This window comes from Scyliorhinus torazame, chromosome 15, assembly GCF_047496885.1.
Source record: "Scyliorhinus torazame isolate Kashiwa2021f chromosome 15, sScyTor2.1, whole genome shotgun sequence".
Classification (NCBI taxonomy): Eukaryota; Metazoa; Chordata; class Chondrichthyes; order Carcharhiniformes; family Scyliorhinidae; genus Scyliorhinus; species Scyliorhinus torazame.
This window is the reverse complement of record NC_092721.1, coordinates 155,687,789-155,809,684: the sequence shown is the minus strand read 5'-3', so window position 1 is coordinate 155,809,684 and position 121,896 is coordinate 155,687,789. Positions and strand designations below refer to the sequence as shown.

Genomic DNA, 121,896 nt, shown 5'->3' with positions numbered 1-121,896 from the left:
TTCGTATCATCTGCAAATTTACTGACCCACCCTTCAACTCCCTCATCCAAGTCATTAATGAAAATTCGGTTCAAACCTAAACAACGAAAAAAAAAGCGAGCAAAAATGATCGGACAAACAGCCAACCACTGCACCCACTTTACTTTCAAAACATTTATCCATCGGGAACAAATGTGGCTAAGATAACACGGAAGGGAGGAAGCCTTATTTTTCTATACTGTAAAACCAGCGCCTCAGATGAATGGCCCGCATGGCGAGCCTGCATCTCTCGATGGTCTTTTACTTTCTGACTCGGTGCTCCCCGTCCTCGGTGCCATGGCGTGAAGATCGCCGGGGAGGGGAGCCACGTCTCAGCGAAGACAAACAGCCGCCCGACGCCGCGGAAGCTTCTAGTCGCCTCTCGGAACTTGTCAGGGCGTCCGCGGTCGCCATGGCGACGGAGGCGGGGCGGCGGCCCGGGCGGCCGCTGCTGCGAATGTCTGGAAGGCTGGAGAATGCGGATGAGAGCGCGCGTGCGCACGGGGGCGGCGCGAGGCGAGGGCATGGTGACAGTTTCTGGAACTTTCCTCCACGCCGAGCTGGGTGTTTAAAGTGGAGGGGAGAAGCGGCGGGGTCAGCGCAGCGGGGAGCGGCTGGACAGGGGCGGAAAAAGGCTCGGACAAAGAAAGGAAGATAGATAGTGAAGTCGTGTCTGCCGGCTTGAGATTGAAATAAAGATGTCGGTGGTCGGCTTTGATATTGGATCGCAGACCTGCTACATCGCCATCGCCAGAGCGGGAGGCATCGAGACCATCGCCAATGAGTTCAGTGACAGATGTACCCCGTAAGTCACTTCACTGAAGGCTTTAAACAACCGCAGTTCTCATCATTTCTGTTACCCTGAAAGTGTTGCTGGAATATCTCCCCCTCTTTGGACGGATTCACGTGTTGAGTGCAATATTTGCCCCATAATCATTTCTTTTTGTTCCTGTCACACTTTGTTTAAATTTAGCCAGCAGAGTTGTTCAGGTTTTCTCTCTCAGTCATACAAGACTTCGTGGATTTCCTGGATTTTTTTTCTCCATTTTATCAACATTTCCGAGTTCAGCGAAAACAAGAAGCTGAAGCGCAAAATGATGCTGTCGTGCAGGGAGGGGAAAGGCTTCCTCGCTCACATTTGTTCTTATCTTTTTCGAATTAAAAGAACAATTATAAGATTGGGAATCTCACCGTGATTTTTCTTAATTAAATTGGAAGTTCTGCTTGAAATGTGGATTGGATGAAGAATGTGGGAAATTTCTAGAAGGGAGGAAATGGGACCTCTGCAGGAAGAAATGTCATTGTCACTTTTTTTTGTGAGTTGGGTTCTGATCAACTTTGAAGTCTGAAAATAATTCAGGATAACACTTTAACTGTTGTAGTGTTGTTACTGGTGGGTTGACACAACAGCCAGCTAATAGCTTATTTTGTTTTTTATCAAATTATAATGTACAGTTGATGATTAACACTATTGGTGGTCATAAATTATGAGCGTTTTATTCATTTGGATAGTGGGGTCACTTCAGACCTCAAGTGCTGGTTGTCCGTACTCTTAAGAGTCTCCCCAGACCTAGGTAAGTGTCCCATGGCTAACCACTCCGAGCTATACAGAGATAAACTAGTGACTTTTCAGTGGTATTGGCGAAGAGAAAGAACATAAGAACTAGGTGCAGGGTGAAGGCAAATCAGCCCCTCGAGCCTGCTCCACCATTCAATACGATTATGGTTGAGAGACCACAAGGGCTGAATTTTCCGTTCTGAAGACAAAGGCCCGGATTCCCTGGCCACATCCACCTGGTGACTGGAGAATCCTGCCCGAGGTTGATGGGTGTCTCAATTGTCCGGGACTCATCCGTGGCGTGCTTGCGGCAGGGCAGAAGAATCCAGCCCGAAGGGTGCAACTCTCTGGAAAGATTTCTTAATGTAGTAGCAAGTGGGAACAGCCGCAAGATTCCCGACGCTTGGCTCAATGAGGCTGGCAATGATATTCAATGTTAATTGATCCACTCAATGAGACCCCACGGGCTTCATGCCGCAAATGAATGCTCGCCAGCCGATTCACTGGGACCGAGCCCGCTAACGAGGTCAAGCAGCACTTGACACTGCTTACTGCACTCCCTTCGCAACCATGGCGCCGAGAAGACTGGCCCCAAGGTTTGAAGACGTGGATCTGGGGAGGCTCCTAGATGTGGCCGAGGCCAGGAGGGATGTCCCCCCCCGCCTCCCCCCAAAGAGCCCCAGAGGGTGAGCCACAGGGCAGCCACTGCTGCCTGGGATGAACTGACAGCGGCTGGCAGCTTGGGAAGTATAGTCAGAAGATTGGCCTCCAGTGCCGTAAGAAAGGCAACAACCAGGCGATTTGCCACCAAATCCCCACCCCCCAAACCTTAATAGCCACTTAACCATACAAGGCAAGCTTTCTATAATATCTGTTTCTCAATGACTTGAGTTTGCCCAAACATAGTGGTCATATGGTTACAGGTGGATGGCACCTCCTGTGGTTACAGTAGGGGCAGAAAGAAAATGTTGTTTGGCACATCAGTGAGGCTGCCACAATGATGGTAATGTCAGCAACAATCTCTTGGCAGTCCCTTGGGACCGAGGATGACTTGGTTCCACTCCAGTTCGATTTGGATCTCTCGACCATTTATGCGAGATCCACATACAGGACACCTCTCCTTGAGAGCTGTGTAAGTGAGTTGTTTGTGCCGTTGCTCCAACAATTCAAACTTTGCCTTTGTGTTTCTGACGAAGTCTCTCGTTAGTTGGTGCCCTCTCAAATGAACCTTCTTCATTTTGGTCGGTAACAGGGAAGGGATTCCCATGAGCCTGAGAGGATGTTTGATTCTTTGGGAATAAAGGTTTCAGCTGTCCTCCTGGGAGTCTCCTACTATGACCGAGTTTGGAATAGTTGCTTGGTGGCAGGTACAAATGGCATAGCCTGCCCATTGGAGCTGGTAGTACCTTGGTAGTGCATTTGGCATCGGAGAGGATGTTGCTTTTGGATTGCCTTGTCTTGCCACTGGATGTGGAGGATTTTGGGAATTGTGAAGGCACTACTCAAATCTGTTTGAAGTGCCTACTTACTGTAGGTTGTCTATCACTACTGATAGATAAATATGATCTTAGTCTTGGATTTGAGTTCCTTTTTTGTTTCCTCAGTCAGTGGAAGACAGCAGCAGCAAAGACCTGTGAAAAGTCAAATAAGTTAGTTAAGGAGATAAAGACCAGGTGGTGTCACTGCCTGTGGATCCTCTAGAAATGGATGTTGTGAAGAAGCTGCACTTCAGAAGCGAAGCATTGCTGACTTATATCAACTTTGTAACAGGAATTGGGACTATGACAGGTTGCATTAACAACATCCCAATAGTTTACTGTCAATATGGCATCAAGCAGCACATTTTCCCTGTAGGAGCAGAAGTAGGCCATTTGGCGCATAAGTCTACGCCTCCATCCAAAGAGATTATGACAGATCTTTTCATTCTCCACATTTTCATTAAATAAACAACAAAAGAGAACCAATAAGAACAAATTATCCACTTTTTAAAGAAAACCTTTGTCAAAAAGACCGGCAGGCACTGAAATAAAAACAAAAATCGCTGCATCACATTCACTTGATTGCCTGCACCCCAAAGACGAAGGCTATCCCACCTTGCCAAATCCACTTTCACCCTCCCCACCAAGCTAGTAAAATTGTACCTACGGAGCCCCCCCCCCCCAGTCCCGTGCCACCCGCACCCCCCAAAGATCTAAAGTGGATTGCTGTCCTGTGGAAAGGCAGCCCTCCCACCCCCAGCCGGGACAGCACAAAGTATTCATTCTCTTCCAGGTTTCCCTATGTCTTCCCCTCCCCCCACAAACCCTGAGCTCCTCAGCGTGAAGGCCAAAGGCTAAATCACTAACAGAGGGGTCTTAGGACACCCCTGCCTGGTCCCCAGTGCAGAGCAATGTACCCCAAACTCGTATTGTTTTTGCAGACACTCGCCCTTGATTCCTTATATAATAGCTCCATGATACTCGGCCTGATCCCAAACCCATTAAGAACTGCAATCCATTATCCTCTAGTAAACATTGTGAATCGAAGAGAACATTTGAGTGCTCCCGCTCCCTCAGGTGCAAGAACCTCCATGGGTCCACCCCTCCCATCTCCTTCATAAGCCCAGTCAGTGCCTTACCCTGGGCAAGCGAGCGCAGCTGTGACCGATCCAACCTTGGCTCTTGCACCAAGTTCCAGCCCCCTCCCACTATTAGCTTGTGCGAATCCAAGTCCAGAATGGCCACAAACACTTTCCTCACAAACCCTGCATCATCACAGATGGGGCCATACACACACTGCAACACCACCAGCCTCCCCCCCCCCCCCCGCCCAACACTTTCCTCTCAAACCCTGCCTGCATCATCACCGATGAGGCCATACACACTTGGCAATGCCACCGTCCTCCCCTCCAACACCCCTGTTACTATCACATATCTACCCCCTGGTCCGCCACCATCTTCTCTATCTGGAACCTCACTCTCTTACTGACCGATACCGCTATCCCCCCATGCCCTGCTGTTGTGTGCTGTACAGAAGAAACGCTGCACATACTGAACCCCTGACCTCAAAGGAGTTTTGCAACCAAGTATCTACCTGTTGCACATCCTCCAATTAGTCCTGAAAAATTTCATGTATTTGCAGTTATTACCAAGGAAATGAAACGGGAAGTTTCCATTCTGACGATTCAGAGATGAGTTGAAATCTCACCACAGCAGCTAGGGAATTTCAATTCTGTTCATTAGGACTGGTGTATCTTATATATGTATCAGAATGCACACTTCAAACCTGGCAGCCTAATTGTATTACTTCTGATTCAAGTGGCTCCAAGGCATATAAGTGGGGATGCAATTTTAATGTCAACATTTTAAAGGGCGCGGTGGCAACCGTTCCTAGACCATCTCGCGGAGCGTTAGATGAAGGTCGGACAGCAGCAGCAGCAACCCAGGAGGGGAGGGGGGGGGACATCGTTCGTGGCGGGGGGTTTCTCTGGGGGGCATTTGAGCAAGAAAACACATGAACAATCCGGAAACTGACATGTACGGGAAGAATCCAATGTACAAAGTTTTGTATCTTATTGACTTACCATGTTCATGTCTTGCCACGCAAGTTCTTTTTCTTTTCTTTTGTTACGGGGGGGGGGGGGGGGGGGGGGTTGTTTGTAAGGTGGAAAATATTGTTATTGAAAAATTCTTAATAAAAACATATTAAAAAAAAAAAAAAAACATTTTAAAGGGCAATTCACAAATGGAATTGGGCAGATAGGAGAGGAAATTTCATGATGGGCCCAATGATGGAAATAAGTCGAGATAATTGAGACTTGGCAGGACTGGGTGGTAGATGTTATGTTCACGGATATAAGATGAGGAAGGGTGGCACAATAGATTTTTTAAAATATAAATTTAATATAATTTTTCTTTTCCAATTAAGGGGCAATTTAGAGTGACGGATCCACCTACCCTGCACATCTTTTTGGGTTGTGGGGGTGAATGTGCAGACTCCACATGGACAGTGACCCGGGGTTGAGATCAAACTCAGTGCCATAAGGCAACAGTGCTAACCACTGCGCCACCATGCCGCCCTGACACAGTGCTGGAGAGAAAGAGGATGTCCTTTGAGCCGAGGATAGAAATCTATTTTTATTAAAGAGATGGCTATTAACTATAGGGTCCGGTGAAACAAAGCACTTTGTCCGTAGCTGTCACTATTCTTGGACTGTTATCAACACACCGAGACATTTCAATGGAGACTGCATTTTTTTTTTTTTTTTTTGCTGCCTATGCTGCACAAGTTGTTGACATACAGTCCATATCAGAGACAAGATGGCTCTTTGTTGACGATGACCACAAAATGAAACTTTCAATGATACTCTCTGTATTTGCCATATATCATTTTCATGGCAAATATGTATCAAGCTGTTGTCATTTCCTCCCCCGTCACCCTTGACCTTTCATTTTTACCCTCCACTGACCCAAATGTGGGAAATGTGGCTGGTTTCTTGCTATTCCCTCAATCAGTGGTGTCATCCCCAATGGGTTGCCTAGTGAATGTTTAGAATTGAAATGATGTATAGGGGTGTCTCAGCTCCTGTTTTAAATTATTTCTTCTCGGTACACTTATTTTTGCTTTTGATATACAGAAATATGAAATCGTAATGAACTTTTCCACTTTACTAGGGCAGTTGTATCCTTTGGGTTGAAGAACAGGACTGTTGGAGTTGCAGCTAAAAATCAGGTAACCTTTTTTTCTATTCTCCGTATCAGTAAGATTTACATGAAGTTTCTGTGTATGGAATTTCCATGTTGGTCTTGAGTTAATAAGCATAGACGGTGTATAATTGGGTACCATTTAGTCCCCAAGTAATTTGTTTCCCAGAGTATCATGCATTACTGCTGTTAATACCTAAACATTCCTTTCCATGTACTGCTAGAAGGGAAGAGGTTCAGCTTGTAATCCAGGCTGGAGAAGAAAGGGAGAATGAGGAGACTGATGGCATCTGCAAATATACCAACGACAGCTCATGTCTTACCAGAATAAATGGTATAGAGTTTTGACCAGATACCTCAAATTAATTACTCTGCAATTGAGTCCTTGCAGCTTTTGGGAGCTGAGACTACTGTCTGGTGTAACAGTTTTATTTTGTGTGCTGAAATACATTTCAAAAATGTATTTAACATTTCTATTTCCTCACATGGTGCAACCTTAAAGTCATCCAGTTTTTTTTCTTTCAAAAGATGAGACATCTGGGCTGGAATTCTCCAGTTGGGAAATGATTGTTCTCCCACCAGAGATGAATAGCCTCTGATTTATTCTTGTGCTGCGATGCTAATCAGAGACAATTCACCATCCCTTGCTATGCAAACTTATGCACGGATCATGAATCATGCCGTCGGGCCGCTATTTTGAGCGGATGGTCTGATAGCAAGACCCGAGGCTCCCTCCCTTTATACAATTCTGGTCAGCATGCCCCATAAGAGAGACTCCTGCCTGTAAGCTACAGAACAGTCCAGACAGCGACAATTTTAAAAGAAAAATCACCGTTTAAAAAATTTATCTGTGCAATACAACTGCTGCCTCAGGCAGACAAAGCACCACCTGTAAGTTCCTAGAAAGGGAAAACCACATTAGCTGGATTCAAACCCCCTCAGATCTTTGATCTGCAAGGCTTTAATTCCTATCCATGTGGAATTGGTTTTACTAGACTGTGATTGACAGCTGGCTGCATGGTTTATTTAATCTAATTTCCCTTCACGCTTGAGTGGATTTGAGGTAGCCAGATTTGAAATGAACCACAATGTTTGCAAACATCCAGCTATGATTCACAATTCTTGGACCACGTCAAAGGCAGTTACGTGCTTTCTGCAGAGAAAAAGAAATGAGCACTTAAAATGCAGGATTTGGTGAGGGGGGTGGGGTGGGGGGGGGGGGGGGGGGAAGCTCTGAGAAGAGTAAAAGATGGCTCAGAGAACGGTTGCCCAACTAAAAAGGATCTTCGGGGAGCACCACTCCTATTTAGCAATGAGCCAGGAGCAGTACCTGCAAAAACAGGTAGGCAGAATGTGGGTTGAGACCACAATCCGATCAGCCATGATCCTACTGATGGCGGAGCAGACTCGAGGTGGCCTACTCTTAATTTGTATGTCTGTAAGTTTGTAAATTGTCGTAATAATGGGCAAATGAACACACAATGCCCAGGGAGCACAAATAGCTGTTTCCACTGTGACTGTTTCATTATGTATGAACTCCCCAAAATGGAGAGTCTCAAACTGGTACATTACAAAGAGGATCCAGATGATGAATCCGAACAAATTGTGTTGGTCACTACGGAGCTTTTTTTTTGTCCTGTGATAAATGATCGTTCCAGACTGTGCAGTACTTAATGGTGCTTATACTTCAACAGTATGTGGAACTGAAGTGAAAATTGATGCAGTGTTCAAGAATTCATTTAGAACATACAGTGCAGAAGGAGGCCATTCGGCCCATCAAGTCTGCACCGACCCACTTAAGCCCTCACTTCCACCCTATCCCCGTAACCCAATAACCCCATCTAATCTTTTGGTCATTAAGGGCAATTTATCATGGCCAATCCACCTAACCTGCACGTCTTTGAACTGTGAGAGGAAACCGGAGCATCCGGAGGAAACCCACGCAGACACTGGGAGAACATGCAGACTCTGCACAGACAGTGACCCAATGGGGAATCAAACCTGGGCCCTGGCGCTGTGAAGCCACAGTGCTATCCACTTGTGCTACCGTGCTGCCCATTTGCTATCGGTTTACTGATGACAACATGAGTGGTGCTTGTAAGCCACTCTACAATCATGGGGGTGGGAGCATCAATTTTACACCTGTCTACTTATTTCAAACCGACACAGGCAGATTGTGAATTGTGATCCCTTTGTCCAACAAACAGGGCTATCAAAGTCCTAGCCTTAGTGTTTCTTGAAAATATGGCAAGTTGTAATGAATTGAGATTGCAGGAGCTTTATATATAAATACCAAACACATAAGGAGAAATTAGGTCAGATGATCAAGTGCTTCATCAGAGAAATAAGGAGTAGTTTAAGAAGGAAAGCGGTGGAGAGACAGAATGGGAGGTGTGGAGTAGGTATTTCATTTACAGGCACAGCTACCAGTTGTAGAGGGATTAAAACACCATGCTTGAAACCAGAATTAGAGTCAAGATATCCAAGGATTGAGGAGCTGAAGGAGATCAGAAATACAGAGAGCTGAAGCCATGAAGGGATCTGACAACCAGGCTGAGAATTTAAAATCCAGGTGCTGCTTGAATGGGAGCCTGTGTCGGTCAGTGAGTGCAAGATGAATGGGAGTTAGACAGAGGCAGCAGAGTTTTGGATGACTTTTGGTTTACGGAGGGTGGAGTATGGGAGACCAATTAGGAATGCATTGGAACAATGTTCTCCAGAGATAACCAAGGCATGAATGGGGGCTTCAGAAGCAGGCTGGCTGAAATCGGGTGAAGTTAGGTTATGTTACAAAAGTGGAAGTAGACATACCTCGTGATGGTGAAAATAATAATAGAAGCTCCTCTTGGTGAATAAAATGGGATACCAAAGTCAGAGGCAGACTTCGACTTTTGGGGGCCCCGCGCTCTCCCTCTTTTCGGGGTCCCCATGTCATGTGCCGCCCCTTGTGATGTGGTGGCGCACCCCTAATGCTTATGAGTTGGTAGGAAGTAGTCTTTGGAAATTGTGAAAAGAATTGGTGTGAGGATGAGCTAAAGTTCACTGCCAAAATCCTACCAGAGTAACTGACTCTGGGCAATTTCTGGGAAAGCCGGGTTGCCGATGGATGGGAAGGCAAGCTGGCTATCATAAAAGAGACCGCAATCGACCAAAGAGTGAAATGACACTCCAAAAAAGGCAGTAAATTCAACATGCAAAGACAACAAGACGAAGGATATTTCTTCCCAGCCCTGTCGCTCTCTGGCTGTGCTCCTGCTGGCTGCTCCTCCCCGATTCCGTGAGACACGATGTCGGCACTTGCCTGGCTTTCTTCGCATCTTCCAAATGCTGCTCTGTTCGACTCTCGCTCGATGACCGTGTGTGCTCCTGGCTGGCAGCTGCTGCTGGCTGCCTGGCCTTTGCTCTCTCTCGCCACCCAGTCCAGTTGCTGCTTTGTCTTCTCAGTCTCGTTGCTGCCTAGCCTTTTTACTCTCCGCTCTGCCTGGCTGACTTCTGGCTCTGGTTGATTTGCCCTGCTCCTGTTGGCTGCTGCTCCCCAATTCCCCAAAACACACTATGCTAGTGATTGCCTGGCCGCCGTTGCATTTCCTAACTGCTGCTCTGCTCACCTCTTGCACGGATGGCCAGGACGCGACCTGCGTTTGTGCTGCTGTTGGCTATGTGAACTGGTGACCTCTGTTCTTTTGGTTGGTTGACCGATCACCTTCCTCAGCCCTGACCTGGAGTCACCCTGCTGCTCCCCTCAAAGGCCATTGACCAGTGCCGTTTCCTCACCTCACCTTTGACGAAGGGTCATCTGGATTTGAAACAGTAAGAAGTCTTACAACACCAGGTTAAAGTCCAACAGGTTTGTTTCGATGTCACTAGCTAGTGACATCGAAACAAACCTGTTGGACTTTAACCTGGTGTTGTAAGATTTCTTACTGTGCTCACCCCAGTCCAACGCCGGCATCTCCACATCATGGATTTGAAACATTAGCTCTTTTCTCTCCCTACAGATGCTGCTGAGATTTTCCAGCATTTTCTTTTTGGTCCTCACCTCACCGCAGGCTTTCACCACAATGTTCGGTCAACGATCTCACTTTTGCTTCAGGCAGTCCGCCAGCCCGAATAGCTGAATCCTGGCTGCTGCTTTGCACCTATTGTAACCCGCACGGAGGTCACAGATTGTGGACTATCTGGTTCCCCGTGACCTCCATGGAATATGAACTTCCCCAGTAATGGGGCGGGGCTTCCTCTTTAACGAGGGGGGCCCCTCGGAGTATAAAGACCCCGATCTGGATTCAAGTCATGGAGGGAGACCCTTTGGGGAATGGGATGTTATTGTGTATGGAGAATAAATAAGTATTGTTGCATCCAGCCGACTGTTCCATGTGTTTACATTCTGCGCGAATTCTACACTGGCGATGAGGGTTAAGTGGAGCTGTCTTTGGCGCCGAATGCTTCGTAACCGGATCACTTTGTTTAGACCTCAGGAGGCCTCCAACCCACTAGCAGAGATGCCTCATATTGGAAAATTGGAGCCTTAGGATGCAGGTACGATTGGCGGCAGTACATTGAACACATGCAGTATTTTGTTTTTCAGACAAATGCAATTGTTGGGGACGAATCGCAAGTGATAATACTATGAACGGCTTGTGGTGGACTGGCCTACAGTATCATAAAAAGTTGGACCCACCTGGATGCGTGAACGTAGTCTTTTTCTGCCTTAGTAGGCCTTGTAGGGGACCACTTTAACCCCAAGCCCCCCGAACCGGTTCCGGTTTCGTATAGCCACTCAGGCCAGGACAAATCGACTAATGAATTCTTGGCCCGTTTGCGCAAACTGGCTAAAACCTGCGAGTTTGGCGCCACGATGAATAAAAACCTTAGAGACTGCTTGGTCTGCAAAGCAACAAAAATTTAAAGGGGAAAGCCACCTGAATCTGCGGTGGGCAGTCAAGATAGCCATCTCCCACGAGACTGCTGAGCAAAGAGTGCAAGAACTCCCAAAGCATGGCAGTCCTGAATCTAGGCGGCCTCATCGATTGCCATTTGGCTTTGCCATAACCTAGGCCGCCTCATCGATCGCCATTCGGCTTTGCCATTACCCAAAGAAACGGGCACTCGATGATGGGACCATTACCGCAGGCCGCCGACGCAGAGGCCCGGAGAACGCTGCCTCCTCCGACCAAGAGGACCCGGATGTCGGGTATGGGCTGGCAGCATGGGGCTGCCAAGACCAAGGCGACAGACGGCCCCATGAGGACCCACCCATCCACCAGACGTGACCATCCCCACGTGACCAGGCTTGCTATGTAGACGATGAAGATGTATCCTAGCAGAAGCTACACTGTGTAGCGGAACCCCGGGTTGCTCCGATCCGGGTTGCTCCGATCCAAGTTGCCTTGCAGGTGAATTGGCAGTCCATCCAGATGGAGCTCGATATCAGAGCGTCGGTCTCCGTGATCAGCCACCGAATTCTATCCGACATGCGGTCAGGCCTCCAGTGGCTCTGTGGGTCACCAGCGCCCAGCTTGCCACATATACCGGGGAAACATTGACAATTGTGGGTGCATCGGTGATCCCTGTTACATATGGGCAGCAGTCGGCACGTCTACCGCTGGTAGTGGCGTTTGGAAGCGGGCTGAGTTTGCTGAGCCGCGAGTGGCTGTGGCATCTCCAGCTGGATTGGCAGCAGGTCTGCCACATGGACCGGAAGAGATATTAGTAAAATTCCCTGACGTTTTCCAGGAGGGCCTGGGCACCATACGGAGCAATAATGGCCCAGATTGGTGTGGACCTGTTGGCACAGCCACGCTATATCTGCACCCGACCGGTCCCATATGCCCTTGAGGTCTAAGGTGGATGATGAATTGGATCGATTGGAACGTTTGGGCATTATGTACGGCATTGAGTTTCCGACTGGGTAGCCCCGGTCATATACGTGATTTGATGGCTCCGTACGCCACAGTGTCTCTCATCTGGACCGTTGCCCAAACACTCACATCAAGGATTTATATGTTAAATTTCAGTGGTGGTCGCACTTTTATGAATCAGGACATGAATCACGCATACATCCAGCTAGTCTTTGACCCTGGCTCATGATGTTTCATGACAATGAATACTCACCGAAGGTTATACGAATGTTCCCGGTTGCCTTTCGGTCTCCTTGGGATGTGCAATCTTACAGAGAATAATGGAGAACATCCTATGGACCATGCCCCGAATGGCGGTGTACCTGGATGATGTCCTGATTGTAGGCTGCTCAGACTAGGAGCATTTACAGAACCTGGCCGAGGTCCTGTGGCGTTTCGAGGGAGCCGGTGTCCGCCTCCTGCGGGAGGAATGTGACATGGTCAAGGCCATGTATCTGAGTTACCACGTGGACCTCCGTGGCCTACGGTTAATGGGATATGAGCAAAAGGTGGGGAGATAGATTTGAGACCAGGCAGAGATCAGTCGTGATCTGATTGAATGACAGGGCAGGCTCGAAGGAGCAGAAGTCCTAATTCCCATGTTCCTACACCCCGTTGAGGACAGGGTGCGGGCCATCCAGCAGGCCCCCGTGCCAGGAGGGCAAACGGAACTCTGTTCCTGCCTAGGCCTCGTGAACTATTAGAGGAAGTTCATCCCAAACCTGCCTACTCTGTACCCCCTCCGTTGACTGCTGAAAAAGGCCAACCATGGGAATGGGCCCGGCCACAGCAGGCAGTTTTCTCTGAAGTGAAACAACAACTTTCGTCCTTCAAGATTTTGACCCTTCGTTTTGACATGTGATGCATCTTTTTACAGGGTTGGGGCTGTCCTCGCCCCATCACATTCGCATCCAGGACATCCGCTGACACGGAGAGGAACTACATACCGGTCAAGAAGGAGGATTTGGTCATAGTGTATTTACCTCTGAAAAGGCCAGACAACATAGATACCAGCGACCATCAGCATAACAAAGTAGCAGCCATCTGCATACTGATGAGCAATCCCCGGGAACAATAAGTAACATTTTGGACACACAAAGCAAAGCCAGACTCCTCGGCGCCAGCAGGAGCCAACACAAAGGAGGTGAACGAGCACCTCAAGACCGCCCATCGATCAGGGAACCGCTGCAGTATTGGAGAAAATTGAACCAAGCGATTGGGACAAAGTCCAATCACTTGGGACCAGGTACAGGGTCCGCCCCGAAAGGGAAGCCTCTGGTGACTATAAGAGTTGAGCCCCAAGTTCAAATCGCTCTCTCTTCACCTTTGCGTCCTGCCCGGGTCACCCAGCAACATGAACCAACATTGACCGTGACCCATGCAGTGACTCCCGAACAACGTAAGTCTTAATTCAACGCTCGCTACGAGATAGCTACCAATCCGTACCAACTTCGAATCCCTCAGACTCAGAACCCGAACGAAAGGCCATTTGTTCCCCTGACCTGGTGGGCCAGTCCGAAGTTAAGTATAGGCCTGTTAGTTATAGAAGTAGCTTAGACGTAGAATTTGTGCATGAGTAGCGATTACTGTGTATAATGTGTTTTGATTTAAATCTTACTAATCGGTGTATTGGGTTATTGATCATTACTCGGACTTGAACCTCGTGCCGGTATCATAAAGATACCTGGCGACTCGAGAGCAAAGGTAATAACACAGAGAAATTGAACCAAGGAGAAAATCAGCAACAAAACGCCTGTCTAGTATATACCTGTGGACCCCACACAGGTACACCCAAGTGCCATCCCCAGGCGAAGAGAATCAGGGGTCCCTCACACCAGGATGGCACTCCGTACTATGGGGGGGGGGTTGTTATAATGTTATAACCCCCCACAGAGGTCTCCGGGGACACGCACTGTATGTTTCGCTGAAAGTCCACCTATGAACAAAAGTTATAAACAAACTGACTTAAATCTGAGAGGAATGGAGTTTGGAGCAGGGACAAAAAACAATGTTCAATCATTTCAATATTTATTTCCAGAAGCTTGTGCTTACCCAATATTGGGGGTTTAATCAGCAGTCCTGATTAGTTTAGCAATGAAGGTATCTCGAGGGAGGGGGTGGTGAGGTAGAGCTGGATGTTGTCCTGTGAGTACTAATGTGCTTTCAGATGATGCCACTAAGGGGCAGCATGTAGATGAGAAATGGGAGAAGGCCAAGGATAGATCCTTGCGGGGGCACCAGAGGTAATGGTGCGATAGCAGGAAGAGAAGCTATTGCATGCTATTGCTTCATAAAGTTGAAAAGACATTTGTATTCTGTTTATTTGTCTTCGCTACAAGTAGAGACTAATTGTAGATTTAATTTCAGTCATGTTGGCAGCAAAAATTGAGTTCTTCTATAACTGTAAATGTCAGTTTAAAATCAAGGCTTGTTAAGTCAATAAATTGACAAAAATGTTATCTGGTATGCAGTCGCTGTATCTGGTTGTTTCTGTTACTTTTCAGCTGATTACAAATACCAAGAACACCATAATAAACTTCAAACGTTTCCATGGCCGAGCATTTAATGATCCTCTTATTCAAAATCAGGAGGCTAAACTCGCTTATGATCTTGTTCCTACAAAAACTGGAGTTGGTATGAAGGTAAGTCCATTTGGACTTTGTCAACAAACATGTTTTAAGTTCTATAGATATAGCGGGATAACCGTATTTCTGTAATGTATTTCGTTTTGGCTTTATAGTTAATAAGAACTGGCATTGCAAAGAAAATATGTATTTTCTTCAAGGAAAAATTACGGGCTGGATTCTCTGGGCCCCCAGCCGCGTGTTTCTCAGCTGTTTGCTGGCGGTAGGATTGTATCTTCCTACTACTTGTCAAATGGGACTTCTCATTGTAGCCACCATATGCTGCCGGGAAATCCGCTGGCAGGGGTGCACTGTCAGCAGGAAAAGAGAATCACAATGACTGGAAAATTCCGGCCTACATATCTTTGCACTGCATGAAAATCTTATTTTAATTATTATTTGAACTCCAAGGACAATATTTTATTGCTGCGCTGTCCCAACTTGGGTCCAAGGCAAGCGAATGTGCATAACATCCATTTTTGATGTGAACCTACCTGTATTTTTGGAGATGGCTCGAGCCAATATTCATCACATCCAAAGCCTCTAACATCCAGCAGGCATTCATATGTCTAGGCCAGTAAGACTATAGTTAATTAGGTAAGACAATAGCTTTGGTTGGGTGAGTGCAAAGTATTTCCAAGGAGCAGGAAAGGTGAAATCTCATCCTCTGGGGAGATGCTACTTGCTCATTGTTTTTTTAAAAACAAGACGTTAGATTAGATTAGAAGATCCTAGAATGATGACAGAAAATGCATTATTTCAGGAAATAATGATCTCCCAAGTTATAAAATGTAGATGATCTGTAACTAGAAAGTGGACCTTACAAGTACGGGTATTTCTATTCTTAAACCAGCTCCTCGTTTAAGAGGCATTTATATAATTTTTTTTCAGGTAATGTATATGGATAAAGAGCAGCATTTCAGTGTGGAACAGATCACGGCCATGCTCCTGACCAAACTAAAGGAAACCGCGGAGAGTAATCTGAGAAAGCCTGTATTTGACTGTGTGATTTCTGTAAGTATGTAGGTACTGAAGATTGCAACAAGCTCATGCATTAAAATTTCTGCTCAAATTGTGAGGGTGGTATCTGACCGATGTCTAGGTTTGAGACCCGGATAATAAGCATCACAGGACATCGGTTGCAATCTTCCTGAAAGAGACCAATGAAGAAGCCACGTCTGGGACTGCTACCAAAGATGGCAGATGGCTGGAGAATAGGACAGGGTCAACTAGAATGCCTTAAATGAAGGGAGGGCCGCAGACTCACTATGAATACTGTGAGCTTCTGATGTGAATGAAGGGGAGGGCAGCATAAGACAGAATCTCCATACTTCTGATGGAACCTCCATCCAATTTCTCATGCCCAGCACTTTACAGTAAATCTGTCTGATGGTGACAAGCAAGTAATTGATAACACTTGCCTGTGATGTCCTGAGGATTGCTACTTTTTTGTCCTTTCTAAAATACATTTAGGATACCCAATTTTTATTAGCAATTTGCATTCAAAAACAGAACATTGCAAAAAAAGTACAGGAATTATAGTAATAATCAACACAATAGTAACGACAAAACATGGGCCCAAGCTATCACCATGCCTGAGCCAGCAGTCCCAGTTCCATCCTACATTATTTACATCAGTGTTTTTGTGTATTGTACAGTTTTTTTTACTGGGATTCTTGCCGCTTAGTGGCAAGAGTTACGCTCTGTTTTGCCCACATATTTACATTAATTGGCAGGACCCTTCGCCTTGTTTGCAGATTGTCTTTGTTTCGTTGGTGGGGCTGTTATAACTTGCCCGGATACTATTGGCTGGGGACAATTGGTTACCCCATGTTACTTGGGGAATATGAGCTCCCCCAATTAGGGTGGGGGCCTTCATTAGCACTGTATAAATAGGGCTGGCCAGTGCGGTTAGAGAGGGAACTAGTAGTGAACTACTGGCCCTGTGTATATATTCTTATAAATAAAGTTACTTTCTGTTTGACTCTACAACTCGTGCTGGATTCTTCATGGCCCTCGCAAGAGGGGGAGGAGAAACTCCTGTCTCTTCACCCCCCCCCCCCCCCCCCCCCCCCCCCGAGTTCTTGACGGAGGTCAAGCCAGTCTGTATTTCCAGTTTTGCCTGTGTGGGAGGGGCCTGTGTTCCTGTTCTTTCTCTGCTTTTTGCGGTCTCCCTTTTTACCCTGCCCTCCCCTTTCTAGTCCTCCCTTCCTATCCTTTGCCCCTCTTCCCTAGCTGGTCCCTCGATCCAGAGTCCTCCCCCCTATCTCCATGCCAATCTCCTCTCCTCCCCCATTTCTATTTGGTCTCAGAGTTTTTCGAGGAGGTCACAAAGGTGATTGAGGCAGGTAGGGCAGTGGATGTTGTCTAATATGGACTTCAGTAACTCCTTTGGCAAGGTCCCTCATGGCAGACTGGTACAAAAGATGAAGTCACACAGTATTAGGGGTGAGGCTGGCAAGATGGATACAGAACTAGCTAGGTCATAGAAGGCAGAGAGTAACAATGGAAGGGTGCTTTTCTGATTGGAGGGCTGTGACTAGTGGTGTTCCGCAGGGATCAGTGCTGGGACCTTTGCTGTTCGTAGTATATATAAATGATTTGGAGGAAAATGCAACTGGTCCGATTAGTAAGTTTGCAGACGACACAAAGGTTGATGGAATTGGGGATAGCGATGAGGACTGTCAGAGGATACAGCAGGATTTAGATCGTTTGGCGACTTGGGCGGAGAGATGACAGATGGAGTTTAATCCAGACAAATGTGAGGTAATGCGTTTTGGAAGGTCCAATGCAGGTAGGGAATATACAGTGAATGGTAGAACCCTCAAGAGTATTGACAGTCAGAGAGATCTGGGTGTACAGGTCACTGAAAGGGGCAACACAGGTGGAGAAGATAGTCGAGTGGGCATACGGCATGCTTGCCTTCATTGGCCGGGGCATTGAGTATAAAAATTGGCAAGTCATGTTGCAGCTGTATAGAACCTTAGTTAGGCCACACTTGGAGTATAGTGTTCAATTCTGGTCGCCACACTACCAGAAGGATGTGGAGGCTTTAGAGAGAGTGCAGAAGAGATTTACCAGGATGTTGCCTGGTATGGAGGGCATTAGCTATGAGGAGAGGTTGAATAAACTCAGTTTGTTCTCACTGGAACGACAGGTTGAGGGGCGACCTGATAGAGGTCTACAAAATTATGAGGGGCATAGACAGAGTGGATAGTCAGAGACTTTTTCCCAGGTAGAGGGGTCAAATACTTGGGGGCATAGGTTTAAGGTGCGAGGGGCAAGGTTTAGAGGAGATGTACGAGGCAAGTTTTTTTACACAGAGGGTAATGGGTGCCTGGAACTCGCTGCCGGAGGAGGTGGTGGAAGCAGGGACGATAGTGATGTTTAAGGGGCATCTTGACAAATACATGAATAGGATGGGAATAGAGGGATACGGACCCCGGAAGTGCAGAAGATTTTAGTTTCGACGGGCAGCATGGTCGGCACAGGATTAGAGGGCCGAAGGGCCTGTTCCTGTGCTGTACTTTTCTTTGTTCTTTGTTCTCATCCAGTGGGGTCCTGATTTTTTTTGAGGAGTCGGCTGTAGATATCGCAACATGTCCATCGCTAACCAGTCCCACCCTACCATTGTGTTCAGAAATGTGTGTCCGGGTCTCTGGGGGAATATTTTTGTCTCCTGACAGAGAAAGTGGTAGAGCTGCAGGTACCTGAGCTTGTTCCGTTTTGGGAGTTGGAGCCTGTGTTCCCCCAGGGTTGCCAGTCTATCATCCACATACATGTCCGTTACTGTGTCCCTCTGTCCACCCTCCATGTCTCAAAATGTGGCATCCATCCTAGCCGGTGTGAATCTGTGCTTGTTGCAGAAGGGGGCCTCTATGGACATCTCGCCAAGTTTGAAGTGGCACCTGACCGGGTTCCATGTTCTTAAGGTGGCTACTATCACTGGGCTTCTGGTGTGCCTGTGTATCTGCCTGTCTGGAGTGATGCTGTGGCCAGCGCCTGGAGAATCGTCCCCATGCAGGAGGCCTCCACTATTCGGACCCTGTCTGCCTCCGGTTCCCTTAGCTAGCCCATCACCCTCTTCCAGATTTGGGCCACTTGGATCGGCAAGTACCTGAACTTGGTTAGGTCACTTTAAACAGTGGTTTCTCCAGCTCCGCTCCTCCCTCTCGGGGGTTCAAGGAGTCCTGTTATCTTTCTCATGCTGGCTAGGGGGTTCGACACATACAAGAGCAGGTCATCCGCATAGAGCAAGACTCTATGCTCCCTGCCCCCTCTCTGTATGCCCATCCACCAGTCCGCTGATCTGACAGCAGTTCGATTGCCAGTGCGAACAGGAATGGGGATAGCGGGCACGCCTGCCTCGTTCGGCTGTACAGCCGAAAGTATTTCGAGCTGGTGGCGATCGTCCGCATGCTCACCGTAGGAGAGCTGGACAGGAGCTTCACCCATGTGGTGAACCCTGCCCCGAACCCAAACTGTTCAACTGCCTCCATTCTACTCAATTAAAAGCGTTCTCGGCATTCAGGGAGATGATCGCCTCTAATGCCTTCTCCCCGGGTGAGGTCATTACATTCAGCAGTCATTTGATGTTCACTGTTAGTTTTTAACCCTTGACAAACCCATTCTGATCTTCCACGACCACCTCTGACAGACAGTTCTCCAGGCGCCTCACCAGAGCCTTCGTTAGGACTTTTGCATCATTATTTGCATCCTCAATCGGAAACCCTGGCTCAACCAAAGGGTTCACTCACTGCTGAGGTTCTAGACAGAGGCGTTCAAATCTGACGACCCTGACCTATATAAGAAATCCAGCTATGACGTAGGGAAAGCCATCCGATACAACAAAAGACAATACCTCATCAAACTACCGAGGGCAACTACACAAACCCACAACGCCTATGCCAGGGCTTTCACAAGCTCACAAGCTACAAAGTAAGGCCAGGCAGAATATCTGGGGCTGGAGCATCCCTCCCTGATGAACTGAACAAGTTATCTATAGAGATGGCGACGTTCGGGGGCCGTGACCTGCTCGCTGCATCCGTCAGGCAGGAAGATTACATAGAATCTTTTAAAAAATCTTCTGCGACCCCCACTGACACACGCCCACGACCCACCCGCGGGTCGCGGCCCCGACTTTGAAGGTCACTGGCGTAGCATACACGCACCCTCGTCTATATCAATGTCTCCAAAGTGGAGATGGTCGATAGCTTTAAGTTCCTGGGGGTCACCATCACCAACAGTCTGTCCTGGTCTTCTCACGTTGGTGCAACAGTCAAGAAAGCCCAACAACATCTCTACTTCCTACGGAAGCTAAAAGAAATCGGCATGTCTGCATCGACTCTCTCAAACGTCTACAGTTGTGCCATAGAGAATATCCTATCTGGCTGCATCACAGCTTGGTATGGCAACTGCTCGGCCCAAGATCACAAAATCTGCAGGGGAACTCAGCCCAACGCATCACACAAGCTTGCCACCCTCACATTGATTCTGTCTACACCTCCCGCTGCCTCAGGAAGGCAGACAGCATTATCAGAGACCCCTCCCACCCAGGCTTTATCTTCTTCCAGACCCTTCCAGGAGGTAGAAAATACAGAAGTTTGAAGACCCGCACATCCAGACATAGGAACAGCTACTTCCCCACAGCCACTAGACTCCTCGACGACTCTCCCTCAGACTGATCTGTTCCCTATCCTGCTCTTGCTCATGTATTTGCTTTGTTTGGCCTCTTGTTCCGCACTGTAACCAATCACTTTGTCGATGTACCATTTGCCAGTGCACTCTTGTCATTTTTTTTTTGTCTACTTTGTACGTTCCCTTAGCCACAGAAAAATACTTTTTACTGTACTTCGGTACATGTGACAATAAATCAAAATCATTTAGGAGGAGTTGGGTCTGTATGCTCCACACTTGTCAGTCTGTGTCCTTTTTGGGGATCAATGAGATTGAGGCCTGGACCAGTGTGGTCCAGGATGTTCTTGGACTGGACTCGTCAGATTCCCACATTTAACACCTGTCTACCTCTTTTTCCTCCTGCTTTCTCCGCGCCTTTTCCTGTGTTTGCCTGCATTCTGGCTATTGCCCTCTGTCCTAGTTTGTCCTGTCCATTCTTCTGGCCGAACTTGTTAGCTTCCTCCATGCTCCGTGGCGTCAAAGTAGTGTTCCTTGCCCTGGTATGTAACCCAGAGCTTGGCAGGGTGGAGTATGCCAAACTGCACCCCACTTTTGTACAGGGTGGATTTTGCACTGTTGAATTCTGCCCAACGCTTGACCAGGTCAGCACCAATGACCTGGTACAAGCAGGTGGAATGTCCTTCCTACTTACACCCTGGCTCTTCACCCACCTCTGGATCTGTTTTTTGGTCTTGATATCTGTGGAGCCTCACAATTAATTATTGCCTGCAGTGGCTCTCCCACCTTGGGTCGCTGACAAAGTGACCTATGGGCGCTTTCTACCTCTGGGGACTTTGCAAAGCCCTCCTTGCCGTCCAGCTTCGCTGCTACATACTCAGTGGGGTTTCTCCTCTCCGTTCCTTCCGGCAGCCACACGATTCTCAAATTCTTCCGGCGCGACCTGTTCTCCTGGTCGTCGACCTTGTCTTTCTGACCAGGCTCGCCACCTCCTCCTCGAACGCCGCTTGGTCCGAGGGACTCTTCAGGGTCTCTTATCATTTTCTGGGCCTCTAGCCTCCGCTCCATATTGTCTATTGACACCCTCATGGGGGCCATCGCAGCTTCCACTGCTGTTTCGATGGCTGCCAGAAGGTCTCTTCTCATCTCCTCCTTGTGTCTCTGGAGCTCGTCAGCTTGTCCATCAGCTGCGGGGTCGGTCCCATCCACGTGGGCTGCTGGCTCTCAGACTGAGGTTTCCAGCTCCTCGTCTATGTTGGCTTTTTGGCTGGGCAGCTGACTTTTTTTCCCATCTTGCTTGGCAGTGTGGTCAATAGGGGGTTAGGCTGGGGGATCGTAGGTATCTTTGGTTGGGGTTAAAAGGCTGCAGGCGAAGATCTTGCACGAGAACCACCTTTCATGTGAACGCTCAGCTCATGGCGCCACCCGTTATGTAGGCTTCCAGACAGACAAGGCAGTAGGGCAGGGCAATGATATGGGTAATGATAACTAACGCATGCATGTACAGTGTATAAATCTAAGCGGCACCAACAAATTGGGTCAGAGTATGGATCAATTATAAAGATAGTATTTAAAGGTTGTCATGCAGTATTTGTCACAAGGTTGGATTGGATTTGTTTATTGCCACATGTACCAAGGTACAGTGAAAAATATTGTTCTGCATGCAACTCCGACTGATCATTCCATACATGAAAAGAAAGTACATAATAGGGCAAACATAAAATACACAATGTAAATAGATGAATTGATGGTGCAAATAGTAATAAACATACGTATGATGGCCATTACTGTAGCGTGGGATGTATTTTGGCTTGAGATGGCTCCCTCTTTGAATTATCCCAGCACACTTTCAACTACTGACCCAGGACTTCCATTTCTAAAGGTCCAGGATAGTCTTCCCTACAATGTGAAAATTTGGCCCTTGGTTGCAAATGTCGGAAACTACATATTCAAAGAATATTTGACATTTCTGAGTATGAATCAAGGAATAATGGGGGCTTGTAAAAAAGGAATTGCAATAATCGTGGCGATTTTAATGTTCTTATAGATTACATGAAACAAATCAGAAAAAGTAGTTTGAGGATGAGTTCATAGTGTATTTAAGAGTTGGCTAAAATGGACTACGATAATAGATTAAAAGGTGTCATGGAGAAGCAGATGCAAACGTTTAAGGAGATGCTTCAGAGCTATATTTGTGGAATATGTTTTTGTTTAAAGTCTCTGAGAAGAATGCACCATCCTTGGCTAACTAAGAAATTTGCGGATAGGATTGAATTGGAAGAAAAGTACAATACTGGGAGGCCAAAGCATTGGGACAGTTTTAGAATTCACAAAATAATAGAGAGAGAAATTAGAATGAGAGTAAACTAGCAAACAATATCAATACAGACTGTAGTATGTAAAAAGAGAGAATAGCTAAAGTAAATGTTGGTCCCTTTAAAGGATGATACTGAGGAATGTGGAAGTGCCAGAGACTTTATTCCAAGACTAGGAGGGGGGGAAAAAAAGAACTAAAGGGAGAAACTTAAAACATTCTCTGATCAGTAGAGAAAAAGGAAAAATAATGGAACTAAACAAGCATTAGTCCTTTGGGTCTTAAAAAAATGGATGCAAAGATAGTGGATGCATTGATTCCTATCTTCCAAAATTTCCTAAATCCTGGAAAGGTCCCAGCTGCTACTCAAAAGGAAAGAGGTGAAGTGAGAAACTATAAATGGAATTCTCCTGCCCTTCCTGCTGGTGGGATCTTCCGGTCCTGCCAAACTTGACCCCCACGAGATCTCTTACAGCCATGTGGGCAAGGAATGTAAATCAGCATCACCTTCGGCAGGACTAGGGCGGCATGATGCCGCGTGTTAGCATTGCTGCTTCACGTCGCAGAGGACCCCGGTACGATCCGGCCCCAGTTCACTGTCCGTGTGGAGTTTGCATATTCTTCCCGTGTCTGCGTGGGTGTCACCCCCACAACCCAAAAGGATGTGCAAGGTAGGTGATTTGGCCACGCTAAATTGTCCCTTAATTGGGGGAAAACAACAATTGGGTATTCAAATTTTTTTAAAAAACTTTGACAGGACAGGACTGGCGACAGGTAGGAGAAGGCTGCACATAAGGTAACTCCCGCCATGATCTTTATTATTTGGTTCCTGGGGATTTTGATTTTGGCCCATTGTATGGGGTAAGGAATTTCCCAGCCAAAATATATCCATCTATTGAGAAGGTTGGTGGGAAGAACGTTGCAGGAAATAATTCTTTGATGCTAGAAAGTCCGTAGAACTCAGCAGGAGGGAAGGCGGCAGACCCGGCCTTGGCTGTGGCTGCTCATACCACGGTAGAAATGCTGACTGAGATGATGGTGCAGGAGTTTGGGTGATGATGGAAACCCTTAAGTTGTCAATTGCAGAAGCACTTGGCTCGATCCGGGAGAAGCTGGTAAATACCTCGGAGCATGAAGAGCTGCTGAAGGGTGTGGTGCAGCCTTGTCGTGGCATGGGGATCAAATCACCTCGTTGGAAGCGCGGGGGTGGGGGGAATATACGGGTGAGTTGGATCGGGCCTACCATGTACTCCGGCAGAAGCCTCAGGCGAATGAGCCATCCTGGGCGGTGATAATTGGTTTCCACAGCTTCCAGGAGAAATAACAGGTTCTGCAATGGAAGATAATCAGGAGGTGGGATGAAAGCATCATCAAGATATACCAAGATGTCAGAGCAGAGTTGGCAAAGCAGCATGTGGCTTTTGATAAGGCAAAGTTAGCGCTATTCAGGAGTGGAGTCCAGTTTGGAGTGGTGTACCCGGCAAGGCGGAGAGTGACTTCAGTTGAAAGATCATTTTTTTCAATATGTGCTAGGAGGTGAAGGCTTTTGTCAAGGAGCGTAGACCTGGACTTGATTGAATGCATTTAATGGGGACAGTTGGGAGAGGTTGGTTTGAAAAGGGTTGTAGTTTGTATCTGTTGTATGTTTGGGATTGAGGTAGCTACGGTTGTCATGATGGGGGGTAGCGGTCAGTGCAACGGAATGGAGAATATATGGCCCCCAGATGTATTGTAAGGGTGTTGGGCTTTGCGTACTCTTCTCTAGCCGGTATGGGCTGGGGAGAGTTTTTCTTTGCTTTTTGAGAAGAGACTTGGGGTGGGGAGTTACCTTTGCTAGCTGTAAAGTTTCAGCTAGTGAGGTGGGAGTAGAGGCTGTAGTTTGTTGGACCTCTGTGAGCAAGGTTCAATGAGTCTAGCTTATTTGCTTGATGTGGGGAGGGAGCTGCGGGTTGGGGATCTGACTGGGATTAAGCCTTTTATATAGGGATGAGGCTGGTGACTGTCTTGGGTGGGTCCTGGGCCCGGGCCTGTTGGAGGTGGTGACCTTTGTCTTTTCTCTTTAGGTATTGGTCACACTCCAAACTCAACCTGGGCAAGAGCGAGGCATTCCCAGTGAACCTGAGCAGGGGAGGGATAGAGCTTGGGGATCTACCATTCAAACTAGTCCAAAGCAAATTCTGTTACCTAGGGAGCCAGATAGCCCATGACTGGACACTGATACACGTGTGTGTGTGTGTGTGTGCGTGTGTGACACCTAAAAATAGCTTACAATGACCCCTTAAACAATCCTACTCAACACGGAATAAAATACCCTAACTTGCTATCTTTATTCTTACTTAAACAACAAGAAAATAGACCATTACAGCTCTCAATCCACCTTAAATACCAATGGCACCGAATAATACTTGCTTTATGAAGTTATTCTTTGAGAAAGCGATCTCTTGACGCTGCTTTTACAGAACAAATCTGACTCCGGTCTGAACCCGTGCAGAAACCTTGGCTGGATGCCTTCAAAAGCGGTTTTCGACTTGCTTGTTTCAACTCCCCATTGTTCTCAGACAAGTCTGAACTGCTTTAAATACAGTTAATCTCTTTTACCTACCCTACAGCGAGAACAAACTGACTTGCTTGGTCTCAACTTCAGCCAGAATTAGAACCCAACTGAAAATGCTTTTTTAGAATGCCTGGTACCGTAGTTCTTCCCAGCAATTACACCATCTCACCAAGCTGAAAATTATTTTACTTATTTATTTTAGAGTACCCAATTCTTTTTTTTCCAATTAAGAGGCAATTTAGCGTTGCCAATCCACCTAGTCTGCACATCTTTGGGTTGTGGGGGTGAGACCCACGCAAACACCGAGAATGTTCAAACTACACACACACTGTGATGGAATCCGGGTCCTCAGCGCCGTGAGGCAGCAGTGCTAAACCCCGCTACCCTGCGGCCCAGCTGAACTAATTAACTCCCCTGGGAACCTCTTAATCAAGACAAAATTGCATTAGCTCAAGCATTTATAATAATTAATTGCACCTCAGGCTCCAGATATTTTGTTGGCTTTCAATCCAAGTTTCTTTTAAAAACATGACTGCAGCAGTCAAACACACTCTAACCCAGGCTTTTAAACCGTACTTCATCAAATACTTATAGTCCAATACATCTAAAATCCTGCATTCATCACAAAGTGGAGTGTTGCCCTTTTATTGCAAAAGGGAAGTGCTGTTATAGCTGTACATGGCATTAGTGAGAGGTGTGTACAGTTTTGGTCTCCATTATTTAGAGGGGGATATATTTGCATTGGAGGCAGTTCAGAGAAGGCTCACTGGGCGAGAACATACAACATAGAACTGTACAGCACACTACAGGCCCTTCAGCCCACGATGTTGTGCCGAACTAGTCTGAAACTAAGATCAAATAAACCTACTCCCAATCATTCTAGTTATGTCTTTACTCACCATGGAGTTTCACAAGTGTTTAGTTTGTTATTTTCTTTCAGCAGAATATATTTTCCCTCCACTCTGGATGCCATTTCAAACTTCACATTGTTCTACATCATTGTTTGCCAATATTGTTGTCCATTTTATTTTCCCAAGTTTTATTCTCAACTCCCAAGCATTAGCTTATATCCTGGTTCAATCTGGTACCCTCAAAATCAGTTATTTCTCCTGACTTAATTTGGTATTTGCCTTATTTCCTTCTCCATCATCAACTAATGCTTATGTGGTATGGTCACGGTTACTAAAGAAGTATATTATAACATATTATCTGTTCTGGTTCATTCCCCATTATTATTAAAGCTCGTCCCGTGTTGGTCTTTGCACATATTGGATTAGAAAGGTATCCTATACACATTGTCAGCAGGTCTGACAGCATCTGTGGAAAGAAAAGGGAGTTTGAGTCTGGATGACTCTTTGCCAAAGCTGGAGAGAACTGGAAACGGGGTCAGGTTTATACTGTTGTTTGGGGGGGGGGGGGGGGGGGGGGGGGGGGGTGGGAGCAGTGGGTCTGAATAGAGGGCCAACATAGGTGGAGTTTGACAAAGATGTAGACAGAAGGACAAAGGAAATGTGATGAAGGGTGCTGATAGTGACACATCAAGAGATTAGAATGTGTTAATGGCAGAACAAAGGTAAGCAGTGTGTCAAAGGACATCCAGGAACAGGGAACAGATGGTCCAAGTGAGGACGGGGGACAATGGTGAGGGAAAAACAAAGTTTAATTCCTTCCAAAGATTTGTTTTTCTCCACCCCACTTTAATTCAATGAAACAAAAATCTGAAGTTGAAAATCTAAAGATAACCATGAAACCAAACATCTGGCTCATTAATGTCCTTTAGGGAAGGAAATCTGCCATCCTTACCTGGTCTGACCTACATGTGACTCCAGATCCACAACAATGTGTTGATTCTTAAATGTCCCAGTGTAGCCATCTGGGATGGCCATGTCCCGATTACAAAATGGACACTTGCAAAGAATGCAGGGAAAATTGGACAATACCGAAAAAGCAAGCAGGTGCAAGGTCTGTCTGTTGATTAGAGCTGTAGCTCTCAGAAAGGACCGGTACTGCAGAACCATCTGCATACTAATGAGCCATCCCCGGGAACAAAAGGCAACATTTAGGTAAACAATGCTAAAACAGACATCCCGGCGCCAGAGGAGACTAAAACAAAGCAAACCAACGGCCACCTAGGACACGCCCAACAACCAGGGAATCCACCCCTCTATTGAAGGAAAATCGATAAGGACAATTGGGAAACGGCCCAATTAATTGGGGCCAAGTTCAAGGCCCACCCAAAGCGGGCAAAGCCCTTTTTGGGTATAAAAAGGATTCCCCAATAGAGAATCTCTCTCTTGGCCTTGGTTCTCAGTAAGTAGAGACCCGCCAAAGCTACACCAGACCAAGTGAGTTCCAAGTCAACGCACGCTACGAGACAGACGCTCCTAGTTGTTCTCCTGTAAACAGCTCGACCCAGCAGCCTCAGAACTGAGCAACGGCCATTGTTCCTCTGACTGAGTGGGCACCCGAAGCTAAGCATAGGCTTTTTAGTAATAGTGATAGTTTAGGTTGTAGAATTTTATGCATGAGTAGATTTGACTGTAAATAAATGAGCATTGCTTTTGAACTTACTAACTGGTGTATCGAGTCTTTGATCAGTATTCGGTTTTGAACCTTGTGGCGGTGTCGAAAGATACCTGGCGACTCTTGAGCAAACGTAATTAAACAGAGCCAAATTAAGAGACAAAAGCAAGTTAGCAACATTTACTGGCGACTCTGCCGGGACTCGATTTAGAAGTGGCCTGACCACCCCGAGAGAACACAAATTTGAATTGAGAATCCAATTGGAAACAGAAAAACCACAAGCGTAAGAACAGTACTGATCAAGCCTCCGAGATTCGGAAGTGTGTTAATGCATGCGTACTAATAGGGATATAAGGTAAATATGAGAGATTTTGTTGCGTAAAACTGTCGGGAGTTTTGTAGGCTGGAAATTAGCGTAAGCCGTACCCGTGTTTACATCACCACTTTATCACCCCTTGTTCCAAATTCAGTAGAGAACCCAGATAGAGAAAATGGCAATGAAGGCAGTGGAACGCCTTATGAACCCCCAGGAATTTGAGGTCGCAGCGACCAGTAGAGTAGGACAGTGTCCCGTTTGGGAAGATGAGATCAGGAAATATCTCAAAGGGAAAGGATGGAGTGAATTCTGCGCCAATGAAGAAACAGGTCCCGGGAGTATAGGACATACTTGGGTGGGAGAACCTGTCAGAGATCCACAAGAAGAGCTTAGGGAAAGTTCGCAAGCTGATGGCAATCGTGTCCTGTTTGGCACAATTGCGAGGCACCGAGGAGGTCGTTAGGATGCTTTGTAGAGAGATAGAGGAGAGAGACAGAAGTAGTGAGGTAGACGTGAGCGAAGTAGAGAAGGAGAATAGAGATTTAAAAGAGCAGTTAGCAGCAAGGGACAGAGAGGTGAATGATGCCAAGGGGGCACACCAGTCTTGTCTGGTGCATTTGAGTAGCTTCCAAACGCAATACGATAAGGCCTACCAGGACACGCAACATGCGGTCTTGGTAAGACAAGAGACCGAGCAACAAGTGGAGAAACTGCAGAAACAGTGCAATGATCTGAAAGCAGCCCGACGAGCACTCCATACTTCCATGAAGGAACAAAGGCAGAGCTCTGTAGACCACACAAAGTGCCGGAAGCATATTGCAGAATTGCAATCTTGCTTTACGTTCAAAATGGGTTTCAAAGCACATTTGGACCACAGTTAGATCACGAAAATGGCCCCGATTGGCAGGAATTGAACGAGACTGCCCATAAATATGTGCATGGGACATGTACGCAGGAAAAATCCAGAAAAGGAAAGTGCCCCAACCCCCGACTGAACACACCCCCATGAACCTGTAATCACACACCGCAGGGCCACAGCAGAAGGAAATGCAGATTTCCTGTACACAACCCCGTTAACCGTGACCCAATTACAGGACGCGTGTAGAAAAAGTACACCGTTCCTTCCCACATCAGACCCCCACCAATTTTTCGCGAAAGTCAAACAGCAGGCTACCATGTACGGCCTGGAAGAGAAGGAGCAAATGAAGCTCACAGTTTTAAGCCTTGACCCTTCAGTCGTGGCAGCCCTTCCCGACCCACAGAATGTAGGAGGAGACACACTCCAAGAAATGCGCACAGCGATCCTTGATGCGATCGGCTGCAACAGAGAAGACCCCGTAGAAGGCCTAAACAATTGTAGGCAAAAGAAGACCGAGCACCCCACAGCGTTTGCTAGACGTTTGTGGATACATTTCACAGCAGTTTTCGCAGAGTTGTCCCCAGATAATATAGCCAAATGGACTTGAATCCTAGTCTCTCACGCGATAGACGCAGGACAGAAAGCTTGCGCAAATTATGACCCCTCAGACGAGGCCCACAATGAAAAATGGGGTTTGAAAAGGTTGTCCCATACTTGGGAGCAATCGGTCCAAGGCAAAACCGCATTTATAAAACCCGATGAAGAGCAGGCAGACATGAATCCAGTTAAAGCGCACCAGAACCCCGCGTGGGAAATGAGGGCAGGAACAGCCCACCCCAGCCCAAAGCTCAAGAATGTTATAATTGCGGCCAGTTGCGACATTACGCACAAGAATGTCAAGCGCCCCCCGAAACAGCAACGGAATCAGCATACCAATGCGCCCGCGAACCAGCAAGACACCAACAGCCCAACCCCCCACCCAGGGAACCAAACCCAAGGGAGCAATGCACCAGAGAGCCTGCTCCACCTTGTGTGCCGCAGGGGTCATGTTACAACTGTGGGCAGCCAGGACACTTCGCCCGAGATTGCAGGAGACCCCCACCACCAGCTAGACTAGCCCCCAGATATGAAACAGAACATCACCCACAGCAGCTGCAAGATCCCAGCCTCCCATACAAACTGTGAGCGCTTACCCACCACTTCTCATGGCAGGGACACCTCAGCAATGCTACTTCATTTTTGTTTCACTCCTCCTTCCTCTCTTCTTCGGTCACACTACACTAACTCCATATGCTAGTTACACCCCAAGCCAAATGTGATTTACGGTATCCCTTTCTGATGGAACCTGCACCATGTTTGTTCGTCAGTGTTACTGTTAAGTGTTGTATGTAAACTTGAAACTTTTTCACGGCCCCCACTCCTTTAACGCCCCCTGGCTGTTAATGGAACAAGTTTGACCCAGACAACAGGTCAGAGGAACTAGTTAGGCAACAGAAACCAGTTTAGAGGTACAAGTTTGTTGACAGACAACCGTTCAGAGGAACTAATTTGTTGACAACACCACTCATAGCTACTCTCCTGATGCGATCATGAGAGGCAGCCCCCACGACAACCACATTCTTACCCATTCTTGCCGGTTGCTCAGGCAGTGGAGAAACGGCATTGGTCCCCACCCTGCCTGAGGACCCCCCCTCTGGTCAGCTACGCCTGGGTAGAGCACAAATGGCATTGATCACCGTCCTACCCGGGGATTCCACCCATTTCTTACCCGCCGCGGCCCATATGCACCCCATTTTGGCACTTTCGGTTCGAAATTCTTTTTGTTTTCGCAACCCTTAGGTTGCTTCCATATACTATTTACATCCTAAAACACTGGGATGATAGATCGCACAGGCTGCGAGTCAGCCCGCACTATGTCAGTATTTTTCTCGGATGTCTTGTTCCAAATATTTGGTTTTTTTTTTTAAATGAAGGAGTCACAGATGGTGACCAATTATACAGAACTCCAGAACCCTAGAGGAAGACAAAGAAGAAGATAGAAAGACGGAAAGATGAAGACAGCCTTCGTGTTCACATGGATCTTAGCGGGATCCCTTCAGTTGCGCGTAGACGCTACCCCCCTGACCCCTACCACACAAGCCATGAATGATTCCCACCCCTGCAATACACAGAACCCCAAGATAGCTAGCCCCGCGACAGCGAACAATACACCAACCTGGTGTGATAAGTTTATCACCTGGTGCTCACTATCGTATGTTGTAGAAGCCCTCTTAGTACTGGTGATACTTTGCAGTGTCGTGCAGACACTTAGAGTCAGGAAATGGCGAAAGAGAGCTTACCGCTCTCGCACCCCGGTATACAGGTTTAGGTCCCCTATTTTTGGATTTCACCGAACCCCTTGACATGAATTAAAGTGCATTCGTTTTTCTTTATGTATTCGGTTAAATAAAGAAATGTAAACCTCTGCGTTCTAGAGGTTCCAGTTTTTTTTATTTTTCTGTAATGCATGCATGAATGTCATAGCGTCCTGTCGAGTTTTATAATAATGGATGTATTTAAAATGATTTAGTTAAAATTGTGTTCCATAGGATAGGGCAGAGTAGAGCCTGATTATCGGTGCCCCGTTTGGTCAGAGGACGAAGACGACGCAGTAATGTGATGCTTCGCATGCAAAGAATGTAGGGATAATTGGACAATACCGAAAAAGCAAGCAGGTGCAAGGTCTGTCTGTTGATTAGAGCTGTAGCTCTCAGACAGACAGGACCGGTACTGCAGACATCTACATACTAATGAGCCATCCCCGGGAACAAAAGGCAACATTTAGGTAAACAATGCTAAGACAGACATCCCAGCGCCAGAGGAGAGTAAAACAAAGCAAACAAACGGCCACCTAGGACATGCCCAGCAACCAGTGAACCCACCCCTCTATTGTAGGAAAATCGAAAAGGAAAGTTGGAAAACGGCCCAATTAATTGGGGCCAAGTTCAAGGCCCGCCCAGAAGCACGCGAAGCCCTGAGTAGAGACCCGCCAAAGCTACACCAGACCAAGTAAGTTCTAAGTCAACGCACGCTACGAGACAGACGCTCCTAGTTGCTATCCTGTAAACAGCTCGACCCAGCAGCCTCAGAACCGAGCAATGGCCATTGTTCCTCTGACTGAGTGGGCACCTGAAGCTAAGTATAGGCTTTTTAGTAATAGTGATAGTTTAGGTTGTAGAGTTTTATGCATGAGTAGATTTGACTGTAAATAAATGAGCATTGCTTTTGAACTTACTAACTGGTGTATTGAGTCAGTATTTGGTTTTGAACCTTGTGGTGGTGTCGAAAGATACCTGGCGACTCTTGAGCAAACGTAATTAAACCGAGCCAAATTAAGTGACAACAGCAAGTTAGCAACACTAGTAAGCCACTCCATTCAAGGGCAATTAGGGATGGACAAAAAAAGAATGGACCAGCCAGCGACACAAGGATCACCTGAATAAATAAAACATTAGTTAGGCACACAGAGATGAATTAGTCTTGTAGGCGGAGGTATAAGAAGTTCCAGTCGAAACAGTGTAGAGGGGGTGGAGTGTCGAGCATTTAAACCTGGACAGAGCACCTTTTCTGAGCTGCTGCATGGTTGATGAGAGATGGCAGACTGGTTTGCAGTACAGCAAAATCGTATAATTGGTTCTCCCAGTTGGTTTTGACAAAAGGTGTACATTTCTTTGTTTGGGTTCCTGATATTGTTAATGCTCTAGCCATTATGAATTTGAAAGCAAGGTTGCAGGATCCTTTGTCCTACCAGACCACAACTCCAGGTGGCCACGTTTGACCAATGAAATGGAGCCTTTGTATAATTCACTTTGAATTTAGCTTTGCAGTCCACAGGAGTCATTTGCGCATCTTCAGAGATAATGAAGACACATCTCTTCGATACTGCCTGCTCTTTTGTTTAATGCTAGACATAACTTCAGGGATGGTAAGAGTCAGTGACCAATTTTAAAATTTACAGAATTATACATGTAAATGTGTATATTTCATAAAAATATATTGTGGAGTATTGCCACTGGTGCAATGTGCAAATGGGTTTGAGTGGAATCCTGAGCAGAAAACGTCACTTCTGAAAGCTTGTACAAATTGCCACCTGATCGCAAATTGCACCCAGAGAGGGAACTTTTAGCCTGACAGAATTAGTGTTTTAAGCAGCAAAATAACTTTGTTACAGCATAAAAATGTTTTTTTTTGTGTAGGTGCCCTCTTTTTTCACCAATGCTGAACGGAGCTCTGTGCTAAATGCGGCTTATATTGCTGGGTTGAATTGTCTAAGACTGATGAATGATACCACTGCAGGTACGATGTAAAGTGGGAAATTTTAAATAGTAACTTTTTTTTTTTTTTAATTGTGCTAATGGTAAATCTTTAAAATGTTAGCATCTCTAGCTTATGGAATCTACAAAGCCGATCTACCAGCCCTTGAAGAAAAGCCAAAAATTGTGATATTTGCAGATATGGGTCATTCAGCATTCCAAGTTTCTGCCTGTGCTTTCAATAAGGGAAATCTTAAGGTAATTATTTTGTATTGTAACTTATCAAAATCTAGCTGAAAAATGTTTGGTACGACAAATTATTCCCAAATTTTCATGTAGCGTTATCAATTTTTAAATAACTTTTAACCTTTTTCATAAGCTGTGTCTGAAAATGTGTGTTATTGAATTATTTTATAGGTAAAGCAAAAGGAGTCTATTCTCAATCATTGAGTGTTGAATTACCAGTGTTGATATTAACCAGTCGACCTTTACTTGAGATCAATTTTATTCTGTTTGCCTAATATTGTTTATGAAGCTTATTATAACTCTCCCTCCTGTTTTTTTTTTCAAAGTAATTTCAATATAAGCTAGGTAAAGGTTTGGGTTTTTCAAGCAGCTGAGATGTTCAGAATTTGAGACCATGCACAGCCAAACATATGGAATGCATTGAAAAAAGCCATTTAGTCCAACCAGCCTATGTCAGTGTTTATGCTTTAGTTGAGCATCTTTCTCCTCTATATCTTATCAGCATATTCCTCAAATGCTTATTTTAAACGCATTTATTCAATTTGTTTCAGCTACTCCATGTGGTAGCACATTCGTACAACATTCTGGGTAGAGAACAATGTTCCCTGTTAGCTGTGCAAAAACTTGAAGTTCCCATGCAAGCTGCACATAAGTTGGCTCCGTTATGCATGTGTGACAATGTAAACAAACTTAAAGGGGTCGCACACTTTTTTTAAAAAAACAACTACATGTACCAAAAACAAAATTGGGAGGTTTAAAGAATTTTCTTCTGGATTCTTAAATTATTTTATATTGATAGCATCCAGTTTTGCTGTTCCCCACATGTTTTGACTATTGCATAGAATTATTTCATAATTTCAAACACCTCCAATTAGGTCTCTTCTCAGCCTTTTATTTTAAAAGTAAAGAAACGCAACATGTTAGCGATCACCATGCAGGTCTGGTATGATCCCGGTAAGTCTCTTGCACCATTTCCTGAGGATTATAATATTCTGAGCAGGACTGTACACAGTACAAGGAGAAATTTAACACAACTTTTCAGTTCAATGTTATCCTTGTAGAATTACATCATAGTAATTAGTTTGCTTTTTTATGGCCTTTTGTCATTGCAATGTTTGGCGATTTTGTATTTGTATGCCCAAATCCTTTTGCTCCTTCACCCCATTTAGATTCTTGTTTTCCAAATAACATGTAACACATTTTTGTCAATCAAATTCATAACTCATAGATTTGAAATTAATTTACTAATTACATACCTTTTTATTTTAACTTAATGTAAATTTGGATGCTAAAAGATCACATGGAAGTATCACAAGTCTTAAGGTACTTTTCAAAGGATGGATCATCCAGTCTTTTAACATTTAGGCAAAGTTTAGAACCAACTGCCAGCCTGCCTTTTGAATCTCCCAAATCAAAGTCAATTTACATATGCAGGGCAGCTTAATTGCCACCTTATTTCAAAGAATGGTGGAAAATAATCCTCAAGCATTTGATACAGTACAAAACAACTTCTCAAAGTGGTTGCTCACCGGAAAAATCTTCGGAAAGATTTTCCTTGATTTTCTATAAGCAGTTTATTTGTAAAATTACCGAAGTGCAGAAACAAGCTAAAATTCCAAGCTTCTTTTTTCCATTCAGGTACTGGCAACAGCCTTTGATCCACATTTGGGAGGCCAAGACTTTGATGAAGTACTCGTAGAGTATTTTTGTTCAGAATTCAAAACCAAGTATAAATTAATTGTGAAGTCTAAAATCCGAGCCTTATTACGGCTGTATCAGGAGTGTGAAAAGCTGAAGAAACTCATCAGTGCCAACTCCATGGATATTCCTTTGAACATTGAATGCTTCATGAATGATGTGGATGTAACTGGAAAGATGAATCGGTAAAGCACCAAGAAAATTAACTGAACATTATGCGTCACTTGTATATAGTTTGAGGCATATTCAAATACATTATGGACTGAGGGATGTTACTTACCCCGTTTACACCGTAAAGTTTTACAATAATGAGCGGGATTCTCCGGTCCCCCAGCCGTGTGTTTCTTGGCCGTTCAATGGCGGCGGGATTCTATCTTCCTGTCACTTGTCAGTGGGATTTCCCCATTGTAACCACCCCACACCAGCAGGGACCCTGGGGGCAGGGGTGCGCTGTTGGTGGGAAACCGGAGAATTCCAGCCAATATGTCTAGCTGCTTTTATTCCGTTGCCATCCATGGTGTTTTGTACTGACATACAGGTTGATGTGATCAACTTATTGGGCTGGAGTATAGACCACTTATCTTCAAATTCTATTTGAAATTTCAGTGTTAAAATTCTGTGTGTATAATGCATTTCATTTAAAAAATCTGTTTGAAAGCTATTTTTTAAAAACTTAATTTATAGCTCGTCAACCTATTTTCTACAGAACTCACTTTGAGGAACTATGTGCAAGCTTACTGAAAAGGGTGGAGGCACCTCTTCGATCTGTTATGGAGCAAACACAGCTCAAACTTGCAGATATTAATGCAGTTGAGATCATTGGAGGGTCCACACGTATTCCTGCAGTCAAAGAAAGAATCGCAAAATTCTTTGGGAAGGCTGTCAGCACAACACTCAATGCAGATGAAGCAATGGCCAGAGGCTGTGCTTTGCAGGTAAAATATCGAAAAGAATGCCAATAATTTTGTTTGTTGCTGAATTTTTATTGTTTAAAACGTAAATAAGTAGAAGCTGGAACTAAATTATCCTGGAATTTGGAGAGTGTATTTTGCTTGCATAACAAATGCAGCAGGGATCTGAAGAAGCACACTTGAGAAAGTGTGTTTCTGTGGCTGCAAACAAGTCGCCAGGATAGTATGTTGCCTCCCTGGTGCTAGGGTTAAGGATGTCTTCGAGCGGACGCAGAACATTCTGAAGAGGTAGGGTGAATAGCCAGTGGCCGTGGTACACATTAGTATAAACAACATAGGTTGAAAAGGGATGAGGTCCTAAAATCAGACTATAGGGAGTTTGGAATAAGTTGAAAAGCAGGACCTCCAAGGTAGTGATCTCAGAATTACTTCCAGTGCCACGCGCTAGTCAGAGTAGAAATAGCAGGATATATCGGATGAAGAGATGGTGCAAGGGGAAGGGTTTCAGGTTCCTGGGACATTGGGACTGGTTCTAGGAGAGATGGGGCCAGTATAAAACTGGACGAATTACTCTTGGGCAGGACCGGGACTGATGTCCAGGTGGGGTATTTGCTGGAGTGGTTGGGAAGGGTGAAAACTGAAATGGCAGTGTGTTAGGAACCTACGCCAGCAATCAGAAGAGGGGACAAGAAAAAACAGTCAGGGAAATGAAAAAGCGATAGGTAGAGAAACCAAGGGCCAGAAAAGTAGTGGGAATGGATAAGTCATGTTGACAAGTCAAGTCTTGGGCTTTGTGCCTTAACGGGCAGAGCATTCGCAAGAAAGTGGATGAATTAATCGCACAAATAGATGTAAACGGGTCTGATATAGGGGCTGGTTTAGCACCGTGGGTTAAACAGCTGGCTTGTAATGCAGTACTGTTAAGGAATCAGTTTGGTAAACCTTTGCTGCACTCCCTCTATATTCTGTTCGGATTATATTCACAGAGTTCAGAAAAATTAGAGGGGATCTTGTGGAATTTTATATGTTTCTAACAGGGCTAGACCAGGTAGATCCAGGAAGGATGTTTAATAAAATAATATTTATTATCACAAGTAGGCTTACATTAACACTGCAATGAAGTTACTGTGAAAAGTCCCTAGTTGCCCATTCCAGTGCCTGTTTGGGTACACTGAGGGAGAATTCAGAATGTCCAAATTACCTAACAGCACGTCTTTCGGGACTTGTGGGAGGAAACGGACACCTGGAGATAACCCACGCAGACACAGGGAGAATGTGCAGACTCCGCACAGACCGTGACCCAAGCCGGGAATCGAACCTGGGACCCTGGCGCTGTGAAGCCACAATGCTACCCACTCTGCTACCATGCCGCCCACCATTCCCAATGGTGGGGGAGTCCAGAACCAAGGGTCACAGTCTGAAGATACTGGTTGACCATTTAGGACGGAGATGAGGAGAGATTTCTTCACCCAGAGTGGTGAACCTGTGGGATTCCCTACCACTGAAAGTAGTTGAGGCCAAAACATTATGCTTTCAAGAAGTAGTTAGCTATTGCTTTTGGGGTGAAAGGATCAAAGAGGCAGGAACAGGCTATTGAGTTGGATGATCAACCATGATCATAATGAATGGCAGGGCAGGTTTGTAGTGCTGAATCGACTACTCCTGCTCCTATTTTCTATATTTCTGTCAATGTGAAAACCACTGATTTGGTAGAAATGGATAGGTAAGCAGCTTGGAACTCAACTTTTTAAGTGGCAGCAACAAGTTAACAAGGATTGTTCTGTTGATGGCAGAGGAGCCTCCCTGAAGCAAAGAGATCTTTCAAATCATTCGGAGCTGTGATTGGGGTGGCACGATGACACGGTGGTTAGCAGTACTGCATCACAGTGCAAGGGACCTGGGTTCGATTCTGGACATGGATGACTGTGTGGAGTTTACAAATTCTCTCCATGTCTGCTTGGGTTTCTTCTGGGTGCTCTGGTTTCTTCCAACAGTCCAAAACTTAACACATTAGATGGATTGGCCATGCCAAATTGTCCTAGGGCAGTATTTTTCAAACACATTTTTACCAGGACCCACTTTTACAAACTGGTTGATCTTCCGGACTCTTACCAGCCGACCTTTGCGACTCACGCCGGCTGACCTTCATGACCGACACACTATTTTCACTTACCTATAATGCGACAGGTGAGCCTACTTGGTCCTCATGATCTCACTTTCTTTCTCATTCAATGTTACATTTCTGCTTTGGACTTCAGCTGATGATTAAGTTCTTGCTGCATCCTTTGAAAAAAAGTAAGAGGTTTGTCCTCAAACTCACCATGTTTAGTCTTCAAATCCCTTTGAAGTTGAGGGGTTTAAACTTCCATTTGCCTGTACTTGCCTGCATGTAACACAAATGGATTTTGCATTCTGTGGACTCTCCTGGGCAGCTCTCTCCAGCAGATTTAATTGTGAGATCCTGGTCTTGTGTGTCTCTGGCCCTCTTTTGCTCATTATGAAACGCTCCATTTAAAATTCTTCCGTCCTGTTGGTTGCTGGCAGCTACAAAATGGAGGAATCTCTATTCAGGATTTCACGCCCAGAGTACGGGGTACGTGGCCTGCTCTCTGCTGCCCCTTCCAGTGGGAAGACTCCATCGATATTTATTTTTTTAAATCTGCTTTTGGGACAGCTTGCTGACGTGCAGAGGAGGCAGTCTGCTCCAGGCCTGCACACTGCTTTCGCCGGCTGAGGGAATACGTATGCGCAGGATAGCCGGCATTCTTGAAAGCTGATTGCGGCCGGTATTTTTAAAAGCCGGTCGCAGCTGTTAGGCACTTATTCCTGCGATCGGGAACGCCGCGACCGATCGCTCAATGACCAATTGCTCCACAACCCTCTTGACCCTGCCCGCGACCCACCCGTGAGTGGCGACCCCAAGTTTGAAAATGACTGCCTTAGGGGCCAACAGTTTGGTGAGTCTACAGGTTTGCGGGGATGTGGGCCTAGGTAGGGTGCTCTTTCAGAGGGTCAGTGCATGCTCGATGGGCCGAACAGCTTCTTTCTGCACTGTAGAGATTCTATGATTCTATGAACTAGGACCTGAACAAGAAGCCCAAGAACTGCCCACCAGCCTGGTATGAATAAAACGTACCTTTTGTGGGATCAAGAACAGGAGTGCTCTTAGAAGCATAGAATTTACAGTGCAGAAGGAGCCATTAGGCCCATCGAGTCTGTATCGGCCTTGGAAACAGCACCCTACCTAAGCCTATACCTTCACCTTATCCCTACAGCTCCATCCTATCCCCGTAACCCCACCTAACCTTTTTTGGACATTAAATTTTAGCATAGCCAATCCATCTAACCTGCACATCTTTGGGCTGTGGGAGGAAACCCCGCAAACATGGGGAGAACGTGCAGAATCCGCACATCCAGTGACCCAAGCCGGGAATCAAACCTGGGACCCTGGAGCTGTGAAGCAACTGTGCTTACCACTATGCTACCGTGCTGCCCTCTTCTAGGCCCGACAAGAAAAAGTCAGGGTGTTTCCTGCCACCACTTCTCCCAGCCTCCTTTTAAAGCCTGCCTGAATGCACTTTGGCCCATGTCAGAAAGAAAAACCAAGGCCATTGTCTGCTAATTTGAAGCAACAATATTCGGTGAGCCATGATTGAAAATTTGCAAGTAATTAACAGAGATATAGGGTGGAGGGGTGGGCAGCCTATTTTCTATATACATTTAAAACATGGAACATTCTTCTGCATAAACCCAATACTAACACTATATGACACTTCTATTACTTCTATCTTTAGTGTGCAATACTGTCACCTGCTTTTAAAGTACGTGAATTCTCCATCACAGATGTCGTACCATTTCCTATTTCTCTGAAATGGAATACAGAAACAGGTGAAGTAGAGGGGTAAGAATCCAATTTTCATTTAATTTTTTTTATTTTTTATAGTTGATTAATTTTCTGCTTAGTTTCTCAATTTTGAAGCATTCTTATCACAGTTTTAAATGGCATTTGCGGAGTTATTTGCAAGTCAGTTTAAAATACTGTTTATTATTTATTAGGAGTCACGAAGTATATTGCAGAAACCATGCAGCACCCTTTTCAAAGGTCATCACTTTCTACAGAGAAAGTCCATTTGAATTAGAAGCTTTTTACTGCAATCCTCAGACACTTCCTTATTCTGAAGGAAAAATAGGTAAGTGAATTTAGTGCAAAGATTTCCAAATGATTAGAATAAAACTGAACTATTATTGTAGGCCCCAGAAATCAATGAGGCTGGGAACTTTGGCTGACTTGTTCCCTCTTTAGTCCAAGGATGCTGAGGCTAATTGTAGTCCCTACCATCTTTCTGGCTAAGATTAGCCATCTCAGGAGAGCAAAAATCCTGGTTTGTTTGGCCAGGAAAATGATTGCCATGGATTTTTCTTCACAGGAATTTAAATTATTGCTTGCAACAAAGTTCTGTTAGTGCTCTGGTGATCAAATCTCCAGGAATATCTTAAACCAGTTGCCAACCTTGGGCTTATTTGGGGATCCAGCTGAGACTAGTTTGAAAGTAAACTGACAACTTTAGTTGTTAGACATCACTTCCCTCATCTTCCCCTTGCAAAGGGATTGCTGGCATAGAATAACATAATTATTAGACACTATAGGTTGATGCTGCACTTTTTTCCAAATAAATTTAGAGTACTTAATTCTTTTTTTCCAATTAAGAGGCAATTTAGCATAGCCAATTCACCTACCCTGCACGTCTTTTTGGGTTGTGGACACGAGAGATGTATAAACTCCACACGGACAGTGACCCGGGGCTGGGATCGAACCCGGGTCCTCAGCACTGTGAGGCAGCAGTGCCGACCACTGCACCACTATGCTGCCCTGTGCTGCACTTCTTGACCTCTTCCAATGGGTGACTAAGATGCATCCATAAGATTGCAATTAGTTGCCAATTGTGAATCAATATCAATGATTTTCCCCTATTCCAAATACCTTTGCATCAGGATCATAAGAAATAGGTGGAGTAAATCACATGATCCTTCAAGCCTGCTATTCAGTACGACCATAGCTGATCTGCCTCAACTTCACTTTCCTGTCCCTCCCCATCAAAGATCTATTTACCCAGCCGTGAATTTCATCAACAATGGAGCATCAATCTGCGGTAGAGAATTCCAAAGATTCACAACTTCAGTGAGGAAATTTCTATCATCTCCAGTCTAAATGATTGATCCGTTATCGTGAGTCAGTGACCCTTTGTCCTAGATTCCCCACGTAGAAAATCCTTTCTACCCCTTCAGAATGTTATTTAAACCCTCCAATCTTCTAAACTCCAGAGACCGTTAAGTCTATTTACCACCAGACCGTTCAATATATTTATCCCATCAATCCTTAGCTTGCTTTCTCTTCTCATGACTTGGTTTCAGTTAAAGATTCTTGCTTTGAACATAAGTATGTCACTATCAAACTTCATATGCAATTCAATTGTAATATCAACACTTGTTTATAGGGCAGCACAGTGGGTAGCACTATTGCTTCACAGCGCCAGGGTCCCAGGCTCAATTCCCGGCTTGGGTCATTGTTTGTGTGGAGTCCGCATGTTCTCCTTGTTTCTGCGTGGGTTTCCTCCGGGTGCTCGGGTTTCCTCCCACAAGTCCCAAAAGATGTGCTGTTAGTGAATTGGACATTCTGAATTCTCCCTCTGTGTACTGGAACGTGGCGCTGGAACGTGGCGACTAGGGGCTTTTAACAGTAACTTCATTGCAGTGCTAATGTAAGCCTACTTGTGACAATAAAGATTATTATTATATTATTATTATTATTCCAAGAGGATCTTTAACTGAGATGTTAATTAACTCTTCCCCCAATGTACAACACTAGATCTAAAATTGTATTATTCTCGGAAGCTGACACAAACTATTCTGTTAACTCACCTTCCAGACCACCATTGCCAATTTGATTCTTCAGTTTATATGAAGAGTAAAGACCCACACAATTATTACATACCTTTGTTACAAGGTCCAACTATATCTTGCTCAAAGCTCTGTCCAAAGATACATACCTTTGTTACAAGGTCCAATTATATCTTGCTCAAAGTCTGTCCAAAAGTATAACTATTTTTAGGTGGTGTCATAGCTGCCCCCACCAACGTTTTCTGACCTTGCTATTCCTAAACTCTCCTTGTATGAAAACAAATTACTGCGGATGATGGAGTCTGAAATCAAAAAGAAAATGCTGGAAAGTCTCAGCAGGTCTGGCAACATCTGGAGGGAGAGAAAAGAGCTAGCGTTTCACTCCCGGGAATCCCCCCTGCAGCCCCCCCCCCCCCCCCCCCCCCCCCATCTTATCCACCTTTTTCTCCCCTTTGCTTTCCCCTTCCCCCACCCACATCTACATCTGTCACAGTTTACCCTCTGATGTTAGTTTCTCTGCAATTTGGCCTTTCACACCTTTTGTTCTCTCTGGGGACTGCCATTAGCACTCTTTCCTCTTGCTTTCTGTGGCTATTAGCACCCAATTTCCCTGGGTTTCTGTGGTTATGACTCATCTTTCATTCTCACACACACTCATTTCCCACTTTCTCTGTCTTTAGCTTTGACAAAGGGTCACCTGGACTCAAAACAGTAGCTATTTTCTCTCCCTACAGATGCTGCCAGACTTGCTGAGATTTTCCAGCATTTTCTGTTTGGTTTCTACTTGTATGAATTGCACTTCATAATCTTCTGAGCCAAGATCCTTTCTTATTACTTTGATTTTCAACAATTGAAAATATGTCTTTAATCACAAATGATGGATTGACAGTATGAGTGTAAATGTTTTTATTTGTGATGATTAATAAAGCTTGAAAAGGATGACAGCTAGGAGTACTTTCATTAATACACCTAACTACCACCCTTTTAAAGGAATACTTTTTTAGAGCAAGATTGTTCTTCCTTAAAAATTTACTAAAACACAAATGAGCATGAGTGGAAGCTTGTATGGTGGGATGGGTGGCGAATATATTTCACCAATTGCGCAGGTTTGACTAGAAGATCATAGATTTCCTACAGTGCAGAAAGACACCATTCCACCCATCAAGTCTGCAGCGACCCTCTGAAAGAGCACCCCACCAAGCCCACTTCCCCACCCCATCTTCGCAACCCCACCTAACCTTCATATCCCTGGACACTTAAGTGACAATTTATCATGGCCAATCCACCTGCCCTGCACTTTGGACTGGGAGGAAACTGGGGCACCTGGAGGAAACCCACGCAAACGCTGAGAGAAAGTGCAAACTCCGCACAGTCACCCAAGGCTGGAATTAAACCCGATTCTCTGGTGCTGTAAGGCAGCAGTGATAACCATTGTACCACCCTGCCACCGCTAGTTGACCCCAATGCAGAAAGGCTACCTAAGGGTGCTTGAAGAATAACCAATCTTTCTCAATTGTTTTGCTTTGAGGTATAGAATTTTGCATATTTGTTTTCCATATTTTCCTAATTTTAAACCACTTTTATTGGCATTTAGGACAATTTATCATCCAAGATGTTCTACCTCAGATAGATGGTGAGAAGTCCAAAGTGAAGGTAAATGTAGGTGTCAACATTCATGGCATCTTCAGTGTTTCAGCAGCATCCATGACTGAAAAGGTAAAAGTTGAAGAGAATGAAGCTACTATGGAAACAGAGTTGGGTCCCTGTACACCTGACACAGTTGAAAACATTGAAGTAAGTCCCTTAGGGTAATGACGGCATGAGCGTTAAATATCATTGTAAAGGGGCTTTAACAAATCACATCTGCATACTAGTGGGCTCCAATATGAGTATTAGTGTCCTGAAATATCTCAAATTGCGATAAAGCATGTGTTGATAATCCCTAATTTCATAATTTTCGGAATTGTTTTGCAACTTATCGAAGAGACCAAATAGCATATGGATGAAATGCTTTTTTGTTGAAATGGGTTTGATTTGTTACCCAGATGGTCCGTTGCCTGACACTTCTGTGGCATAAATGTTACTTGTGACTTGTCAGTCGAAACCAGTGTTGTCCAGGTTTTGTTGCATGTGGAAACACTTTCAGTATCTGAGGCAATTCTTTTCCTATATTCTTTCACGGGATGGAGGTGTGGCTGGCAAGGTCAACATTTGTTGCCTATTCCTAATTGGCCCTTGAACCTTTCAGAGGCAGTTAAGAGTCAACTACATTGCTGTGGATCTGGAGCTACATGTAGGCCAGTCCGAGTAAGGATGGCAGATTTTCTTCCCTAAAGGACATCAGTGTTCCAGATGGGTTGTTAGAACAATCAATGGTAGTTGTCGCCTAGACTAGCTATCAATTCCAGATTTATCGATTTATACTTGAATTTTAGCAGCTGACTTGGTGGGATTTGAACCCATCTCCCCAGAGCATTACTCTGGATTACTAGTCCAGTGACATTGCCACTACGTCACCATCTCCCAGTGATTCTGTACATTGCGCAAACATGAGTGAACATCCCCACTTCTGATCTTATGATGGAGGAAAGGTTATTGAAATAGCTGAAGATGGTTGGGCCCAGGACACTACCTGATGTACTCCTGCAGCAGTGTCTTGAGGATGAGGATATTGGCCTCCAGAAATCACAACCACCTTTCTTTCACTCAGTCTGTTCTCACTGGAACGACGGAGGTTGAGAGGCGACCTAATAGAGGTCTACAAGATGAGTGGCATGGACAGAGTGGATAGTCAGATGCTCTTTCCTAGAGTAGGAGAGTCAAGTACTAGGGGACATACGTTTAAAGTGTGTGGGAAAAGTTTAGAAGAGATTTGAGAGGCAAGTGTTTTACACAGACGGTTGAAAATATGGAACGCGCTGCCTGGGGGAGGTGGTGGGATAGCGGCATTTAAGGGGCATCTAGACAAATATAGGAATCGGGTGGGAATGGAAGGATACGGACTCCGGAAGTGCATATGGTTTTAGTTTACCCAGGTACCATGGTCGGCGCAGGCTCGGAGGGCTAAAGGGCCTGTTCCTGTGTTTTGTTCTTTGTCCTACTGGGTATGACTCCAACCAGTAATGAGTATTTCTCTTGACTCCAGTTTTGCAAGGGCCCCTTGAAGCTGCGCTCTGTTAACTGCTGTCTTGATGTCACTTCACCTCCTTGGGTTCAGCTCTTATTTGTCCATATGCTTGTTATAGGAGGAGTGATTGAGCACGCTGGGTCTGTACTCATTGTAGTTTAGAAAGATGAGGGGGGGATCTTGTTGATAATGAGGGCTAGATAGAGTGGACGTGAAGAGGATTTTTCCACTCTTATGAAAAACCCGAGGCCACAGCCTCAGACTGAAGGGACGATCCTTTAAAACAGAGATGAGGAGGAATTTCTTCAGTCACAGGGTGGTGAATCTGTGGATTTCCTGCTGCAGAAGGCTGTGGACGCTGAATCACCGAGTGCCTTTATTTTTATTTAAATATTTCTATTGGTCATATTTTCATCATTTTTGCCATACAAAAAAACAAAACAACCCCAACACTGTAAAACCTAAAACATTGACTTGTAAATCAAAAACAAACAAGCCCCCCCCCCCCCCCCCCATAGCATTCAATGGCAACCAACTCCCAAAAGTGCATGATTTAAAAAAAACCACAGACCCTCTTCCATCACCCCCCCCCCCCCCCCCCCCCCAGCTCTTCCTCCCATTTCAACTTAAACCCCTCCATGGACACCGTCCTCCAGAATCCTCCCATGAATCGTCGATACTACCCCATTCTCCAACTCCTCCGCCGACAGTGCCGCCTCCAACAGCAAGGAGGTCGGGAAAACCTTCCTTGCAAAATTTCAGACCTGCAGGTACCGAAACCCTTCCTCCTGCGCCAACCCGTACTTCTCTCCCAGCTTCTCCAAGTTCACAAATCATCCCCCAAGAAACAGATCTTTCATTTTCTTAACCCCCTACTCCTCATCCGAAAACCTCATCTATCCTCCCCGGCTCAATTTTTAAAACAAAACCTCTGAAAAAGACCGTGATTTCACGGACCGGCTGGAGCCATTTTAGTCTCCTTTTCTTTCCCCTTCTTTCTCTGTCACTGGGTTGGGCCAGGAGTCCTCCTTTGTTTCACCGCTCGCCTCATGGACGCCACCAGGAGGAGGGGGGGGGGGCCTCTTCGTCGCTCAGTCTCCGACTTTGCTCCGGGCCGCCGTTCCTCTTATCTCACGTTCTCTTGCCATGCAGGGGGCGGTGGGGGCCCAGTCAGACGAGTTTACACGCTTCAGGGCAAGTCCTTCCTGGGGGATGGGACGTAACTGTGTTCCACCCATAGGAGCACTGCTGCTCGCGACCACTCTTTTCCCCCGCCAGAGGTCGAATCGAGATTGGAAGATTGTGAATACTGGAGAGATTTGGTTGGTTCTTTTGCCCATAAATTGATTGTGGGCAAAAGCAAGGTTTTTTCGATCCAGGCAAGGGGGCAGGGGAAGAGATTGGGGGAGATGCCATTCAAGGTGGTGGGAGGGAACTTTAGTTACCTGGGTATTCAAGTGACACGGGAATGGAGTCAGCTTCACAAATTGAATTTGGGTAGACTAATAGAACAGATGAAAGGAGACATCCGAAGGTGGGACGCGCTCCCGCTGTCACTGGCGGGGAGGATGCAGGCTGTGAAAATGACAGTCCTCCTGAGACTGCTGTTTGTATTTCAGTGTCTTCCAAGTTTTATCCCAAAGGCGTTTTTCTGGAAGATGAATGCGGCGATCTCGGGTTTTATTTGGGCCGGAAAATCCCCACGGGTGAGGAAGGTTCTGCTGGAGTGGGAGGGGGGGGGGCTGGCTCCTCCAAACTTTTATCAGTTACTACTGGGCGGCTAATATATCGATGGTCAGGTAGTGGGGGAGGGGTCAGTGTGGGAGCGGATGGCGGCAGCATCTTGTAAGGGCACGAGTTTGGAGACATTGTTAATGGCTTTCTCGCCAGCTCGGTACTCCACAAGCCTGGTGGTAGTGGAAGCTCTGAGGGTGTGGAGGCAGCACATGGAGTTGGAGGTGGCGTTGGGTGTGGGCACCGATCTGTGACAACCATTGGTTTCTCCAGGGGGGCTGGACGGGGCCTTTAGGAGGTGGCAGCGGGCGGGGATCGAGAGATTTGGAAATCTTTTTATTGAGGAGGGCTTCCCGAGTTTGGAGGAGCTAGAGGAGAAGTTTGAGTTGCCAGGTGGGAACGGGTTTCGATACCTGCAAGTACAGGATTTTGTTCGGAGGCAGGTCTCGAGCTTTCCGCACCTCCCTCAAAGGGGGCTACAGGACAAGGTGATATCAAAAACAGGAGTTGGGGAGGGGAAGGTCTCGGAAGTATACAAGGAACTGATGGAGGCACCCTCCCAGGCCCATCAAAACCTGTTTGACCAGGTTCCAATGACCGTGGCCCGTCCCTCTACCACACCCTCGTTCACTAGCCAACCTTCACTTGCTCGTGTGGAGGCCCATGACCTAGTCCCTGTAAAAAAAAAAAGACAAACTAAACCAGTGCAAAAAACCGCCATAACCCCAAAGTTCAATATTCTCCTATCCACTGTAACCAAAAGCACTATCCTTCCCCACCAACCAACCCCAAAAACCAAACCCCCAACTGTTCCCCCCCACATACAAAACAAAAACACCCTGAAACAAGAAATGAGCCCGTATACAGCATTTCACCCCACTTCCCTCAGTCCAGAACCAAACCCTAGTCCCATCTCTCATTTTAATTCCAGTCCTTCAGCCTTCACAAATGCCACCTCTGCCTCCACCGTCTCAAAGTAGAAGTCCCTCAAGTTATAGGTCACCTTCCGCTTCGCCGGGTAGATCACGCCGAACCTCACACCATTATTGTAGAGTACCGCCTTCACCTGACCAAAGGCCACCCTCCTTCTCGCCAGCTCCACAGTTAAGTCCTGGTATATCCGAATACCAGCTCCTTCCCACTGCACCTCACGCCTTTTGTTTTGCCCAACTCAGACCTTCTCCTTGACGTTGAATTTGTGGAAACAAATTATGACCGCCCTTGGCGGCTCGTTTGTCTTCAGCCTGAGCCTGAGTGACCAATGAGCCCTGTCCAGTTTGTACCGGGGAGGGATTGTCCTCCTCCCCCAACAACTCTGCCAATATCTTTGTGAAGTTCCAAGTCGGCCTCGGGCCCTCCACCCCTCGGGCAAGCCCACAATTCTTAAATTCTGCTGTCTCAACCTGTTCCCGATGTCCTCCACCTTGGCCCCGAGTCCTTTGTTGGCCTCCACCATCTTCCGCAGCTCCTCACCCATCGAGGTGAACTGATCACTATGTTGCAACAGAGCTTCCTCCACCCCCTTCAACTTCTCTCCTTGTTCCTTCACCTTGGGCGATGTCTTTAACACCGTTGCCTTCACCGGGGCCATCGCCTCCTCCACCAGCGCCTTCATGGCTGCCATCGTCTCCTTAAGCATCACCTCCATGTTCTTGGTGAACTGCCTCTCAAACTCTCCAGCCTTCACCTTGGTCAAAGCCTCTACCGTAAGGGGCGCAGCTCCACCCAGCTTCTGCCATCTTTCCTGCTGCCCAGCTGACGCATTCGCTCAACGGCAAACTTTAATTCGCCCCTTTCTTCCCAGCGGCTTTTTTCTGGGTCTTTGACATTCTCCTCCTTCCTTATTTCTTCCTGCACCAACTTATCCAAAAACTGCCCCTGGAACCGGGCATTAAACCATAAAAACCAGAGCCTCGAGCAGGAGCCACCCAACGTGCGACATCCACTACATGCCACCACTGGAAGTCTTGACTGAGTGTCTTTAAGACAGAGATAGATAGGTTCTTGATAAATAAGGGGATTCAGGGTTATGGGGAGAAGGCAGAAGAATGGGGATGAGAAACATATCAGCCATGACTGAATGGCGAGCAGACTCGATGGGCCAAATAGCCTAATTCTGCTCCTATGTCTTAAGGTCTTACTTGGGCAAGGGCAATAAGAAGCCAAACTGAGTGTCAGTGTCACTTGATAGTACTGTGAATAAAATCGATAGAATCCCTGTAGTACAGAATGAGTCTGCATCGACCCTCTGAAAGAGCACCCTACCCTGGCCCACTTTCAGCCCAAGCCCCAGAACCCATCTAACCTGCACATCTTTGGACATAAAGGGGCATTTTTTTAGCATGGCCAATCCACTTAACCTGCACATCTTTGGACTGTGGGAGGAAACTAGAACACCTGGAGGAATCCCATGCAGACACAGGGAGAACATGCAAACTTCACACAGTCACCCAAGGCTACCCTGGTCCCTGCCACTTGAGGCAACTGTGCCACCCTGCCATCCTCCATCACTTTGCTGATAACACCTCCATCACTTTGCTGATGATTGAGAGTTGACTGATGGGGGAGTAATTAAGTGGATTGGATTTGTCTTGCTTTTGTGGAGCGGGCATAGCTTTTTTTTTCTTATTAATTCGATGTGTGAGTCGCCGGCTGGGCCAGCATTTATTGCCCAACCCTATGAAGTGAGTGGTTTGCAAATCAGAGGACATTTAAGAATCAACCAAACTGCTGTGGTTCTGGAATTACATGTGGGCCAGACCAGATGAGGACAGCATATTTCATTCCCTAAAGGCATTAGTGAACCAGATAGGTTTTTACAACAAGTGGCGATGGCTTCACGGTCGTCATGATTTAATTCCAACTTGAATTCAAATTTCACCATCTGCTCTGGTGGGATTCAAACCTGGGTCCCCAGAGCATTACCCCAGGTCTTTAAATTACTAGTCCAGTGACAATACCACTATGCCATTACTTACGCTCGGCAAAATTGCACTTTTTGTTGGGCAGATGTCAATGTTGTAGCTGTACTGGGACACTTGGCTTGGGGCACGGCTAATTCCGGAGCACAAGTCTTCAGTACTACTCCTCGGTAGTTGTCCGGGCCTATAGCTTTTGATGTATCCAGTGCTATCAGCCATTTCTTGATAGCACATGAGTGAATTGAATTGGCTGAAGTCCAGCATCTGTAATGCTGTGAAAATCTAGAGGATTGTAAATCACCCACTTGGCACTTCTGGCTGAAGGTGGTTGAAAATGTTTCTCCTTTGCACCAATGTGCTGGATACACCCATGATTGAGGACAGTGATATTTGTGGAGCCTCCTCCTGTTTGTTGTTTAGAATAGAATACCTAGTGCAGAAGGAGGCCATTCGGCCCATCAAGTCTACACTGATCCTCTGAAAGAGCATCCTACCCAGGCCCACTCCCCTGCCCCATCCCCGTGTCCCTTTGGGGGGGGGGGCAATTTTTTCATGTCAATCCACATAACCTACACTTCCTTGTACTGTGGAAGGAAATTGGAGCACTGTGCACTCGAGAATGTGCAAATTCTACACAGATAAACACTCATGGTCAGAATCGAATCTGGGTCTCTGCCACTGTGAGGCAGCAGTGCTAATGGTCCACTACCAGTCACAACCTGATGTGGCAGGACTGCATATCTTAGATCTGATCTGTTGCTGAGGTTCAGGTAGGTTAATCAATTCTCTTCCATCCTCTAGCAACTTCTTCTGTTCCATCCTCTAGCAACTTCTTCTGTTCTGCATGGCCTCTTCATTCTCCAAGTCCTGCTGTGTTCCATGGGGAAGGTCAACTGGCGCAATTGTGTCTGGATCGAGCTGATTTCTGCAGAAGCTTTGGAATTAAGAACATAAACTTATAAGAAATAGAAGCAGGAGGCAGTCATTATGCCCTTTGAGCCTGCTTTGCCATTCATTAAGACCATAGCTGCTCTGATTCTGGCCTTAACTGTATTTTTCTGCCTGTCCCCCTTAACCCTTTACTCTCCTATTTATCAAAAATCAAAACAGTGGAAGAAATCAACCAACTAACCTATAAGTAAGGAGTTCATGATCCCTTTTAAGTAATGCTGATGGCTTGGGGAGCAATGTGAGTCCTTCCTGCTGCTGTGCGTGTTCAACAAAGAGGGCATTAGCTGGAGCATTGAACTCCAAAATGGCAGTGCTGATGCCAAACGGGATACAGTAGCATAGTGCTTATGCTTCATTCTGAAAGAGCAGTTGGAATTCTTGTAAGAAATGAATACAGTTTGGCCTAGATCAGACTGCACCTTTTTCATATTATTTCAGAATAAGACACAGATCGACAATGGTGAGACTGAAGTTCAGCCACAAATACAATTGGATGATCAAGAATCTCCACAATCTCCTGTTTCTCCTGAAATGGAGCAAGAAGAAAATAAACCTGAAAATGCTGAAACGAACTGTAAGGTAAATGATCCATATTTTACTTGTTTTTAAATCAGCTGCATTACAGAATACAGTTATATTATTAACATTGTAACATTTCAAATGGTTTAAGCTTAGCTTTGACAATATTTAGCACTTTATGCTTTTGTGAGGTTTTCCCTTGACCATCTCTCTCGGTTGCAGGACTTATAATCTGACATCACAGGTAATTTTCTCTGTATCTGGTATCATTCTTGTTATTTTGTGATGATGGAAATTAAACTCCGTATTCAAGTGTAGTTTGGCCAGTGTATTGTACCTAATTTAGCATGGCCAATCCACCTACTCTGCACAACTTTGCGTTGTGGGGGTTAGACCCATGCAGACATGGGAAGAATGTGCAAACTCCACATGAACAGTGACCCAGGGTCGGGATCGAACTCAGTCCTCGGTGCCATGAGGCAGCAGTGCTAACCACTGCACCACCATTCTGCCCCGCCTTTCTAATTTCTTTTTTGGCTACTAAGATATAACTCCATTTGTATACAAGTGCCCTTTTTATGTCTTAGGGTTCTAAAACTCTTCTTAGCCTGTGGGTTAATATAAAATGGAATCCTTTTTTCAAATATTTTTATTCAAATAAGGTTATATATAACAACATGCAAGCAATCAATAACAAATAAATAAAATACAATCCTCCTAATTTGAGATTGTTTTCTCTTATTTCCATTCAGCCTTTCCCTTTACCCACTGGCAACAATAGATCTGTATGTAGAGACCAGAACAGCTTCCATCTCATCCAGAATTCCCCATCTGAGCTCCACAGGGCAAACTTAATTTTCCAAGTTTAAGGAATTCTACAAGATCCCCTAAACATGTTGATATTTTTGGCGGTTCTTCTGACTTCCATTCTAATAAAATTCAACTCTGGGCAATCAATAAGGCAAAGGCCACCAGATCGGCTCTTTTCGCCTCTTTAGTCCTGGTATTTCCGACACTCCAAAAATTGCCTCAAGAGGTCCCGGTAATATTTCCACCTCCACAATTTTTGATGATGTTCCAAAACCCCACTAATCATGGACATGGCTAGAACATCTATACCTCTGTGAAGAATCTGCTCATTCTTTCCAGTGTCATATGGGCCGTATATACTACCTTGAATTGTATTAAGCTCACTCTAGCACATGTAGTATTGGCCTTGTGCATAGTCCACTTCATAGTCCTTATTTCAATTCCATATCCAACTCTTCCTCCCACTTATGTTTTATTTCTTCAATCGGTGTTTTCTTTGTCTCCATCAGCCATCAAAAATGTTAGTAATTTCCTCATCTCCCAACTCATCTGGCAAGAGCAATTTATCAAGGAGGTTAATTATCTGGTAGTCATGAGAAAGAGGACATTGTTTTTCTTTAAATGTACTTTATTCCAAATGTGTATTTAAAAAAAAAGGCAACATATGAAATACACACTCCACAAAATCACAGCCCAGAGTTTATTCAATTTTTTCCTCTTTTTACCTCCCCACTCCCTCCCCCAGCAACAAACAGTTCTTCAAACATCATGAACAACCCCCACCACAACTCGAATCCCTCCGCAAATCCTCTCAACTCAAACTTAATCTTCTCCAGCCGGAGAAAATCGTACAAGTCCCCCAGCCAGGCCACCAGCCCTGTCAGCATATCCGACTTCCAATTTAGCTGGGGAATTAGAAGGCCACAACGTTGGCCCCCTTCCCCCTCCAGAAGCCTCGGCAATTCCAATACCCCAAAGACCACCGTTGGGTCCGGCCTGATATCCACCCCCACAATCTTCGAAGGAGTCCCAAACACAGCATCCCAGTATCTCTCCAGCTTCTTGCAACCACAAAACAATTGCGCATGGTTTGCTGGCCCCCACCCACATATCTCTCACTCAGCCACCTCCTAAAAAATCCCACTTATCCTCACCAGAGTCATATGTACCCCATGTGCCACCTTAAACTCAATCAGGCTCATACTCATCGCCTCACACCACAATCCCCAACCTAATTCTTCCACCCATTTTTTTCTTGACCTTCACCACCTGCACCCCTTCCCGTTCCCTCAACCACCCATATACCGTATATATCCCCAACCCTACCCTTCTCCGACTAATCCGGGAGCACCAGTTGCTCTCAAAGTGTATTCTGGCAACCTGGAAAACTCTCGCCACTCTTTTTGCGCAAAAGTCCCTCACCTGCATTTATCTAAATTCACTCCCCCTTGGTAACACAAGCCTCTTCCCAACTCATCCAGACCTGCAAACGTCACTTCCGCGTCCAAGTCCCTCACCCTTTCCAGTCCCGCCTCCCTCCATTTCCCAAACATCCTATACATTTCCCCCAGCTTAAACCTGTGATTCCTACACAGTGGCCTCAACACCGACCTGAAATTCACAAATTCTGCCACCTGGACCTGTTCTGCTCCTCCACCTTCACTTGCAACAACTTGTAGATCCCCCAGGACCACCACGTTAACCACCTCTCGTATCGTTGCACCTTGCGCCTCGAGGCACTTCCCTACCCGGTCCATCGAACCTTGCAGAGATGCTACTGCATCCTCAAGGCCTTTGACCAGTCGCCATGCATCCCGTTCCTTTGCTGGCAAAATTCTTCTTTTGATGAAAGTCATCAACTGTTCCACCTGGACCCTTCCCACTGCCAACAACCTCCACCATTCATGCAATTGTTGCTGCTGTTTTCTGTCAGGTCCGGTAGCCAGTACACATGCTAATCTTGGGGAGAACCTCTCTCTCTCTCTACCCCTTTCGTAACACTTTCCTGCCGGAGTTACCCTGTTAATGGGTATAAAATATCCAAACCAATCCGAGCCCGAGCTGCCCTGTGTGCTACCATGACCGCCACTGGAAGTCAGACAACTTTTTTCACCAAATTTCATAATTGAAGATATTTAAACTTCTCCTCCTTCTGCATTTTGGGAGAGGTGGTGGCAGGAATTGTCACCAGACTAGTAATCCAAAGCCCCAGGTTAATGCTCTGGGGTCCAGGCTTCAAATCCAACCATAGCAGATGGTGAAATTTGAATTCATTAAAAAAAAATTGGAATTAAAAAACGTATAATGATGACCATGAAACCATTGCCGATTGTTGTTAAAAACCCATCTGGTTCACTAATGTCCTTCAGCGAAGGAAATTGCCGTTCTTGCCTACATGACTCCAGACCCACACAGTGATGCGGTTGAATCTTAACTGCCCATCTCTGAAATGACCTAGCAAGCCACTCAGTTCAAAGGCAATTAGGGATGGGTAACAAATGTTGGCCCAACCAGCGACGCTCATATCCCCAAAGAACTAATAAAAATTTATAAATAAAAATAAAATATGTTTTATTGTGATCTCTCACAATACTGTGGAGTTCCGGTGCGCGGAACACCTCTGTGTAGAAAACGGGCTGTGTGGAGCTTCGGATGCGAGTTCCCTGCTGAGGCCCCTTATTTAAGGCAAGTTGCATTTTATAGCCATGTGTTTCTCGGCGCTGCGAGCACTGGGAAACCCACAACAATGGGACTTGCCTTGTTTGCTATGGGACTTTCTTCCCATTTGGTTGAATCACGATCTCTGTCAGTTCAGGCAGGTTTGGCTGGGAGTTTCTCCCCGCCTCTTAGTGGCAAGTTCCCCACCATTATCTAACCACACGGAGTCATTTTTTGGGGCCCTGGAGAGTTTTTATCCAAGCTAGATTGAGCAAGGTTCTCCATCGGTAGACATCTGCACATACATCCACCAGGCACTACAGCACAGATGTAACAGCCACAGCATCGCTAGAGGGCAGCTTCAGAGACGGGTATAAAGGGTCCAGCCAAAGGAGGATCCGCCTCTTTCAGAAGCACAGGGCTAGTGAGCAGCAGCACACACAGACAGCTCAGCACAGGCAGTTTACCTTAGCTTCACTGGTCATACTGCTTGACTGTATTATATCTAGTTAAGCTCTGGAAACAGAACAAACCCACTGAATAAAGTGTTTGTGTTAACTGGGAGTCTACAATCTTTATTCAGACTTCGAGAATAACATACGATACCAGGAGTGATTTCAGAAAGCTAGCTGGACACCAACAGAAGAAAAACCTAAACCGGATATTAGACTGTGGAAGACTTCGCAGCAAATGGATCCTCGACGACTAACTGATTCGATGGAACTTGTTGGAACTCCATGGCAGCTGGAAACAACCGGTAATTTAAGTTATAACTGGAAAATGTTTGAACAGCTGTCCAAATATTTATCACAGCTAATGATTTAAGCACTGCCTCTGACGCAACAAAAATAGCCCGACTACTCTCAACAGGAGGGCATGAAGCTAGAGAAATCTACAATTGCTTTAATTACTTAGAAGGTGAGGACAACACCAAAGTAGACAATCAGGCTGGTGAGATGCTGGAAAGATTTAACTCTTGTCAGAGAAATGGAGGGCCCATCTCTGATTTTATTACAAATCTCAAGTTAATACCACAAGGCTGTGATTATGCGGATTTCAGAGACACTGTGATAATGCATCAATTAATTTCTGGACTATCTGATAAAAATTTGAGGGAAGAACTTTCACAAATAAGTATCTAACTCGAGAAAACGCTATACAAAAATGCCTTGCTTATGAACAAAAACAAAATCAGTACTTTGAGTCTCTACAAACACAATCATCATTTAGAAAACAAAATTGGTAAAAATGGCGCAAACACTCACCACGTGGCGGAGGCAGGGTTGAATCGGAGGAAGATGGAGGTTCTGAGCGGCAGCCATCTTGAGAAAGGAGCCGCACATGCTCGGTTGCGAAAAGAGCGCACAGTAAGGAAACTCGATGTGCGCATGGCAATAGAGTCCTACGCATGATATCACGAGCGTCATGATGTCAGAGGATCAGGACCACGCCCACTTAAAAGGGAAATGCACGAAAATGAACCAAAAAAACGTAAAGCTGCAAAACCCAATTTTCTTGCCTCAAAAAGACAGAACAATGCTCGAACTTACACCAGCAGTTGAAAATAACTGTCACAACACCCTGGAACAAGCAGTTAGCACCGCAATAGAAGATATATGGTCCTTATAGACTACGACTCAGACGAAAATTTCATCTTGGGAGATGGCTACCCCAATACCAAATCTGAACCACAACTAGAGGTGTTGTACCGTGAAGACCCCGACGATTAGTTCTTCGGATTGGGGAATCTTCAGCCCAGCATATATGACATCCCGACTCGTGAGTGCAGGATTATGCATCAGCAACACGGTTCAAAAGCTCAATATGACTCTTCTCATGGTAGATGAATACAATCCCATGGTACCATGGCAGATCGTCGATACATTGGATGACAGCAATACCCAAGACGAAGACAATGCCACACAGCACAGAATGCCTCCACATCGGGCGTGACGGCAAGCCTCCACACCGGGCGCGACGGCAAGCCTCCACACCGGGCGCGACGGCAAGCCTCCACACCGGGCGCGACGGCAAGCCTCCACACCGGGCGCGACGGCAAGCCTCCACACCGGGCGCGACGGCAAGCCTCAAAAATGGAAGCAAGCAAACAACACTCCATAGTGAACGCCATGCATGAACAAGACCATGAAGATCTATCAAGCTTATTTGAGCCACCAGAAGAAGACTATGAAAGTCTACCCAGCTCATTTAACCAACAAGGAGACACTGAATGTCTGCCCACTGTATGTGAGACAATTGACGATGAAATCACAATTGCCTATACAGGATGTGCAGGATCACAGAGAGACTGACATATCTCAGCTCGTCTGCGCAGAAGCACTCAATAATCAGAGGACGGCTACTCATGAGTGCAGAGAGACCATGTCAAATGAATGTGAAGATTGTGACTCCAGAAGAGGAGCACCAAGAGTCCAGAGAGACCAGGTCAATAGAAATCCTGAAGATTTTGACTCCAGAAAAGGAATACAAAGAGATCAATGATGATTCAAATGAACCTAAAATGACTCCAAAAGAGGAGCACCTAGAAATCAATGATTCAAGTGAACCAGAAATGACTCTAGAAGAGGAGTACCAAGTAAGCAAAGAACAGGAATCAAATCCACCACAAATGACTGATGTCACCAACATCAATGCAACATCAGATCATTCTCAAGAAGAAACGCTCAATGTAGCAGATACCACAAAGGACACGGACACCAATAACTGTGACAATGACTCAAATCATCCACATGGCATACTCATTGAGCGCAACAAGAACAACAAAAACCACAAGAAGCACAGTAGAAACAACAACAAAAACAACATGCAACGCAACAAGAACGACAAAAGCAACAAGAAGCATCCGGTGGTTTCCCCCGTAATGGGGTCCACGCCAAGGCCCCAACTTCCCCCAAATTTTGAGGGCAGCCACCACCACCGGGCTCGTGGTATACCTCCTTGGAGGGAGCGGCAGCGGCGCCGTTGCCAGCAACCCCAGACTCGTACACACACAAGGCGCCGTCTCCAGCCTCTTCCATGCAGCCCCCTCCATCATCCACTTGCGCACCATTGTCGCATTGGCGGCCCAGTAGTACCCACAGAGGTTGGGCAGTGCCAGACCCCCCCTATCTCTACTCCGCTCCAGGAACACCCTTCTCACCCTCTGAGTCCCTCGCGCCCACACAAACCCCATTATACTCCTGTTAACCCGCCTGAAAAAAGCCTTTGGGATAAACACGGGGAAGCACTGGAACAGGAACAAAAACCTTGGGAGCACCGTCATTTTGATTGACTGCACCCTACCCGCCAAAGACAGCGGCAACGCGTCCCACCTCTTGAACTCGTCCTCCATTTGCTCCACCAGCCTTGTAAAATTAAGCCTATGCAGGGCCCCCCAGCTCCTGGCCACCTGGACCCCCAAGTACCTGAAGCTCCTCTCCGCCTTTTTTAGTGGGAGCTCGCCAATCCCCCTCTCCTGGATGAACTACGAACAGCTCGCTCTTCCCCATGTTGAGCTTGTACCCCGAAAAGTCCCCGAATTCCCTAAAAATCCTCATTACCTCCGGCATTCCTCCCACCGGGTCCGTCACATACAGCAGCAGGTCGTCCGCATAAAGTGACACCCTATGCTCCTCCCCACCCTGCACCAACCCCCTTCAGTTCCTTGACTCCCTCAGTGCCATAGCCAGGGGTTCAATTGCCAGTGCGAAGAGCAGGGGGGATAGAAACACCCCTATCTCGCCCCTCGGTGCAACCGAAAGTACTCGGACCTCCTCCTGTTTGTGGCCACACTCGCCATCGGGACCTCATACAACAGCCTAACCCACCTGACAAAGCCCTCCCCAAACCCGAACCGCAGGTACCTCCCACAGGTACTCCCACTCTACCCTATCGAAGGCTTTCTCAGCGTCCATCGCCACATCTCCGCCTCCCCCTCCCTCGCCGGCATCATGATAACGTTCAAAAGCCTCCGCACATTCGCGTTCAACTGTCTCCCCTTCACAAACCCTGTCTGGTCTTCATGGATGATCTGCGGCTAACAATCCTCAAGACCAAGACCTTCGCCAGCACCTTGGCATCTACATTTAGCAAGGAAATCGGTCTGTAAGACCCACATTGCAGGGGATCCTTGTCCCGCTTCAGGATCAAGGAGATCAGTGCCCGGGACATCGTCGGGGGCAAAGCCCCCCCTTCCTTGCCTCATTAAAGGTCCTGACTAACCGCGGGCCCAACAGGTCCATATATTTTTTAATAGAATTCGACCCGGAAACTGTCTGGCCCCGGTGCCTTCCCCGACTGCATGCTTCCTATCCCTTTGATCATCTCCTCCAGCCCAATCAGGGCCCCCAATCCCGCCACCAGTCCCTCTTCCACCTTTGGAAACCTCAATTGGTCCAGGAAGCGGCCCATCCCTCCCTCCTCCCGTGGGGGCTTGGATCGGTACAATTCCTTGTAAAAGTCCCTGAAGACCTCATTGATGCCAACCCCACTCCGCACCACACTCCCTCCCATGTCCTTAACACCCCCGATCTCCCTAGCTGCATCCCGCTTCCGAAGCTGATGCGCCAGCATCGGGCTTGCCTTTTCCCCATTCTCTTAAATCGCGCCCTGGGCCTTCCTCCACTGCACCTCCGCCTTCCTGGTGGTCACCGGGTCGAATTCGGCCTGGAGGCTACGCCTCTTCCTCAACAATCCTTCCTCGGGCTCCTCCGCACATCTGTCTACCCTCACCATCTCCCCCACCAGCCTCTCCCTCTCCACCTCCGCTCCTTGTGGGCCCTAATGGAGATCAGCTCGCCCCTCACCACTGCCTTTAGTGCCTCCCATACCATCTCCACTCGGACCTCCACGTTGTCGTTGGTCTCCAAGTACCTCTCTATACTTCCTCGGACCCGCTCGCTCACCTCCTCGCCCGCCAGCAGCCCCACCTCCAAGCGCCACAGCAGGCGCTGGTCTCTCTCCTCCCCCATCTCCAAGTCCACCCAATGCGGGGCGTGGTCCGAAATGGCTATTGCCGAATACTCAGTATCCTCTACTCTCGCTATCAGCGCCCTACTCAAAATGTAAAAGTCGATTCAGGAATAAGCCTTATGGACATAAGAATGAAAATTCCCTAGCCCCCGGCCTTGCAAATCTCCAAGGGTCCACCCCTCCCATCTGGTCCATAAACCCCCTCAGCACTCTAGCCGCCGCCGGCTTCCTACCCCTTCGAGGGGCACCCCCGGCTGAGGAGTTGGCTCTTGGGCGATAGGGGTTATCCACTTCAGTCGTGGCTGATGACACCTATTCAGAGTCCATAGACCAATCTGTAGACCCACTACAACAACACCATGCCGTGACCAGAGGCCTGATCAAATGGTGCTTCAGGTGCCTGGACTGCTCTGGGGGAGACCTCCAGTGTAGTGCTAGGAGAGTCTCCCACATAGTGGTGGCCTGCTACGTCGTCCACAACATCGTGCAACAGAGGGGCAATGTGCTGGAGGAAGAGGATGAACGCCAGACCTCGTCCAAAGAAGAGGATGCGGGGAATGCAGAGGATGGGCAGGACATGGGACTTGGGCAGACACAGGAGGGCCAGCACGTGCTAATCACCTCCAGGTTCACCGACTAGCAGGCCTGTTTATTGGCATGGACACCCTGCCCACCTTTGCAACCCCCGCAGTGAATCCTACCTATCTCACTACAGGGTGCGAACCCTGGGTTTGCATTAACAGCAGGTCTGGCACATGGGATGGAGGATGATGACAGCCCTTTCTGGGATCAGCTCTGATGCTCAACAAAGTTTGACAATGTCGGAGTCCTGGCCATGGTGGCAGTTCCCACCGTCCACCTGGGTGATCCCTGCATGCGAGCTGGCCATTCGAACACAAGGTTCCATCAACCCCTTGGGGTGGCGGAGACGGTTGGTTTGGGGGGGGGGGGGTGATGGAGCACTTGTGGTGAGCACTGGCTGAACTAGGCTCCCTGGCCAAAATCCACCCAGTTTTGGGGGAGGGGTGGGTGGAGTCCAGGTCACCTGCGGGAGTCACAAGCAAAGGCCCCCATCATCTCTTCCCTCAAGAGTGCCTGATGGCCCCTGTGCTACTCCATGGGACAGGGGTGCAAGCGGAACTATCCTGAGGCTCTCCCCCCACCTGGCGGTCAGTTCTGGAGGCCCATCTCAACTAGGGTCTCGATACTTGCAGCCAAAGAGCGCAGGGAGTGGACCACCTCCATCTGGGACTGTGTCACCACCTTCGGAGTCTCTGCCACATTAATCAGTGACTGTGTCACCTCCCTCTGGGTCTGTACCACGTCAGCCAGCACCTGGACAGTACCAGGGACGGCCTCAGCCATGACCCGCTGTGAATAGGCCACACTGGAGCGCCACTGCATTATCTAGATGGCACTGGTACATGGCTGCCTGTGACAGGGCAGCCGGTCCTGTGCCTCAGCCACTGCCCGCACAGAGGGCCCCAGGCCTTGGACATCTTGGCCCATGGCTGAAACATTCGTCCCCAAGGCTCCACCACAAATGCCACCTCCTGCTCCTGCAGGGGTTGGTTGATTGCTGACTCCATGTCATGCAGTCCCTGGTTCTGGGACTGCATCTCCACTATCGATGGGACCGCCCTTTCCAGAAGGCCAAAACCCGTCTGGACGACAGCTAGTCCCTGGGGTTGGGCCGCGCTCCGTTCCCGGACTGGTGCTCCCGGGTGCCTCGGACTGCAGGTCAAGGGCCCCCGTTGCTGTGTGTCCTCCTCGTCACTGCTATCCACTTGGGGTTGGGGGGCTCCAGAGGGGCCCACCTCATTGCCAGGAGATCGTGCAAAACTCAAGACATGCCACATGATTAGTTCCCGGGTTGGGGTGGTGTGGGGCGGTGGTGACCTGTGCCACAGGGAACCACAACTCGGCAGGGTCTCACGTTCTCAATGCCAACCTCGGCTTCGGTGAATGCCCACTGACCAGGTCCAGTGCCCGCTGCAGTGTGGGGCCACTGCAGTCTTTTCCCTGTCCCGGCAGTTGTGGGCCACCTTCTGGGGGGGGGGGGGGGGGGGGGGAGAGACGACAGAATGCGCACAGTATTATACAGCCGGACGCATGTCCAAATTACCTAACAGCACGTCTTTCGGAACTTGTGGAAGGAAACCGGAGCACCAGGAGGAAACTCACGCAGACTTGGGCGGGGGGGGGGGAAATGTACAGACTCTGCACAGACAGTGACCCAAGCCTGGGACTCTGGTGCTGGGAAGCAACAGTGCTACCGTGCCAATTGAGACCAAGAAGAGATCAGCCGTAATCTGATTGAATGGCGGAGCAGGCTTAAAGGCTAATTCCCTACTTCTGCTAATTCCTATGTTCCTGTAACAAAGCCTCCCTGACACCAGCCACCAAGTTAATAAAAGTCTTGCTGTACAGTGCTTTTGCTGTTGCCAGTCCTGGACTGCAGTGAGGTCTGGACTGTGTACTAAGAACACAAAAATACCAATTGGTAAAAATGGTAACTTGTCCATCAAGCTACGTCATTCTTTTGAGTCCAACGCCTTAATAGTGAGGCAGAGTAGGGACAGTGAGGCAGAGTAGGGACAGAGAAGGAAAGAAAAAGCAGCAAATTCTACACTCTGGATTCCACCTTCTCATGGGATATCCTGCTCCATGTGCTCAAAGATCTGTGGGTAGAGAATTGGCCTGTTTAATCACCTGAAGACCCATGGCAAAACTTGCCACCCTGAGTAGACGTCATCCTCAAATTTGGGGATAGCCGATGACTGAACTGGGTTAGGACTATATCCCAATATTATGTGATGTTGCTTTTGATGTTCATTCAGGGTTTCCAAACAAAGTGTAATATTCTGTGCACCTATTCTTACCGATTTATATGTTTCTGCTGCTGTACAGCCTTGTCAAAAGTGATCTTTATGAGTTGCTATCTTCCATAATGTTAATACAAACTTGTAAGGTAAATTAATGGCCAATTACTTTAGACAGTTAGCTTGTTGTGAATGGTAAAGGCTACCTCGTAAGATTTCTTTAAGGGTGTGGTGGGGGGAGATTGGAGAGAGAAAATATGCAAACTTGTATGGAAAAAAAGTCATACATATCAAATTGCATTTAATTTGTTTTGGATTTCTACCCGCAGTCCAATAATGAAAAGAAAACCGATCAGACTCCAGATCCAAAGAAACCAAAAATTAAATTGAAGACTATACATCTTCCAATTGAAGCTAAACTGGTGTGGCAGTTTGGGAAAGATTTACTTGATATGTGTTTTGAAAAAGAGGTAAGTAGAATATGGGAAACATCCAATTTCTGTCTCTTGATTTAAATAAAGATGCCTTGGAACTATAGTCCCAATTAGCTCCATGTCCATGGTGGAAGATAATGGAACACCTCCATCTGAAAATATTAATAATCAGTACAGATTCCGAAGGAGAGGCTCCAACCTGAGATGACTTAATCAAGGACCACACCTCCGGCGAGGGGCAAGGTTGAGAAAGCTAACCTCAGCAGTGGAAGAATTGGAACCGCGCAATTGGGGTTGCTACACATCAAGAACCAGTCATCCAGCAAACGAGGATACAGCTCAACAGTCTCACGATTAAGTTTAGAACATGCCAATTTAAGGAACAAGAAGCAGAATGAATAGCAACCTGGCTAAAACCTGAAAATAACACAGGGTTTAAAGCTAATTGCAAGGATTAGTGCTTCGCTTAGTATTGTTCACAATTTACATAAACAGTTTGCACCCTGGAATTGGAAATGGAATTTCAAAATTTACAAATGATAGTAAATTGAGGTGGTGTGGTTAACATCAAGGTAGACTGTAACAAAATACACTATTAATACACTTGCAAATTTGTATGACAATTATCAGTATAGATAAGTGCAAGAGTACATTTTAGTAGGAATTTTAAGCAAATCATATTGTTAGGATACCAGACCAGATCCCAATGTTAGGATACTGGTCTAGAAACTGACGAGTAACACCAACAATTTTGCAATTTGTAAACAGTGAGGAAGGGATACTTCACCCTCAGGGGTAATTCCATGGACAAACAGGGATTTTAATTTTAAAAAAATATTAAAACAAACTTTACTCTTAACATAGGACCAAATTTCATGGCGCCGAGGACCCTGGTTCGATCCCAGCCCTGGGTCACTGTCCGTGTGGAGATTGCACATTCTTCCTGTGTCTGTGAGTCTCACCCCCACAACCAAAACGATATGCAGGTTAGATAGATTGGCGACTCTAAATTGCCCATAATTTGGAAACATTAAAAAGAAAACTCAGAACCAACTGCATTATCACAGAAAATAGCTTACAATTAACAGTTAAACAATTCTTAAACAGGAGAAGCAAAAGGTTTAACTTCTAACTTTTATACCTTCTCTTATCACCAGAGGTCAAAAGCCATTTGTAAATAAAGTTAGCAAACACAGATATTTGCTGTCCTCGGTGTAAAGAGTTGCTTTCGGCAAAGGAGAGAGACCCTTTCCAGGCATAACCTGCAAGTCCTTCGGTCATATCATATCATAGAATTTACAGTGCAGAAGGAGGCCATTCAGCCCATCGAGTCTGCATCGGCCCTTGGAAATAGCACCCTACTTATATTCCCATTATCCAGTAACCCCACCTAATCTTTTTGGACACTAAGGACAATGTAGCATGGCCAATCCACCTAACCTGCACATTTTTGGACTGTGGGAGGAAACCGGAGCACCCGGAGGAAACCGACGCAGACACTGGGAGAATGTGGTTTGCTAGAGCTCTTCGGGAGGATTTAAACTAGTTTGGCAGAGGGTGGGAACCAGAGCTACGGATCAGAGGATAGGGTAGCTGTTGAACAGGCAGAAATAGTATGCAGCTAGTCTGTGAGGAAGGATAGACAGTCGATAGGGCAAAGTTGCACTCGGTGGAATGGGTCACTTTCAATGCAAGGAGTGTCAGGAATAAGGGAGATGAACTTAAGAGCATGGATCAGTACTTGGAACTATGATGTTGTGGCTATTACGGACACATGGATTCACAGGGGCAGGAATGATTGTTAGATGTTCCGAGGTTTAGATGTTTTAAGAAGAATTAGGAGGGAGGTAAAAGAGGAGGGGGAGTAGCACTGTTATTTAGGGAGTGCATCACAGCTGCAGAAAAGGAGGGAGTCGAGGAGGGTTTGTCTACTGAGTCAGTATGGATGGATGTCAGAAACAAGAAAGGGGCAGTCACTTTATTGGGAGTTCTCTAGACCCGCCCAATAAGAGCAGAGAGATGGAGAAACAGATTGGGCGGCAGATCTTGGAAAGGTGCAGAAGTAACAGAGTTGTCATGGATGACTTCAACTTTCCTAATATTGACTGGAACCTCCTGACTGCAAATGGTTTGGATGGAGCAGGTTTTGTCAGGTGCATACAGGAAGCATTCCTGACTATGTAGATAGGCCGACTAGGGGTGATGCCATATTGGATTTGGTGCTTGGTAACAAACCAGGCCAAGTGTTAGATGTCTCGGTGGGAGAGCATTGAACGTGCCCACAACTCCTTGACCATTACCATAGTCATGGAGAGGGCTAGGAACAGACAGTATGGGAAGGTATTTAATTGGGGGAGGGGAAATTATACTGCTGTTGGACAGGAGCTGAGGAGCATAAAGTGGGAACAGTTGTTCTTGGGGAAATGCACAACAGTAATGTGGGGGTTGAAGGAGCACATGCTACGAGTGCTGGATAGTTTTGTCCCACTGAGACGAGAAAGGAATGGTAATGTGGAGAAGCCTTGGATGACAAGAGAAGCAGAGCTGGCCAAGAGAAAGAAGGAAGCTTACGTAAGGTTGAGAAAGCAAGCATCTGGCACAGCTCTAGAGGGTTACAAGGTAGCCAGGAAGGAACTCAAAATGGACTTAGGAGAGCTAGAAGGGGGCATGAAAAAGCCCTGGCGGGAAGGATTAGGAAAACCCCAAGGCGTTCTACACTTGAGAAATAAGAGGATGATCAGAGTGAGAGTAGGGCCGATGAGGGATAGTGGAGGGAACTTGTGCCTAAAGTCTGAGGAGATAGGGGAGGCCCTAAATGAATATTTTGCTTCAGTATTCATGAGAGAGAGAGGGACCTTGTTGCTCAGGAGAACAGCGTGAACCAGGTTAATAGACTCAAACAGGTTAATATTAAAAAGGAGGATGTGCTGGAAATTTTGAAAAGCATCAGGATGGACCAGTCCCCTGTACCTGATGGGATGTACCAAAGGTTACTACGGGAAGCAAGGGAGGAGATTGCGGCGCCGTTGGCGATGGTCTTTGCATCCTCACTCTCCACTGGAGTAATACCGGATGATTGGAGGGAGGCGAATGTTCAAGAAAGGGAATAGGGAAATCCCTGGGAATTACAGACCAGTCAGTCTTAACAGTCTGTGGTGAGCAAAATATTGGAAAGGATTCTGAGAGATAGGATTTATGATTATTTAGAAAAACATAGTTTGATTAAAGAGAGTCAGCATGGCTTTGTGAGGGGCAGGTCAAGCCTCATTGAATTCTTTGAGAGTGTGACGAGACACATTGATGAAGGTCAGGTAGTGGATGTGGTGTATATGGATTTCAGTAAGGCATTTGATAAGGTTCCCCATGGTAGGCTCATTCAGAAAGTTAGGGGGCATGGGATACAGGGAAATGTGGCAGTCTGGATATAGAATTGGCTGACCGAAAGAAGACCATGGGCGTCATTCTCCGACCCCCCGCCGGGTTGGAGAATCGCCGGGGGCTGCCGTGAATCCCACCCCCCGCCAGTTGCCGAAGTCTCCGGTACCGGATATTTGGCGGGAATCGGGCCGCGCCGGTTGGCGGGCCCCCCCCCGCTGGATTCTCTGGCCCGGATGGGCCGAAGTCCCGCCGATAAATTGCCTGTCCCGCCGGCGTGGATTAAACCACCTTTTGAACGGCGGGACAAGGCGGCGTGGGCGGGCTCCGGGGTCCTAGGGGGGGCGCGGGGCGATCTGGCCCCGGGGGGTGCCCCCACGGTGGCCTGGCCCGCAGTCGGGGCCCACCGATCCATGGGCGGGCCTGTGCCGTGGGGGCACTCTTTCCCTTCCGCCTCCGCCACAGTCTCCACCATGGCGGAGGCGGAAGAGACTCCCTGCACTGCACATGCGCGGGAAACTGTCAGCGGCCGCTGACGCTCCTGCGCATGCGTCGCCCCGATATGTCATTTCCGTGCCAGCTGGCGGGGCAACAAAGGTCGTTTCCGCCAGCTGGCGGGGCGGAAAGCCCTCCGGCGTCGGCCTAGACCCTCAATGTTGGGGCTCGGCCCCCAAAGATGCAGAGCATTCCGCACCTTTGGGGCGGCGCGATGCCCGTCTGATTGGCGCCGTTTTGGGTGCCAGTCGGAGGACATCGCGCCGTTTGGGGAGAATTTCGCCCCGGGAGTGGTAGTGGATGGAAAGTATTCCGCCTGGAGGTCGGTGACCAGTGGTGTTCCGCAGGGATCTGTTCTGGGTCCTCTGCTCTTTGTGTTTTTTGTAAATGACTTGGATGAGGAAGTGGAAGGGTGGGTTAGTAAGTTTGCCGATGACACAAAAGGTTGGTGAAGTAGATAGTGTTGAGGGACGTTGCAGGTTACAACAGGACATTGACAGGATGCAGAGCTGGGCAGAGTGGCAGATAGAGTTCAACCTAGATAAATGTGAAGTGATTCATTTTGGAAGGTCGAATTTGAATGCTGGATACAGGGTTAAAGGCAGATTCTTGGAAGTGTAGAGGAACAGGGATCTTGGGGTCCATGTACATAGATCCCTCAAAGTTGCCACCCAGGTTGATAGGGTTGTTAAGAAAAGTGATTGGAGGAAGATATAGGGGAGATGGAGGTACATTCTTTACGCAGAGTGATGGGTGCGTGGAATGCACTGCCAGAGTGGTGGTGGAGTCAGTCATTAGGGACATTTAAGCGACTCTTGGATAGGCACATGGACAGCAGCAAATTGAAGGGGTGTAGGTTAGATTGATCTTAGATTAGGATAAATGGTCAGTACAACATCGTGGGCCGAAGGGTCTGTAATGTGCTGTTCTATGTTTATGTTTTAAATGGACTTTCAAAAGGCTAACAATATTGAATAAGTACAGAATCCAGAAAACAAGCAGTGGGAAAATAAGTATTCAAATCAAGATCTACCCTATATATCTATGTCCATTGTAAACCATCTCTCTTCATCCTTATCAACCTGTTTGTAGCCTCTGGTTAACCACACCATGTTCCCACCCAGCTGAATAACCTGTATACCCTATAGCATCTCGAAAAGCAGCTGCAATGGTTTCAGTTCCCACCACTGCATCGTTGCCTATGGAGTCCGCCAAGAATTTATCCTTGGCCCAATTATTTTTCTCACTGCGTATGAAAACAAGTCAAGTCCTATAACTGCTGATGTCACCCAGCTCGATCTTGCCTCTTTTGAACTCTCCATTAGCCTCTGGTCATGCTCCTTATCAAATGAGCGGAAATTCATTCCAATTAAATATTGAGATGACCACAACAATTGGCCCAGACCTAGCTGTCCCAATAGCAAATAATGCTGTGATGTTCAGCTTTATTGAGTCGCAATTTCTGAGGTACCCGCTTGTGCTCAAATATAGAAGTTGCGGTGTATCCAAACAGGCTCTGGAGGAGCCCTAACTGATAGTTGCACTGGCACCTGTCATATGAGAACTTGGGCTCATCCAGTACTTAGTGCTTCCCCAAGCAGGTGCAAAGCATGTTCAAATGGCATTCCTTTAAACCTAACCATGCAGAGATCGATTAACATTTGAATTCCAGTGACCAATTAAAAAGATTGCAGAACAAGATTTCAAGTTTTAAGTTATGGGCCAGGGTTGAGAGAACACTAAAGTGTATCATGGAGTTCACCTGACCCATGACTTTTAATAGATTGTGGTTATGGGAAGCACAAGGGCCTACTTTACAGGTGTGATGCAACAGAGATCTAAAGTACTTTTAAAACAAAAACTGTTTATTTATGAATCTAGTTAACACTTTATAAACACACAGTAAACATCTTAACAACTATCAACACCAATAATCCCCACAGATTCAATATTCTATAAGTAACCCTTCATAACTTTCCTAAAAACATCCATAAGACCAAAATACCCTTTTTACAGAAAGACAACACGTTTAAATTCTCTACAGAAACAGGTATTACTTTGAAATTGCACAAATGAACATTTAGCTTGTAGAGATATCCATACACATTGCTTGCTTTCACTGCAGCTCTTCACTCCAAAACGAAACAAAAAACACACACACCAGCCTTTTTGCTCAAAGTAAAAGCACAGTCACAGCTCCGCTCCACCAACACACTGACATCACTGCAGCTATTTGATAAACATCTATTTCTTAACGGTACTCTTACATGTCACCTCCCCCGCAAGAAAAAAAAACCCAACTTCAAGATGGTTTCATTTTTCACCTCCTCACTTTCCTTTAAGAAATATTGACAGTGAATATACTTTTTTTTAAAACAAAACAAAACACAAACATTTAGAATAACATAGTCCATTTCAGTTCTTCCTCCACCTGGAATCCCTCTTGATTTACAGTCACTTTGGACAAGAAGGTCTGGTGCACGATCCATCCATTTCTCTACGACTCGGCATTTCTCTTTAAAGGTCAGACACTATTTTGATCACAAAAGCCCCTTGTAATTCTCCAACACAGGAGCATTGATTATCACAGCTTTCAGGCAGTCAAATGCCTGTTGAAACTCCGCTGTCCACTTAAATTTGCTACGCTTCTTTAGCAAGTCAGTCAGTGGAGCAGCCACACTGCTAAAATATGGCACAAATTTCCGGTAGAATCCACTCATGCCAAGAAAGTGCATTATTTCCATTTGTGTCGAGGGTATTAGAACCTCCCCAATAACTTTGTTTTCCCATCCTGTGGGACCATTTGACTCTGTCCGATTGTATGGCCAAGGAAAGTGACTTGGGCTTTTCGAAATTCACTTTTGGCTAGGTTTATCACCAAACCCGCCTCCTGAAGTCGATCAAATAACTCCATCAGATGTTTTAAATGTTCTTCCCATGATCTGGTAATTTTCAGCCAGGTGTCAATGTATACCACACAATTGGGTAATCCTGAAACAATTTTGTTAGTTAACCATTGAAATGTCGCTGGGGCGTTTTTCATGCCAAATGGCATAACTCTGAATTGGTATATACCATCTGGAGTCACTAAAGCGGAAATCTCATTCGCCTTTTCGGATAAAGGTACCTGCCAGTAACCTTTAAATAAATCCAGTTTGGAAATAAAAGCTGATTGTCCTACTTTCTCAATGCAATCCTCCAAAAGTGGGATAGGATAAGAGTCTGTTCTTGTAACTGCATTAACCTTTCTATAGTCCACACACAACCTTTGGGTACCATCTGGTTTAGGTACCATCACTATGGGTGAGTTCCATTGGCTGCAACCCACTTCAATTATGCCATTTTTAAGCATACTCAATGTCTTTGTTAACCTGTGCCAATTTTAATGGGTTAAGTCTATATGGATGCTGTTTGATTGGAACAGCATTTCCCACATCTACATCATGTATAGTCATTTTAGTGCTTCCCAACGTATCTCCACAAACTTGCCCCTGTGATATCAATAACTCATTCAGGTCAGTTTGTTTTTCCTCTGGAAGGTAACTCAACAAGTTAACCCAATTTTTAACAACATCCTTGTTTTCTAATTTAATTTGAGGCATGTCAAATTCAAAGTCATCTGGATTTGGTTCATCACCGAGTTAGACTCATTAAAACTTCCTCCTTTTTCTCTCCTTCCCTTTCAAACTACCTTTTAAGCATATTCACATGACACACTCGGTGAGTTTTCCTTCTATCTGGCCTTCTTACCACATAATTCACCTCACTTAATTTCCTTTCAATCTGATAAGGTCCACAAAACCTTGCTTTTAAAGGTTCACCTACCACTGGTAACAACACTAAAACTTTATCTCCATTGGCAAGACTACGAACTTTGGATTTCTTGTCCGTTACCCGTTTCATCACATGTTGTGCAATATTTTTAATGCTGTCTTGCCAATTCACCTGCTCTATTTAATCGTTCCCTAAAATTTGACACGTAATCCAATAATGTAAGTTTCACACTCACCAATTTTTCCTTAATCAATTTAAGTGGTTCTCTTATCTCATGACCAAAAATTAGTTCAAAAGGACTGAACTTGGTTGACTCATTAGGTGCATCCCTAATTGCAAACAGTACGAATGGAATTCCTTTATCCTAATCCTCTGGCTAACCTTGACAATAAGCCATCAACATTGTCTTTAATGCCTCATGCCACCTTTCTAACGCTCCCTGCGATTTTGAATGTAACACAGTTGATTTAACTTGTTTTATTCCCAAGCTATCCATAACTTCTTTGAATAACCTTTGAGGTAAAATTTGATCCTTGATCCAATTTATTTCTGTGGGTGGTCCATATCTAATAAAGAATTTAAGTAACTCCTTCACAATCTTTTTAGCTGTAATATTGCGTGCTGGAATGGCCTCTGGCAACCTAGCAGACACATCCATTATAGTCAAAAGATATTGATTCCCACTTTGTTTTAGGATGTGGTCTTACACAATCAATTAGGACACTTGTAAAAGGTTTCTCAAATGCTGAAATGGGTATTAAGGGCGCTAGTTTTAATCACTGCTTGAGGTTTCTCTTGACGTGTGACATGATCACAAAATTTAACTACATCTGTATGTAGTCCAGGCCAATAAAAATGTTTTTGTATTTTATTTGAGTTTTCCTTACTCCCAAATGACCTCCCACTGGTACCTCGTGTGCTACTCCTTTCTATACCCTATCGGCAATCCCACTTGATGAACTTCTGCCCACTTTTCATCCACCTGCATATGTAAAGGTCTCCATTTTCTCATCAAGACATCACTTTTACGGAAATAACACTCTGGTATACACGCAGATTCCTCTTCCGCATACGCTTTTTGATATATCAGTTTTATTTCTATATCCTTCTTGTAACTCCGCCAATTTTCCTGAACCAAAAATATCCGCCTCATCCTCCACCTGTTCTTGCTGTTTTTCAACCACCTCATCAAAAATAGTTTCTGATAATTAAACTTCAACTATAACTTCAGTTTGATTTCTCCTCTTGTTTTAACCTGTGATTTGGTAACCTTGTTACTGCATAATCCGGAAAAATCCCAGGATATTCATCCTTCAACACTTCAGTTGTCTGATTTTCCACTGGCTTCTCAACCACAGTAGGCATCACTCCCACCTGTGATCCAGCTATATTATTCCCCAAGATAAACTATTCCTGGACAAGATAGTTTCTCTATTAATCCTACTACCACATCACCACTCTTCACTGGACTTTCCAACCTTACCTTATATAATGGAACACTTTTTCTCTCCCTGAATTCCACATATTATCACCTTTTCTGGCAATATTCTTCCCAAATTATGTAAATCCTCTTCTCTTACCATTAAAGTTTGACTAACTCCCGTATCTCTTAAAGGCCGTTTAGAACAGGGCTAAATCGCTGGCTTTGAAAGCAGACCAAGGCAGGCCAGCAGCACGGTTCAATTCCTGTACCAGCCTCCCCGAACAGGCGCCGGAATGTGGCGACTAGGGGCTTTTCACAGTAACTTCATTTGAAGCCTACTGTGACAATAAGCGATTTTCATTTTTTCATTTCAATTGTGACTTCTTTACCTACTCCTTCTGGTACACATGAGTAAACTTTATCCACACAAGTAAATTCTTTAAAGCAATCTGGCACCTTCTTATCAATCACCTCTTGATCAGGCTGTACAATCTTTTGCACCTCCTTCGCTTCACTTGGGCTTTCCTTTACCACTTTAACAAACCCCACTCTCTTATCCTGTTTTACCACATCAGCCTTCCCAGTGCTTTTCTTCAACCACCAACACTGACATATGGCCTCGTTTATTACAGTGGAAACATTTGAAACTTTTCATGTCTCTTCCACCCTCCTGGATTTCTTTTTTAATCTGAGGTACACTCTCTTTATTATCTCCCATCAGATCTCCTTTACCTCTGCCACTTGAGCATTCCTCTTTTCCCCAGTTTCTATCCTTCACAGGCTGAAACGGACGTCGGAAACCAAGCTTTGATTTATGAACTAATTCATAATCAATTGCCATTTCTGCTGCAAATCTCGCAGTTTTAACCCTCTGCTCTTCCACACGAGTTCTCACTACATCAGGAATTGAATTTTTAAACAGCTCCAAAAGTATAATTTCTCAGAGAGCTTCATACGTTTGGTCTATTTTCAAAGCCCTTATCCATCTATCAAAATTACTCTGTTGGATCCTTTCAAACTCCATGTATGTTTGACCAGGTTTTTTCCTTAAATTTCTAAACCTTTGTCTGTAGGCTTCAGGCACTAGTTCATATGCACCCAAGTTGTATTTTTTTCACCTCCTCATATGTCCTAGATACCTGCTCTGGTAGTGATGCAAACACTTCACTAGCTCTGCCTACCAACTTTGTTTGAATCAGTAACATCCACATGTCCTGTGGCCATTTCATTTGTTTAGCCACCTTCTCAAATGAAATGAAAAAGGCTTCTACCTCCTTCTCATCAAACCTTGGCAATGCTTGGACATATTTAAATAGACCCCCACCAAGCCTTCGACTATGACTTTCTTTCTCTTTATCCTCATCACTATCCTCCAACTTTACATTTCCCTTTACATCTGCCAATTTTAACTGACTGTCATGTTTCATGGCCATTTTCTGAAGTTGAAACTTTCTTTTTCCCTGATCTGCATCTTTCGTTTTGTTTCGCTGGGGCTATTCTTTCTTTGTTTCTTTCTTTTCTCTCCCCTTTTCTTTTTCCCTGTTCTGTATCTCCCTTTTTCTTCTCTTTTTCTTTTTCCCTGATCTGTATCTCCCTTTTAAACAGCAGGTTTAAATACTCTACAGAAACAGGTATTACTTTGAAATCACCCAATTGAACATTCTTTAGCTTGTAGAGATATCCAAACACATCTGCTTGCTTTCACTGCAGCTCTTCACTCCAAAACAAAACTCCAAACCACACCAGCCTTTTTGTTCAAAGCAAAAGTAAAAACAGAGTCACAGCTCAGCTCCACCCACACACTGACATCACTGCAGCTATTTGATAAACATCTATTTCTTAACGGTACTCTTACATGACAAGTTTTTATTGTAAAAGCAACATTTTCTAAACCCTATTCAATTGACAACTTTCACTCTAAAATGCAGAAAAGATCCTCTATTTAACTTTTAAAAGACTGCAACCCCCCCCCCCCCTCCACAGTTATACTATACTTTGTCCATTAAATGGTTGCTTTATTCAACCAGAACCAGTCTTACAGCTCTTCTCCATTTCCAATGGCATTGCTTCCTTTTTCCTTTTCCAGCCGGATCATTTCTAATCCCCAAACTGACTTTCACATGAAACATTACCCTGGTAATTCCTCCTAGTCAAAACTAGGCACATTTTCCAGCCTCGTTTAAATCCCCACAAACCTCAGTCCAAGCTACCACCACATTCTATTTCTCGGTGTCTGTCTGTCTCTTTTGTTCTGTGTCATTTGTTCTTGATCAATTTGTTACACTGTGTGGGAGCATTGCTCACTTGCACGCCATTCCTCTCTTGCTCTGTGTGGATCTCTCTAAGTCGGTGTGTGGGTCTCTCCCACACTCGTGCTGTGTGTAAATATCTCTTATCTTTGGTTTTTTCTCTCTCTCATGCTCTCTTGCTGTGTGTGTGGGTGTTGCTCTTGCACGCCCTGTCTCTAACTTTGTATGTAGATCTCTCTCTCGGTCTGTGAGAGTGTCTCTCTTGTTCACTCTTTTGATATGTGTACAAGTCGCTTCGTCCCTCCTGCCCTGTGTTTTGGGATCTTGCTCTATGTGTAGGTCTCTCCCTCTATCATTCTGTGTCTTTGTCTTGCTCTCTTTCCCTCACTTAATGTCTTTCCTTTGCGCTATCTTCCTCTGTATGCGGGTCTTCCTCTCGTGCACGCATGATCTGACTCCTCTTTTTGTTCAGGTCGTTGCCTCTTGTGTGGGAGTCTCTCTGTCTCTCGCTGAGTGTGTGGCGGCCTCGCTCGTGCTCTCTCGCTATGCGTATGGGTTGCCATCTTGCTTGAAGCACATCTCCATGGCAATGTAAATCACGTATATAGATAGAAAAGCGGATTAGTTCTCCTCAATTCCCAAATTCATTTCTTCTTGGAATTGAATAGACAGTTTGAAGTAGAGCCATTTATAAAGCCTGACATTTAACTTGATGACTGACTCCACTATTGACTCAGTCATGCAGGTGAGGTGTGGTTTTTACATCTTGCACCTCCATCCCAGTAAAACAACGTGGGTATCACTATCCCCATCCCCATGGCATCAAGACTTCTTGTCAGGCAGAATTTAGAATAGGTCACATGACCTTCGTTCCTTCATTTAACCCTAAATTAAAGAGACTGGGAAAATTCCATCACCTTAACATTTGTAACGCCAACTTTAAAGATGCTATTTAAAAGCATGTTATTAATCAATTAGTGGTGACTTTTATGAACAGTCTAAGCAATAATTATATTTTATTTAGCACATGCAATGTAAATATCCATCACAAGGTATATTTTAAGAGAACTGTCACCAACTATTATGGCTGATTTGAGAGAGGTGAATGAAAACTTGGGTTTTAATAGATATGGGCATAGAAATTGGGTCACTCTCCATCCATGTTTCGGGCTCCTAATGTCCCAAAATGGCAGGCAGAAACCATACTTGCATTCTTGATTGGAAATACATTGCCTCTCTTATTGGTTCCAAACAAACAATAAGTGCCCCTTTTCAACACTTCCAAATTAGAATTATTTAATTGCATATGTGGACACCTGACACCTATTTTCGGTTCCTGCTGCAACATTGGTTTGAACGGAGGTAACCAATTCTGGCTAGACTCTTAGGGTGCGAATCTCCAGCCGCGTTGTGCTCTCGCTAGAGTGCAACGCTGGTGGAGATTGCCAGGAGAGGCCTCCAGCGAGCCTCCCGACAGCCTCCGTGCCCCCAGCGATTCGTTGGAGTCGGAACTCTGCCCCAAATGGGCAGGAACGAATGACGCTCGCGGAAGTAGATCGTAAACCTACTTGCAACCTACCTGGGCAGGATCCAGCAGCCTCACCAAGGAGGCTGCAGCCTGGCGCCGATTAGTGCTGGTTCACACAAACATGGACCAGGCAACGGCACTCAGGGATTCTCCCGGGCCACCAGAGACCACAGGGTGGTCAAGGTAAGTGTGGGATGGCCCCTGGCCCTACCCCTGGAAAGCAGGCACCTTGGCACATCCCAGCTGGCACCTTGGCACTGCCAAGGTACCGGATGGCACTACCAAGCCAGTAGAAGCATTGCCTGGGTGCCAAGGTGGCAGTGCAAGGCTGCCCAATGCCATGGTGGCGCTGCCATGGGTCAGGGGGCTATGCACATGAAATGAGGGTGGTGGGAGGTTTGAAGGGTGGGGGAGTGCAGAGGAGGTAAGTAGGGGCCCCGGAGGTTGGGTGGGTGAGCAGCTTCCCAGTGCTAAAATTCTTTTTGCGTGACTAAGTGTCATTGAATAGCGGTGGGGAACTCACCGGTGGATTCGGCAGGAAACTCCTTGGAAAAACCTGCCACAAATTAACTTTGAAATGTTTGGGGAGAATCAGGCCCATCAGAAAGATTGCCTGCAAAATAAAAAGTTGTTACTTTCATGTAAAGCATCGTTCCAATTGATGAATCGTTTCTTGCCTTGAGATTCTTAACCACCAGGCTTGGCATTAGAAAGAACTTGCAGACTCATGCATGTTGTATTCTCTATTCTGCTTTACCTGGATGGCTCGGATGCGTAGTGTTGAATAAAGAACACAAAGCTTTGTTAACAAGCAAAACTACAAATTTATTTACACTACTAACCAAGAGTCGTTCACATTCCTAAAGTAGAAGATTATTGTATAAAACTATGCTCTCTCGAACTTAAAAATGCTCTCTTAAATCAACTCCCAGAACCCCTGAAGTCACATGATATACATGACTGTTCTGTGGTTCCCTCTAGTGGTATGAATCATTGCCATTAACTTGTTAACTCTTCACATCCCAGTCAACATACATATCATGACAATTCACATTTTCTTGGGAGTGAAAATCATCAGGACATTATTGACCACTCTCCTGGAGAAAATCCTAAAAATGTGGATGTTTTATATTTGTTGTTCTGGGATGTAAATGGACAGCTTCTGCAATAGGGGCTGGTTTAGCACAGAGCTAAATAGCTGGCTTTTAAAGCAGACCCAGGCAGGCCAGCAGTGCGGTTCAATTTCCGTACCAGCCCCCATTTCACCTGACACCAGACCTAACAAAAATCTATTTATGTCAGTCTTAAAAATTCCAATGCCCCATCTTTTTGGAAGAGGGGTTCCAGATTTTTCACCTTGAGTGGCTCAAAAGATTCACTAGATTGGTCAGATTAGACTTAATCCTCAGAATTAGTTCCTAACTCTCAGTTCCATTCATACTTGTTCAAAAATAACTGCCCTGATGTTGAACAGATCTGTTGTTACTTTGTTGCTTTCTGGCACTTGGCAGAACCAGCAATTGTAGCGGGCCATCCTTAATTGCCTTTGAGAAGGTAATGGTGAGCCACTACAATCCATGTGGAGTTGGTAACCTCGCAGTTTTTTTTAAAAAATTCCAATTAAGGGGCAATTTAGTGTGGTTAATCCACCTGCCCTGCACATCTTTTGAGTTGTGGGGGTGAGACCCATGCAGACATGTGAAGTTTGCACATTCTCCCCATGAACAGTGACCAGGGTTGGGATCGAACAGCGGTGCTAACCACTGTGCTGCCCTAGTAACCTCAGAGTTAAGGAGAGAGTTACAAGTTTAAAAGTCAACAGCAGTGGAGGAATGGTAATATAGTTACAAGTCAGAGGAATGTGTGAATTGGAGGTGAACTTGCAGGTGGTGATATTCCCATGCATCTGCTGCCTTTGTTCTTCTAGGTAGCAGTCACAGGCTTGTGGGGTGCTGTTGAAGGAGCCTTGTTGAGTTGCTACTGTGCATCTTGTAGATGGTACAAACTGCAGCCATAGTGCACCAGTAGTGAAAAGGTGAATGTTTAAGGTGCTGAACGGGGTGCCAATCAAGTGGGCTGTTTTGTCCTCTACTATGCACCTTCTTGATTGTTGAAGCTGCCCTCAACGGAAAGGTGGAGAGAATTGTGCCTTGCCACTGATGAACAGACTTGAGAACAGGAGTTGAGTTTCTTGGCACAGAATACAGAGATTCTGACCCACTCTTGTAACCAAGTTTCTGGTCAAGACCAACCTCCAGTATGTTGATGGTGACGGATTCAGCAATGGTATTGCTGTTGAATGCCAAGGGAGGTGATTACATTCTCTTTTTTTGGAGATGTTCATTGCCTACCATTTGTGTGGTATGCGTATTGCCACTTATTGGCCCAAACCTGAATATTATACAGGTGCTTCAGTATCTGAAGAGCTGCGAACATTGTATATTATAGGCGAAGATCCCCACTTCTGATCTTGTACGATGGAGGGAGGCTAGGAAAGGAGGTGATCAGGCTACTGATATAAAGCAGGATGTAGCTACATGGAGGGATATTTATATTCTGTTCTATGTTTCAGTCGTCAGAATAATTGCACACAGCAGCAAAGAACACTTACTGCATTTCTTTCACAACAGGGGGATATGATCATGCAGGACAAGTTAGAAAAGGAGAGAAGTCACGCCAAAAATGTTGTGGAAGAGTACATATATGACTTCAGAGATAAACTCTATGGGCCGTTTGAAAAATTTGTCAGTACTAAGGTAAGTTTATCATTCCATTCAAGATGCTAGATCCATAAATGAAACTGACCATAATGGGGCAAAGAAATCCAGGATGAGTAAGTTTTAGTTCAAAGTATTCCTCTCATTTTATATCTATATTTCATATTAAAAATCTTGTACCTATAAGACATTGGAACAGAGGTAATAATAAAAATCTAATAATCTTTATTAGTGTCACAAGTAGGCTTACATTAACATAGAACATACTTAGAGTCTGCACCAACCCACATAAGCCCTCACTTCCACCCTATCCCCGTAACCCAATAACCCCTCCTAACCTTTTTGGTCACCAAGGGCAATTTAGCATGGCCAATCCACCTAACCTGCACATCTTTGGACTTGTGGGAGGAAACCGGAGCACCCGGAGGAAACACACGCAGACATGGGGAGAACGTGCAGACTCCGCACAGACAGTGACCCAGCAGGAAATCGAACCTGGGACCCTGGCACTGTGAAGCCACAGTGCTATCCATTTGTGCCTCCGTGCTGCCCTACTGCAATAAAGTTACCATTCAGCTCATCGAGTCTGCTCTGCATTCAAATTTGATCACAACTGATCTGATGTGATGATCCTAAATTCCACCTCCCTCCTCATCACCATAACCCTTCATTCCCTTACTGATTAAAAATATGTCTATCTCAGCCTTGAACAAACTTTTTTTTTGGAAAATCTTTTTTTTTTTAAATAAACAATTTCATGGAGGTATTTTTGGCATTGTAAACAGTTACAGTGCACAGTAATGTACAAATATTATCACAAAGCAGAAACGTAGTGCAAAAGACCACTCCTCTCTCATAAACAGTACCCGTCTATTTATCCCTCCTATTCTACTCTAATCTACGCCACGCGCCCCCTGTAGACTCGATCCGAGCCATCCCTGGCCCTGGCACCCGGGAAGCAACATACTTTCCAGGAGTCTCGTTCGCGACCACAGAATCTCCTATCCGTTCCCCTAACCATGGAGTCTCCTATCAATATTGCTCTTCTATTCTCCCCCTTCCCTTCTGAGCCACAGAGCCAGGCTCAGAGCCAGAGACCTGGCCGCTAGGGCCTTCCTCCGGTAGGTCATCCCCACCCCCCAAACAGCATCCAATAACGGTATCCTTGTTTTGAATGGGAACGGCCACAAAGGATCCCTGCACTGTCTGCCCGTTCCTTTTCCTTCCCCTGATTGTAACCCAGCTACTCTTGTCCTGCACCTTGGGTGTGGCTACCTCCCTTTAACTCCTCTCTATCACCCCCTCTGCCCCCGGATAATCCAAAGTTTATCCAGCTCCGGCTCCCTAACGCAGGGCGGAATTCTCCCCCCCCCCCACCCCGCCGGGGAATCGCCGGGGCGCCGCGCGAGTCCCGCCACGCCACCCAGACACCCGCACGCTCTCTCCCCCCCAAAACCACGCCGCGAGAATCACGCCTGGCCGCTCGGAGAATCGCCGTTTGCAAAAGGCGAGCGGCGATCCTCCGCCCCGGATGGGCCAAGCGGCCACCCCAACACAACAGGTTCCTGCCGGCGCCGTCCACACCTGGTCGCAGGAACTGCGTGGGAGGCCTCTGATGGGGTCTGGCCTGCGATCGGTGCCCACTGATTGGCGGGCCGGCCCCTCTAAAGGAGGACGTCCTTTCCTCCGCCGCCCCGCAAGATCCATCCGCGATCTTCTTGCGGGGCGGCCTCGGGGAGGACGGAAACCGCGCATGCGCGGGTGACGTTATTTACACCACACCGGCCGCGTCATTGACGCGCTCCACTTTTTACAGGCACCCAGGCCCAGCGCGCGTAAAATACACGACGCCACTCCTAGCCCCCCGGGGGTGGGAGAATAGGGTGCTGGGAGCGGGCTCCAACGCCGGAGTGAAACACTCCGGTTTTCACTCCGGCAACAGGACTTTGTCTCCATTTCGGAGAATCGTGCCTGCGGACTCTGAGGAGCTGGAGTTGGGTGCACTTCCCTCAGGTGTAGTCAGTGGGGACACCTGTCCCTCACCACTCATTCTACAGGAGGACCATGCCACTGCCCTGGCCTCCATCCCCTCTGATCTGAATTCCCAAAGAGATTTAAAGGGGAAAAAAAAGAAAAGACGGAGCACCTAACTCCCTCAGTCACCAAACTTTCACTATGGCACACAAATGCACCCAAATTCAGCACTCTGTGCAAACAAAGTCAGCATTGTATGAAGACTCACCTTTATACTGTTTGACTCTAGTCTCAGAAAATTGGCCTAATCCAATTAACTAATTAACAAGCTGCAGCTGCAAGTAGAGCCTCTGTTTAAAACTGGTTTAAAACTCACCCACTTCTCCCAAACAGAAACTAGGGGACCTGGGGTGGAGGGTGCTGCGCATGGCAGTGCCGTGCAACCATTGATTAAATCACTTCACGGCCTTGCCAGCGACCTGCCACTTTTGCGGCCTGGTGGAGACTGTGGAGCATGTGTATGTTGTTTGTCCTAGGCTGCACTCCCTTTTGGGTTTCTTGACAACATTGTTGTTGAGGTTTTCTTTGCACTTCAGCCCCACGCTCCTGATCTACGGACATCCGGTGCGGAGGGGGGCGGGGAAGACGGAGGTCCTCCTCGTGCACCTGCTCCTGGGCCTGGCCAAGCTTGCCATTTATAGGTTATAGGTCCAGGCAGCGGGCGACCGAAGGGGTCGTCCAGCCTGACTGTCTGCCCAGCTTCCGCGGCCTCGTTCGCGGCCGGGTGTCCCTGGAGCGGGAGCATGCGGGATCCACGGGCACACTCGAGTCTTCTGTGCTCGGTGGGCACCGCAGGGGTTGGAATGCCTTATCGACCCCGATTTGCGCATTTGGGTTTTGGATACGTTTTTGTTTACCTTCTCATTCTTTTTGGGCTGTGCTCCACTCGTTTTTGGGCACTCCCCTTTTTTTGTTTTATCTATCAGTTACTTTATGTTCTTTTGCTTGGTTGTCACACCGAGCATCACCCCCCTGTAAGTGGCGAAAGCTGGTTTAACTCCTGTTACGTGTAAATAAACGTACAGGTCATCGCTCACGAAAAAAAACCACAAACAAAAAAAAAACTAATACAAAACAAACTACATAAACAAAATTTTTTTTATTTTTATTTTTTTTGCGGACTTCCGGGTTGCGGCGATGCAGAGCTAAGCCGCGCGATTCGGCAGCTCCCGCGAAGACGGACTTTTAGGCCCGCTAACGGAGCCCCAACGGCACTTTTTAAATAACCAACCCGTGGGGAAGGAAGGAGAAAGGTCCCCTACTAACCTGCATGGATCGGACCAGCAGCGAAACGGCGAAAAAAGCGGCCCTGGAGCAGCGGGAGAAGAAAGGGAAAAAAAGCAAAATGGCGGCACCCACGGACAAAGAGGAGATGCAAGAGTTCATCAAGCGCTGCTTCGAGGAGCTGCGCAAGGAGATGGTGGCGTCTATGCTGGCAATGATTGAAAGACTTGGAGCAACCCAGAAAGCCCAAGAGGTGAAGATCCAGGAGATCCAGGAAAAAGTGAGTGAGAACGACGACGAGCTCGTGTGCCTGGCGGAGAGAGTGGAGCGGCACGAGGCGCTGCACAAGACGTGGGCGGGAAGACTCGAAGACCTGGAGAACAGGTCAAGGAGAAACAATTTGAGGATCCTGGGTCTCCCAGAAGGAGTGGAGGGGGCCGATGCCGCGGCATATGCGGGCACAATGAGCAGGACGCTGATGGGTGCGGAGGCCCCCCCGGGATTGCTGGAGCTGGATGGGGCGCACCGAGTGCTAGCGAGGAAGCCCAAGGCAAATGAGCCGCCAAGGGCGATGGTGGTGAGATTTTGCCGGTTTACGGACAGAGAGAGGGTCCTGAAATGGGCCAAGAAGGAACGGAGCAGCAAATGGGACAATGCGGAGATCAGAATATACCCGGACTGGAGCGCGGAGGTCGCTAAGCGGAGAGCGGGTTTCAACCGGGCCAAAGCGGTGCTGCATCGGAAAGGAGTGAAATTTGGAATGTTGCAGCCAGCGCAACTGTGGGTTACACATAATGGCCAACACCACTACTTCAAAACGCCCGAAGAGGCGTGGACCTTTATACTAACTGAAAAATTGGACTCTAATTGAGGGTTTGTGTGGGAGGGGGGTGTTTGAGGGTTGAAGTATGATGGTTGTTGTACATAGGGGGTGAATATAAATGCTATATGGGCTGGGGGAGCGGGACAAGGCCACGACAGGAGCTGCGCCATGGGGCGCGGGGTTTTCTTTCCCGCGCGCGTCAAGAAAGGCGGGAAGGGGAACGAAGGAATGTACATTGATTGGGAGATTCCCACACGGGGGGGTCAAAGGGATGGCGGGGGAAGTCGGGGTCAGCAGGTGTCAGCTGACTTACGGGAGAGATATGGGGGGAGCAAAAAAGCTAGACGGGGATCTAGCGGGGGGGGGGGTTGCTGGTGCCACTGGCCGAAAGAGAACGGGACACAGAAGAGGTGGCTGGGACGAGGGTCCCCCGGTTGGGGGACTGGAGAGTGAGGGAGACGCGGACAAGGGACTGGCCCAGAAAAGGAGATGGCTAGTTGGGGGAGGTGGGGTGGGGGGGGGGGGGGGGGGGGGGGGGTGAGAGTCCCTCCAATCCGGCTGATAACGTGGAACGTGAGGGGCCTGAATGGGCCGGTGAAGCGGGCTCCAGTGTTCACGCACTTGAAGGGACTGAAGGCAGACGTGGCAATGCTCCAAGAGACACACCTGAAGGTGGCGGACCAGGTCAGGTTAAGAAAGGGATGGGTAGGACAGGTATTTCACTCGGGATTGGAAGCGAAAAATAGAGGGGTGGCAATTCTGGTGGGAAAGCATGTGTCATTTGAGGCCAAGACTATCATAGCGGATAATGGAGGGAGATATGTGATGGTGAGTGGTAGGTTGCAAGGGACGTGGGTGGTGTTGGTAAATGTATACGCCCCGAACTGGGATGATGCTGGATTTATGAAGCGCATGTTGGGGCGCATTCCGGACCTGGAGGTAGGAGGACTGATAATGGGAGGGGACTTCAATACGGTGCTGGACCCAGCACTGGACCGCTCCAGATCAAGGACGGGAAGGAGGCCGGCGGCGGCCAAGGTGCTCAGGGGTTTTATGGATCAGATGGGGGGAGTGGACCCATGGAGGTTTGCAAGACCGCAGGCCAGGGAATTTTCTTTTTTCTCCCACGTACATAAGGCTTACTCCCGGATAGATTTCTTTGTTCTGGGCAGGGCGCTCATCCCGAGAGTGGAGGGGACGGAGTATTCGGCCATAGCCGTTTCGGACCATGCCCCGCACTGGGTGGAACTGGAGCTGGGAGAGGAGAGGGACCAACGCCCACTGTGGCGGCTGGATGTGGGACTGCTGGCTCATGAGGTGGTGTGTGGGAAGGTGAGGGGGCGTATTGAAAGGTACTTGGAGGCCAACGACAACGGGGAGGTGCGAGTGGGGGTGGTATGGAAGGCGGTGATCTGGGGAGAGCTGATCTCCATCAGAGCTCATAGGGAGAAGACAGAGGGAATGGAAAGGGAGAGGTTAGTGGGGGAGATCTTGCGAGTGGACAGGAGATATGCAGAGGCCCTGGAGGAAAGATTACTTGGGGAAAGGCGACGGCTCCAGGCGGAGTTTGACCCGCTGACCACGGGCAAGGCGGAGGCACAGTGGAGGAAGGCGCAGGGGGCGACCTACGAGTATGGGGAAAAGGCTAGTCGGATGCTGGCACACCAGCTCCGTAAGAGGACGGTAGCGAGGGAAATAGGGGGAATCAAAGATGGAAGGGGAGCCATGGTTCGAAGTGCAACGAAAATAAATAAGGTATTCAAGGCCTTCTATGAAGAGCTGTACAGATCCCAGCCCCCAGTGGGGGAAGGGGGATGAGGCGATTCCTGGACCAGCTGGGGCTCCCGAGGGTGGAGGAGCAGGAGGCGGTTGGTTTGGGGGCACCAATTGGGTTGGAGGAGTTGAGTAAGGGTTTGGGGAGCATGCAGGCGGGGAAGGCCCCGGGGCCGGACGGGTTCCCGGTGGAGTGCTATAGAAAATATGTGGACCTGCTGGCCCCGCTACTAGTGAGGACCTTTAACGAGGCAAGAGAGGAGGGAACCCTGCCCCAGACAATGTCGGAGGCGACAATCTCCTTGATTTTAAAGCGAGACAAGGATCCACTGCAATGTGGATCGTACAGGCCGATTTCGCTCCTCAATGTGGTTGCTAAGCTATTGGCGAAAGTACTGGCCACTAGGATTGAGGACTGTGTCCCGGGGGTGATTCACGAGGACCAAACGGGATTCGTAAAGGGCAGGCAGTTAAATACCAATGTGCGGCGGCTCTTAAACGTGATAATGATGACATCGGAGGAGGGAGAGACTGAGATAGTGGCAGCTATGGACGCGGAAAAAGCCTTTGACCGAGTAGAGTGGGAGTACCTCTGGGAGGTATTGCGCAGGTTTGGGTTCGGGGGAGGGTTTATTAGATGGGTTAAGCTCCTTTACAGCGCCCCGGTGGCGAGTGTAGTGACGAACCGGCGGAGGTCGGAGTTCTTTCAGCTGTACCGAGGGACGAGGCATGGGTACCCCCTGTTGTTTGCATTGGCGATCGAACCCTTGGCCATATCACTTAAGGAGTCTAAGAAATGGAGGGGGATAGTCGGCGGGGGAAAGGAGCATCGGGTATCGCTATCTGCGGATGACCTGCTGCTATACGTGGCGGACCCAATGGAGGGGATGGTGGAGGTCATGCAGACTCTGAAGGAGTTTGGAGAGTTCTCGGGCTACAAGAATAATGTAGGGAAGAGTGAGCGTTTTGTATTACAGGCAGGGGACCAAGAAAGAGGGATAGGGGACCTACCGTTGAGGAGGGCGGAGAGGAGTTTTCGGTATCTGGGGATCCAGATAGCCAGAGGTTGGGGGGCCCTACATAAACTGAATTTGACGAGGGTGGTGGAGCAAATGGAGGAGGATTTTAAAAGATGGGACATGCTCTCGCTGGCGGGTAGGGTGCAGTTGGTCAAAATGGTGGTCCTTCCGAGGTTTTTGTTTGTGTTTCAGTGCCTCCCCATCGTGATCACCAAGGGCTTTTTCAAGAGAGTAGGTAGGAGTATTATGGGGTATGTGTGGGCAAATAAGACCCCGAGGGTTAGGGGAGGGTTCTTGGAACGCAATAGGGACCGAGGAGGGTTGGCTTTGCCAAACCTAGAGAATTACTACTGGGCAGCAAACGTGGCGATGATCCGCAAGTGAGTCATGGAGGGAGAGGGGGCGGCATGGAAGAGGATGGAGATGGCGTCCTGTAAGGGAACGAGCCTGGGGGCGTTGGTAACGGCACCGCTGCCACTCTCACCACAAGCCCGGTGGTGGCGGCAACCCGAAGGATCTGGGGCCAGTGGAGAAGGCACAGGGGTGCAATGGGAGCATCGGTGTGGTCCCCGATCAGGGGTAACCACCGGTTTGTCCCGGGGAAGATGGACGGGGGGTTCCAAGGCTGGCATCGGGCGGGGATAAGAAGAATGGAGGACCTGTTCATTGACGGGACATTTGCGAGCCTAGGGGCACTGGAGGAGAAATTTGAGTTACCCCCGGGAAATGCATTTAGATATATGCAGGTGAGGGCTTTTGTGAGGCGACAGGTGAGGGAATTTCTGTTGCTCCCGGCACAGGAAGTTCAAGATAGTGTGATCTCAGGGGTATGGGTCGGGGTGGGCAAGGTGTCGGAAATATACCAAGAGATGAAAGAAGAGGGGGAAGCGCTAGTGGAAGAATTGAAAGGTAAATGGGAGGAGGAGCTGGGGGAGGAGATTGAGGAAGGGCTATGGGCTGATGCCCTGGGTATGGTTAATACCTCCTCGTGTGCCAGGCTCAGTCTGATACAATTTAAGGTGGTTCACAGCGCATTTGATGAGGGCGAGGCTGAGTAGGTTCTTTGGGGTAGAGGATAGATGTGAAAGATGTTCAGGGAGCCCGGCGAACCATGTCCATATGTTTTGGTCATGCCCGGCATTGGAGGGGTTCTGGAGAGGTGTGGCGGGAGTAATATCCCAGGTGGTGAAAGTCCGGGTCAAGCCAAGCTGGGGACTAGCAATATTTGGAGTAGTGGATGAGCCGGGAGTGCAGGAGGCGAAAGAGGCCGGAATTCTGGACTTTGCGTCCCTAGTAGCCCGGCGAAGGGTCTTGCTATTGTGGAAGGAGGCGAAGCCCCCTAGCCTGGAGGTCTGGATTAACGACATGGCGGGGTTCATAAAATTGGAGAGAATTAAGTTTGCTTTGAGAGGGTCTGCACAGGGGTTTTACAGGCGGTGGCAACCGTTCCTAGAATATCTCGCGGAGCGTTAGAAGAAGGTCAGTCGGCAGTAGCAGCAGCCCGTGGGGGGGGGGGGGAAACGAGAGATTGTTTGAGGGGATGGACGAGCGGGAGATGGCATGGAGGGTGGGGAGAAACGGTATGTGCGGCCAAGAGCCAGTGTATAAAGCTATGTAAATATACCATCTTGCCATGTATATATCTTGCTCAGGGAGATTTTGCGTTATTTTGTTACCGGGGGGGGGGTATTGTTTGTAAGGGGGAAAAATTGTGTTGTTAAAAAACCTTAATAAAAAATATTTACAAAAAATAAAAATATGTTTTGCCTTTCTGGTCCTATTAAATTAGAGTAGTGAGACCCTATAAAAGGTCTAACCCAAACAGAAACTAGGGGAGCTGGGGTGGAGGGTCCTGCGCATGGCAGTGCCGTGCAACCATCGATTAAATCACTTCACGGCCTTGCCAGCGACCTGCCACTTTTGCGGCCTGGTGGAGACCATGGAGCACATTTATGTTGTCTGTCCTAGGCTGCACTCCCTTTTAGGTTTCTTGACAACATTGTTGTTGAGGTTTCCTTTGCACGTCAGCCCCACGCTCGTGATCTACGGACATCTGGTGCGGAGGCAGGCGGGGAAGGCGGAGGACGTCCTCGTGAACCTGCTCCTGGGCCTGGCAAAAGTTGCCATTTATAGGTCCAGGCAGCAGGCAACGGAGGGGGTCGTCCAGCCTGACTGCCCATCTTCCGCGGCCTCGTTCACGGCTGGGTGTCCCTGGAGCGGGAGCATGCGGTGACCACGGGCACACTCGAGGCCTTCCGTGCTCGGCGGGTACCGCAGGGGTTGGATTGCCTTATCGATCCCGATTTTCACACTTTAATTTGACGGGTTTTCGATTAGTTTTTGTTTCCTTTCTTGTTCTTTTTGGGCTGTGCTCCACTCGTTGTTTTGGGGCACTCCCCTCTTTTGTTTTATCCATCAGTTACTTTATGTTCTTTTGCTTGGTTGTCGCACCCAGCATCATGCCAGTGTCAGATGCTGGCCTAATCCTGCACGTGTAGATAAACGTGGAAGTCATAAACTCACAAAAAACACCACAAAAACCAAAAAAATAAAAAAGGCAAAAACACATCCACAAAAATATTTCCTTGTTTGTTAAATTAGAGTAGTAAGACCATATAAAAGGTCTAACCCAAACAGAAACTAGGGGACCTGGGGTGGAGGGTGCTGCGCATGGCAGTGTCGTGCAACCATCGATTAAATCACTTCACGGCCTTGCCAGAGACCTGCCACTTTTGCGGCCTGGTGGAGACCTCTCCACTATCTTCCAATGGAATGCTCCTGTCTGATTCCATTCTTAACTTTCTAACCACAGCTAGAGAATCACTTGTAATGGCTTCGTTTTCTGCTCCACAAGTTAGCTCTAGTCTCCCAAGGGTCTATCCTTGGCCAGCTCCTATTTTTCACTGACGTGCTGCCCCTCGGTGACATCAGCTGAAAGCACAGGATTAGATTTTGCATGTATGTTGATGACACCCAGCCCTAACTCACCACCACATCTTTCACGTGCTCTACTGTTAATAAATTACCAGATTGCTTATCGCAGTCATTGTTTTTGGTCCCTACTCCAAACTTCATATTCTACCTCATGACTATATCCCTCCCCCTGGCAATAGTCTGGGATTAAATCAGAGCCCAAAATGAGCATCTGACCTCATTTAATAGAACATATAATTCCTACATCACAGGAGGAGACCATTTGGGATGTCTGCACTGAACCTTTGAAAGAGAACCCTATCTAGGCCCAATCCCATGCCCTATCCCCGTAACCCCATGTAGCGCACAATGACTTACGAGAGAGACGAATAGAGCTGAAGTCGATGAGGCTTTATTAAGCGTGACTTGTTCCCTGCAGTTCAGCAACAGACTGGAGCGGCGGGGAGAAGCCCGGGTTCTTATACTCCGCCTTCAGGGCGGAGCTAGGGGTCAACAGCCAACCAGGACCCGGGATCTGTCAGCCAATAGTATCGCGGCTTCACAGTCCCACATGACCCCTAATACATACTACCACATTCACCCCTTGTTAAAAATGAACCCGGCGGGGTGGTGGTTCGCATGGTGGTAGGGGTTTACAAGGCTGGTCCTGGGAGGAAAAATTTTGGGCATGTCATTACAATCTTAGCCCTACACTGGGCTATGTACAAGGTTTGTGAATTATTTACAATATTCGTAAGAGAAAAGGAACATTTTCGTTACAGTCCAACAACATTCTTGGTGTCACACCGATGCCACGAGTCGAGCGGGTGGTCTGGTCTTCCTCGTCGATCGCCTCAGCCCCGGTGGTGGTGCAGGTGCTTGTTCCAGCGTTGTCGTCTCCGGGAGCGTTTCGGTGTCTGTTTCTGTTTCACTCCTGGTCGGACACGGGAGGAGGACCGATCCTCCCGGGAAGGGGGCGTCGCGGGGTGCGCCGGTGGCAGGGAGGGGGTAATCGGTGTCGAGGGGGTGTGCGTGTTGCCGGCGGGCGCCAGGTCTCGCAGGGAGACCGTGTCCTGTCGGCCGTCGGGGTACGCCACGTACTGCGGGTTCGCGTGGAGGAGGTGAACCCTCACGACCAACGGGTCCGACTTGTGCGCCCGCACATGTTTCCGGAGCAAGATGGGCCCTGGGGCCGCCAGCCAGGTCGGCAGCGACGTTCCGGAGGAGGACTTCCTGGGGAAGGCAAGGAGGCGCTCATGAGGCGTTTGATTAGTGGTGGTACACAGTAGCGACCGGATGGAGTGGAGAGCGTCCGGGAGGACCTCCTGCCACCGTGAAACTGGGAGATCCCTGGACTGTAGGGCCAGTAGGACAATCTTCCAGACCGTGCCGTTCTCCCTCTCTACTTGCCCGTTCCCCCGGGGGTTGTAGCTGGTCGTCCTGCTCGAGGCTATACCCTTGCTGAACAGGAACTGGCGCAGCTCGTCACTCATGAAGGAGGACCCCCTGTCGCTATGGATATATGCGGGGCAACCGAACAGTGTGAATATTAATGACTGGCCGCTGTCATGTCGGGGCGGGGGATGGCGAAGGGGAAACTGGAGTACTCGTCCACCACGTTCAGGAAGTATGTGTTGCGGTTGGTGGAGGGGAGGGGCCCTTTGAAATCCAGTCTGAGGCGTTCAAAGGGGCGGGAAGCCTTGATCAGGTGCGCTCTATCCGGCCTGAAAAAGTGCGGTTTGCACTCTGCGCAGATGTGGCAGTTCCTGGTGACTGTATGGACCTCCTCCACAGAGTAGGGGAGGTTGCGGGACTTTATAAAATGGTAGAACCGAGTGACCCCCAGGTGGCAGAGGTCCTCGTGGAGGGCTTGGAGACGGTCAATTTGTGCGTTGGCACATGTGCCGCGGGATAGGGCATCGGACGGCTCGTTCAGCTTTCCGGGACGGTACAAGATCTCGAGCGGATCGAGCCTCTCGGTGGAGGCTCGATCCTCCACCTTAAGATCTTGTCATTTTTAATTTTGCCCCGCTGTGCATTATCGAACATGAAGGCTACCGACCGTTGGTCAGTGAGGAGAGTGAATCTCCTGCCGGCCAGGTAATGCCTCCAATGTCGCACAGCTTCCACTATGGCTTGGGCTTCCTTTTCCACTGAGGAGTGGCGGATTTCTGAGGCGTGGAGGGTTCGGGAGAAGAAGGCCACTGGTTTGCCCGCTTGGTTGAGGGTGGCCGCTAGAGCTACGTCGGAGGCGTCGCTCTCGACCTGGAAGGGGAGGGACTCGTCGATGGCGCGCCTCGTGGCCTTTGCGATATCCGCTTTGATGCGGCTGAAGGCCTGGCGAGCCTCTGTCGACAGGGGGAAGGTAGTGGTCTGTATTAGCGGGCGGGCCTTGTCTGCATACTGGAGGACCCACTGGGCGTAATATGAAAAGAACCCCAGGCAGCGTTTCAGGGCTTTGGAGCAGTGGGGGAGGGGAAATTCCATGAGGGGGCGCATGCGTTCGGGGTCGGGGCCTATTATCCCATTGCGCACTACGTATCCCAGGATGGCCAGCCGGTTTGTGCTAAAAACGCACTTTTCCTCGTTGTATGTGAGGTTCAAGGCGTTAGTGGTCTGGAGGAATTTTTGGAGGTTGGCGTCGTGGTCCTGCTGATCGTGGCCGCAGATGGTTACGTTCGGAGGTAGCCTTCGAAACAAGCTTGCCAGTGTTTAAAAACTGCTGCCGAGTTCACTGCGTGGGGGCTGATCCGCAGGCATTCCGGGGCGATCCTGAGCTCCATAGTCCTTTAAGTCACGCTTAATAAATTGTAGCGCACAATGACTTACGAGAGAGACGAATAGAGATGAAGTCGATGAGGCTTTATTAAGCGTGACTTGTTCCCCGCAGTTCAGCAACAGACTGGAGCGGCGGGGAGAAATCGGGTTCTTATACTCCGCCTTCAGGGCGGAGCTAGGGGTCAACAGCCAACCAGGACCCGGGATCTGTCAGCCAATAGTATAACGGCTTCACAGTCCCACATGACCCCTAATACATCCTACCACACCCCATCTAACGTTTGAACACTTGGGGACAATTTAGCATGGTCAATCTACCTAATCTGCACATCTTTGGACAGTGGGAGGAAACCAGAGTACTCTGAGGAAACCCACGCAGACACGGGGAGAAAGTGCAAACTCCACACAGACTGTCACCCGAGACCGGAATTGAACCCTTCCCTGGAGCTGTGAGCCAGCAGTGCTAACCGCTGTGCCACTGTACCACCCCAAGACTCTGTTCATGGTCTAACTCACACCAAGTCCCAATCACCTATCACCCGTGTGCTCACGGTCTCGGTTAACTCCCAAATTGATTTCAAAGCTTTCATCTTTATTTTCAAATTGGTTCATTCCTCAAGGCAATGCCGTGACCAAATCCGATTCAAACAATTCTTGGTAGTTAACATCAGTCACCATCAACAAGAGCATTCTCCATGGCAATGTCTCTACCAATCAGAGTCCACTTGTCAGGCAATCAGCACTCCCTTCTCATACAGTTGTTGTTTCCCTTGACATTGGTATTCTTACAATTGTCCTGATGAGTGCAAGACAAAAAGCTTCAACAAAATCTTCCCCCCTCCGCCCAGCAATACTGAGCGTGATTCAGCAGACTCCAGTTGAAGTCTGCTGAACGGAGCGATTAGTGGGGTGTTTTGCGGCGTTTGCAGCTTTTTTTTTGTCTTCTGCGAGGAACTCCCCCCGTCGAGGCCACTCTTTAAGTCATTTCCTGCACTGGTGAGCTCAGCTCAGCTCACAAGCAGAGGAAGACTACTCCTAGATGGGGCACCATTTTTAAAAGCGGCCCTGATTTTTCGACCCCCCCCCCTCAGTGCCCCCCCCCAGCGGTCTCAGGACCCCCCACCCCTCCCACAACTTCACCCAATTTGCCTCTTCCAGGGTCCTCGAGCCCCCCCCCCTCAGCCCACCTCTATGGGCAAGCTCCCCCCCCACCCCGGGCCTGACCCCTGGTACGGGCAACCTGGACACGCTGGCAGTGTGAGTTGGCACTGCCAGTATGCTGCTGGCAGTGCCAGGGTGCCACCCTGCACAGTGCCCAACCACCCAGGAGCCTCAACTCCCCAGCAAGAACCCTTGAGGTTGCGTCACGACAGGTTCATGACTTTGTAAACCCAATGGCGCACAGTTGAGACCTCGCTGACGAGGCTGGTGAATCCTTGCCCCGGGTGAATTGGGTGAGCCATTTAAATGTGCACGTCTGGATCTTGCGCAGCAAGCACGAGATCCAGATCACGACACGCTGCAAGATTACGTAGAATCTCACGAGACGTTTCAAGCATCGCGATTCTCAATGAAGACCAGGGGAGGGGGTGGGGTATGGTTGTCTTTGAAAAATGTTTGAAGGCAGCACAAGCTGCTAGATGCAGAGACAGTCGGGTGAAAGGCTAGTGTCGATCCGGCACTTAGACCCAACTGCAAAGAAACAGTCCTATATCCCTCATCCTTTCCCCAATACACGCTCTCATCCTCCATCCACCCCATTTCATGCTCCTCAACCCACCCCATGGCCCCCTCATACCCTCCATATCAAGCTATAGCCCCCTATCCACCCCCCTGGTGCTTTATAACCTTTAACCCTCACCCTGGACCTATCCAAAAGGGTACTGCACCTCTACAAACAACTCAACCCACCCCTCCAAATATGGTGCGGGCTGGTTCAGAGGTGGGGCTTTTTGAACTGAGCCTAGGGCACAATTTTGGATAAGCTGGGGATCCTTTCCATTGCCTCACAGTTTGCATTCCCACCTTGTTTTATCATCAGCAAATTTGTCTGTGACACACTCCGTCCCGTCATCCAAGTCTTTAATATCGACTAAACAGCGAGGGCCCCAATGCGAATCCCTGTGGTACTCCGATAATTGAAGCCACTCCTTTTTTCACTTCATTGTAATGTTAGTGTAAGCCTACTTGTGACAATAAAGATTATTATTATTATAAAACCTATTTCTTTGATCAACCTTTTGGTCATTTGACCAAATCTCCTTATGTATTGGTTTTGCATTTTAGTTTATCATGCTCTTTTGATGGACTTGGAACAAGTGCTGGTGACTACCGTGTGCCATTTAAATAAATAACTGCACTGATTGTAGCACTCAGCTGATGGCAGGGCAGGCAAATGAGAGGCTGCCCACCATGGAGGCAGCATGAAAACTGCAATTTTGTTTCTTTCTCCAAGTGGCTAAAAATACAGCTGAAAAAACCTGCCAACGCGAGGCAATTATACCGAAGGACCGAATGGATGCTTTTGAATGATGACTGAATTACATTGGTTTGTTGCGGTCTAATTAGTCCTTCTTCACTGCAGTCTACATCTGAACTTAACTCCCTCTGTGTCATGAGAAATTGACTGGTAATAAGGAGCAATTCTAGTGCATGCATACACTGAAATATCCTAATTACTTCTCTTTTCATGCAATTTTCATCATGTCTAAACATTTCCTATCGATAAATAATGTTTGACTGGCTTAGCCCATCTCCAAAGCAGATTCCACTATTCATTCACTGTTAGGATAATCACAATCAAGCCATTCACTTCCTTCTGGAACCTTCTCTAAGGGCATGATCTACTCGAGCGAGAGCACAACACGGCCGGTAGATCCTGGGAGAGGCCCTCCGCTTTATCTCTCTATCACTCGCAGGATATACATTAGTCTCGCGAGGCGTTGGAATCAGAATCTCGCCCAAAATGGGTGTGACCAAACGACACGCACCTATGTAGGCAGGCGTACCCTGGATCTACCAGCCTTTACAGCGAGGCTGCAGCCGGGTGCCGTTCAGTACAGGTCCACACAAAAGTGGACCAGGCGGAACGGCACCCGAGGGGGTCTCCCAGAACAACGGAGGCCCCTTGGTGGCCCCCTGGAACTCCCTGGAATGTGGGCACTTTGGCATTGCCACTGCCATGATGCCTGGGTGGTAATGCCAAGCTGGCAGGAGCACTGTCAGAGTGGCACTGCAAAGGGTCAAAAAAGGAGAGTGGAGGGGGTATGAAGGGTGAGAGGGTAGGGGTCTCTGGAAAATGAATGGGGAGAAGCAATTTGTGAATGTGAAAGCTGTAGAGAGGATTTGTGAAAATGGTTCCAAGGATGAGAAGCTTCAGTTACTTGAATAGATAGAGACTGAGGTTGTTCTCCGGAAAGAGAGTTGGAGGAAATTGAGAAGAAGTATTTCCAAAATTGCAGTGCTCAGAATTGGACACAATACTCCAACTGAGTCTAATCAGTGTTTTGTAAAGCTGCACTGTAACTTGTTTAATGCTTCAACCGAAAGGTCAGGATCCCATTTTCCTTTTTCACCACTCTTTCAACCTGATTCACCCATTCCAACAACCTATCTGTGTTCTTCTGAAATTTATCTCCATTCCCCCTACAGTTCCCCACACTTCCAGGTTTTGTTCCGCTGTACACCCAAGTTGTGGTCCTTGGGGAGCATCACTAGAAAGGCTTCTCCAAACCAAGAAAGCCTTCTGCTTCTTGTCACTCAACCAATTTTGCTTCTATATTATCATTGTCTCTCTTATTCCAACTTCTATCCTTACTCCTTTTTCCCCTTAATACAAATGAAATATTTCAGTAAATTATAAACATACACTAACATCTACATTACCCTCTATAATATAGCCACATTTCCCCTCATTGGAGATTTATCAAGATTTCCCACTAATTTTTAACTTTATGTTGGTTTCTTCTCTTGCAGTAAAAATGTTTATTTCATTGTCTCAATTTGTCAATGCTAGTGTTGAATTAAGTGTATAAATCAAGGTTGTGGAAAATTCCTAAAACTAGTTCATTCAAAAATGGATTGCTAACTCTAAAATTCCCATATGGATGGAGGAAAGCAAGGAAATAGATATTCAAGGTTTTTTTGTGAATTGCAGGATCAAACAAAAATTTCAACATTATTATCTGAGACAGGAAATTGGTTATATGAAGATGGAGAAGACCAAACAAAACAAGTATATGTTGATAAGTTGTTGGAGCTAAAAGTAAGTACCAAGAAACTTATTGTTTGTTTTATTTATTCTTACACAGGATGTGGTCATTGCTGGCTTGGCCAGTATTCTTGCCCATTCCTAATGTAAATGGCTTTATTAGCAGTTTTCTTCACAACATAAATAACAAAACTAAACATCTAGTTATCTTGATGTGAGTTAGCTGATGTTAACTAGGTTAACATTGGGATTCTAGGATTAGACCCTGCTCCTATGCAGAAAAGGAGGGGAAAATCAACCAACGTTTATGATATCCAACGACACCACAGAATGCTACAGTGCAGAAGAGGCCCTTCGGCCCATCAAGTCTTGAACGACGCATGAAAGGCCCTAACCTACCCACCCAATCCCACTTGCCAGCACTTGGTCCATAGCTTTGAATGTTATGGCGTGCCACGTACTCATCCAGATCATTTTTAAAGAATGTGAGGCATCCCGCCCCTACCACCCTCCCAGGCAGTGCATTCCAGACCATCACCATTCTTTGGGTAAAAATGTTTATCCTCAAATCCCCCCTAAACCTCCCACCCCTCACTTTGAACTTGTGTCCCCTCATAACCGACTCTTCAACTAAGGGGAACAGCTACGCTCTATCTACCTTGTAAATGCCCCTCATAATCTTGTGTACCTGAATCGGGTCACCCCTCAGTCTTCTCTGCTCCAGAGAAAACAACCCAAGTCTATCCAACCTCTCTTTATAACTTAAATGTTCCATCCTAGGCAACACTCTGGTGAATCTTCTCTGCACCCCCTCCAGTACAATTATATCCTTCCTATAATGTGGCGACGAGAACAGTACTCCAGCTGTGGCCTCAGCAAAGTTCTGTACAGCTCCATCATGACGCCCCTGCTTTTGTAATCTATGCCCCGATTGATTTTTTTTTTTTAACGTATTTTATTACAAACTTGTATTCAAGCAGGTTACAGCAAGTAAACACCCCGGGAAACATACTTCCCAACAATCAACTATACAGTCTGTACAGATTTTTCCCCTTTTTCACCCGCCTTTCCCCATCGCTCCTCCTCCCACCCCCCCGCGACAAATAGCTCTTCCAACACGGTCACAAACAACCCCCACCTTTTCTCAAACTCCCCTGCTGAGCCCCTTAACTCATACTTTATCTTCTCTAACCGCAGGAAGTCGTACAGGTCACCCAAACATGCTGCTACCCCCGGTGGCGATGCCGACCGCCACTCCAGCAAAATTCGTCGCCGTGCAATCAGAGAGGCGAAGGCCACGACATCGGCCTTCCTCCTCTCCATGAGCTCAGGCTTCTCTGAAACCCCAAATATCGCCACCAAAGGGCCCGGGTCCACCTCCTCCTCCACTATCCTGGCTAGGACCGCAAACACTACCGGCCAGAATTCTTTCCAATTATTCGCAACCCGAAACATGTGCGCGTGATTCGCTGGCCCCCGCCCACACCTCTCACACTCATCTGCTACCCCCTGAAAGAACCCACTCATTCTCGCCCAAGTCATATGCACCACCTTAAACTGTATCAGGTTCATCGTTGCACAAGAGGAGGTCCTGTTTACCCTTTGCAGTGCCTCACTCCATACTCCCCAATTGATCTCCATTCTCAACTCCGCTTCCCATTTCTCCTTGATCTTCACCACCCGCTCACCTCTCTGCTCCCCCAGCCAGCCCTGATTGATAAATGTGAGTGCCCCTTATATATCTTTTCACCTCCCTATTAACCTGCCCTTCTGCCTTCAGCGATCTATGGACAATCACGCCAAGGTCCCTTTGTTCTTTGGAACTTCCCAGTGTCAGACCTTTCATAATATACTTTCTTGTTAAATTACTCCTTCCAAAGTGTATCACCTCAAACTTTTCAGGGTTAAATTCCATCTGCCACTTATCTGCCTATTTGACCATCCCATCTATATCTTCCTGCAACCCAAGACTGAAAGGTCTGAAGGTGGATAAATCACCTGGACCGGATGGACTACACCCCAGGGTTCTAAAAGAGATAGCTGAGGAGGTTGTGGATGCATTGGTGGTGATCTTTCAGGAATCACTAGAAGCAGGGAGGGTCCCAGAGGACTGGAAAGTGGCTAATGTAACACCGCAGTTTAAGAAGGGAGGAAGGCAGAAAATGACAAATTATAGGTCGGTTAGCCTGACTTTGGTTATTGGTAAGATTTTAGAGTCCATTATTAAAGATGAGATTGTGGAATACTTGGAAATGCATGATAAAATAGGACTGAGTCAGCACGGCATCGTCAAGGGGCGGTCATGTCTGACAAATGAGTTCTTTGAGGAGGTAAAAAGGAAGTTCGACAAAGGAGAACCAGTGTATGTGATTTATTTAGATTTCCAGAAGGCCTTTGACAAGGTGCCGCATAGAAGACTGTTAAATAAGTTGAGTTAAGGGTAAGATCCTGGCATGGATAGAGGATGGCTGACTGGTAGAAGGCACAGAGTGGGGATAAAGGGGTCTTTTACAGGATGGCAGCCGGTGACTAGTGGTGTGCCTCAGGGGTCTGTGCTGGGACCACAACTTTTCACAATATACATTAATGATCTGGAGGAAGGAACTGAAGGCACTGTTGCTAAGTTTGCAGATGATGCAAAGATCTGCAGATGGACAGGTAGTATTGAGGAAGCAGGGGAGCTGCAGAACGACTTACAGGCTAGGAGAGTGGGCAAAGAAGTGGCAGATAGAATACAATGTGGAAAAGTGTGAGGCTATGCACTTTGTAAGAAGGAATGGAGACATAGACTATTTTCTAAATGGGGAAATACTTAGGAAATCGAAAGCACAAAGGGACTTGGGAGTCCTCATTCAAGATTCTCTTAAGGTTAACATGCAGTTTCAGTCAACAGTTAGGAAGGCAAATGCAATGTTAACATTCATGTCGAGAGGGTTAGAATACAAACCAGGGATGTAATTCTGAGGCTGTATAAGATTCTGGTCAGACCCCATTTGGAGTATTGTGAGCAGTTTTGGGCCCTGTTTCTAAGGAAGGATGTGCTGGCCTTGGAAATGGTCCAGAGGAGGTTCACAAGAATGATCCCTGGAATGAAGAGCTTGTCGTATGAGGAACGGTTGAGGACTCTGGGCCTGTACTGATTGGAGTTTAGAAGGATGAGAGGGGATCTTATTGAAACTTACAGGATACTGCGTGGCCTGGATAGAGTGGACGTGGAGAGGATGTTTCCACTTGTAGGAAAAACTAGAACCAGGGGACACAATCTCAGACTAAAGGGACGATCCTTCAAAACAGGAGGAATTTCTACAGCCAGAGGGTGGTGAATCTGTGTAACTCTTTGCTGCAGAAGGCTGTGGAGGCCAAATCACTGAGTGTCTTTAAGACAGAGATCAATAGGTTTTTGATTAATAAGGGGATCAGTGGGCAGCACGGTGGCACAGTGGATAGCACAGCTGCCTCCTGTCCCAGGTTCAATCCTGGCTCTGGGTCACTGTCCTTGTGGAGTTTGCACATTCTCCCTGTGTTTGCGTGTGTTTCGCCCCCACAACCCAAAGATGTGCAGGGTAGGTGGATTGGCCACGCTAAATTGTCCCTTAATTGGAAAAATGAATTGGGCACTCTAAATTTTTCTTTTTTTTACATCAGGGGTTATGGGGAGAAGACAGGAGAATGGGGATGAGAAAAATATCAGCCATGAAGGAATGGCCGAGCAGACTCGATGGGCCGAGTAGCCTAATTCTGCTTCTATGTCTTATGGTCTTAAGACACTCAACCTGACTGTTAACCACCCAGCCAATCTTTGTGTCATCTGAAAACTTACCTATCCTACCCCCCACATAGCCATCCATGTCATTTATATAAATGAACAACAATAAGGGGCCCAGCAAGGATTCCTGTGGTACGCCACTGGTCACCGGCTTCCAGACACTGAAGCAGCCATCTATCGTCTCCAACCGCTACACCAATTATGAATCCTCCTTATCAAATCACCCTGAATCACATGTGCATTTGCCTCAAAGAACAAAGAAAAGTACAGCACAGGAACAGACCCTTCGGCCCTCCCAAGCCTGTGCCGACCATGCTGCCCATCTAAACTAAAATCTTCTACACTTCCTGGGTCCATATCCCTCTATTCCCATCCTATTCATGTATTTGTCAAAATGCCCCTTAAACGTCACTATTGTGCCTGCTTCCACCACCTCCTCCGGCAGCGAGTTCCAGGCACCCACTACCCTCTGTGTAAAAAAACTTGCCTCGTACATCTCCTCTAAACCTTGCCCCTCGCACCTTAAACCTATGCCCCCTAGTAATTGACCCCTCTACACTGGGAAAAAGCCTCTGACTATCCACTCTGTCTATTCCCCTCATACTTTTGTAGACCTTTATCAGGTCGCCCCTCAACCTCCGTAATTCCAGTGAGAACAAACCGATTTTATTCAACCGCTCCTCATAGCTAGTGCCGTCCATACCAGGCAACATTCTGGTAAATCTCTTCTGCACCCTCTCTAAAGCCTCCACATCCTTCTGGTAGTGTGGCGACCAGAATTGAACACTACACTCCAAGTGTGGCCTAACTAATAAGCCTCCTTAATAAGTCTCCCATGTGGGACTTTGTCAAAGGCTTTGCTGAAATCCATGTAAACTTCATCAACTGCATTACCCTCAACTACACACTTGGTAACATGTTCAAAAAATTCAATCAAATTTGTTAGGCATGACCTCCCTTTTCACAGTGCCAGGGTCCCAGGTTCGATTCCCGGCTTGGGCCACTGTCTGTGCAGAGTCTGCTCGTTCTCCCTGCGTGGGTTTCCTCCAGATGCTCTGGTTTCCTTCCACAGGTCTCGAAAGATGTGCTGTTAGGTGAATTGGGCATTCTGAATTCTCCCTCTGTGTACCCGAACAGGTGCTGGAATGTGGCAACTGGGGGCTTTTCATTGCAGTAACTTCATTGCAGTGTTAATATAAATAAGCCTACTTGTGACAATAAAGATTATTATTATTATGCTGACTATCCCTGATCAAACCTTGCCTCTCCAAGTGGAGATCGATTTTCTCCTTCAGAATCTTCTCCAGTAGTTTCCCGACCATTGACATGAGACTCACTCACTGGTTTGTAGTTCCCTGGCTTGTCTGCCAACCTTTCTTAAATAGTGGGACCACATTAGCTGTCCTCTGGCACCTCCCCCGTGGCCAGAGAGAAATTTAAAATCTGGGTCAGAGCCCCAGCAGTCTCCTCCCTTACCTCCCATAGCAGCCTGGGATACAATTCATCCAGACATGGAGATTTGTTCACTTTTAAGCCTGCCAATTCCTCTAATACCTTGTCACTCCTTCTAACATTTCACAATCTCTCCCCGAGTTCCATAACAACTCCGCATTCTCTTGGGTGAAGACCGATGTGAAATATTTGTTCAACACCCTACCAATGTCCTCTGGCTCCACCCACAGATTTCCCCCTTGGTCCTCAATGGGCCCCACTCTTTCTCTGGTTATCCTCTTCCCATTGATATACTTATAGAATATCTTAGGATTTTTCCCTAATTTTACCACCCAGAGCTTTCTCACATCCCCTCTTTGCTCTCCTAATTGATTTCTTAAGCTCCATCTGAAATGCACATGTGATGAGGATAGGGCTCCATAGGCACTGTATTTGGTCTTTCAAAACAGGTGGTAGAGAATCATGAGTCGCGAATGGAAAATAAAATTGGACATGGCGTAAAATGGACTGCCAATTTGTGATGGCTTGTTTTACAGTTTTGCCAGTGATTAATTTGGAGCAAATTAGTAATGGTTACTTGTGCATGACAGCAAAGTTACTGTATAGATGAAGAGTACCTCAACAAGAGTCAGTTGCAGTGGGGGTGGATTTTATTGTGAGTGCGTGGGTTTAAGAGTGAGCATGGGGAAATCCATTCAAATCATGAGCAGGTTGGGAAGCTTGCTCTAACCTGTGACTTGTATATTACACTGCAGCATATCATGTAGCCGATTGAGAGAGGCGAGTTGGCAATTTCAAAGTGTTAATCACTGAGGGATAATAATGTTGGTATTACAGCTTAATTTAGATCAACAAGTTTCCTGGGCTTCAAGAAACCTGCTCGCGAAATCAAAGCAAACACAGCAGCAATTGGAAGAGTTGAAATCATGACAGAGAAATATACCAGGAGTACTTGGTACTCATAGCTGCTTTATTATTTGCTTCTGTGAAAGGGTTTGTTCACTGTACTTGTCCTGGAAGATAGCTTCACACACTTTAGAGGTTTGGTGGCCTGATTTGCACTTGCAGTTCTGATCTATCAGATCAACATGGGTGCCGCCATAGACGAGGACAAGCAACAGGAGGACCAACTGTTCCTTCCTACTCATAGACCTGTAGTTCCATAGGAGGGTATATTCATTTGCATACTGTACGGACAGAGAATAAGCTTCTTGGACATGTCAGACGACAGTGCCTGAAGATGCTCAAGGCATCGAATCAGCAGGTGGTAAACATTTACAGCCTGCTGAAACAAGTCATGTTCTCAACAGAGATTGGTTACCATGCTTTGCCAATAACTCAAAGTCACCAGTGCCCTCAACCTTTTCACTTCTGGATCCTTCCAGGGTTCGACAGGATCACAATATAGGGTGCAATTTAACCACCACGTTGCGCCTGGCATGGATCTGGGCATGCTGGTTAAATAGTGGGAAAGGTCAAAATTGAGATTTACACAAGATGCAAATCAGTTTGCTATCTAACCCACTCCCTCCCAATGGAGAGTTTCAGATCATGCTCAAATACGGCAATTTCTATCTCATTAGCGAGTTTGAAGTCAATGTGGCAGCCTTCAGGGAATTAACCGACTCCCAAGCGAGAAATCATGCAGCGTTGTTTAGTACTCCTTTTTTAAAATGTGAAGCTGGTGCAATGGCTGCTGTGGAAATCTGAGGAGGTGAGTAGCCATTTCTATTTTCAGGCATGCAGGTCAAGGTCACTGTAGCTGCTGCCCCAGTGCTTGTTGGGGGGGGGGGGGGGGGGGGGGGGGGGGGGCGGTGTTGGGCTTGGTTGGGGGATTGAAGCGTTCCAGGTAGGGGGTCGCCCGGAGGGGGATGGTACGAAGAGGGAAGAGTTGAGGAGCTTTTCCTCTATGAGGCCTTTAAGCTATCTCGAAATAACAGGGCAACTACAGCTGCTGCCTGTTTGTCCTGCCAAACATTTCTAGGATAGAACCCTGTTCTTGGTTATATGCTGACGGTCACTTTAACTCCCTTTGACTGTGAGCAGCCTCTAGCTTCGCAGCTGAAGGCTGTTGCTAGTAAGACATTGGCCTTGTTAGTTGTGAGAGCACTTCACAGCTGCAGGTTTGATGCTTGCTTCCGCTGGTGGCTGCAAATGCCTGGAGGCTGCTGTTGCTGTCACCTTCCTTTTTCTGTAGCCGGAAAGAAGGACAATTTTTTTCCATGACCCCAAGAGGTCCTGGAACACAGGGCTCAGGGACGTAAGAGTTCAGAAGGTAATCCGGTTTGAAGCAAGAAGATGCTGCGGGACCTGGTGCGCGACATTGATCCAAATGGGCCACCTGATGACACCGATGAAGAAATGCTTTCACAGATTGCTGATGCTTTTGTTGCTGGACTGGTGAGTGCTACATGTAACTGGCACGTCACCATGCGTTAAACACGGTGGAGGTTAAGGATGTTCAACTGCACCTTGAGCAGCAGTGGAATATGTGGATGCCAGGATTTGGTTCCGGTGAGATTAGGCCGTGTGGGAGGGCCTGCACAGCTGCGCTTCTGGACCAAGACTGGCATTGATACGTGAAACAAGTAACACATTGATAGATAATTTCTACAACAAAGTTCTGGACATGGTAACACATTCTCAGGCTTATCTTCCATTTCTGTTGAGGAACCTGTGTGCGGTGATACCGTGTGTTTGTTTTTTTTGTGAAAATGAGCAGATATGGCTTTGTATTAGTACTAATATGGAACGGTAACATTTCTTTGTTGTTTAATGGTTAGTGTGATATGTGGAATGTTATCTAGTTGATTTTCAAATCTTTGTCACTGTTGACCATTTAATGAACAAAATATTCTCAAGAGCATTCTCATGGGTACACGTGCCATGTCTCAGACGATAATTATTGCATTGCATTTCAATCAAACTTTGAAGCCTGAACAGTTTGGCTGACCTCAAAAAGCATCAGCACCGTAGAGGCAACAGTCACCAATCAAACACTCTGGGCTTCAACACTGGGGAGCTGGGCTTCAACACTGGTGATATGGTCACAACCAAAGGATGAATGTGTGGATCAGGGGAGGGCACCTGGGCATGATCTCCCTAATGTTCCCGGAAGGGGTCTGCTGTGGCTCTGGGTGAGTGTGCAGTGCGAGGTTTTCCAGCACAACTGGCCAGGTGGATGGCACTCTGAGAGAAGATGGGACACGTAAGGGTGGGGGTGGCTTGGGGATTTGCGGGTCCCGGGGTGGAATCCCTAACTGATTGTCGGTCTCGTTCCTTCTCAAATTTCTTACAGTAACCAAAATGAATGGTGGTGTCGGTCCCGCAGAGGATGCCATCGCAGTGCTGGTGGCAGCCCAGGCGGCCAGACGCTGGAGAAGACAGCAGCATCGGCGCAGGCTGGAGGCAACACCCCATGTGCAGGGGGCCGTCGCAAACCCTGAAGACTCGACTGCCCATCAGGCTGAGGCAGAACCCAGAGGGAGCACTCGCGACAGCTGAAGGTGTACAGCCATCATCGGTCTTTCAAGGAGATGTTGGGCACCATGTGCCACAGGGAACTCTGTATCAGGAGAGAGACAGTGTGACAAAGGTGTAACATGCTGGAGGAGGGACATGGGGCCTTGCCTGAGGGGGAGGACACGAACCAGGAGGAGATGGTGCATGAGCCCGGACAGGTGGCGGAAAGGGCCGCTTTGTCCGTCAGTTCACCCACACCCCATCCCGTCCAACTACCCTGTTCCACCCTCCAATGGCCTGTGTATGGACCTGTGTCTGCACTACCAGCAGGTCAATATACAATGCAAGTGCCAGGAGGGGGTGATTCGGAAGAACTGGAGACTGCTGCCGTCTCTTTGGTGGCAGGCCCAGGCTGGCCTCCTGTGCTTCCTCCTCCTTGACAGTGCCTATAGGGCCCTGGGGGACTGCATGAGAATGAGAGCAGCTGAAGTGAGCTGCAGAAGCCTCTGAGTCATCTGGCTCTGCCAGTCCTGGCGCCTCCCCATTGTCTGCACCATGGCGTCATCGCTCTCAGTGATGTCCTCAGTGACTGGGCCACGCTCAGTAGTGCCCCGGCAATGTCAACCTGCGTCAAGGGCACGTCCCTCAGTGGCTGGGACATGATGTTGAGGCTGTCAGCCATGGTCGTCACAGACTGAGCCACGCCTTGGGCACCACCATTCAATACACTGACGTCGTGCCCTTATGCACTGGCTCCTTTGCACCACCTCCTCCTCAACCTGTTGGCCGGCTGACTCCTCAAATTCAGCAGCTGCCTCCTGTTCCTCTGGAGTAGGCTCCGCTGCTGCAGCTTCCTCTTCCTTGAGTCCCGTTCCCGGGGCAACCCTTGTCCCTGCCCGTCTGCCCACCGATGACCTATAACCCATAATGTAGAACTGGCAATCGTAGTTAAGTGAGCACTCTACACAACGCAAGTGAATTCACGTGGGTGGGCGGGACATGTAGCATGTGGGAGTCATTGCCTAGCATCTCAATCAAACTGTGATACCCGGACGCTGTACCTGAACACTGTGGGAGGCAACACCACATACTGAGCAGCCAACATCCGAACACCCAGGGGATGGGACACAGCTCCGGGACATGTCCACGGCCGGAGGGTGGGTGAGTGCCACAGGGTGGGGACAAGTGCCAGGTCCAGGTGACTTTGTGAGCGGGTGTCTTAGGTCAGGGGAGAGGGGCCAACAGCGGCCGGGTGTGCATGGGCAGGGCATTCCGTGTGGGGGGGGGGGCAGGGTTTAGTGTGGAATGGAAGGTCCCAGGGTGGGAGCCACTGATGTTTGTCAGTCTAACATCCTGTCCCAATTCCTTCCATCTTTTGAAGGCAATGTCAGGGATATTGAACCCAGAACTTGTCCTAGTGGTGCTGCTGGTAGTCCGGGCGGCCAGATGCCAGAGACGGCAAAAGCGTCTGCAGATGCACCAGACCCCATCCCACACCCTGAGGACCTGGCTGCCCATCAGACTAGGGAAGGACCCAGAGGGGGAGTCCCGTGACAGCCCAGGGTGTACCAACATTATTGGTCGTTCGAGCAGATGAAGGACAACGTGTGCTGCAGGAGGCTCCTCTTCAACAAGGAGACAGTGAGGCATCGGACTTGGTCCCACATGGAGGAGGAGGACACTCGCTCCCAGTGGCTGTCAAGGTCACCGCAGCCCTGAACCTTTACGTCTCAGGATCATTACAGGGCTCGAGCGGGGACCTGAGTGGCACCTCACGGGCCACAGCTCACAGGTGCATCCAACAGTTCACTGATACCTGGATAGCTGGGCAGAAAACTGTATCAACTTTGACATGGACCAAGCCCAGCAAAATGTCTGGACAACCGGTTTCTCCCATCATCGGAAGCCTCAGGTCATGGGGGTAATAGATGCCACACATATCTCCCTGCGCTCACTGGGACATCAGAGGGTGCCCTATGTCAACCGAAAGGGTTTCACTCCCTCAACATACAACTCGTGTGCAACAACCAGATGAAGATAATCCACGTGTGTGCCTGCCTCTCGGGGAGTGTCCATGACAGGTATATCCTGGGAAGTCGGACATCCTCGGCCTCTTAGAGGAGCACCCCAGAATGGGCAGCTGGTTCTTGTGCAATAAAGGGTACCCGCTGAGAACCTGGTTAATGACGCCAATATGGAGGCTGGAGACTGAAGCAGAGGCCCAATACAATGAGGCCCATGCAGCCACCTGGCCAGCGATTGAGCCGTGCACCGGACTTCTCAAGATGCAGTTCCGATGCTTTGACCGCTCCAGTGGTGTACTCCAGTACACTGCCAGAGGTTTGCCCGCTTTGTGGTGGTCTGCTGTGCCCTCCACAACCTCGCACAGCAGCGGGGCGACGCTCTGGAGGTTGGTGATGAGGAACATATAGCGGATTCATCAGAGGGGTGGAACTCAGGGGAGCTGATAGGCACCATCCCCACTCCATGGGACAGGTCTGGGTTGGCGCCCAGCGCCTCCTCCTACCGGTCGGTGCCCTGGGGTTCACCTTGGGACGGAGTGGCAGCTGGTTCGAGCCCTGACTGCCCTTGCATCATCTGGCTCTGCCATCCTGATAGCTCTTCATTGTGTCAGTGTCATCGGCGGTGCTCCTCAGTGACTGTGACATGCTCTGCAGTGCCTCGCCAATACCCGCCTGCGACTGGGACCAACTCCACAGCGCCTCGGCCATGCCCATCTGAGAGCGGTCATATACCGCAGAACCTCATCAAAGTCAGCCTGGTACTGGGTGCCATCCCCCAGCGAGGCAGACATCCTGTCAAGACCCTCAGCCATGGTCGTCACCGACTGCGCGACGCCTTGGCCACCTTTACTGATGGTGCCGACGTTGTGCACCAGGTTCTCCACTGCGGTCGCTACACTAACAGCCTGGGTGCCACACATTGCCTCCGACATCTCCAGCGCCAGTAGCCTCTGGGACTCCTCCAAGTGACTATGGATCTGCTGCAGTGATGCTGACATCTCCCTCTGAATATCCCGGCTGCCCCCTAATGTCTCCCATCAGCTCTGAGAAAACCTCTTCCACAGGCTCAGCATCAGGCTGGGACCCAGCTGGGTCCTGGGATCCAGCAGACCTCCAACTGCTGTCTTGCCTGGGAGCTCCTGCCTACATTTGCTGTACAGCATGGTAGCATTGTGGATAGCACAATTGCTTCACAGCTCCAGGGTCCCAGGTTCGATTCCGGCTTGGGTCACTGTCTGTGCGGAGTCTGCACATCCTCCCCGTGTGTGCGTGGGTTTCCTCCAGGTGCTCCGGTTTCCTCCCACAGTCCAAAGATGTGCAGGTTAGGTGGATTGGTCATGATAAATTGCCCTTAGTGTCCAAAATTGCCCTTAGTGTTGGGTGGGGTTACTGGGTTATGGGGACCGGGTGGAGGTGTTGACCTTGGGTAGGGTGCTCTTTCCAAGAGCCGGTGCAGACTCGATGGGCCGAATGGCCTCCGTCTGCACTGTAAATTCTATGATCAGCAGCAGTATTCCACTCACCAGAATGTGCCCAAAAGCTTGTCCACTAAAATTTACCACCGAGGTAGGTCTATCTGCGCTGGTGGAGGGTGGCGATGGAACTCTCCTCTCCAGTGGTCTCATGGGAGACTGGAGAGGGTGCTACCCGGGGTGAGGACTTGAGGGGGGAATGGACATGTGGTGAGTGGGAGGGTTGGGTCAGTCAGTAAGGCAGTAACAACTCATATTTGACAAATCCTCCTGGTGGAGTCTGGTGGTCCTCACCTCTGCAGACGCCGGAATATGGCGATTAGGGGCTTTTCACAGTAACTTCATTGAAGCCTACTCGTGACAATAAGCGATTTTTTAAAAAAGTGGACCAATTAACGCTGATTAGCTTTGCCGGCCTCACTAGGCCAAGCACCGGGAAGCTCGCAGCAATTCCTGCTCGCTACAATACTTAGAAATCTTTCTGGAGAATCGCACCTTCGAGATCGTGCCGACATTTTGAAGGACCCCCACCTGTCGCCCCCCATACCTCCCGGAGGCCCCTACTTACCTGCCCTGGACCCCCTGGCCCTTGGCCACCTGGGAGCACTTGCTCTGCCACCCTAGGCAGTGCGCCTGCCAGCTTGGCAGTGCCATCCAGGCACCGTGGCAGTGCCAAGGTGCCCCCGTTCCAGGAGGAGGGCAAGGGGCCACCCTGCACTTACCCTGATCTCACAGGTGCGTCTGTTAGCCTGGGAGACCCCCCCCCCCAGGATGTCGTTCCTCCTGGTCCACGTTTGTGTGGCCCAGTGCTGAACGGCGCCCGGCTGCAGCCTTGCTGGGGAGGCCGGAGAATCGAAGTGTAAAGACTGCCGGGAAGCCTGCTAGAGGGCTCTCCCGGCATTCACCGGCCGCACCGTTCTCGAGGGAGAGCGCAACACAGCCAGTGGATCGCCAGTTAGCCACACTTAGAATATCTTTTAGCACTGGGGAGCTGAACGCTGAGATCGGTCCGCCATTTTGAAAGAGTGACCTGATCTCTAAGTGAGTTTGTGGGTCCCCCACCCCTGGGCAATGTCACCCCCACACACATGGGCACTACCCCCCCCCCCCCCCCCCCCCCCAAGTGAGGAAACCTCCCTCTGGGGTCCCTGGAGGCCCCCCCCATCAGGCCACTCCAACTTCCCTCAGGCCCCTACTTAACTGCCCTGCACACCTCCACTCTTCAAACCCCCCCCCCCCCCCTCCAGCGTCCTTTCATGAGCACGGCCTCCCTTGGGCACTGACCCTTGGCAGTGCCACCCGGGCACCCTTGCATTGGCGGCATGGTACCCAGGCAGTGCTCCAGTCAGCTTGGCAGCGCCACCCAGGCATCTTGGCATGCCAGAGTGTCAGTGCCAAGGTGTTCACATTCCAGGGGAGGGCCAGAGAACCATCCTGCACTGAGCCTGACAACCCAGGCTGGGTACCATTCCACCTGGTCGACGTTCGTGTGGACCAGCACTGATCGGCTCCCGGTTGCAGCCTCCCTGGGGAGACCGGTGAATCGTGGAAGGTCGATTTATCACAGGTATGGATGCCTTAAGTTGGTTTCCGACCTATTTCCTCAAGCGTCATTTGGTCCCGCCCCTTTTGGGCAGAGTTCCGAATCCAACACCTCGCGGAACTTGGGTAAATCCCACGAGGTGTGGAGGCTGCCAGGAGGCCCGCGAGACGGCTTTCCCGAGATTCTCCAGCCACGTTGTGCTCTCACGCAAACGCAACGCGGCCAGAGAATCACGCCCGAAATTTAACTTGAAAAAAGCATAAAAGAGTTCTTGATACTAACATTGTGAGAATCTGGTACGGTTGCACAGTGGTTAGCACTGTTGCTTCACAGTTCCAGGGTCCTAGGTTTGAATCCCGGCTTGGGTCACTGTGCGGAGTAGGCATGTTCTCCCCGTGTCTGCGTGTGTTTCCTCCGGGTGCTCTGGTTTTCTCCCAGTCTAAAGATGTGCAGGTTTAGGTGGATTGGCCATGCTAAATTTCCCTTAGTATCCAAAAAAGGTTCGGTGGGGTTACGGGGATAGGGTGGAGGTGTGGGCTTAAGTATGGTGCTCTTTCCAAGGGCTTGTGCAGTCTCTGGGCCAGGTGGCCTCCTTCTGCACTGTAAATTCAATGGTATTGGAATTGTCTTCCATAAAGATGACTGACTAGATGATTGGGTACTGGGTGATTCTAGATATCCTCCCCTACCTCACACCGGTTGCTATGACATTCCTAGTTTCTCAGAGTTCATTTCGTGTTAACCATGTAATATGGGATTGAAGTCACATGCAAGATAAACAAGGTAGAGGTAGTAGGTTTCATTCACTAAAAGGCATTAATGAAACCACTTGGCATCTTTCACAGTCACTGTCTGGGCCCAGCCTGTAAATAACTATATTTATTGAATTAAATTGTTTAATTTCCCATTATAGAATTTCAAATCTCAACCTCTTGAGTTGCTAGTCCAATACCATATGTGTTTGAAAACGTTTAAGGCAATCTTTCTTGTCAGTTGGCACTGAGTTTACTGTCTGTGAAGGGCAAAATATGTCAGGCTCTGCTTGAAACCAGCATTCAGTAGATCACATACATGCCAGTAGTGCATGCTTACCAAGGCACAAAATGCATAAAAGAATCATTTATTTATGAATGAAGGATCGTCTCCTGCACCTATCCTGCACCTATCAGAGTTAATACTATGACTAGTTATTCTAAAATTTCTCTTATGCCAGACACAAGGTGGTCAGGCACTTGTTAAAGGTGCTGCAAACATGAGAGGCCTACTCTGATGGCAAAGTAGCAATCACTTTGTATGAAATCACAGAAATAAAGATTACCCCAACTCTTCATGATGATCCTAAGTGGATTTGCCGGAGAGGGTGAGACCAGCGAGAACTCTCTGCAGTCCTGACACATCTAGTGATGCTAGCCAAAGCCATCAGATCTTGCGAGGCGTTGCAAGCCAGGTAAATCCTGCCAGAGGCCTTTCATGGGATTTACCGGCCACATTGCAGTCTGATTCAGACATGACGCGGTCAATATATTTCGTTCTTGGATCAGTTTTTACCTGGTTGCAGATGGAAGTTGAGTTAGAAGGAGTTTTGAGAGTATAGGTGGTGAAAACAGGAACAATTATTACAAATGGCCTTTTCAATGCAATAATAGGGATGAAGAGGCCAGAGAACATGGAAAGGTTGAGTAGGTGGCCATGATTATTATGTAGGTAAACCTATGGAGAGAAATTTGCAGACAACAACAGTGAGTTTGGGATCAGTGAGAGATCAGCATTAGTTGAGGGGAAAAGCGAATTCATTGAGAACAAGTAGTTGTTCTGAAGCAGTTGAGGGAAGAAAGCAAAGAGAATAAAATGAGAAAAAAACAAGTGGTGATGTTTGAAAGAAGGGATCAGTAGACAACCAAGATTACGGAGACGCAAGATGAAGTGCTGTAACTAGGGGATACTTGTAAGCAACAGGTGGAGGCTCTGGATCCCGAAGGTCAGCGTAAGTACAGGCCTGAAATTGTGGCAGATGCATTCTAGGATGGTTGTGGTTTTTCAGACCAATGAAATATCTAAAATAGATGTAAAGTTATTGAATGATTTTTTAAAAAATTGTATTATTTGTTTACAATTCAGTGCAACTCAACACACTTTTAAAAATTCTGAAGAAATTAGGTACCCCAGTTCAAGACCGATATCTGGAGAATGAGATAAGACCAAAAGCCTTCGATGAGCTTGAACAAAGACTGCAACATTACACAAAACTGGTGGGAGAATCCAGGAATAATGTAAGCAAAAATTCACACGTGAATTTAATTCCAGTGCATGAAGCAAATAGGAAAATTAATGTTTATGCATTTTACAGGTTGAGAAATATAACCATATAGATGTTTCTGAAATAGAGAAAGTGGGAAAAACTGTGAACGAAATAATGGAATGGATGAATAATGCAAGAGACACACAGGCCAAACTGAATTTTCATCAAGACCCTGTAGTGCACGTGGCTGAGATTAAAGAGAAACAAAAGGTTGTATTTCTTTTATAATAGATTGATATATTGTAACTACTTAAGTTCACCTTCCTATGACTATGTTACTAGAATTTGAGGATTACAAAACTGAAGCCTGAGTCCGAGATCTATGGCAGTCATACAGAATTCTGGTGCCGATAAAGGCTGCCCTGAAGATTTTCAGAACTTCTCTCTCAATCTGAAATCATCCTGATAACTTGGGCGGGATTCTCCATGGGCCCATCCTCCGCTTCGCCAGCAGCGCACTCAAGCCTCCAGATTTTCTGACGGCATGGGGGTGGCCACAATGGGAAACCCCATTGACCGGCAGTCGGAATGGAGGACCCCGCTGCCAGCAGGGGGGCCCGCCGCCAGAAAATGGGTCTTGTGGGACGGAGAATCCCCCCCCACCTTTTCTCTCTGTGCCCTTTCTGATAAATTTATCCTTTTTTGAGATAGTGATGTGAACATAATTTCAGTATTCTTCACATACTTTCCAATATCCAATTTACTCTAATAACTATTTCACACAGACCAGGGCCGGGATTCTCCCCTACCTGGCGGGGCGGGGGGTTCCTGCGGGATGGAGTTGCGGGAACAACTCCGGCGTCGGGTCGCCCAAAAGGTGCGGACTGCACCTTTAGGGGCCAAGCCTTCACCTTGAGAGGCTAGGCCCGCGCCGGAGTGGTTGGCGCGCCGCCAGCCGGCGGGAATGGCCTTTGGCGCCACGGCAGCTGGGGGCCGAAATGACGTCAACGGCTGCTGACGTCATCCCCGCGCAAGAGCAGGGGGGTGTCTCTTACGCGTCGGCCATGGTGAAGGCTGTGGCCGAGGCGGAGGGAAAAGAGTACCCCCACGGCACAGGCCCGCCCGCGGATCGGTGGGCCCCAATCGCGGACCAGGCCACCATGGGGGCACCCCCCGGGGCCAGATCGCCCCGTGCCCCCCCCCCCCCCCTCCCAGGAGCCCGCCCCCGCGCCGCCTAGTCCCGCCGGTAAGAAAGGTGGTTTGATTTTCGCCGGCGGGACAGGCATTCCAGCAGCGGGCCGGAGAATCGCCGGGGGGGCTCGCCGACCGGCGCGGCGCGATCCCCGCCCCCGCCGAATATCCATTGCCGGAGAATTCGGCAACCAGCAGGGGCGGGATTCACGCCAGCCCCCGGCGATTCTCCGACCCGGCGGGGTGTCGGAGAATCCCACCCCAGATGTTTACAGAGTATGATCAATGATCACTTCTTAGTGACTACTTATTGCTTCTTGGTAGATTTACTCTGAATTTTATTTATATTAAAATTCATCTGCCATGTCTCATTCACTCTTTATAATTGATTAAATTATTTTTGAAGTTAATCAGTCTTCTTTCTGTTATCTGCTACTAGCTGAAGATCATTTTGTGTTTTACACCACTTACAAATGTTACCAACAGCAAACATCCTAAAATGTTAGTTTTTTAAAAATAAGTCGAGTTAGTTTTGATTTAGCATTATGCTATATTTTGCTCAATCTAGCATTTTTTATATTCCAAACTGAACAAAACAGGTTATCCTATTTTTCTATTTCAAAGGTTGGTATCTCCCAATAACATTCCACTGCATGTTTGAAATGCTTAATAATGACAACCAATTCTTGACAATAACCAGATTGCAATGAATATGATGAGGGGCGAAATTCTCCGGAAACGGCGCCATGTCCGCCGACTGGGGCCCAAAACGGCGCAAATCAGTCGGGCATCGCGCCGCCCCAAAAGTGCGGAATGCTCCGCATCTTTGGGGGCCGAGCCCCAATCTTAAGGGGCTAGGTCGGCGCCGGACGAATTTCCGCCCCGCCAGCTGGCAGAAAAGGCCTTTGGTGACCCGCCAGCTGGCGCGGAAATGACATCTCCGGGCGGCGCATGCGCGGGAGCGTTAGCGGCCACTGACGGCATTCCCGCGCATGCGCATTGGAGGTAGTCTCTTCTGCCTCCGCCATGGTGGAGGCGGAGGCGGAAGGGAAAGAATGCCCCCACGGCACAGGCCCACCCGTAGATCGGTGGGCCTCGCTCGCAGGCCAGGCCACCATGGGGGCACCCCCCGGGGCCAGATCGCCCCGCGCCCCCCCCCCCCCCCAGGACCCTGGAGCCCGCCCGCGCCGCCTTGTCCCGCCGGTAATATAGGTGGTTTAATCTACGCCGGCGGGACAGGCATTTTAGCGGCGGGACTTCGGCCCATTCGGGCCGGAGAATCGCGGGGGGGGGGCCCGCCAACCGGCGCGGCGCGATTCCCGCCCCCGCCAAATATCCGGTGCCAGAGAATTCGGCAACCTGCGGGGGCGGGATTCACGCCAGCCCCCGGCGATTCTCCAACCTGGCGGGGGGGTCGGAGAATCTCGCCCGAGATGTTTTTATAGGAGTTGTGGAGTGATTTTGAACATGAGATCAAAAAACCTTGATTAACAAGGTCAGTAATTTTCTCAACTTTGCTTCACAGGAGCTGGATAACATCTGCAATCCAATAGTAACTAAACCTAAGGCAAAAGTAGAGGTTCCTAAAGAAGAAAACCAATCAATGTACAGTAAAATGAATTCTAAAAATGGGGGAGGAGAGCCAATGGAGAATAAGGACCTAGCCAAGGATCCAGAAATTCTTTCCCAAAATTGTGACTGCCATCCAGGAGATAACTGCACAACCAACATGGATATGGATTAATCTGTGGAAATTTAAATGGAATATTTCCTCCCGACAACTTACTACTTTTTTTTCCTTTTAATATTTCTAAATGCCCAGCCTATTCATTTATAAAAAGCTTTTGCAAAACATTTTCTTTGGTGCTAAATGGTGTAGAGTTCAGGTCATTATATGTACAATGTGTTGGTTAACTGCTTAAGAACAATGGTAATGTTAAATTCCTGTGGAATTGTAAATTTCTGTTAGTCGCCTAAAGAGCATGATGCATCAAACTATTTTGTAAGTTATGCTCCATCAGACTGAGTATTTAAACATGAAGCTCCAGCTGGTGCATGTTTCAACATTATTTGGGCATATGTGCGTATTTGTAGTTCTGATTTTTCTTTTTCGGTCTGTGCAGTAATAAGATTACAATGGGACCTATCTAATTAGAATAAATTGAGCAACTGTTGAGCAGAAAAGCTGTATATGATTTTCTACTAGAAAATAAAGTTTTCAACGTCAAAAACCATTGGGCTTGCGAAAAACATTCTTGATAAAATTTATTATAATTTTCCCACCTCTTAATTGCATGAGAAAAATTTAGAAAATCAGTTCTTCAAAATAATTTCCATGCGACTCTGTTTAGAAACTGAGAAGTTATGTTATTTGGTTTATTTTAGGCTGGACTTTCCTGTGGGCTTCAGCATCCTGATAAAAAGAGCCCCCAGTCCATAGCTCAGCAATCTGCTGGGTGACGGACACCTAACAGTCCATTTCCTTGTTTGCTGTCGTTGATCAAATGGATAGCATCCCAGAAGCCTCGGCAGCCCTACTGGGAGAGGTGGGTGCAATTGAGGCAGGTCGGCAATCAAAAGATCACCCTAGCATGGAGGTGTACTTGCTGGCGTACACAACAATAAATAAATAATCAAGATCTATGTTATATTTTTTTGTTCCCACAAAGAGAAACTCACACTCGAGGGTGTTGCTCAAACAGTCAAAATGGTGATCCATCTCTGTGTCAATTCGGAACCCTGGATATCCGTTATCCCTTCTTAGTTCCCAAATAACAGAGGTCAAGTCTGTGCTTTTTGGCAAAGTTCAGTAAACTTTATTTGTCAGCTTGTGCCACTGGTTAGGGGCTGGTTTAGTACAGTGGGCTAAACAGCTGGCTTATAATGCAGAACAATGCCAGCAGCTCAGGTTCAATTCCCGTACCGGCCTCCCCGAACAGGCGCTGGAATGTGGCGACTAGGGAACTTTTACAGTAACTTCATTGAAGCCTACTTGTGACAATAACCGATTATTATTATTAAAATTAGGTCAGATTGATTGTCTTTAGCAAATACAGTAGTTGAGTTTTCATTCAATACAAATCGTGGTAATCCTTCAAATCACAAAACACAGTATAAAATGACTGAGTGATTTAAACAAAAGAAAGTTGCCGATTTAGCAAAAGCAAGCAAAGAAAATAGATTTCAGAAAGATAGATTGATTCCGGAATGGATTTTTCCATCCCGCCAAATGATTCTTAAGGAGATTATTATCTTGAAGTCTCACCTTCCTTACAGCTGCGATTGGCTTTAACTAATTTATAATTCACATATTCGGCCAAACTGTCTGTCCGTCAATTTAAGAGAGATATGTATTTAAATATATTGGTACAAATTTTCCCTTACCATCGCCTGCCAATTTTCCAACTTATCCACAAATGCATCTAGACGCTATTGGAGAAACACAGTTTTTGCTAAGAAAGTATCTCTGGACTGGCTGTTTCCATAGAAATGGAACTGCCCGCTCTTTCACACAATGGGGCCTTTCAGCCAGCTGACCTCACTGTTCCTTCAGCCTCAAGCAATTCGCAAGATGTTCCCAGCTATTCGGCTTTCCTCACCCTCATGGTTAATATGATTTAGTTAATTACTCTTAATTAACTTAATTAATTAAGTTCTCAATTAAACCTTTTACCTATATCGTCTATAGCTAACTAGAAAGCCAATTTCTATCAATGGCGATCTGCTCAAAGCCCATGCAAACACTCTGCTGACGTTACTGCACATCAAGTGATGCAGAGCCAGCAAGAATGTATTCCCAGATGCATAACACTCCTCCCTCTTTACTTAATTAGTTCAGTGACAACAATCAACATTTATACAATAGAATCCCTGATATGTTACTTCTATACATATATACAATTTAATAAGACAGCCTCTATGGTAGACGTCTTACTTTTTGGTAGCATTCTTGAACTAGGCTACTTGCAACTTCAGAACCTAATTTCTTATTGTAGATGGACCTTCTTAAGTAATTATTTCAGCATGTGACACGATAGGCATTGAAAATTCCTCAAAAACAGAATCTGAACTTGTCACTGTTTCTGGTCTCTGTTCCAAAGCATTAGCTCTCTAGATCTTCTAAAAGTAGACTCTCTTGAGGAGTTTCTGCAAGCTCACTTTGTGCAGCAAGTAACTGATCAGCATTACATTGCCAAACTCTTCAATCACCCATCTGTACAGTGCATGATATTGGACCGGTCTTCGCAAGGACCAAAGCTGGAACCTCTCTCGTTAGCGATATAAATTTGTTAATAGTATAATTCCTAGCTAACACTCTTTCCCCAGTTAAATATTTGTCTTTTAGAGATTTTCTCCCACCCAGCGATTTGTGTTTGTTGTTGACATTTGGTAATCCCTGGAGTAGCGGGTGGAGTTAACAAATCAAACTGTTCATGGTTTTCTCTTGAACAACAACATTGCCAGTGAACATATACACTGTTTCGATAAGATACTAGAAATTTGTTTACTCTTCTTGATGATGCTCCCATGTTCTTCGATGCTTTAATAGAATGCTTTAATGAGTGCACAAAACATTCGGCCAATCCATTTGTTGCTAAATGATATGGAGCAGACTTGATATGTGAATACTGTTCCCTTTCAAGTAGCCCTCAAACTCCTTTGAAGTAAACAGCATTCCATTATCATTAACAATCTGCTGCAGTGTTCCCAACCTTATGAATACTTAATGTAGTTTCTCAGTCATCATTGACTTCATTATTGCAACTTCTGGTCATTTCAAGTGCACATCCACATGATCAAGAACATGTCATCCTCCCGTAGACCAACTTAATCGATGTGTACTCTCTGCGAAGGCTTAGTTGGTCTTTCTTATGCATGTAATGGTGGAATGTTCCTTAGTTTTGAACAAGATTGGCATTTCCCATATCTCTCTTCAATTTGAGTGTCTAAATCTGGCCACCAAAAACAATCGTGCTAATTTCCTCATCCTTAACCACACCAGGGTGCCCCTCATTCAGTTGATCAAGGAACCTACAACGTAAGCATTGATGAATAATCACACGGATTCCCCACAATAAGACTCCATTCTACACTGGCAATCAAGTCTTTGTGTTATCACAATCCCGACCAAACCCCAACAGTTGCTCGGATACTGGATGGAAACCCCAATTTTTTATTTTCATTTTGTAAGACTGAGGAACAGATATCCCGCTCCAAGATTTCACGCAAAATAGGGATATTCCATATTAAAACAAACTATTAATAACACAGTATTGTTGCTCTTTTATCTTTATGAATAATAACCACAAGACACGAATACCTTCCGTGTATTGGACAAATGACCACACAACCAGTATATTAGTTCAATTATTGTTTAAGATTAAACATAGGCTTGGCTCTATGCATAATAATCTACACGCTGCTACACATTAAACTATACCTAACAGCTTAAATGACCTTTACTTAACTTTCAAGTGACCGTCTCTGCAGGTTAGACAAGGCCTTTGTCTAAAGCCTCACGTGTGGCGGCTGGAAGTCGTCAGGTACGTCTAGGCTGCGGCCCGTCCAGGTAGCGATCGGGGGACCTTGAAATTGGCCGGTCGATGTGCTGCAGTTGGTGGGGCAGAGGCCGGTCCCAAAAGAGACAGAATGTTGGTCTCGCAGTTCTTATCCTCCGATCTTTTGCGCTCTTGGGCGGTCCCAACTCGGGATCCAATGGAGCGATAGAATTTTGATCACCCTAATCGATTCTGCCAAATTAGGGGCGCGAACCTTGGTAGCTGGGCGGGTCCTAGTTGTTATTGTCCAAGGCACATAGGCACTCCCAAATAAGGTAAATAGGCACCCCCGAGTCTGTTACTGCTGCTATGTTTCAACCTGAGTCCCATTGTCCTGGGGAAATCGGTGATTGAACTTTAGCAGGTGCAAGTTTCTGTGTAGGTCTGGTTTCCTCTGCACAATACACAGGGACTGTGTATCACCTGTGTCCCAAACTGACCACAATTCCCATTATCCTTTGCGGGTGGCCATTTTAGAAGGCCACAGTATTAAAATATCTTTAACATCACACAAGAAAATAGCTTTACAATTACCCCTTAAACAATATTAATTAATGCAGTGACACAATAACCCTTAACTGATATCTTTATTTTCACTTGAACAATAAAACTATCTCAAGTCACAATCCACTTTTAAATATAGACTATGGGATGCTTGCTATCAAGATGTCTTGGATACCCCCCTTTGAAAAAAAGTGCTTTTGAGAGTGTTTGAAAGAAAGAGACCTGATAGCCTGTCAGAATAATGTAAAATTCTGGCTCAAGTGAACCCTGGATACCTGAACACCAGATTGCTTCAGCCCCTGACTCTTCCCATTAACAAATTCCCTTTTACGAAGCTGAACACAGTCTGCGGGATTCTCCGTCGGCGGGATCCTCCGCTTCGCCAGCAGCGCACCCACGCCCATAGGTTTCCCGACGACGTGGGATGGCCACAATGGGTAACCCAATTGGCCAGCTTTCGGGGGGGGGGGTGCCAGACAACGGGCTGGTGGGATGGAGAATCCCGCCCAGTGTCTAATTAACTACTTCCCAGGGAACCCTCTTAATCTAAATAAACGTCCATTAGCCCGAACGTTTGCGATGCTTTAATTGCACCTTCATCTTCAAAAAAAACTAGCTGTCCTTCAAACCAGGGTTTTTAAAACATGACTGCAGTAGTCACCACCCAAGCTTTTAACCCTTACTGCACCAAATACATGTAATACAATATACCTGAAATTCATCACTATGATACAGGACTTGAGGTCTGGATTTTTCTTATGAACGTGTGACAGCATTCCTTTTGGAACCATGTCCATCACCCAGTGGCACGGTAGCACAGTAGTTAACATGGTTGCTTCACAACGCCAGGGACCTGGGTTTGATTTCTGACTTGGGTCACTGTCTCTGCATTTGGATCAAAAGAGGTCCAAGAACACAGCAAATGGAGCACGCAGAGATTGTACAACTCCTCAAGCCTGCTCCACCATTCATTGCGATTATGGCAACTGATAATTGCCTTCAAGAATAAGATATATTTGCCAGATAACAGGGGCAAAATTCTCCGTTATCGGCGGAAAGTCCGACGATCGGCGCAAAAAACGGCGCAAATCCCACTTGCGTCACGTCATAAAAATGGGCCGATAGTCTCCGGCCCAAAATGGGCTAGCAGCGACGTGACGGGATCCTCGCTTGCGCAGTGGTTCACGCTGTGCAGCGTCATACGCGCTACACGGCGTGACGGCTCATAAGGCCGCGCAGCTCCCCCCCCACCCGACCGCAACACCCGACTGGATGGCTGGCCGTCGCTCAGCCCCGAGGTTCGAGTCACGCGATGTGGAGGCGCTCCTGGACGCGGTGGAGCAGAGGAGGGACGCCCTGTATCCCGGGCACGGCCGCAGAGTTGCCCCACGCCACAGCCGGCGTCTGTGGAGGGAAGTGGCAGAGGCCGTCACCGCTGTGGCCCTGACACCACGGACAGGCACCCAGTGCCACAAGAAGGTGAACGACCTCGTCAGAGCAGGCAGGGTGAGCCTCCCCCATATCCCCCCTCCCCCATATCCCCCCTCCCCCATATCCCCCCTCCCCCATATCCCCCCTCCCCCATATCCCCCTCCCCCATATCCCCCCCTCCCCCATATCCCCCCTCCCCATATCCCCCCTCCCCCATATTCCCCCTCCCCCATATCCCCCCTCCCCATACCCCCCTCCCCCATATCCCCCCTCCCCCATATCCCCCCTCCCCCATATCCCCCCTCCCCATATCCCCCCTCCCCCATATCCCCCCTCCCCCATATCCCCCTCCCCCATATCCCCCTCCTCCATTTCCCCCCTCCCCCATATCCCCCCTCCCCCATATCCCCCCCTCCCCCATATCCCCCCTCCCCCATATCCCCCATATCCCCCCTCCCCCATATCCCCCCCTCCCCCATACCCCCCCTCCCCCATATCCCCCCTCCCCCTAATCCCCCATATCCCCCCTCCCCCATATCCCCCCTCCCCCATATCCCCCCTCCCCCATATCCCCAAGTGAATCCAGCCCTAACCTTAACCTCTGCAATGCACGCGCAACCGATGGCGTGCATTCATATACCTGCCTAACACTGTTGCCTTTTACCCCTGCCACCACCCCCCCCCCCCCCCCACAGGAGAAGCGCGCACACAACAATAGGGAGCATGTGAGGACTGGAGGAGGGCCCGCTGATGAGAGGCTACTGACCGTACACGAGGAAAGGGCCCTGGAACTGGCTGGCGGACCTGAGGACCGGGAGGTTGCTGATGCAGAGGTCGGGGGCCCACGAGCAAGTGAGCCACCAACAGCCCGTCCCCATATCCCCCCTCCCCTGTATCCCCCTCCCCCGCATCACCTGATCACTGCCTGATGTCTAACCATGCATGCTTCATTGTGTATCGCAGGACCAAACGTCCAGGCACCCATCCCCACAGATGCACACCGCCCGCAGGATGCCCCTCGGAGACCACAGGAGACGGAGAGACCCGCACCCTCCAGCATGCGACGCCCGCAGGATGCCCCTCGGAGACCACGGGAGACGGAGAGACCCGGACCCTCCAGCATACGACGCCCGCAGGATGCCCCTCTGAGACCACGGGAGACGGAGAGACCCGGACCCTCCAGCATGCGACGCCCGCAGGATGCCCCTCGCACACCACGGGAGACAGAGAGACCTGGAGCAACAGGGAGACGACACCCCCGTCATGTGCGGGAGCGACCACCCAGCCATGATGGGGGCAGCCACAGGCCCCCGTCACATCCGAGCCAGGACACCACTACCCAGGACACCACTATCCAGGACACCCCTACCCGGGACACCACTACCCAGGACACCCCTACCCGGGACACCACTACCCAGGACACCCCTACCCGGGACAGCACTACCCGGGACAGCACTACCCGGGACAGCACTACCCGGGACAGCACTACCCAGGACACCCCTACCCGGGAAGACGAAATACCGGACAGTGACTCAGAGTGGATGGGTGGAGACGAACCCCCACCCCAAAGTGCCATGGAGTCAGAGTGGGACGAAGAGCACGACACAACGCCACTGCTGTCACCAACACCCTCCACCATCGCAGAAACACTCACCACGGTTGGGCACTTTAGTGATGAGGCGTCTGGTACACTCACTGGTACGCACAACACAGCCGTCCCGGTACAGCAGGTGGAGGTAGGAGCAGCAGAGAGACCGGGCGGTCGGAGGGCAGCCCAGGCCAAGCGAACATCTGCCGCCCAGATGGATCCCGGGTTCCTGCAGTTACCACACCCACACATAGATCCGATGCAACCACCGACACGGAGACGAGCGAATAGGGTGACGGGTGGCTTGCGGCGGCTGCGGTCGCAGGTGGAGGAGTCCACCCGCGTCCAGGAGCTGGGAGT

The 121,896-nt window shown here is 47.6% G+C and overlaps 1 protein-coding gene across 2 annotated transcripts; it reads left to right on the top strand.

Moving 5' to 3' along the window:
• Nucleotides 1-577: 577 nt before the first annotated feature.
• Nucleotides 578-114,689, top strand: hsph1 (heat shock 105/110 protein 1). Of its 2 annotated transcripts, XM_072476982.1 has the most exons (18): nucleotides 586-823; nucleotides 6,229-6,286; nucleotides 14,660-14,797; nucleotides 15,671-15,793; nucleotides 33,215-33,314; nucleotides 33,396-33,529; nucleotides 35,156-35,400; nucleotides 35,922-36,150; nucleotides 39,921-40,027; nucleotides 40,183-40,316; nucleotides 43,619-43,818; nucleotides 51,196-51,336; nucleotides 62,867-63,007; nucleotides 78,446-78,571; nucleotides 95,253-95,360; nucleotides 111,176-111,295; nucleotides 111,373-111,534; nucleotides 113,981-114,689. In XM_072476982.1, exons 1-18 carry the CDS (start codon nucleotides 717-719, stop codon nucleotides 114,197-114,199), a joined length of 2,592 nt encoding a protein of 863 aa, XP_072333083.1. In that variant the 5' UTR covers nucleotides 586-716; the 3' UTR covers nucleotides 114,200-114,689. The 2 variants fall into 2 exon arrangements, with proteins under 2 accessions (XP_072333084.1, XP_072333083.1); XM_072476983.1 differs by lacking the exons at nucleotides 111,373-111,534; nucleotides 113,981-114,689 and having other exon boundaries at nucleotides 578-823; nucleotides 111,144-111,289.
• Nucleotides 114,690-121,896: the final 7,207 nt, after the last annotated feature.

Bases quoted from the DNA above. Each gene is read 5' to 3' on its own strand.
- hsph1 (XM_072476982.1), top strand. From the start codon at position 717: ATGTCGGTGGTCGGCTTTGATATTGGATCGCAGACCTGCTACATCGCC. The intron at 15,794-33,214 runs GTAAGTATGTAG...TTTTTTGTGTAG, and splicing joins TATTTGACTGTGTGATTTCT to GTGCCCTCTTTTTTCACCAA. The intron at 43,819-51,195 runs GTAAGTCCCTTA...ATATTATTTCAG, and splicing joins ACACAGTTGAAAACATTGAA to AATAAGACACAGATCGACAA.